The sequence below is a fragment of the Brachypodium distachyon genome, chromosome 4 (assembly GCF_000005505.3).
Source record: "Brachypodium distachyon strain Bd21 chromosome 4, Brachypodium_distachyon_v3.0, whole genome shotgun sequence".
Taxonomy (NCBI): Eukaryota; Viridiplantae; Streptophyta; class Magnoliopsida; order Poales; family Poaceae; genus Brachypodium; species Brachypodium distachyon.
The window spans coordinates 22,838,926-22,981,139 of NC_016134.3; the positions used below are offsets into that span (position 1 = coordinate 22,838,926).

At 46.7% G+C, this 142,214-nt stretch overlaps 8 protein-coding genes, 1 long non-coding RNA gene and 2 pseudogenes across 18 annotated transcripts; 5 read left to right on the forward strand and 6 right to left on the reverse strand.

The window, feature by feature from the left end:
- The first annotated feature begins 27,032 nt into the window (after positions 1-27,032).
- Positions 27,033-30,075, forward strand: LOC100831384 (4-coumarate--CoA ligase-like 7). Its single transcript, XM_003577554.4, has 6 exons — positions 27,033-28,090; positions 28,317-28,506; positions 29,181-29,326; positions 29,426-29,493; positions 29,589-29,691; positions 29,770-30,075. Exons 1-6 carry the CDS (start codon positions 27,089-27,091, stop codon positions 29,893-29,895), a joined length of 1,635 nt encoding a protein of 544 aa, XP_003577602.1. The 5' UTR covers positions 27,033-27,088; the 3' UTR covers positions 29,896-30,075.
- A 1,532-nt stretch (positions 30,076-31,607) lies between these two features.
- Positions 31,608-34,276, forward strand: LOC104584561. 4 transcript variants are annotated; one of them, XR_732321.3, is made up of 7 exons: positions 31,608-31,697; positions 31,848-31,952; positions 32,026-32,202; positions 32,300-32,421; positions 32,705-32,997; positions 33,086-33,382; positions 33,738-34,276. It is a non-coding gene; the product is annotated as an uncharacterized LOC104584561 (long non-coding RNA). The 4 variants fall into 4 exon arrangements; XR_732322.3 differs by having other exon boundaries at positions 32,064-32,202; positions 32,286-32,421; positions 33,738-34,275; XR_732320.3 differs by having other exon boundaries at positions 32,064-32,202; positions 33,738-34,274.
- Positions 34,277-42,185: 7,909 nt separating this feature from the next.
- Positions 42,186-44,554, forward strand: LOC100831684 (dolichol-phosphate mannose synthase subunit 2). 4 transcript variants are annotated; one of them, XM_014902090.2, is made up of 4 exons: positions 42,186-42,359; positions 42,899-43,163; positions 43,951-44,099; positions 44,193-44,554. In XM_014902090.2, exons 3-4 carry the CDS (start codon positions 44,010-44,012, stop codon positions 44,349-44,351), a joined length of 249 nt encoding a protein of 82 aa, XP_014757576.1. In that variant the 5' UTR covers positions 42,186-42,359; positions 42,899-43,163; positions 43,951-44,009; the 3' UTR covers positions 44,352-44,554. The 4 variants fall into 4 exon arrangements, with proteins under 4 accessions (XP_014757576.1, XP_014757577.1, XP_010237745.1 ...); XM_014902091.2 differs by having other exon boundaries at positions 42,902-43,163; XM_010239443.3 differs by lacking the exon at positions 42,899-43,163 and having other exon boundaries at positions 42,187-42,359.
- A 766-nt stretch (positions 44,555-45,320) lies between these two features.
- On the reverse strand, positions 45,321-50,360 carry LOC100834643 (exosome complex component RRP43). The gene is made up of 7 exons (XM_003576028.4): positions 50,027-50,360; positions 49,857-49,926; positions 49,655-49,760; positions 48,554-48,620; positions 47,948-48,023; positions 46,079-46,368; positions 45,321-45,636 (listed from the first exon to the last, which is right to left on the reverse strand). Exons 1-7 carry the CDS (start codon positions 50,246-50,248, stop codon positions 45,544-45,546), a joined length of 924 nt encoding a protein of 307 aa, XP_003576076.1. The 5' UTR covers positions 50,249-50,360; the 3' UTR covers positions 45,321-45,543.
- A 128-nt stretch (positions 50,361-50,488) lies between these two features.
- Positions 50,489-52,891, forward strand: LOC104584563. Its single transcript, XM_010239446.3, has 2 exons — positions 50,489-50,637; positions 50,986-52,891. The coding sequence occupies exon 2, from the start codon at positions 51,352-51,354 to the stop codon at positions 52,135-52,137; it is 786 nt and encodes a 261-aa protein (XP_010237748.1). The 5' UTR covers positions 50,489-50,637; positions 50,986-51,351; the 3' UTR covers positions 52,138-52,891.
- A 10,649-nt stretch (positions 52,892-63,540) lies between these two features.
- Positions 63,541-75,026, reverse strand: LOC100831991 (probable pre-mRNA-splicing factor ATP-dependent RNA helicase DEAH4). Its single transcript, XM_003577556.4, has 16 exons — positions 74,711-75,026; positions 74,088-74,180; positions 73,915-74,019; positions 72,948-73,165; positions 71,387-71,439; positions 70,724-70,840; positions 69,733-69,824; positions 68,960-69,046; positions 68,629-68,843; positions 68,021-68,113; positions 66,301-66,424; positions 66,071-66,212; positions 65,448-65,517; positions 64,859-65,016; positions 64,138-64,313; positions 63,541-64,051 (listed from the first exon to the last, which is right to left on the reverse strand). Exons 1-16 carry the CDS (start codon positions 74,935-74,937, stop codon positions 63,901-63,903), a joined length of 2,121 nt encoding a protein of 706 aa, XP_003577604.1. The 5' UTR covers positions 74,938-75,026; the 3' UTR covers positions 63,541-63,900.
- A 3,235-nt stretch (positions 75,027-78,261) lies between these two features.
- Positions 78,262-84,725, forward strand: LOC100832281 (probable inactive leucine-rich repeat receptor-like protein kinase At3g03770). 2 transcript variants are annotated; one of them, XM_003577557.4, is made up of 8 exons: positions 78,262-78,767; positions 79,538-81,071; positions 81,584-81,717; positions 81,930-82,170; positions 82,267-82,478; positions 82,600-82,646; positions 82,883-82,988; positions 84,162-84,725. In XM_003577557.4, the coding sequence occupies exons 2-8, from the start codon at positions 79,733-79,735 to the stop codon at positions 84,396-84,398; spliced, it is 2,316 nt and encodes a 771-aa protein (XP_003577605.1). In that variant the 5' UTR covers positions 78,262-78,767; positions 79,538-79,732; the 3' UTR covers positions 84,399-84,725. The 2 variants fall into 2 exon arrangements, with proteins under 2 accessions (XP_003577605.1, XP_010237750.1); XM_010239448.3 differs by having other exon boundaries at positions 78,265-78,767; positions 84,156-84,725.
- Positions 84,726-87,429: 2,704 nt separating this feature from the next.
- LOC100832591 (flavonoid O-methyltransferase-like protein Os11g0303600) lies at positions 87,430-89,509 on the reverse strand. The gene has a single exon (XM_003577558.4). The coding sequence runs from the start codon at positions 88,786-88,788 to the stop codon at positions 87,586-87,588; it is 1,203 nt and encodes a 400-aa protein (XP_003577606.2). The 5' UTR covers positions 88,789-89,509; the 3' UTR covers positions 87,430-87,585.
- A 628-nt stretch (positions 89,510-90,137) lies between these two features.
- Positions 90,138-92,007, reverse strand: LOC100834947. 3 transcript variants are annotated; one of them, XM_014902191.2, is made up of 2 exons: positions 91,880-92,007; positions 90,138-91,791 (listed from the first exon to the last, which is right to left on the reverse strand). In XM_014902191.2, exon 2 carries the CDS (start codon positions 91,736-91,738, stop codon positions 90,422-90,424), a length of 1,317 nt encoding a protein of 438 aa, XP_014757677.1. In that variant the 5' UTR covers positions 91,739-91,791; positions 91,880-92,007; the 3' UTR covers positions 90,138-90,421. The 3 variants fall into 3 exon arrangements, with proteins under 3 accessions (XP_014757677.1, XP_024318564.1, XP_003576077.2); XM_024462796.1 differs by having other exon boundaries at positions 91,884-91,974; XM_003576029.4 differs by having other exon boundaries at positions 90,138-91,743; positions 91,880-91,974.
- A 5,363-nt stretch (positions 92,008-97,370) lies between these two features.
- LOC100835256 lies at positions 97,371-98,621 on the reverse strand (annotated as a pseudogene).
- Positions 98,622-134,169: 35,548 nt separating this feature from the next.
- Positions 134,170-136,339, reverse strand: LOC106866700 (annotated as a pseudogene).
- Between the last annotated feature and the right edge of the window lie 5,875 nt (positions 136,340-142,214).

Below are 142,214 nucleotides of genomic sequence, written 5' to 3' on the forward strand. Positions count from 1 at the left end.
TACAGTACTACTTTTTTTTTGACAAATAATCATGATCACAGCACATGTATCATTGTTAAATATTAATTGGTGATGGCAGCAATTGTATCATGAAAGAGAGGTTACAGGCTCATTAGTATTTTAAACCCTAAACCCCAAGAAACATACCAATGAATGTGACATTGTTCGCCTTCACCACGCGTTCCACGAGAAGCAAGAACATACAAGTAACTATATATAGTTTTCTTTCTCCCAATCTCTAGAGGTGTATCTTTATTTGACAACGAATTTGCTAAGAAGGAACAACACGAGGACCATGCACGCCCACAATAACAATAGAATAATTTCTTTATTTTCTAGAATTTTGAAAACATTCCAATGCAATTCAAGGTTAAATTCGTGAAAGCACAAGGACCAATCATACTAGATTTTAACAATAATTTACTGTTGGAAGTACATTTGTAACCCGAATTCAGAATAATCTAAATGTGAAGGCCATTTTATTTAGGTATTTTTGTGGATTTTCGTGTTTTTACGAGGTTATGTTCATTTTAAAAGATCTTGAGAAAACAACATCTTTCTAGATATGCAATTAGTTAATGCTATCTTCGTCTTGAAAGCCAGCACATATGCAATTGTTTCCTAGGCTGAATCATTGGCTCGAACCTACATGTTTACCGACTCTTTTTCTAAAGTTTATTTAATCCTTGTGTTTGTATATTTGGCCTATTAAAATACCCAACTATTAATAATTAACCACCCAATTGATGTTGTGGTGTTTGAAGACACTGCAAATTAAATGGCGAGGAAGTATGTGAAAGTTGCGTTCGAGTATTATTCGAGAGAGCCCTCTGAGATGGCTCACACATTAAGGGACACTAAAATGGAGCTAGTTAAGCCTTCTGATGGCGTTTTAAGGTTGTCAGCCGTGCGATCCAGTTCATAGACATTTCAAATCCTCAAGACATCCTTCGATGCTACTTGTGCCTTCCTCTCAGCAGTTCCACACGAGCGGCGAGCGCCCGTCCAACTTAGGTTGCATTTGACATCACGGTGGACTCTCGTAATCCCGTTTTTTCTCACCGTTTTTCACTATTTTTGTGTTTGGGTAACCAACTTTTTCTTAATTTTGTGTGTATTTTTTCACAATAGATTATAAACAATTCAGTAATGCCAAACTGAGCCTTAATGGCTTCTGTGTTAGCACAAGAAACTTGCTTCATGAAATTCATCACCAAAAGCCCTAGCTACTCAAAGGATTTGACCAGAATATGGTTTAGGCCGCTCCGTCCAACCTCCCACGCAGCCACCATCAGCACTACTACAATTGGAAGACGAAAGTTAAAAGAACAACGTCAATAGATTCACTCTGGGCTTGGCAGATCCCTCGTGGGCCTGGTTGCTAGCCCAATAGCTGCTTCTTTGGGTCCACTTGTAACTTCGTGCTGTGGCTCATCTTCAGGCCCTGTTTGGTTAGATTTAAAACTATTTTTGACTTTTGACTTATAAGTCAAAAAACAACTAAATAGTTGCTTTTGATTTTGACTTTTTTTTTCTCCCCCACATGACACTCTTCTTGTTTCTCTCTCCCAAAAAAAACAAAATATGACACTCTTTTCTGCAAATCGATCTTGGTGACTTGGGAAAATACATCATGGCCGCCGCGAGATGATAGGCCTCAGCCTGGACGTGTAGTTTGTTCTACCCTGAAAGTGCTATTTTTATAGATAGACACATAAAAGGACCGAAGATGTGCAAAAGGAGGTTTAGGTAACTAACATGCAAGAGCACTCACAAGTCACAACCTTGAGGTGTCTTTTTGCTACACAGGTACCTGAGTAGTTATCTACATGTAAAATGAACAATTGTTTCCTACATGCTGAATTGTTTTCTGTTTTGATTTTTGTACAACGTCAATTTTACGTAGCACTAAAAGTCGAGAAAGGTGTGGCTACTTCTTTTTCCCTAATATTTTGTGTTCAGCTCTAATTGTAAATAAATGTTTATGAAGTAGTACTAGTAGAAGAAATGTATCTCATCGAACTGTGGCATGGTCCTGCACAAAGTACGGATGAGCCAATGGTGTTACGATGACAAACTTGTCCAAATGAGTAATTGTTCTGAATCATGGTCTCATGGGTCATTACACTAAAATATTGGTCCCATTGTCACACCAGTGGCCCCTGTGGTCGCTACTGATGCTGAACGTGTGGGTCGCTACGGTCGGTTCCCGTATGGACAGGGTCAAGGACGTCATGGGGGCAGCAGGAGACTCTTCCGGCTAGCTCCTCGGGTGCGCCGGCCCGGCAACTGCCTGCCCCGGCAACCCCTCCCCCGTGGCAACACCTTGCCCGCAGGGGCAAAGCAGCCGCGGGAGCATTCGCATCCGACAACTCCTCTCCGGAAGCAACGGAATGCCGCGTGAAGACTGGTCAAGGCAGTGGCATTAATTGCACATGCAGGGCTAGGGCAGCAAGGCTAGGCTCTTGTCCAGTCCCATCAAACAATACCAGAAGAGCTGCCTGAACTAAAGCGAGGTGGAACTGAGGCCACCTCATTTTTTTCAACTAGTTAAACTAGCCACTGTGGTATCCTATTCGACTGTAGAAGGAGGACCAAGGCTACCATTAGAAAGGGTTAGAAGCTTTAGCAATTAGCAAGCTCAGTAAGTGTACTAGCAAGCCCGGAAACACGAAGATAGCTCACAGCAACCTGTAAAACCACCCAAACACTCACAGCAATACACATAAGCAGGACGTAAGGATTACGCTTCTGAGCGGCCCGAACCTGGGTAAAACCATCGTCTCACGCTTCATGTTCATCGTCCACGCCCGCGAACGCCGGAGCGATTCCCTTTGCCCACCACCGAACGAAAAAGGGGGTGCCCGGCTTCTCCGGTGTCTGAGTTCCGGGCTCTGACACCCATTGTTGCAGTAATAATTTATTGTTAGTGGACCCAGGCAAATACTTTGTGGTCCACTATGAAAAAAGGGTAATGCATTCTCCTATCAGGGCATTGACTACACCATGTTCTTCGCTGTTAGAAATTGCTACTACACACTGTTAGTTTCATTTATATTTTGTATATTGTCCTATTTTTAAAACATGGAGTTCTTTTACATAGTCAAGTTAACGAAATGTATGATAATGAAGATGTAATGTTAATGTCACACTCTAGCATGGCCATGATCTGACCAGTTGGCAATAATGTGGTTCGAAAGGATATCGTAGATGCCACTAATAGGGAGAAATATGGGGTCAATGTAGACAAATGGTCTTGATTCTGACAGATAGATTTTTTTCAAATGGTTACCTAAGGATAGAGATAAACAATCAGGGTATTGTCAGATCCTCGAATTGGTCCTTTTAAATTCTTATAGGTAGATCGACAAAGTGATCCCGATTTAACTGAAACTGCATATAAGCTAAACCAGCCAAAACTTGACAATGCGAAACTTTGAGATGCTACACCTACCATAGGACATGCTGACCAAAACTTTAAAAATGACATAGCAGTGAGATATGAAAGCTATTATTTCATTTATCTTGAGTGCTGAATTTTAAAGGTCGTACTCCATTAATGCTCAGAAATACTAAAAAATAATAATTCGCCAACAAGCAGAGTTTGTACACTTCAATATTTCATGCCTGTGGTGCTAATTTGTTAATGCCAGCTATCCCTTCTCTGATGCTTCTGTTCCTGACTCTGAGTCAATACCTTTGAAAACTTGCCGGTTTGAATTATTTGAGCTGAGAATTGTACCTTACAATTTATTTTTCATTTAAGCATATGTACACTCATGTGCCCTATTTGTTGCAGTGATGTTGTCAGATCTTACAAGGGATTATTTCAATTCCTCCATGTACTTCCTATCCCACTAAATTCAAATGTGAAGATTGTATACATTTGTACTGAAGAGCCTTAATCGGTGTGTACGACTCCAGGGTAAACAAACATTTTGTAAGTTGCATAAATTCCCGCTCTAAATGATGGGTTCGTTGTATGGAAAACAAAAAAATTCCTACGAGAAATGCGGAAGAAACTCAAGATCATATCTACTAGATGTAAGTAACGAGAGGGATTATGAGCATTCTATCCTCATAGACCACAAAGCGTTACGATCACGCGATCGTTGTTGGCGTAGTGATACTTTCGATGAGATCGATCTCAATGCCGAATGTACGGCACCTCCTTAGTATCCACACGTACGGCTTGATGTTGTCTCCTCCTTCGTGATCCAGCAAGACGAGGGGGAGAGGTTGACGAGATCCCGGCAGCACGACGGCGTGGTGTAGAATATGGTGGAGAGCTCTGCGGGCAGGACTTCGCTGCGCACGGGAGAGAAGGAGATGGGCTCAAGGGAGAGAGATCCAGATGAGAACTTGGTGTGTTCTCTCCCCTTGCCCCTCCCCTCTATTTATATAGGGGTGGTGGTCAGGGTTTGCCCCTCCTCCAAGAAGAGGCTAGGGCCGGCTAGGGGAGTCCCGGAAGGATTCCTCCTTCTGCCCGGCCTCCCGACGCACGTGGTTCTCCACCATACGGTGGTTTCCACCACGTGGTGGAGTCCCCCACGTTTCCTCTCCCCTAATGGGCCTAGGCCAATTAGGGGATAATTAATTAGATTGCTCCAATTATTTTATATAGAGGCCCAATTAAATTCTCAGGAATATTCCGGAACATTTCAGAACCTTCTGAGAATTTCTGAAACCTTCTATAATATTCCCGGTCAATACCGAAAATACCCCGAACTTTTCCGGAACCCCGAACAGCTTTTCCATATATAAATCTTTATCTCCGGACCATTCCGAAGCTCCTCGTGATGTCCTGGATCCCATCCGAGACTCCAAATCAATATTCGATATCACCATCTATTATCTCATCAAACCCTAGAGACATTAAGCGTTTAGTGTGTGACCCTACGGGTTCGAGAACATGTGGACATGATCATATCAATAACCAACAAAGGACCTGGATGTCCATAATGATTTCCACATAATCCACGAAGATCTCATCGGTTGAACCATGATGTCAAGGATTCAATTAATCCGGTATCCAATTCCCTTTGTCTCACGATATATTACTTGCCCGAGATTTGATCGTCGGTATCACCATACCTAGTTCAATCTCGTTACCGGCAAGTTCTCTTTACTCGTGCCGCAATATAATATCCCCGTGACTAAACACATTAGTCACATGCTTGCAAGCTCATTAGGATGTTATATTACCGAGAGGACCCAGAGATATCTCTCCGTCACATGGAGTGACAAATCCAGTCTTGATCCATACAACCCAATAAGCACCTTCCGAGATACCTGAAGAACACCTTTATGATCACCCAGTTACGAGATGATGGTTGATGTCCACAAAATATTCTTCCAATACTAGGGAGTGGCATAATGATACTTGACATAATGAAAGCATTAGCAATTTAAACTTAAGTGACACGATCAAAAGTTATGCTTAGGTTGGGTCTATCCATCACATCATTCTCCTAATGATATGACCTCGTTAATAAATGACAACAGATGTCTATGTTTAGGCATCTTTTAATCAACGAGCTAATCTAGTAGAGGCGTATTAGGGACACGGTATTTGTTTATTTATCCACACATGTATTTAGTTTTCTGTCAATACAATTATAGCATGAATAATAAACATTTATCAAGAACAAGGAAATATGATAATAACAAATTTGTTATTGCCTCTAGGGCATATTTGCAACAATCTCCCGCTTGGACTGGAGTCAATAATCTAGTTTACATAGTAATATATCTAACACCCATGGAGTCTTGGTGCTGATCATGTTTTGCTCGTGGAAGAGGTTTAGTCAATGGGTCTGCGACATTCAGATCCGTATGTACTTTGCAAATCTTTATGTCACCATCCTTGACATATTCACGAATAGTGTGAAATCAGCGTTTAATATGCTTGGAATTCTTGTGAGACCTTGACTCCTTGGCGTTGGCTATGGCACCAGTGTTGTCACAGTAGATGTCCATAGGATCCAACACACTCGGAACCACACCAAGTTCAGATATGAACTCCTTCATCCAAACCCCTTCCTGCGCCGCTTCTGAAGCAGCCATATATTCCGCCTCAGTTGTTGATGCTGCCACAACGCTCTGCTTGGAACTCCTCAAGCTAACAGCACCACCATTCAAAATAAACACGTATCCGGATTGAGACTTAGAGTCATCCGGATCAGTGTCAAAACTAGCATCGACGTAACCCTTTACGACTAGGTACTTAAGGATATTCTTAACCGCTGTCCAGTGGTCCATTCCTGGATCACTTTGGTACCTGCTAGTCAAACTAACAGCATGAGACACGTCTGATCTAGTACACAGCATAACATACATAATAGAGCCTATGGCTGAAGCATAGAGGATACTATTCACCTTTTCTCTATCTTCTGCCGTAGCTGGACATTGAGTCTTACTCAATATCTTACCTTGCAACATGGGCAAGAACCCTTTCTTTGCTAGATCCATTCTGAACTTTTTCAGAACTTTGTCAAGGTATGTACTTTGTGTAAGCCCTATCAGGTGTCTTGATGTATCTCTATAAATGTTAATGCCTAATATATAAGCTGTCTCACCAAGGTCTTTCATTGAAAAACTTTTATTCAAATAGCCTTTAACACTTTTAAGAAGTTCTATATCATTTCCGATCAGCAATATGTCATCCACATACAGTATCAGAAATGCTACAGAGCTCCCACTCACTTTCTTGTAAACACAAGCTTCTCCATGAGTTTGGACAAATCCAAACCCTTTGATCACCTCATCAAAACGGAGATTCCAACTCCGAGATGCTTGCTTCAGCCCATAAATGGAATGCTGAAGTTTGCATACCTTATTAGCATCCTTAGGATCGACAAACCTTTGGGTTGCACCATGTACAACTCTTCCTCAATGTGACCATTAAGGAACACGGTCTTGACATCCATCTGCCAGATTTCGTAATCGAAAAATGCAGCAATTGCTAACATAATCCGAACAGACTTTAGCATCGCTACGGGTGAGAAAGTCTCAACTCCTTAAATTTGCCGAAAACCTTTTGCGACAAGTCGAGCTTTATAGACGGTAATATTACCATCAACGTCAGTTTTCTTCTTGAAAATCCATCTGTTCTCAACGGCCTTTCGGTCATTGGGTAAGTCTACCAAAGTCCATACTTGGTTTTAATACATGGATCCCATTTCGGATTTCATGGCGGCTAACCATTTTTCGGAGTCTGGGCTCATCATCGCTTCCTCATAATTCATAGGTTCATCGTTGTCTAACAACATGACATTCATGACATGATCATTGTGCCACTCAGGAGTGGTACGTGTTCTTGTCGACCTGCGAAGTTCTGTAGTTGTCTTTAGCTGGCGTAGACTGCACAGGAACAGTTTCTGGCACTGCGCTACTCTCAAATTCAAGAGAAGGTTCAAGAACCTCGTCGAGTTCTACTTTCCTCCCACTCACTTCTTTCGAGACAAACTCCTTCTCTAGAAATGACCCGTTCTTAGCGCAAACACTTTGCTTTCGGATCTGTGATAGAAAGTGTACCCAATTGTTTCTTTAGGGTATCCTATGAAGACGCATTTTTCCGACTTGGGTTCGAGCTTATCAGGTTGTAGCCTTTTGACATAAACATCGCATCCCAAAACTTTAAGAAATGACAGCTTAGGTTTCTTGCCAAACCATAATTCATACGGTGTCGTTTCAACGGATTTAGATGGTGCCCTATTTAAATTGAATGCGGCTGTCTCTAATGCATAACCCCAAAACGACAGTGGCAAATTAGTAAGAGACATCATAGACCGTGCCATATCTAATAAAGTACGATTACGACGTTCGGACACACCATTACGTTGTGGTGTTCCAGGCGGCGTAAGTTGTGAAACAATTCCACATTGTCTTAAATGCGTGCCAAACTCGTAACTCAAATATTTCACCTCCACGATCCGATCGTAGAAATTTAATTTTCTTGTTATGATGGTTCTCTACTTCATTCTGAAATTCCTTGAACTTTTCAAATGTTTCAGACTTGTGTTTCATTAAGTAAATATACCCAAATCTACTTAAGTCATCTGTGAAGGTTAGGAAATAATGATATCCACCGCGCGTTGTAACACTCATTGGTCCGCACACATCAGTATGTATGATTTTCAACAAGTCACTCGCCGTTCCATTATGCCTGAAAACGGGGTTCTAGTCATCTTACCCATGAGACATGGTTCACATGTATCAAATGATTCAAAATCAAGTGATTCAAGTAGTCCATCTGAATGGAGTTTTTTCATGCGTTTTATACCAATATGACCTAGACGGCAGTGCCACAAATATGTGGAACTATCATTATCCACTTTACACCTTTTGGCATTAACATTATGAATATGTGTATCACTACTATCGAGACTTAATAGAAATAAACCATTCACAACTGGTGTATGACCATAAAAGATATTACTCATATAAATCGAACAACCATTATTCTCTGACTTAAATGAATAACCGTCTCGCATTAAACAAGATCATGATATAATGTTCATGCTCAACGCAGGCACCAAATAACAATTATTAAGGTTTAAAACTAATCCCGAAGGTAAATGTAGAGGGAGCATGCCGACGGCGATCACATCAACTTTTGATCCATTCCCGATGCGCATGGTCACCTCATCTCTTGCTAGTCTTCGTTTATTCTGTAGCTCCTGTTTCGAGTTACAAATGTGAGCAACTGAACCAGTATCAAATACCCAGGTGCTACTACGAGTACTAGTAAGGTACACAAAAATGACATGTATATTAAATATACCTTTGACATTGCCAGCCTTCTTATCTGCCAAGTACTTGGGACAGTTACGCTTTCAGTGACCAGTCCCCTTGCAGTAGAAGCACTCAGTGTCCGGCTTAGGTCCTGCTTTGGGCTTCTTCGCGGGAGTGGCAACAGTTTTGCCACCCTTCTTGAAGTTTCCCTTCTTTCCCTTTGCCTTCTTGAAACTGGTGGTCTTATTGACCATCAACACTTGATGCTCCTTCTTGATTTCCACCTCCGCGGTTTTTAACATCGCGAGGAGCTCAGGAAGTGTCCTATCCATCCCTTGCATATTGTAGTTCACCACAAAGCTTTTATAGCTAGGTGGTAGTGACTGAAGAACCCGGTCAATGCCTAATTCATTAGGAATCACAATTCCCAGTTGTCTCAGGCAGTCGGCGTACCCAGACATTCTGAGCACGTGCTTGCTAACGGAGCTGTTCTCCTCCATCTTGCAGTTAAAGAACTTTTCGGAGGTTTCATACCTCTCCGCACGGGCTTGGGTCTAAAACAAAGTTTTCATTTCCCCAATCATAGCAAATGTCGTGTGGTGCTCAAAACGCTTTTGGAGCTCAGGTTCCATACCAAGCAAGAGTCCGCACCTAACTGCATTGTGGTCCTCAGATTCAGTCAGCCAGACGTTCCTAACGTCAGCAGACTCAGTTGCTACAGGTTCTGCACCCAGCGCTGCATCAAAAACATAGACCTTTTTGGCAGCTTCAAGGATAATCCTCACATTACGAAACCAGTCCATAAAGTTGCTTCCATTGGACTTTGGTTTATCTTTCTCTAGGAGAGTATTCATATTGAACGTAGCACGATCCATTGATCTACAGCATATTTGCAAAGACAATTAGACTATGTTCATGATAATTAGTTCAATCTAATCAAATTACTAATGAACTCCCACTAAAATCAACATCCCTCGGGTTGTTTAGTGACACATGATCCAAATCCACTACACCAAGTCTAATCAACACGTGAGATGGAGTAGCTTCAATGGTGAACATCAGCATGTTGATCATATCATTCATATGACTCATGTTTAACCTTTCGGTTCCTTGTGTTCCGAGGCCATGTCTATACATGCTAGGCTCGTCAAGTTAACCAAACTATTTCTGCATGTGTAAAACTGGCTTACACCCGTTGTATGCGAACGTAGAATTTATAACACCCAATCATCACGTGGTGCTTCAAAACGACGAAGTTTTTCAACGGTGCATACTAAGGGAGAACACATTATTATCTTGATATTAATAATGAGGGATCATCTTATAATGCTACCGTCGTCAACTAAGCAAATAAGATGCATAAAAGGGATAAACATCACATGCATAAATAATGTGACATGATATGGCCTTTTCTTCATGTGCCTTTGATCTCCATCTCCAAAGCACGGGCATGATCTCCATCAACACCAGCCTGTCGCCTAGGTCCGGCGTCAAGTATAGTTGCCTCCACCAACTATTGCTACTACTAGCGATAAAGTAAAGCAATTACATGGCGATTAAAACGTTGACACAAAGGTCATACAAAAATTAATGAGACAACCATACGGCTCCTGCCGGTTGCCAAATTCATCGACATGCAAGTCGTGAAATATTACAAAACATGATCATCTCATACATCAAATATATCATATCATATCTTGCCATACCACATCACATGCCCCTGCAAAAACAAGTTAGACGCTTCTACTTTGTTGTTGCATGTTTTACGTGGCTTTAGGGACTGCACTAAAAGAACCGTTCTTACTTACGCAAAAGCCACAACGGTGATATACAAATTGCTTATTAACCATATAGGCCTCCCATTGCAAATCAGATTTCAACTATAGTGGGAGAGACAGACACCCGCCAGCCGCATATGCAATACAAGTTGCATGTCAATTGCGGAACCGGTCTCTTGTGTGATGACAAGTAAGGTTGGTCCGAGCCGCTTCATCCCACTATTCCGCAAAATCCGAAGTGCACAAATAAGGTAGCAACATGAACATCAACGCCCACAACCAAGTTGTGTTCTACTTGTACAAAACATCTACGCATAAATCTAGCTGTGATACCACTGATGGGTTCGTTGCATGGAAAACAAAAAATTTCATACGAGAAGTGCGGAAGAAACCCAAGATCATATCTACTAGATATAAGTAACAAGACGGATTATGAGCATCATACCCTCATAGACCACAAAGCGTTACGATCACGGGATCGTTGTTGGCGTAGTGGTACTTTCGATGAGATCGATCTCAATGCCGAACGTACAGCACCTCCTTGGTATCCACACGTACGGCTTGATGTCGTCTCCTCCTTTTTGATCCAGCAAGACGAGGGGGAGAGGTTGATGAGATCCCGGCAGCACGACGGCGTGGTGTAGAATATGGTGGAGAGCCCCGCGAGCAGGACTTCGCTGCGCACGGGAGAGAAGGAGAGGGGCTCAGGGTGCAGAGATCCAGCTGAGTGCTTGGTGTGTTCTCTCCCCTTTCCCCTCCCCTCTATTTATATAGGGGTGGTGGTCAGGGTTTGCCCCTCCTCCAAGAAGAGGCTAGGGCCGGCTAGGGGAGTCTCGGAAGGATTCCTCCTTCTGTCCGGCCTCCCCACGCACGTGGTTCTCCACCATACGGTGGTTTCCACCACATGGTGGAGTCCCCCACGTTCCCTCCCCCTAGGCCCATTAGGGGATAATTAATTAGATTGCTCCAATTAATTCATATAGAGGCCCAATTAAATTCTCAGGAATATTTCAGAACATTTCAGAACCTTCTGAGCACTTCCGAAACGTTCTAGAATATTCCCGGTCAAGACCAAAAATACCCGAACAGCTTTTCCATATATAAATCTTTATCTGCGGACCATTCCGAAACTCCTCGTGTTGTCCTAGATCCCATCTGAGACTCCGAATCAATATTCGATATCACCATCTATTATCTCATCAAACCCTAGCGACATTAAGTGTTAAGTGTGTAACCCTACGGGTTCGAGAACATGTGGACATAATCATATCAATAACAAACAGCGGGACCTGGATGTCCATAATGGTTCCCACATAATTCACGAAGATCTCATCGGTTGAACCATGATGTCAAGGATTCAATTAATCCAGTATCCAATTCCCTTTGTCTCGCGATATATTACTTGCCCGAGATTTGATCATCGGTATCACCATACCTAGTTCAATCTCGTTACCGGCAAGTTCTCTTTACTCGTGCAGCAATATAATATCCCCGTGACTAAACACATTAGTCACATGCTTGCAAGCTCATTAGGATGTTATATTACCGGGAGGACCCAGAGGTATCTCTCCGTCACATGGAGTGACAAATCACAGTCTTAATCCATACAACCCAACAAGCACCTTCCGAGATACTTGAAAAACACCTTTTTGATCACCCAGTTATGAGATGACGGTTGATGTCCACAAAGTATTCTTCCAGTACTAGGGAGCGGCATGATCTCATGGTCTAAGGAAATAATACCTGACATAATGAAAGCATTAGCAATTTAAAGTTAAGTGACAAGATTAAAAGCTATGCTTAGGTTGCGTCTGTCCATCATATCATTCTCCTAATGATATGACCTCATTAATAAATAACAACACATGTCTATGGTTAGGAAATCTTAACCATCTTTTAATCAACGAGCTAATCTAGTAGAGGCGTATTAGGGACACGGTATTTGTTTATTTATCCACACATGTATTTAGTTTCCTGTCAATACAATTATAGCATGGATAATAAACATTTGTCAAGAACAAGAAAATATGATAATAACAAATTTATTATTGCCTCTGTGGCATATTTCCAACACTAAACTACCCTTCTGATGTTGCAGGCTTACAGGAGGATCGGAGCCCAACGTTTTTATATCTAGCTAAAGCCTCGAAGGCAGGTAAAGAATCAGCCAACAAGTTTTGCCATAACGTTTTTGAGTAGTTTGACAAACAAACACGACAATTAACATTCAAACTATAGCTGTGAAAAACTGGAAACTCCAAGTTTTCCTACATGTTATACAGTAATATAATGAATCGATTCAGAATTGTCAGTTAGGATGAACACTAAACTGTTGTATTTAGCGCATACCTCCTTGATTATTGCGCACCCATTTCTTTATTATTTTATTTGTACTTGAGTGAGGTTAGACAAGCAGATTTTGATGCTAGCACAAGTTGAAGTCTTTATTTTTATTTTGCGGGTAGTAGAAGTTAAATTCTGTGAAGTTGGAACAGGCAAAAGCATTAGGGTTTGTTGTGTTCATGTCTGCAAAAGGCATTACGGATTGTGCTGTGCATGTTTAAATATTACGACATGGGTAACTGACAGAAAACCCACTACTTTCATATTTGAGTGCCTCCTATGCTTTACGTGGTATTAACATTGACCCACTTCCCAAGGGGCTCGCATGTCCAAAGGTTTTCATTCAGCCAAGGCAATACCTTTGCATTGTAGGAGAGTTGTAGGAGTAGGTACCGCGTACACTCCATAACGCTGATGGACCGGCATGATGGGCTTTGTCAAAGCACGGATCTCCGGCACCGGGGATGTCGAGCACCTTGTTTTTGGTTCAGTGGAGGACGAGGCGATTGCTCCGGCGATCGGCGGCGTGACCAAAGACACGAAGTGTCGACGCGTGAATTTACCCAGGTTCAGGCAACCCGGAGGTGTAACATCCCACGTCCTGCTTGAAGTTGTATTCACGAATATATGTGCGTTTTACAAGGTGCCCTGGGGGGTTCCCGGGGAGCTACTTGCTCTCCTTAGAGAGTTTGCTGCCTAGCGGAGTGATACTCCTTGCTACTACTGGCTATGACTCTTACCAGGACTACTAAAAACGAACGGAACCCTTTGACCGGTGGCATTGGTCCTCCTTTTATAGACAAGGGGATACCACAGGTGTCGATGCATGCAACGCGACACGTCTCCTACACGCGTGTCATCGCCACGGAAATTACACTATTGTTGATCCACGATGCAGCGCCCAGGCCACTGTACACGGTCGAAAAAAAATGAATTGTAGAATAGTCGCCCTAGCTTTGCTGAGCAAGACTAGCCCTGCCGATGTGACTCCTGACGGTGCATTAAATGCACTGCGTCCACTGTCTCGTCCTGTCTTCACTGTTCTGCGGGCCTTGCCTGCATGCCCGAGCGCGGGTTGCTGGGGTGCCCCTTCCCGGCTAGCGCACACGATCAGTTGCCAGGAGGCGTTCCTTCCACTTCCCGGGACCAGAGTTCCTGGGCGGTTCTTCTGTTTCAGGCCTTGGCTCTGTCTTCACTAATGACCGTCTCCTTGGGGCAGGCTCCCGGGCTTATCGTTCCTGGGAGGCCAACCTAGCGGGGCTTTGTCACTGGCGACCCATGTGTCCCGTATCAATGGGACCTCGTGGGCCACTGGCGCGATAGTAGCTCCCGGGCATGGGCCGGCAGCCTTGAGGCCCCTGGTAAGTGCTATCCTTGGTCGGTTGCCGGGCTACGCCTTATCCGACAGGTGGGTCCCGAGGGGAGTCCCCTGGCACCCGGCCTTGTGGGCCGCATTTACAGTTCCACTCTTCCGAGCAAAACGGTCGGGCGCACGATTTCGTGCCTTATCCCCCATAATCACCAAAGAGTTAAGGCCACGTCGCGCACCCCCATCTTAATTTCCGATCCTGTAGGGCACTTTATTGCCGATCGTGGGGGTGTCCGTTGCAGCCCGCCAGCCCCGATAAATAGCCAAGGCTGGCAGCGGGCACTCCCCATTGCTTCCTACTTCCGCCATTGCCCCCCAAGCTCTCCTCGCCCCAACTCCAGTGAAATCACTCCCAACTCCCGCCGATGTCTTCCAAGGGCCAGAACAGACCAAGGGGAGCACCAGCAAAGGAGAGAAGCGCGAGAAGGCCAGCAAGAAGGAGCTGTCGGACCAAGCTCGGAAGGATGAAGAAATGCGGGCCAAGTTCGCCTTCTCCCCCCCCCCCCCCCCGGCGAGGGGGTGGACAAGCTGGTCTTGGCGCTCGCCACCAAGCATAACGAGTACAAGCCAACGTGGGTTCTCCCTGTCAGCGCGGAGCACGACCCGCAGTACTTTTGGATCTTTGGGAGATTCATCATAGCCGGGTTCGTGCCGCCACACTCTTTTTTCCTCTCTGCCATCATGGAGACCTACGGGCTCATCATGGAACAAATTCACCCACGTCGTTCTACACATTGGCTGTCTTCCAACACCTCTGTGAAGCATTCGTGGGGGTGATTCCGTCAGTGGCTCTGTTTCGCCACTACTACTACCCGAGGACGGAGGCGAAGGCTCCCCTGTCCTCGGGCGTGGTGTTCCGGTTCCGTGACGGGCTCAAGTTAGAGTTCATCCAGCTCGGGAAGAAGAAGATCGAGCACCAGTGGCGCCGCGAATGGTGCTGGGTGCGCACCGACGAGCTCCAGAAGTTCCACGACGAGCCCCTTGGGCCCCCAAAGGGTTCTGACGACTGGCCGCTCCGCGACCAGAAGGACGAGAAGCTGGCCCCGATCTGCGCCAAGATCAGCACGCTCTGCGAGGCTGGGCTCACGGACACGGATGTGGTGTGCCACTTCATCGGGAAGCGCGTGGCTCCCTTACAGCGGCGCTCACATCCGGCATGGATGTACACTGGGCCGGGCGACCGAACTCGGCTGCAGCGCACGGAACTCTTGTCGGAAGAGGTGCAGTTCTGGGAAAAGGGCATCACCGGCGAGGACGAAGCACACCCCCTCCACGCCGGGATCCCGAACCCGGGAGCCCGTGATCACCCACTCTGCGACGACTGGGGGATCATGGAGGACCCCTCGGCACAGCCCTCCCCCCTGCAGCCCCGGCCCCGCAAGGGCAAGGAGCCGGCTGCCGACTCGGGGAAGGGGGGCCAGGACCAAGGCTCCACCAGGCCGGAGGACTCGGACTCCGACGACTCCTCGCTGGGCGTCGGGGGAGACTCCGACGACGACAGCGCTCCCCCGACAGCCAGCGGGGTCGTCCCCCCGTAAGCCAGCGGGGTCACGCCGGAGGAGGACGACAAGGAAGATGACGTCCCCTGGGTGAGGCGGTCTGCGGCGGAGCGGGCGAGCAGGCAGGAGGCCAGCCCGCAGCCTCAGGAGCCTCACGCCGATGCGGGGACTGGGGCCTTTGGCGGCAGCGGTGCGGCTGCAGCAGCCGCTCCGGCTACCCAGGCAGCTCCGCCGTTCCCCCCGCATGAAGCGGCCCCCCTGCGAGGAGCATCCTGGCGGACAGGGTGCTCAAGCTCAAACCAGCGGGGTGACTTCGACATTGTTCTGAACACTCTGGATTTTACGAATTTTACATGACTGCTTAGCTTGCTTTTACACTTTCCAGGTCCTCGAGGAAGAGGAGGCAGGCCAGCACTTCATCGGCGGCCCCAACCAAGAAGCCCCGCCCGGCGTCGGGCGGCCGTGACTAGGACGCCGCTGACGCGGCTGTCACTACGGCGGCAGCTGCCGCTGGGGACACAAGGGTCCCCGATTCGAGCTCGCAGGGAGCCTGCCCGACGGCAGGTACGTGCAAGCTCCAAGATTCCTCTCACTTACCCGCGCCACCTCCTAGGCTGACGCAAGTGTTCTTCGTGCAGTTGCCGGGGATGCTACGGCTGCGCCCGCGCCCATCGAGGGCGGGTAATCGACCTCATCGGCGAGGTCGAGGACGATACTTCGGGGGAGGTTGCCTCCGCCGGAGCCTGCTGCAGGTGACGCCACGCAGACGGCGCCACCTGCGGCAAGTGACATGGGGCAGGCTCTGCCAACCGAAGCAAACAGCAGCGCCCTGGAGATGCCCCCGAGCCCCCAGCCCGCCCCTCTGGACGGGCAAGGAGCTGTGGGGCTCAGCCAAGCCGGAGGCGTGTCGCCGAATCCTGAGGCGCACTCGGGATGCGGCGGGGTCCTCGTCCTCCACCGGAGCCGCCTTCAACCTGGGAGCAGGGGAGCTCGTCGGGCGGTCATGGGGTCGGATTACTTTCGACCCCAGCGTGTTCCAGCAAGGCCACCAAGTGATCGGCAACATCAAGCAGCAGCAGCGGATGTTCGTCGATTTCTTCAACGACACGCAGCAGCACCACGCCCGCGTGGTGGCGGAACTGGGCGCAGCGCGACGGGAGGCGGAGGAGCATCGCACTGAGCTGCAACAGCTCCGTAGGGAGCTCCAGCAGGCGCAGCAAGCTAGGGCGGCGCCTGCCGTGCAAGGCGTGCCGTAGGCTGAAGTCCTCCGGCAGCTGTGGGACCTCCAGCAAGAGCACCAACGGGAGCTCGAACTGGTGAAGACCACGCATGCCAAGAGCGAGGAGGAGCACCAGGTGGCTCTAGACTTGTTCCAGGGGCGTCTCCGGGAGAAGACAGACTTACTGTCCAACTACTCCCTGGAGATCCAGCGCCTCCGCCGCAAGGTTGGAGAGCTGGAGACAGCGGCTGCAACAGCAACCGAAGCCTCGGTGCGCCGGGGGAAGGAGCTGCAGGACCAGGCTCGCTCCCGGGAGCGCGAGCTTGCGGGGCAGCTCAAGGCCGCCCAGGATGCAAGCTCGTCCCTTCAGGGGGAGCTTGACATGGCAAGGCAGCAACTCTGGCCCGTCGATGAGGACAACACAAAGAAGGCGTCCGAGATCGGCAGGCTGAAGTCCAAGTGCCGCGAGCATAAGTTGCAGGCCCAGGAGGCTCGCGGCGCGTACACCGAGCTGTGGGCCCGCAGGATGGCGGAGGTAGCCAGGCTGAAGAAGCTGGCGGACTCGGCGGTGGAGGCGATGCATGGGTTCGACATCCCGGTGACCTCCTTCAACAGGGCGAAAGCCTTCACCTCCTTCTTCGCAGACTTCGTTGGCCGGCTGAACGGCCTGCAGAACTGCGTCACGGCCTTCGGGGTCCGGCAGGTCGGCCTTGCAGCTGAGCAGGTAGCCGGGCAAATCCTTACCCGGGTCCACTCCGCCCACCCCAACTTCCCGTTCGAATCGGTCTTCGACGCCTGGTCAGACGAAGAAGAGGCCAAGACCCACCGGGAAGCGGTGCAGGGCGTGGTCGACGAGAGGGTGGCGCGGATGCTGGGCAAGGTCGATGAAGCTGAAGCCGCTGGTGAGGAGGCCGCCAGAGAAGCTGATATGGCTCGGGGTGGCCCGATCTTTCGATGAGATTGATAACTCTCAATTTTGGTAGGAGGTGACGTTGACGATCCGACTATGGTCTAGAAGGCAGCGTCTTAGCAATCGATACACCAACTTCAGAAGGTTATTGATCACGCGGGGGCACGATCAACATGACCACGAAGGTCTTTGTTCCTACAAGCAATCGAAGAACAAGGAAGAACAAGATAAATAGCGGATGCAATCTGAAATTGTGAGTATACTATATCAAACCAATGTCTCAACGAGACGGTAAGTTGGGGTTCCGAAAGCGGTAAAACAGGTGGTCTAACCGACACACGATTACACGAAGTAGTAGCGATGGCTAACTTTTAACTAAACAAAACCCAAGTCTCCATTGGGGGGCTAGTGGGGTATATAAAGGAGGAGGGAGAGAGATTTTCGTCCACCTTGAGTAAGGAGGCCGAAATCCAAGTCTATCTCTAACTTTCCTAACAAACTACAACTCATTTGGAAACTGAAAAACAGATCCGTCTGCTTGTTTTGTCCTCCACGATCAGCACGTGTCGAATCGCCTTGTGGGGCCAGATGCGTTGCAAAGGTCTTGTAATTACCTTTCCAACAAGTAGTTGTATGCTTGATTTGGACTCCGGATGCGGCCTGTGTGATTAAAACAAATTTGGGTTTTCTAACAGCTTGGACCCGAATCGGATTCAACTTTAATTCGTGATATCTTTCTCTAGCAAGCTCCGAATCATGTGTCGTTTGATTTGTTGGAAAGTAGAATTGATAGGCTTCACTTTGAATCTCCCTTTACAGGCTATCACACTTCATCTTTAATTTAGACTTGTAGAGTTCAATAAGATGCCTACATAATAAGATGACACAAGATAGTAGCTCCGCCTCTTCATACATATGACATTGAAAACAATTATTATTTGATTTCACCTGACTGTGTATGTTGTCGAATAATCTATAATTGAGGGGAGTCAAGGTTGTATCCATGGTCAGCATGTCCATATCATCCTCCTTTTCTTGAAAGAAAAGCTGTCCTCGGCATCGTTTATGCTGAAAAAAGACTGACAAAATAGACAAAGTGTGTGCATGGTATATGTATATCCATCTTAGAGCGTCTCCTTTCTTGCAAAAGTAATGTCTTATAACAAAATCTCGTGAGATGATTAGTCAAAGTATCATCATGAATAATATTTCAGCAAGAAGATTGACAATATTTTTTGCATATATATGGGAAACAATTTCATGTATTTTTTTTGCACGGCTCACCATTATACCATCCCGATACTGGAGAATAATAATTAATAATGCTCAAATTAGTTACTACAATATGCTGAAATTTAGAGCAAGTCAAAGCACCAATATTCAAACAATCATGTAAATAACTATTTGGCAAATAATCAACACCAATATGGGAGGTCATATCAAAATGATTAGGCATGTGCAAAAATTTATTTTCTCCTCATCTTCGACCGCCATCTTAATCTGATGGTAGCCGGAGAAGGCATTCAGAAAGCACAAAGACTCACAACCTGCTGTAAAATCTACTATTTGATCGATTCGAGGTACAGGGAAGGGGTCCTTAGGACATGCACGATTCATATCAGTAAATCTACACACATGCGCAATTTATTTCCAGCCTTAGGGACTACAACAGGATTTGCTAACGAAGTAGGGTGCAACACTTCCCTGATTGCCCCGACGTTCTTGAGCTTCTCCACTTCCTGCTAGATGAAGTCCTTGCGTTCATGCGCTTGCCGGCGAACTTTCTGCTTGACGGGCCGCGCGTCTGGCCGCAACGCCAGCCGATGCTTGATCACCTCCCTGGGAACTCCGGGAAGATCTGACGGCTCCCAAGCGAACACGTCAGAGTTCTCCCGGAAGAAGGCGACGAGGGCGATTTCCTATTTGTCACCGAGGCTCTCACCGATGGAGACGGTGCATGCCTCGTTGCGGGCATGCAGGGGCACCTTCTTGACCTTGGTGCCCTCCTCCTTCAGCTTCGCGCCCTTGCTAACACGCGGGCTGGAGCTGCAGCTGCCCCCGGTGTCCTGTCCGGGAGCGGCTCGTGCCTTCTTCTATGCGGGTTGTTCACCCGCAAGTGGATCCTCGTTCCCGGCAACGTCGTAGTCGTCGGGATCCGCCACTAAGGAGGCCTTCGCGACCGCGCCCACGCACCAAGCAGCGTCCTTCAGGTCGCACTTGATGGAGAGTACGCCGTATGTTGACGGCATCGTCATCACGCCGTAGGCGCAATGGGTTGACGCCATGAACTTGATCAGCGCTGGCCGACCAATAATCCCGTTGTACGGCAACGGGGTGTGAGCTACATCGAAAACGATGTGCTCAGTCCGAAATGCCTCTCGGGATCCGAAGGTCACCGAGATCGTAATTCGCCCCATGTGCTGCACCAGTCCGGGGTTGATTCCCCGGAACGGGTCGGTGGGCTTCATCTGCTCCAGGGGCTGCTGAAGCTTCTCCACCTGCTTGGCAAACAGGAGGTTGAGGCTCGCCCCGTTGTCCACCAGTACCTTGGTCACTGTCATGTTGTTTATGATTGGCGACACCACGAGGGGGAGTACCCCTGATCCCAAGGGACGAATCGGGTGATCGTCCGAGTTGAAGGTGATCGGCACATGCGACCACCTCAACGGCTGCTGCACCTCCACGCTAGGGAGGAGGGCGCAGACCTCACGCGTAAGCCGCTTCACGGCAGCGTGAGATGTGAGAGCATACGCTCCCCCGTGGATGCAGGTGACATCACGGGGCTCCTGGAAGCCGGGCTCGTCGGCATCGTCGCTGCAGTCATCCTCGCGCTGCTCAGTGCGAGGCTTGTCGCGTCCCCGGGGAGGCCGGTCCTTGCCACCACGGGCTTGACCGCGACTCCCCGCGGGTTCTCCCTTGTCGCCGCCGGCTGCGCCCCGGCCCGCTCCGTTGCGAGGGTTGTTCGGGCAGTCTCGGGAGAGGTGCCCGATGTCCCCTCAGTTGAAGCAAACCACGGCAGTGCGGCGCTACTCGTGGCGCTGCTCGCGCTTCTCCTTGATGGTCTGGAGAGTGCGGCAGTCCTGCGCGTCGTGGGTGGCGTTGGTGCGGATAGGGCAGCGTGCGACCACCGCCGGCTTGCTACCCGATGCTTCCGCCGACGTCGCCTTCTTGGTGGGCCTCTGGAGAGCCCCCGGTTCCGCGGCAAGCACTTGCTTCCCGCCGCGTTTCTGCGAGCTCTTCTTCCCGGAGCCCTCGGGTGGGTTTGCCACCGCCTTGGCGGCGAGCTCAGGCGCTAAGCGCCCTTCCTCGGCCATCGCACACTTGTGCGTGAGAGCGTAGAGATCCCTTGTGGTCCGGATCCGGTGAGTGTTCAGCTTGTCACACATCTTCGGGTCGCGGACGTTGATGGCATACGTGTTGATGATGGCGGCCGCTTCCGCCTCTGGGATGGAGTAGGAGAGGTTGGAGAACCTGTTGGGAAAGTTCCGCAACGTCTCTCCCGGCTTCTCCACTACCTTGTGCAGTTCCGCCATGGTTCCCGGGCGCTTGTAGCCGCCCTGCAACGCGTTCACAAACTGCTCGCGCAGGTCAGCCCAGAAGGCTATGGACCCAGCGGGCAGGTTGAGCAACCAAGTCCTCGCTGATCCTTTGAGGACCATCAGGAACCAATTGGCCCTGACCTTGTCGTCGGCACCGATAGCGTGCATGCCCAACGTGTAGGTCAGTAGGAAGTCCTTGGGATTCACGGTCCCGTCGTATGTTCCGAGTGTTGGCGCTCGGAACTTGCGGGGCCATGTCACCCGGCGCAGCTCGCGAGTGAACGCGGCGCAGCCGTCATCGGCGCCCATGGGAGCGTCTTCCTGCTCCTCTGGACGCTGGCGCTATGCCTCGCGCCGGCGCCGGCGCTGCAACCGCTGGCAGAGATCTTCCTGCTGGCGGGCGTTCAGGACCCTGCTGGCAACCGCCGACGTTCGGGCGTCACCTGGCGTGACGGTCGGTGATGAGTCCGAGTATCCCTCAGGATCCTCATCTCCTTGCTCTCCCGATGGGGGAGGGTGCTCTCCATGCCCCGAGACGCGGGGCGCGTTTCCGCGTCCCGAGTTCTGTCCCCGGCTCGAACCGGCCGGGCCACCCTCACCTTGCGCTGTTGGGCGGCGAGCGCGAGGAGCGCGTCCAGCTCCGCACTCCACAGGTCATGCGCTGGCGTGCCTTGCGGTGGCTCGTAGCGCACCATGACACGTGCCGCAATGATGGCTTCTGCCAGGGTTTGGGCGGGAGGCTGCCAGTTCTCTGACCGGCTGCCCTCCGCCCGGTCGCCTGGTGCCCTCGGATGTGAGGGCCGAGACTCCGTTGGCGCCGCACGCGACGCGCTGTGGTCGTGGCGCAGCCGTCACTGCGCGTCCTCAACCCGCGAGTGGGCTCGCTGGATGGCACGTGCGACGTTAAGGTCGCTCGTGCGGCTGGCTCCGGCGCTAGGCGCTGCAGGCCCCCTCGGTCGGTTGTCCGTCAACGGCCGAGGAGGTGGGGTTGGCAGCTGCGGTTGCTGCTGCGGCCGTGGAGGGGACCCTTGGTCCCCTTGAACTTGCGACGCACGTGCGGCGTCGTGGGATCGAGTGCGCATGGCAAGGGTGTTGTGCTAGTCGACCCGGGCTCATCTGCCTTCTTGCGCGGCATGGCGAGCTAGTCGTGGAGGATGTCGCTGATGATGAAGCCGGTGGTGAAGACGATGACGCCGGCGGTCACCCGAAGCTCTCTGCACGCCCCCTACCTGGCGCGCCAGATGTCGGAGCCCGGATCTCCGGCACCGGGGATGCCGAGCACCCCTTTTTTGGTTCGGTGGAGAGCGAGGCGATTACTCTGGCGATCGCCGGCGTGACCAAAGACACGAAGTGTCGACGCGTGAATTTACCCAGGTTCGACCACCCAGAGGTGTAACACCCTACGTCCTGCTTGAAGTTGTATTCACGAATATGTGTGCGTTTTACAGGGTGCCCCGGGGGGATCCCGTGGAGCTACTTGCTCTCCTTAGAGAGTTTGCTGCCTAGCGGAGTGATACTCCTTGCTACTACTGGCTATGACTCTTACTAGGACTAGAAAAACGAACGGAACCCTTTGACCGGTGGCATTGGTCCTCCTTTTATAGACAAGGGGATACCACAGGTGCCGATGCATGCAGCGCAACACATCTCCTATACGCGTGTCATCGCTACGGAAATTACACCATTGTTGATCCACGCTGGGCGCCATGCAGCGCCCAGACCAATGTACACGGTAGAAAAAAATGAATTGTAGAGTAGTCGCCCTAGTCTTGCTGAGCAAAACTAGCCCTGCTGATGTGACTCCTGTCGGTGCATTAAATGCACCGCATCCGCTGTCTCGTCCTGTCTTCACTGTTCTGCGGGCCCTGCCTGCATGCCCGAGCGCGGGTTGCTGGAGTGCCTCCTCCCGGCTAGCGCACACGGTCAGTTGCCGGGAAGGCGGTCCTTCCACTTCCCGGGACCAGAGTTTCCGGGCGGTTCTTCTGTTTCGGCCCTTGGTTTTGTTTCACCAAGGACTGTTTCCTTGGGCAGGCGTTCCGGGCTTATCGTTCCCGGGAGGCCAACCTGGCGGGGCTTTGTCACTGGCGACCCACGCGTCCCGTATCAATGGAACCCGTGGGCCATTGGTACGACGGGCTTGCATACCACGGAGTTTGCAGCCGCAGCTTGTGGAACTGGGACTGTTAGATGATAAGAGCCCCATAGTGAACATCCGCCGGCAGCTTCATAGTGGAAACGGTGCTCACGACGATGATGTTTAGCGAATAGCCTACGGCAGCCTTGTTAGCTTCGAGACGATCAGGAACTGGTGTAGCATCTGGTGCTGGTTTGTCATCGCTGTGGACGTGGAGTTTCATCGAACACTCGGCGTGCGTCACCATTACGAAGCTGGTGCCGTCGATGGTAACTATGCAAGATTTGATGTGCAGATCAGTTGGTGGTGGTGAGAGCCACACCCAGCACGACTGTGGAGGTCACCTTGTTGGCCTTGTCGCTGGAGCATTCCATCGAATACCTCGTGGGCGTCGCCATGACAAGATTGGGGATGATGGGCACCGTTGGGGCATGTGTCGGCGAGCTCTCGCGGGAGCTGGAGTTGGAAGGAGCGTGCCCTCTTGAAGCTGGAACACAGCCGGGGTGGGGATGCAGTCGGTGTGATTGTCAGGGCCTGGCGTCGAACGCATTGCGGGCGTCGGCGAGTCCAGCTCGGTAATAACGAACAGAGCCCGCGTAGAATTCCCTAGGCATAGGGCCTCTGTGGACACTGTAGAAGCCGGGAACACACTGCATTGAAGCAAGGAAGCACTGTCGACATGAAAGTGGTCGCCGTCGGGGTCAGGGCTAAACGTCGAACACCTTGCAGGCGACTCCTAGATCACCGAGGCGTGTTAAATTGGAGTGGCTGGCCAGTGGCCACCACAGCAGCGTGGTCGCTGGGGCTGCCACCTGTCGCAGAGGAGCTGCATCTGGCGTGTCTTCATCGACGTCGTGACGTTGTCGCCGCCGGTGTTGAGGCTGTCCGCCATGTTCTTCAATGGCGCAACAAGCATGGCAGTCTCCATCAACTAGGCGAGCACCTGGTCCCAGCCCACTGATGCAACTTCCCTCCTCAGTCCAATTCGCGCACAGGAGCAGGTTTGAGGGAAGCAATCAGAAAGCAACGGGGGCAGGACATGGAGCGCAAGCCTAGGAGGAAGAAGAGCCATCAGCGTGTTTCAGCGGAGATATTTTTCATGATTTGTTCGTCTTATAGAACTCGAAACATGTCTGAAATAGACCAAATTATTCAAACAGCATGTCTAGAATCGACCAAATTAACCAAGAGATCGACAAGCAGTGGCAGAAAAACATCTTCCAAATCCGCGACCCCCATTATTTTGAGGTTGGCTCAAAGAAAGATAAAGAATGCAGATTGTTCAAGTACATAGAAAAGAAAATTAGTGAATTACATCACTGGTCCATAAATTTGGAGACAAAGCACAATTTAAGTCCATCAATTTAGAAAACGCACACATAACGACCTAAACTAGTACTCCCTCCGTTCATAAATATTTATCGTGGTTTTAGTGCAAATTTGCTGTAACATCTAGGTCCAAAAACGATTCAATAAACGATTCAATGGGATTAATTCCGGTCACGTGACAGCCGGCTTAAACCAGTTCGAAAGAAACTATCTCAGCTTTCAAACCGGCTACGGAAGGGTGCTAACCAGGATGACCAATTTCCGTTCGCCCCTTCCTCTTGCGGTCTTGCCTGTAAACCGCTTCTCTTCTCTTCTTTTTCGTGCAAACCACTTTCTTAGGCGTACGGAGGTGTGTGTGTTCATTGGTCCATGATGGCCTATTACAATTTATTTTTTTAAGTAATGCTGCTTCCGTGCGGAAATAAATAACCTCGATTTGTATAAGAATCTATACAAATTCAAATTACTTATTTTAAAATGGAGAGAGTATATGAAAAAATTTGGATTGTACAAACAAGGCGTCGCTGTAGGATAAACCCTCCTCTTAGTGGCACGAGCTTGGCTAGTCCTTATCAACAAAAAAGATTGTGTGCGCTTTTTTAGAAAGATAGTACAAACACGTGCGTACACTCACCTTTATGAACGCACATACTACCCTTATGAGTATCTTCGAGAAACTGTGCTCACAGATGATGGGTACGTCACCTACCACCGAAAGAATAGCCTAATTTCATCAAAAGGGACCAGATCACCTGAGTTAGTCTCAATTCACGAATACATGTCAGTTTGGTTTGGTGGTAAAATGCACTGGGCCGATTTTTGGTCATTTACCAAAATAACATGGGGCCCAAATAACATTTGTTTGGATGGCTGCCAAGTACCAATTATTTTCTCCGATCCTAAATTCTTGTCGTGATTTTAGGTAGTATTTAGCACGACAACATCTCTAGCCAACTATACTTCAAACAATTTTTTGACAAAATTTGACCGAAGCCATATCCAATAATCTGGTTAGCGGGTGGATCAAAACAAACATATGCCTCGTTTTTTCGGCTTCTAGGAGCGGCTTCCGCTGAAAGTTGTCCTCCAGTTTGCAGGGATAGCTTCTCGAAAAAACGGATCTAGGAGCAACTGGGTGGTATGTGCGCTTGCTAAGCCTCAAGTCATATATCTTAATTCTTGATATGTTTGTTTGAAAGAGTAGCTAACCTCTCGTACTTTAGGGCCTAGTTTTGAAAACCGGACCGGACCACCGGAACCGGAGGCCTGGCAGGTCTGCTAAGCGCACTGGACCGGACAGGCAAGCGAACCGGATATTCTTCGGTCGAACCGGCGATTTTCGCGTGAACCGGTGACGGTCCGAGCGGTCTGACCGCCAAATGGGCCTTGTTTAGTGTTTTTTCATGGGCCGCGTCATTGTAGTCTAAAAATTGGTGTCGTCGGTGGGATTCGATCCCAGGACGTAGGCGAAAGGGTCGCGCGGACCAGCGGAGTAGCCAGAAGAGCCGTTATCACGTTGTGCTTAGGGACAGAAGTTATCTTTTTTATAAATTTGAACCACCGGTTGAACCGGTTCAACTAGCGAACCGCCAGTCAGACCGTGAACCAATGAACCGTATGCTCGAGCGGTTTGATCACCGGTCCGGTTTACAAAACTAGGCTTTAGGGGTTATCCCCTACGGTCTTTTCCTAAAAAAAACGGGTCTAGGAAACCAAAAGAACTGCCCAGATTGTGCGTGCAAGCCTATTCAAGGGTGGGAAGAATCAAACCCGAGACCTCCCAACCGATATGGCACATCCTGACCACCAAACCACGTTAGCTCTTGTGCTAGATTACACAGCAGTATACTTTTGACCCATTATCAGGCTGCTGGGACAAAAAATAAGCCCAATCATGCTGCTGGGCCGCGTGTGCCTTCGAGCTTTTTTAAAGCACGTCGGGCTTACCGGCCCGAGCTGTGCCTGGAGCCGCGCCTGGGCCTAGGAGATACATTAACGTGCCGGCCCGGCCCGGCTCCTTTATAGTCGGGCTTGGGGTGGCCGTGTCCGGGCTAGGCCGTTCAGTTGGTGCCGGGCTGGGCCGGCCGGATAGCCAGGTATACACCTGACGTCCTGGCCACCCCATCGCCACTCGCGGGTCGCGGCGGCTGCCTCTGGAATCTATTTTTGACTAAAAATCTAAATTGACCGTCGGCTCTACCTCTGCAGTCTACACTCTACAACGAGCCAGCCATGTCTACAGCGGCCGTCGATCCCCACGGCGGCTACTGCGCCGCCACGAGGACCTACCACAGCCTCCGCGCCCCCATCCCGCTGCCGCCGCCGTCCCAGCCGCTCTCCCTGCCGTCCTACGCCTTCTCCTTCCTCCCCTCCCCGCTCCCCTCCCACCCCGCCCTCCTCGACGCCGCCACCGGCGAGGCCGTCCCCTTCGCGGCCTTCCTCGCGCAGGTCCGCGCCCTCGCGGCCGCCCTCCGCGCCGACCTCCGCGTCTCCCGCGGCAACGTCGCCTTCGTCCTCGCGCCCCCCGGCCTCCACGTCCCCGTGCTCTACTACGCCCTCATGGCCGTCGGCGCCGTCGTCTCCCCCGCCAATCCGGCCCTAACCGCGCCGGAGATCGCCCGCCTCGCCGCGCTCTCGAAGCCCTCCGTCGCGTTCGCCGTCTCGGACACGGCCGCCAAGCTCCCGCCCGGGCTCAGCCTCAACGCCGTCCTCCTCGACTCCCCGAGATTCCGCTCCTTCTTGCAAGGACCAGGCGATGCCTCGGTCGCGGACGCGGATGTGATTTGCCAGACGGACCCAGCGGCGATACTCTACTCTTCCGGCACCACCGGCCGCGCCAAGGCCGTCGTGCTGACCCACCGCAACCTCATGACATCGCTTGTCGCGCCTGCGGCAGCGGCCACGGCCGATGTGCTCATGCTGACCGTGCCGATCTTCCACGTTTACGGGTTCGTGTTCTGCCTCAGGCCGGTAATGGCGGCGCATACGCTGGTGCTGCACACGGCGAGGAGGTTTGACGCCAGGGTGGTGCTGGGCGCGGTGGGGAAGTTTGGGGTAACGCGGCTAGCCGTGGCACCGCCGGCGCTGTTGGCCATCGTGCGGGCAGCCGAGAAGGACGAGAGCGTTGTTGCTGGCGCGGCAACGCTGCAGGCGGTGCTATGTGGCGGCGCATCACTCTCGACCGAGCTCTTACGCCGGTTCTCGCAAAAATTTCCCCACACCTGTGTTTCACAGGTTGGCGTTGTTGCTGCTGCTTTGCATTTTTTCACTCTTAAAGTAGGCAAATAAGAATTGAAGCCTGCATTATTACTGACTTGTGATCAATCAACTGTGCACCTTACCATGTTATTCTGATAAGAGGATTCCTAACTTGGGAAAAAAAACTGATGCTCCTGTTGTCCCTAGCAATCAAGGTGTTCTTCATTATGGCTACTAATGGGTTAACTTTAACTTCCAAAAGGGATATGGACTAACGGAGACTACAGCTGGTTTTTGCCGTGCCATTGGAGTTGAAGAAAGTCGGCGAATTGGATCTGTGGGGCGTCTTTCATGGGGCGCTGAAGCGAAGATTGTTGATCCTGGAACAGGGGTTGCTTTGTCTCCAGGTGTGCCAGGCGAGCTTTGGGTCCGAGGACCTTTTGTAATGAAAGGTACGGGCCGACAAAGTTATCTTGTCCGTGCAATAACGATTACAGTATTGGCCATCATCATGTTGAAAGCATTTGGGTAGTGATCCATCTTTTTCATATCAGCAGCCATGCTACTTTGCTGCAATATTTTTCAGATAGCTATTATTCAGGAAAGTCCATGGGATATGTGTTTGCATTTTGAATTGTTGATTAGAGTGAAAAATCAAGTACAACCCTCTTCATGGTGCATTTGTTGTCTTGGTGAAAGCATGATTTGTCAGGCACACAGAGAAGGCTAAATACTGAACTGGTGTAAAATGTCCATGACTGCCCTTTGAGCTAAAGAACGTCTTTGGTCAAGCCTTCTGTGTATTCTTTAAAAAAATACAAAGAACAGTAATATATGAAGACAATTTACCATTGTATACATGATAGAATTGGAAGTCAACATCAGAATCTGGTAGTCTAGATTTCTTTTTTCTTGAAAAGGGGGAATGCCCTGGCCTCTGCATCGGAATCTGGTAGTCTAGATGTTTGTTGCTTTCTGCCAATTCAGCATCTTATTTTGTCAATGCAGAGTATCACCCAATTCAGCAGATTTGTCACATGTTGGGTTTCTGCTGCTATTACCTAGTAGTGGATAACTGGATATAAAATGTACTAACACTCCCATCTCTTTTAAATCATTAGTACAGGTTACCTTGGTGACAAGGAATCTACCTCCGCGATTTTGGATTCTGAAGGGTGGTTGAGAACAGGGGATATTTGTAGTATTGACAAAGAAGGAGTCCTCTTTATGGTTGATCGGCTGAAAGAGTTAATTAAGTGCAACGGCTACCAGGTATCTACTATATTCAAATTTGCTGATTGCCATTTCAGCTGGAAGGCCATGTACTGCTAGTGTAAACTCATTTTCAATGACGGCATTTGATTAATGCAGGTTGCTCCTGCAGAACTGGAGGACCTGCTTCAGACACACTCAGGTATTGATGAAGCTGCAGTTGTTGGGTAAGTATACACCAGAATGTGTAATTATTCTGGTCCTCATCTTCCCTTTGGACCACACATCATGGAAACTCGCATTTTAACCATTTCTTGTACAGATACCCTGATGATCAAGCTGGTGAGTTGCCTCTAGCATTTGTCGTAGGACGCTCCGGTAGCAACTTGCATGAGGCGCAGATCAAAGACTTTGTGGCTAAGCAGGTATAAACTAGGCTTGACACAGCTATTTCATGGTCTATGGTGTGTAGAAACGGCCCTAATGGTTGTTGTGTATCGCAGGTTGTGCACTATAAGCGAATACACCGTGTTTTCCTTGTGGATTCCATACCAAAAAATGCTGCGGGCAAGATATTGCGGAAGGATTTAGCTAGGTTAGCATTGCATCAGATTAGTTCCAAGCTATGACATGTTTGTATATACGTGTTCAACATTAAGTTATTCCTGCTGGATAAGTAGTAGCTGTGATCTTTCCTTAATTGTATAGAAGGGGGTTAATGAATGATTGTACGGTGATGGTGCCAACAGATTGGAGCAAATGCAAATATGGAAAACTCTTTTGGAATTACGGCTCCAATTCAATTTCAAGTGGAAATCAAAATAAGCTAAAAATACATTTTGTTTGCTTGGTTGTCAATGGGATACCTGCAGGGAAATGAATCTATAACCCGATCCCAAATCACATTTTTATGCTGTCCACTCACATGCAACATTGAAATTAGCATGACTGCGTATTCAAATTGTACCATGCAAAAGTATGCAGACAAATTCTTAAGCAAAAGAAAATTAACCTACGAAGTATGCCACTAAAAGAGTGCCAATCAGGAGCTCGTCCTACATGGATTTCTTGACCTAGCGGAGCTTCGTTTTTATCATTGATGCTGAAGGACGTAGAGCTTGATCGGTGCACTTGAGATGACTTCTATTGTGAGAGTATTGTCGGTACATCTTGAGAAGATTCTCATATTCTTAACCAGAAACTTTAGTAAGGTACCGCATTAGTATAAACTATCAGTCTTTTTTGTTTTGAGCAAAATAAACTATTGGTCTTTTTTGTTTTGAGCAAAATAAACTAGTACTAAAGAAGTTGAGAGAAGAGCGGTAAAACACACCATTGAACAAGGTAAAGAAAAAGAAAAACGAAAAGAAAATAGCGACATTACGAGAATCTTTCCTTTGACAAATAATTTTGTTTTTAAAATAGTCCTTAGGGCTCGTCTATCTCTATCTCTATTTCTACTACTTATAAAGGCACCAACATGTTCATTCCAACGTCCACCAGACCAAACGCACGCAGAGTACTAATAACCCCACAATCAGACTCACTAAACACAGATTAGTAGCTAACCGTGTGCGTTTAGTGATTACATATTGGGACTGAAATTCCACCCGAAGGAGAATGTTTCAGCCCGCCGCTTGGTTCCCGAATTGTTTTTTTTTTCTATTTTTCTCCTCACCCCGTCAGCCCCGCGTCTCTCTAGCCGCAGACGCCGCCTCCTCCTCCTTCCCTTCCCCTGCGGGCACCGCCGCCTGCGCAGGCTCGTAGACCAGCCGCCTCCTCCCACCGCAGCCTAACTGCCCCGCCGCAGCAACCTTCTCCAGTCGGCCTCAGCCCGCCTCGCCCGCGCGCGCTCGCCGCAGCACCCACCCTGCCGTCTCAACTACCGCTGGCGCCGCCCCTGCCTCGCCTGCGCGCGCTCTGCCCTCAGCCCGCCTTGCCCCACGCGCGCTCTGCCCTCCCTCTCAACTCCCGCTGCCGTCGGCCCTGCCCCGGCCATCTCCGTCGCCACCCGCCGCCGCCGCACAGGCCCTCCAGCGCGACCCGCCGTCTCCGTCGGCAGTCGGCCCCTTCGCCTCTGACCCCCGCGGTCGCCGCCCTTCCCGCGCCGCTGCCCCTTGCCTCCATCACGCGCCCTGTCCTTCGCAGACCCGTCCTGCGCACCCCGCGATGGCCGCCCAGCCGCCATCCCGGCCCTGCATAGAGTCGCCGCCGTCACAGACCCGCCCCACTGCTGCCCTTCACGCAGCTGCCCGCCTTCAAGGTTAGCAGTTCCCCACTGCCGCCGCGATCTCCTGCGCGGCCGCCTCCCACCCCCGCGCCCCTCCTCTGCCCCGCCGCCTCCTCCCACCCCTCGCGCCCCTCCTCTGCCCACCACGCCCGCTCACCAGCCGTCGCTCAGAGTCTTCCGGATCCTCAATTCCGTGACACCGTGAGTTCCCATTACGTGTCAGTCTATAATTTCAACGAATTTTCATGCTCTTTTGATTGTGCATATGTGCTAGACTGTCGATTTAAAAACATTGTTACACTGCATCGACGAGGATCCCTTTTCATGATATAAGCAACACCAATGTCACAGGTAAAGATACTTTGAGTATGTCATCTCCCAAAAACAACGGAGCCACATGGAGACCATTCCATGATATAAGCAACACCAACCCCGAGGGTAGTACTCCATCCTTAGGTAACTACTATCAGCAGCCAGTTCGTAGTTTCAAAGTTTTTTGTTTTCGCTAGTGGATGCTAATGTTGTTCAGGTCTAAAATTGTGGCATTTATAAACATGTGCGAGCCAGAAGAACAAAGAATATTATGCCCAAAATAGAGATGCTATACTGAGGAGGCGGCGTGAAGCCCTTGAGAAGAAACAAGCTTCAGTTGCTATGCTCAAGGACACGGAAATGTCACCACATACACCCATGTCCAAGGCCGAAGGTAATTATTATGTCACCTGCATTCTTATTATTTGAATTATGTTTGCCCTTGTTTTTGTGCTCTGCTTGAGCATTACAGTGCAGACCTGTTCCTACAGGTGAGTCTCATGGAGAGCACACCCCAATTCAAGACATCGGCACCAACCACAACTCAGGTAGCCGTCAGCAATTCAGCTCAGTTGCTGCAGCAGTTGCTGCTCAAGGCGTTTAAGATTTACAGGTATGCCTTTTGTTTTAGATTGAAGACAGTTTGATGTCGACAGATCCAGAACTTGCTTCTTGCATCAGGATTTTAGGAATGCTTTGCTCTCTTGTAATAGCTTTAAGATTAGCTGGGTTTGCCGTTAGGGCAACTCTTGGGCAAATTGTCAAAAAACGGTTGATCTGCTACAGGGGTCTATCCCTGATTTGCGCTGTTTTCAGGCGAATAAATTTTTCAGGCGACTTTCATATGGAATGGGTCTGGTTGTTAATTATCTTACCTTATAGCTTCGTTTCTGCAGACAAGAAGCACCTGGATGTGATCACTTGTGAAGGTCCACCCTATTCAACAGTGGAAAGAGTAGTATTCAGTTTTACCTTGTTATGCTTTTTAGTATTTTTTTTCTTCCAACATACATTAGTGTTTGTTGCCTTCCTGAGATCTTGGTAGTTATGAAGAAGTAAAAGCAAAGGGGTTAGGAAATTTCAACAAAGAACTCAAGATATGATAGATAGGGTCATTGTATAGTGAAAGGAAAATTCAGAGGGCGCTCAACCAGAAATGGAACTATGAAGACGCAAAACTCTACACAGGGTACCTGCTGTGCTTCTTCATGTTTACTGTTTACAACTGTAGCTTAAAATGTTTGTTCATACAAGGTGATATAATCTGAAACCTGCAGGTTTACATAAGAGGAGGAGGAGAATGATTAGAAGCCGGAGCAATGGGAGATTTGGAGCTGCTGATCTGCTGCATGGGGCCCCGCCGTGGCCACCATGGATGATGAGGCTGAAATAGTAGCAATGGAGCCGTTCAAAACCAAGAGCTGCGTCTCAAGGAACATGGGCATGGCCATGTAGTCAACGTCCGCCGCCGTCGCATCCTCACGGTGAGGCATGCGACCAGGTCCTCCATTCTGTCTCATCCTCATGGTGGACGCTATTGTTGTTCAGAAATACTGCGTATTTGATTAAAGGAAGTATGCCTCAAACTCCTGTCTTGTTTTCTGGCTTGCTTGCAATGTACACAAATTTGCGCCAATTTTCTTTTTGGTGTGCATGAGTTTCTAAGACTTGAGCATGTGGAAGCAAATTTTCATCCGTTTGTTAATTGCTTGGTTTCAGAAGTCAAGTCACTTATTAATCTTTAGCACTTCGACTTCAGTGCCTGTTGCCTGTTGGAAAGAGTACTAGGCGCATTGTTGTCCATATCATATTATCAGATTCTGTTGCAAAGAGCATATTATGCTCCCTCAATCCATCCACTGTTACATTGGAACATGAGTTCATTCATGTAAGTTTCTTTTAGATCCTGACAGTTTTTTTTTCTCTCAGCTCACCTACTGAGGCATCAACATTGCTGATCTCCACGGAAGGAAGCACATGGCTTCGACAAGATCCAAAGAACACTGCTTATAACTGAACTTTCAACTTTTACAGCTAAAACAAGTCGAAAGGGCTGCAGAACTGAACTGGGTATCACTGCTGGGTGTGGAATTGATGGTGCTTAAACTCTCAGCCTTTTTTTCTAAATGTTATCCATATTCACCTGGCATGGCAGAGCATGAACTTATCCAATAATTCAGTGTCCAAATGAACCAGAATCTGTCACACATACCAATCCAACACAGGCTGCAATGCTTAAAGGTACTTCATCAGAGGTCAACATGAGAATTTCACTGGTAACACTACCAGCAGTTGCTGCTCAAGGCGTTTAGGATTTGGATGGTTGTGTCTTTTTTTAGATCACGCGTACGTATTAATGCTTCCTTCCATTCGGAAACATGGAGTTTCTATACTTGAAAATTTTGTTGGTCTTTCAACAAGATTTGTTCTATTTCTCTGTACAATAATAGTGGATAATATTGTGGAGTACTTGTATTTTAATTAATTATTGCTTCTAATTTCTGTCGAGTTGTAATATTTGGCTACCTAATTATAATATATTTATGTGCTCGTGGATTTTATACGTTGCATGTGCAAGTTTTGCATTGCTACCCAATGACAACTACTTAAATGATTCAACGATAAAAACAGTAATATAAATAACTTATAGAGAAATTAAATTCAAAAACCATGTATCGTGGAGATGTGCGTTGCACGTGCAAGCTCACTAGTTTCTAGTTAAGGTGATACCACTTTTGTGGGACCTCGGAATGTCGGAACTGTAAAACTTCTATACCCGTTGTGCTTAATTTCATCAGTCCAGATTCTTGCTAGTAAACATAGGAAAATGAATGTCATTGCAGAATATCTGGTGATGAATAAAGTTTCATGCACGGGACAATGTCTCATGACATTACTGCGGTTAGAAAGCAGTGGAAAATAAAAGCATGGTGACTCCATCTGAATCACATGCAGTCGATGTAGCACGTACTCAACAAACCCCTTCCGGGACATCTGAATAACCAGACGCTAATCCAGTGGAGGGCTATATGGTTTTTTCTGCATAATTATAGTTTTGCTTAAATGATTGAGTAAATTTCATAGAACCACACTTTTTGTGGCAGTTGTCTCAGAAAACCATAGTTGTTGCTAACAGTCTCACAAAACCACAACTCTTGGGGCAATGAGTCTAGAAAAACCATAATCTCGATGATTAGGCGGCTTGATGGTTTTTCTGACGACTCGGGCCCACAACTCAGTTGCCACGTCAGCCCCCCCCCCCCCCCCCGACCCGTCTCCGATGCCACGTCAGTTTCTGCCTGACCCGACCCGTTAATGGGTCTTTGAAAATCATAGTTGAAGAGTCGAGGAGGCTGACGTGGCAACTGACTTGTGGGCCCAGGTCATCAGAAACACCATCAAGTTGCCTAATCATCAAGATTAGGGTTTTTTTAGACTCTCTGGCCCAAGAGTTGTGGTTTTGTGAGACTATTAGCAACAACTGTGGTTTTCTGAGACAACTGACACAAAAAGTGTGGTTCTATGAAATTTACTCTAAATTATTACCACTAGTAACGTGCCCGTGCGATGCAATGGTATACACGCACAATGGGTAAGGAAAACAAAGAGAGGAAAACGAAATATTGAAGAACGACCGCGAACAAGACGAGAGCGCAAGAAGAGATACTCAGGTTCATACATAGGTAAGTTACATAAATAAAAATGAAAAAACAAAATTTGCATATAGCAATCCTTATCTAATATGAGCATAAATTACAAAAACAATATTGCTCCAACCTAGCAAAACACCCGGAAATAGGTTTTTTTTATTACATTACAAACTAGAACCTTTGCAGGTAAACTGGAGGAAGCACAATCCCCGAAACAAAATCACAGAGCAGGCAGAGAACTAATAGCTATAAGGAAAAAAAAAACTTCACCGGGAGACAGTAGTTCCAATTAGATTTAGATTAAGAAATCGGCCATCAGGTATATTGATTACCAATTTAGCCACGACAGTCAATATTATGGCATAAAACCCATAACATGACAGTCAATGTAAGAAAAAAGGGATGTGTTTTAGCAAACATGACTCCATGATATCATCAATGAATATCATCAATGAATATCAGTACAATGCATATGAGTAATCCTCAAGGAGAGACACAATTATGAAGCAACCCAAGTAAATGAAAGATGGTAATCTAACAACCATAGAATGATAATGAACCAATAAGCAAAGCAAGAACGAACCCAAATTAGCAACCAAAAAAAGCTATCCCAAAAATGCATCACCTGATGAAAATGAACACCAATATGAAAGTCGCCGAGATATACAAATAAAAGGATAAAGAAAATTGACAACCTCAATACTAGAATAGAGTCACGGATATATTATCACGGACAATCTCAATAAACGAATAGTCACGGGAAAGATGGTAATCTAAATTCGTTTGGGGGAAAGGCATGGCGGGGAGGGTGGTGGGGAACGGCGGGGGCCGCGGCGGCGGAGATGGGGCGTTCGTGCGGGGTTGGCCGTAGGGGTGGGAAACGTGGTAATTACGAACGGATATACTGTCAGCGAGCGCCCATCGGACGGGGTGGGTGACCGGTGCCGTTGATGATTTGTAATTTAACAGATGTGAAGATAAAGATATTTTTAATGAACATGATTTTAGATGAAAACTTGGTGTCCTTTATCTTAATTGTAGAATCCAACAAGACGAGTGTTCTCCAGCAACACAACTCTTGGGTTCCAACAACTAGACAAAGAGAGAAGCAGTAAAAGAAGACATGTCTCGCATGTCAACAAAAGTGCATGTGTCATCCATAAAACTATTTGAATAGTTTACACTGTAGAAATTGTATGATGTACCACGTGTCATATTTTTCTTTTGTTACCACAAACCATCAATACCATAGTGCACATCCATCGGTGTACTGGCAGGGACCGCAATGAGATATTCTAGCCAGATCTCTCAAGGATGTGACAATTCCACCGGGTCTGGCGTATGGAGTGAGAGTATGTTCTTAACTATGTATCTCTCATTTGCTCCATGGATTTTCCCGCATGCCTACACACCTGGGCGGACTCAGAAAAAAACTTGAACGGGGGCAAAGATCTATGGCCATGCAAGTATGTGACTATTCGGATGGACTAATGATCACTGATTAGGATAAATTATTGACAGAGTGGGGGCAAATTACTTAGCCGAGTGAGTGGGGGCGTACAGGATATAACCTGGACTAATATAGGGACATGAAAAAAATTGAGTGGGGGCAGCTGCCTCCAACGTGGGTCCACCCATGCCTACACCCCATCTGCGGTAAAATGTCATCAGCGGCACTGGTGGAGCTACGTTGGGGCTGAACTGGGCCATGGCCGTTTCAGAAAACAATTTTTACTAGTACTACTAATCAAGGCCCAGCCCCACTCCAAGCAGGGTCCTGCCTTGAGCACTGGTCTTGAGGATGACAGATGGAAGCCATGGCTGCCCCGCACGCCGCCGCTGCTCGCGCCGCAGGTTGTCCTGCTCAGCTGCGGGCACTCCTTGTGCCGCCTCGTCTCACCGCTCCCGCTGTCCTGGCCCGCCGCCGCTGATTGCCCCGCAGGCTGTCCTGCGCCTGTTGTCCCTCCTCTTCCCCAATTTCTCTATCGAGATATTTTTCTTTATTTCCCCAAATCGTTAGTTTGCAATTTGTCAATTTCATAGCATGGCACTGATTGAATTGTACCCTCAATATGTTTTCATTTTTAGTGAAATGGTGATTGCGAACAAAATTTGTGTTCTCTTTTAGCCTGGCCCGCCCATGAATTTTCTTCGTAGATCCGCCATTGCACCGAGACTGACTGACATACTTAACCAGGCGAGGGTCCACATAGCATGTAATTGTACAATCATCACAATGTCCAATCCAAAACTTATTAGGCCTCATTCGCTGCTACGCCTAAGGGTGGCTCTCTCATCTTTGAGCAATTGCTCTTTCAACCCATGACATAGCTAATATGTTGAAAATGTATCTATTAAAGTTCGATCTATGTTTTTATTTTTATCAACCTTATGTTATAATGACAAGATGGCACGGAATAACTAAATCTAAACTCTCGCACAGACCTAAACATGACATAGCTATACAACATGTTTGAGGCAGTATTTTTCGTGAATAATGGGCATGAAAAGATGCCACAAGCCAGAAGCTACCACACACTCACTCTTTATGTTGTCTTTGCTTAATGTATCGGATGATCCATGCACGTTTCGATCCAGGACAGGAGGCTATCCAAGCATTTGGTTGGGACTTGCGAGCTGGGACGGAGCATGGTACTATTTGGTTCAGGGTGAAGCCAGACCACAGGGTCAAGAAATTGGAACCAGGCGACTCCAATACTCCAATCTCTCTACTCTCTACGCCCTCCTCGCCCGCGCACCCTCCAAACCCGGACCAGAGCCCAGCGTCCGGCAACCCCCGTGCAGCCAACAAGACCTCGCAGGAGAGCGGCAAAAAACCTCGGTCCTCCCCGAAGGCGACCCGGCGAGGTGAGACAAGTGGTAAGCGTCGACGTTCCCGTCAGGATCCACTCCACCTCAGCACCCATCGCTCCAACCGAAGTTATCGATTCCAAATCCTTCGGTTGTACCCTCAGTTGAGATCTGTGAGGTGATCTGAATATTGATTTTTTTTTGGCAAGTTCTGGACCTTAGTATTTTTCACAACGTTGCTACACGGAATCATGCAGTGATATATACGGAATCATGCAGTGGTATTTACAATCTAACCGCAGCAAGTTTAGGTTTTGCAATAAACCGACCTCTCCCATATGGATTGCACATGCCAATTATCTATACCAATATATTAAATTGGAGTTGGTGATGATGGACCTAACCGTGGCCCGACTCTTCGCATGGGCGTGGGTGCCGTACGTCCCACACAGCGCCTCCTCCCCAGCTTCGTCGAAGCGTTCTTTTTCTATTTGGTCCTCGCATCTACCATCCCCTTGCCTGCTGCTGCAGGCCACGCACCCGCCGGCCAACCCCGATGCACCCGTACCTCCGCCGCTGCGTCTCCGCCGCCGCGTGCCACACGTCGGCCGATGGTTCGTGCTCCTAAACGGCGCCCACGTTTTGCAGCCGGGTGGTAGGATACGGGCGTCGCACAAACGCGAGCTCTGACGGATCCAAAGGTGGCGGCTAGAACCATAGAGGGCGGCGCTCCTTGGCGGCGTCGACGCCTCCCTCCCTCGCATGCCTGGACGTGATGACGTGATCCCTGACATCAGCCTGCCAGACAGCCGCGTCGCCCACGCCGGCGCTAAAGCCCCCCTCCCGCGCACGCCTAGACGTGACGGCGTGGTCGAGGATATTCTGGCATGCCATGTTGACCGTGCGCTCCATCACCGCCATGGTTAAGCTCCAAGTTGGTTAGTTCTGAGGTGCATCCGCGTCCCAGTTTGTAATCAACAGTGAGGTGCATGTGTAATTGATACAAGAAACTGCCTCAGCGCTGCAGGTTGCCAAGCTTGATGCTATCATGCCCATCAGGTGTTCGATGGTGTCCTCCAACCAAGACAACATTATCATGGCCAGCGCGGGTGAGGACGAAACCCTGCCTCAAGGAGGGAAGCCTGGATGGACAGCACTGCCAAACCCTCGAATTGGCCCATAGCTCCGGTTGATGCAACAGATTGCTGCAGACCAAGGTCTTGTTCCAGATTTTGAGATACTCTGTTCTCTTCATGTTTTTTTTTTCCTGAATCGATGGGTTTAATAGTGATTGCTTTTGAAGATTACACTTGAAGCTACTCTCCGTGGACCACTTACCATGATCGCAGCATCATCGCAGAGGATAATCTTGACCATCCGTGGCAGGAAGCCACCGGAGAGGCTGTTTCTGAGGTCATATTCCTGAGTAGACACACTGCAGTTTCCAACCATCCTGAGCTCACCGTCCATACAATTGGTTGGTGCTTCATTTCTTTCTTTCAGGTGTTTAGCAGAATGATGTAGTCAAATGTTCGATGCTATCTGTTAAAAATGCCATGGAATACCTAGATAAGACGCCACATACATGGTGTTCAATGTTTTTCACAGGTTGTGCTAATGTATGTTTACTTGTCTTTTGCATGCAAGTTCTCTAAATGTAAACCCTATGGACAGACATGCTACCCATTAGAACCACGATCCTCGCCGGCCGCCGCTATCCTATGCATACCCGATGTTCACCTAGCTCTATGCCTCGACCCCCAACTCTGCCATCCGAAGAATGGTAGAAGAAGAGAGGAGCATGGCCCCTAACTCTGCCATCTGAAGAAAGATAGAAGAAGTGAGGTTCAGGCATCCAACAGCGTGGCTAATGTGTTCCTAACGAGAAGGAAAAGAGAGGGTCAGAGGTAGAGGATAAAGGGATAGGCCCAGAAAGATGAAGTACAATTAAGTGCTGCTATGGTGAAACATGGTGATTTCTTTTCCATAGTTTTGTAACATGGGAAACAAAATTACAATAAGGTTGAATCTGGGATAATTGACACTTGAATTTGGATTCTGGGGAAAATGGAAAAAGAAATGCTCCAAGTAGCTTTTAAAATTGTTGAATTCGGGAACAATAGAAAAAGAAATGCTCCACGTAGCTTGTAAAATCGACAACATGCTCCCTAGGCAGATCTAATGGTGTTTATTCAATCTAATTGTTGTTTTAAATATTAGAATGCCTATTTTCTTTGAAAGCCGTATTTTATACTAATCTTTAGTTTGAATGAGTTAGTATCAATCCTTATTTGATGAAATTGGTTAAATTGAGTATGTGATAGATACAAAATCTTTTGAAGAAACTGTTCTTACTTCCTAGAGGGATGTTTGGTGGTCAGCAAAGAAGACCAAAGAGAAAGTTTGGATTCATGTCTTTGATCGAGTGTATCATTTTATTTTGTTGTTTCGTTACAACGCACGGAGCATTTTACTAGTTTTGATAAAATTTGACAAGCTTAATTTAGTGTTAGCCTTTACATTCACTTATGCATGGGCGAATGATAAAAATATGTTTAGGTACAACGATTCATATAACAGATATATAACATTTAACATTTATATTTTATGATTATAAAACTGTATTTTTATGTGTTTGTTTGTATTTTTAAATTCTTATAGCATTTTTTTAAATATTCAATATTTCAATAGATTTCATGTAAAAACAATGTCGCATCATATATAGGTATAAACTATGAAGTGTAATAATCTTAATGCTATGTATTTTTCTAATGATCCAATGTTTCAAGTAAGGATAAACACATGAAGGTGAATTATCAAGTTAGGTCTTTACAAGAGTAAATATATCGTTATATTTTTCTCCAGAAACATCTACATACTTACATATTTAACAAAATAGATATTCAAGTTTGTTATACCTAAGTCGCATAATTTTTAGTTAGAGATAAGTTGATTGTTTAGCGGTTGGATTTAGATTGTGCTTTAAAAATTCGCAACGAAAGGGAAGTGAGTGGCTTTGATACTATCGATCAAGAATTAAATCTTTTACTTAAAAATTTGAGCATATGAGATTTGGACACCCACATAGGTATTTGGCATAATAAACAGGGTAAATTTCAAGAAACAATAGTTTTTGGGGCCCGTCTCATTAGCTCACATTTTTTGCTAATTTGCCAACAAAGCCACATATTTTCGGTCAGACTATATCAGCTAGCCACAAATTCTTTACATCACATAAATTATTAAACTACTTTTTTTCGGTTAGGCCTAAGGTGAGACCTCTCAGCTCATTTATCTCTCACTTTTGATTTGCTTTGCCTTTTTTAGAACGACAATCTTACTTTATTTATTCGACGAACAAAATATAACTGATCAAAAAATTAAGACAACAACAAAGATTTCAGATAAACTGATAGTTACATAAAAAAAATCTTTGAGGCCAAGTTCTCTAGCCGCGCCGATCGTATTTGGATATTTCTCCAAATCTCTGGTGACGAAACAGTAGAAGACCAAATCTGTATAAGTTGGACTAACCTTGTAAGTTTTACTGAGCCGCATGAGCCGCCCACCGCAGCGGGTGAGAACTTAAGATCGTTGAACGTGCGGTGGCCGGGGACACATCCCGGTTGTCGAACCATTGAATCATAGCCGAACCGATGAGAAAAATTATCAAAATCACGAATTTACGAGCCGTGAGATCCACAAACTCCATGGAATAGACCATGATAGCCATACCAGAACGGGGATGGAGCCGAGAGACCATTGCGTCGCCGCATCCACCGTTAGGCTGCCATCGGTAAGAACACACAAAACCTTGCAAAGAAGGCAGTAAAACGATGTCTGACGTTGATGCATGGTTTCCTCGCATTAGGGTTTCACGCCGACGAAAACATGACAGCGTAATTTCTCCTTTTATTTGCTTTGCTTGGCAACCTTCCCTCCCCTGGCCCATCTCGCTGCCGAGCGCCCCGACGGCGCAACCCCGTCGCTCGTCTTCCTCCTCGAACGAGCGACCCGTGCCGCTGCTGAGCGCCCCAGCCCCCTCGCTCCGTCGCTCGTCTTCCTCCTCGTGCGAGTGCCTCCACCGCAGGTATCTATCTCCCCTTCAATTCTCTCGTTCCCGACCGTTTCTCCTCCCATCACCCCACGAACAGATCCCGCCCTTTAGCTTCCCGTTGCATCTCCTTAATCTTCCCCAATTCGTAACTGAGGCAAAAATCAAGGTAGGGCGGCCGCCCTACCTTGCCCTGACTTATGTTGGTACTATTCTTTACAATTCATAACATGTTTCCTGCATTTATGCATGAGAAGGATTATGAGGGTTACAACTACTGTGGACCTTGTAAATATGATGTGTGTCAATTGCGGGTATAATCCAGTGTGCGGTGCCAATTGAGGGTAAAATATATGGATTCAACTGAAACCGCATACCCAACGTTAGCCCCCTCTTTTTCTTTATCATTAGTGACTTATAGTTATGATGATGATGAATCCAGTGTGCGGTGCGCATCCATGGTAGAAGGATTCTCAGATCTAACTTCGCTACTTTAATATGCTCTAAAGTTATTTGCATCCCCTGTTTGACCCAATTCACTCAGTTGACGCTTGTTTCATTGTGTTGTTTTTTAGCAGGACCACTAGGTGTTGTTAGAACAAATCAGATAAACAGGGGGGCATTTGATCTTTAACCCTCTCTCTACTGATAGTTTGAGGATTTGCACGCCCCAACATTGCTTTGAAAATTGAGATTCGCCCTTTGTCAATCTAGACCGGCCAATTACCAAAATGCCCATTCTCCTACTCTTCTCTTCCCCTCCACCACCACCCCCGAGAAGATGCATCTACATCCTTTGGCAGCAACTACAGTGATTGGAAGTGTTAGCATCAGAGATCGGTAAGTTTTTAGCATTGGGACTCTGGCATCATTCTTCATTCATCCACAATAAACAGCAAAGGTCCAACGGACTTGAAACATGGGCTTCATCACCAAACAACACCGAGAAGAATTCCAGTTGGAGGCACGGACGCATCGGAGCTAGTGTCTGGCGACGGGGCGGCTAGCTACAGCGGGGACAGTGGCCTAGCAGGAGCTGGGGAATGGGGATATGAAGCTAGGTGTCCGTTTGAACCATGTGTGTGTGTTGCATGATGTGTAGGCGGAGGTGTTTTGGTCTTAAATTTGCCTCAAATATTCAGTTGGTGTAATGACAACAATTTAGGATCGGAGAGAGTAGTTCAAAGAGCAAGTGGGCAACAAAGGTGGGGCAAATAATCCATTACAAGGAAAGAAACGGCAAATCCTCAAAGTACTGGGAAACCAAGGATGAACAGTCAAATTCCCCATAAACAAATAAATAAATAATGAGAATGCCAGTTGCTGTGATGTTCGCTATTCCATGCTTATGCGCTTGGTCAGCTGTTATGCAAGCATCCAGAACAATGCTATTTATCCATCTATGATGTTGTTTCAATCATTTTTTGTCCCTTTGTTCTGTTGCATTTAGTGCCTTGGTATGGGCCTAGAAGTGGAGTGATTGCTCAGTTTTTTCAGGATGCCATGTGACACCTGGTTTTGGTAGCTATGTATGTAGTTTTTCTTTTTACACTCCAATTTCTGAAGTTACCAGTTACCATGTGAATTTAGTTGGATACTCATCAAGTTTGCATTTATGTGCATGCAGGGAGCTGATATTTGTACCTGCACAAAAATTAGGTTAAGTTACCATAAATTTCTGAAGAAATGGAATTGGGAGACAAGGCGATTGGCCTTGTGTTGACCATGACAAGTTTATCCATATTCACCTACTATACTTTCTGGGTCATAATCTTGGTTAGTAACTTTTGGTCTTTACCTGTTTGATTTCTTGTAAGTTTCACTGCAATTGTTTATTGATGATGATTTTACTTGTCTTTTTCCACGTAGCCATTTGTTGACGACGATCACTTTGTCCATGAGTACTTTCTGCCTCAAGAATATGCCATCTTCATCCCGGTGTTAGCCGGTGTAGTGCTCCTTTCATTCTTGAGTATATTTGTCGGTCTCGTGATGCTGAATTCAAAGAAAAAGAAGAAGGCCGCTTGACTGACTGGCATTTCTACTGCCGATCTGATCTGATGGAGTTTCTGGCTGTAGAAGTCTATATATAGAACTTGGTACAAGTTTGGCTTTTGTGGATGATTTCATTCTATCAAATTGCCTTCACTTGTAATTTAAGGTTTTCTCTTGGCACATCTGTCCTCACTTGAAACTTCTAACAGATATTTGCATGTTCTTGGCTAATTCTTGATCGCTGTGTCACTCCAATTCTAAACATCTTTTTTTTCCTAGAATACATCAAAAATGGTGTATCATCAATTAAGAAGAAGATGCTGCGGAGCAGCTACATGCCCATTACAGGCCGGGATTACTCAAATATCAGAAGAATGCCTTCTGGAGTCAGAAACCAACTTCTTAGCCTCGATATCCAGCACGGTATTCTGAGGAACCTCAAATATGTTATTGCTCCAGCCTCAAATGGCCTAATCAATTCGGACAAGAGGACAAGAATTGGCTGTTAAATCCATCTCTTACAGAGACGAAGGAGCAATACCAAATTAGTTGGAATACTTTCAATTTATCAAATTGAATACAAAGGCTTGGTCTTCTATTGACAAGCAAAAGGATACCAATAATTCACATAAATAAATGCGCAGATTGAAAACCTTTAAATGTGGATGAACACGGCAGAGGGGGCAAATGCAGAAAACATAAAAGTATAACCGGCAAAAGATTTAATGTCCCTAAATCATGAAACCATCAAGGGATAGAGTCCAGTCTCTCTCGACGTGGATCCGTGACATTCCCTAGAACTGTGCCAGAACGAGTCCCTCCCCGCTTCTGCACAGCAATGCCCCTTTGAGTCACGAATAACGAAGCCCCAACCTCCTGTGGTGCGATCGCCCAAAACACCCCAATCTGAGTTTAGTTTCAACGCCACCGACTCCGGTCTTTGCCCCCTTGTCTAGCCCATGTTTGAAGCCTATTGTCAAGGTCCGGACCCGATGGCAAACATGTTTCCCAACACAGGAACACCTCTTATTACCCCGGTGTTTATCTTGGTGCACAACATCTACTTCAGAGGGGACTCTTGGTCTAAGATAGTGGCAAAAGACAGATTGTTACATTTTTGTGTTCATATAACTAATAAACACATAATACCCAGAGTGAAAAACAACAAAATTCCAAGGTCCCTACTAGTGGCAGTACAACCACTGAATTAGAACTATTTGCAGATTTATCCTGTTTGGTCGACTTCCATTGCTTCAACAGAGTCCATAAGAATTTCTTGTAACTTGTGTCTCCTTTCTTTCGCCAAGGTAATGCACGTCTGCAAAGATTAAGATTATCAGTTCTTCTGGTACATCCTGTGCAAACCATCTCTCGTCCATGATCATGTTATATATATACTTCGTATATAGTAAGTTGAATTATCAAACAAATAGTAGCAATTAGCTAACATAGGTGTCATGTCTAGATGGGATACTAATGCATGTGATTTATAGTAGTGTCGGTAAAGAAGCAAAATGTTAGAAAGCTCAATCAAAGTCATCACATAAAAAACCCTTAAAATTCTAATTTGTAATATCTTGGTTGTCTTTTGACTTCAATCAAATATATAACAATATTTTTTTATCGAATATATGAAGTTTGTTCCCAGCTGACGAGACATTTTCTGCAGTAATTAAAAAGCGCCATGTTCACCAAAAGACAAATAGAATGACGGGAAATATTTCCCTTGTTATGCAATAGGAAAGAGATTAGCAACAGACCTTAATAGTTGCCATGGATGTCACTCCACCTCCAGGTTTTTGTATTGACACTAAACGGTCTGAAGAATCTAGAGCAACAGTCACAAAGGTCTCTATTATTGATTCTTCTTCAGCAGTTGGGTCCGCTAGAACATTATCCTTGTGAAGTGCACATGTAAGGGCAAATGGAATGTCCTTGAGAGTAAGTTTCCTCTTTTCTCTGTTTACCAATTCATATTTGGTTTTGCCTTCATTACCTCCAACAGTAAATACTCTGCCATCATCACCAACAGATACTAGAGGAATTTCCACTGTGAATGCAACATAGTATTAGTAGTGAAAACTAACTGCATCACCAACAGCTGTTACCAAGAGGGTCTGATAAATCATAAAGCAGAGATAGAAGCAAGCATATGTGATGAAGAATAAATGACAACAATAGCAGAGCCAATAAAGAGCAATTGCCTCTGTCAATGATTTACGTCAAACATAGCAAAACTAAACTTGCCTAGGTGCGAACTATTTCAAAATTTTCAAGCCCAGGAATTTCATGGAAACTGTTAAATGGCCAAAAGCATCTATAAAAACCCAACACTGCAGTGAGTGCATGTATGGACCAAATAGAATTTGATCCAATAACACCTTTGATAAACTGTGAGTTATGGACTTACCCACTCTCGGATACAGTACAAGAGCGGTGCACTGATGCACTTTAAATAGCTGGTAAAAATCAAATCTCATCAAGAAAAAGAAAAACAATAATTTACTTCGGTGTTTTCACACACTATGTGATTCAGGATCAAATATAGTATACCCCAAAACTCCACCCAGAAAAAATCTAGGATGCCAAGCAAATTCAAATTAGTGACCATTCTTTTTCCACGTCTTTAGTCATAGTAGGTAGGGCTGGACATTTAGCTTGAAATTCGCGAGTTAAACAAGTAGCTCGTTACTCGACTCGACCCGGGTCAAAATCGGAGCCTAACGAGCCGAGCCGAGTTTGGATTTGAACTTGTTAAATATTAGTAGCGGGTGTATTCACCCATGAACCTGTATTAGTAACGTACGCACAGTTCAGAGATCTATGAAAAGGAGAATTTGCCATTGTTATATTAGAAGATAACTAGCTAAGGCACTTAGATGTTGCATTTGACTCTGACAAACCTAACAAAAATCAAGCTAGATGTTCCTGTAGTTAAAAGTCAAATAGTGTCAGTTATTCAGTCAAACACTAAGTCCCCTGTAGGAAAAGGAAAGTCCCCAAGAACACAGTATTGTTCGCTACTATAGCTTCATTTATATATTAGAACAATTGCATGCACAACTTTAAGCCAGTTTTCTGAAAAAGAAATATATGCTCATTTCCAACAACCTGGCAGTAGGAAGCAATTATCATCCTATAACCAGATTCTCAACTCAAAACTGAACTACAGAAGTTTGAGAAAATCAACTTGAGAGATTAATCGGATTCATTTGAACATTCACGTAAAATTATACCGAACCAAGAACCAAAACAGTACTCGTTCCAAACATAAAGTAAAACCACCACAATATCCTGTATGAACAGAATAGTGCATTATGTATTTAATAAGGTTCTATAAACTTCATAACCCATAAAACTTATCTGTACAAAGTACAAACAATCAAAAATATCATGGTCGGATCAGATATCAACGCCAACATGTATCCACAGTCCACACATTTTCATTTAACTCCATGAGACAATTGCAATATAGAACTTATGGCGAAGGAAAAATTGAATCAGTAAGAATTCATGTTTCGTAGACAGTAACCGCTAGCAGAGTACAACTGCTAGTATTTCGAAAGGTAGGACAATAAAATAGTAGAAGGATATCAAACCAATTAAGGCAGTAAAATAAATAAACATACAGTGTGTAAATGCAGCCACCGCTGAAATCAATGCAGCATCGAATAGAGATCCATCAGCATTCAAACAATAGACATCCTGTAAAATTAATATGTCAAGAAAAGAACAAAACACATATCTTTCATATAAGCTTATTTAGGGAGTGATATGCCAAACTTATTGTGTCATGCCACACATGGTTCGAGTGCAGTAATCTAGAGAAACAACCTATGTGGTGCTATATATGAATCTATCAGAAATGAAACTGAAATTACGCTAGCAATTCTAGAAAGGTAGATGTAGGTGCTAAATTAACCACTATTGTTTGCAATATTATGTTCCAACTACATCAGCAAACTAACAAAGAAACAAGAGTATCATGCATAAGCTCTTGTTTTTCTTTACTTTTCTGGGTGTTCTGTTTATCTTATCAGTTGTAACGGAGAGGTGACTGTTGACCCTCAGACCCCCGGTGACATTTCGGGGTTTGGATAGGCATCAAGGGTGGAAGCCTTTCTCTTCCGATTTAACTTATCAGTACCATACGGATTTCTTCAACTTATGAAATAGTTGGCAAGGGACACATTTCGACACACGTAAGCTACAATAGAAAATATCAAGTATATTACCAGGTAAGCTAGCCACGAAGCCTTCCCACTGATCAAACAGAGCTCCTTCAAATTTATCATGCCAGAGCTACATAAGAGAACAAATTAAAGTCTTCAGTGCATGGCACATTAGAAGAAAAGAAAGAGATTCTACAGAAAAATAAGCAGTACTCCCTCCGATCCTAAATTGTTGTCATTGTTTTAGTGCAAATTTGAACTAGAACAACAACAAGAATTTAGGATCGGAGGGAGTAGCAAAGTATGTGATCGGTCATACTAAATAGACCAAACTGAAGCCTCCCATTCTGGGATAAAAAAACAAGATTCGCCTGCAGCCCTGGGTAGCAAGTATTAATCACTATCCTATAACTCACATACTCCCTCCGTCTCACATTAAGTGTCGCAACTTTGTCTAGATACGCATTACCTACACATTAAAACACGTCTAGATACACATGTGTATCTAAACAAAGTTGCGACGCCTAATATGAGACAGAGGGAATACAAAACAATCAAATAAGCGACAGTATTTTATGCAGCAAAAGAAATGTAGAATTACACCCCTGATCTTCCAATTCAAAGAACAATCCATGGTAAATCTATCTTCAACGAACTATCCACATAAAAAATAATATACCAAACTTCATGTGATTGGCGAGGAAAAAGAGAAACAAACATAATTCAAACTGTCTCATGCAGATATGACATGGCGCAACAAAAAGAATCCTATGCCACTACCTACAGCTACTCCAGTACAATTTGCTGGAATAAATATTACTCCCTCCGTCTCATATTAAGTGTCGAAATATTACATGTATCTAGACGCTTTTGAGGTATATATACATCCAAATTTGGGCAAATTTGAGACACTTAATATGGGACGGAGGGAGTACTCCCTCCGATCCGTAATACGTGTCTCAGATCTTCTTTTTTACCAGTAATAAGTGTCTCAGATCTAGTCCAATTTTGTACTAAGTTAGTACAAAAATCTGAGACACTTATTATGGATCGGAGGGAGTAATTAAATTAAACCCTGCAGAATACAGTTATTCATAAATCCATCAATTCTGTCAACAAGGTGTAGATGCGCAAGAAATGGATCAACAGAAACACAATAAGAACCTCATTAGAACGTCCTCCAGGGCCTTGGAGAGGACCGGCGCCATCTCCGCCGGTCTTCCTGGTCTTACAAGGGGGGAGCAGATAGGTGGCATATGAAACTCCACAGCTGTGGAAACACAGATAAGTTAGCCAAATTATGCAGAGCTGAAGGACCAACTGACCAAGCAACATCTACAGGGAGAGCAGCACACTGCACACGAACCGACGGATCCTTCATCTGGGGTTTCCGTGGGGGGCGACATCACCTCGAGCTTTATTGAGGCAAGCATGGCCTAGGGGCAAATAAAAGGCATTTCATCAAACAGCTAGCGGACAACGCAAATAAGGCAATGGGGACTGTAGAAGGCTGTGAGAGTGGAAGGGGGGGCGTACGGTGTCTCCGAGGCGGATGAGTGCAGAGCCATGAGCGGAGGAGACGGCGCCGAGGGCGACGGTAGTGGGGCGGGCCTCGGCGAGGCGGCGGGCGTCGGGGCGGACGGACTCGCGGAGGTGGCGCTCGAGGAACGCGAGGGGAAAGAGGCGGCGGTACGCCTCGACCTCCATCTCTCCCGCGAGCCCGCCGGAGGCGGTCGTGTCGGTCTCCGCGGCGGCCATTCTCACGGTCGGAAAGGGTCGCGGCGTACCGAAGCTCCGGGAGGTGGTGTCTGGGTTTTGTGTTGAAGAGCCACGGCTTCCTAGGGTTTTTGCCTCGTGGGCCAGAAAGATACGCTAGCATCTGGCGGAACCGGAGGGAATCGCAGAAAACACTCAACATTCATCCGGTCGTTGCCAGCGTGGATCGGGTCGGGTGTGAAGCGAGGCCTATCGGGTATGGTATGGTTCCGGTTGAATAAAAGAATAAAGAGCCCGATTCCCAGCCACACCAAGTACTTCTCTTCGTCTTCTCACCCCGAACGGAAGCAGGAGGCGGCGGCTGCAGGTGGAGCGGCGGCTGGGCGCTCGCCGACGATGTACCCGGGAGAGGGATCATCCGCCAGCGTCGGGTAAACCCTTTGCCCCCAGCTATTTCATTCTCCATTCGATTGAGCAGCTGCGCGTTTGGTTTACCCGCCTGGAACCTAGTTTGCGTGGTTTTTGTTTTTGCAATCGATCGACATATATTTGCTTTAGATTCTTGAAATTAGGTGTGTGCTTATGCTATTGATGCAATTATGTGCTCGATTAATCCCTTTGTTTAGAACCGGGTCCATTAGATTTGGGCGAAATTGAGGATTTAGGATCTGCGTGGCCAAGTTCTTATTTCTCTGTAGATACCGTGGGGTCAATTAGGTATTATTTTTGAAACATTTTTGGGCTAAAGAGCACTCAATTTGGTGTCTTTATGTTCGCAGGAAGGAGAGCAACACACAGTTCAACATGGAGTGGCCATTTGACTGTTTTCTAGATGAACCAGGGCCAGTTCATCAAGAATGGCCAATGAATAGTCAATTCGATCTGAACTTAGATTTGTGTTTTGACAGTCAGTTGATCCGAATCTGGACTGCAATTTCCAGGGGTCAGAGAAGGAACCTATTGATCTGAATCAGGAAGAACATGGAGAGGCCTCAGACAATGGATGTGACTTTTATAAAAGTGATGATTCTGGCTGTGGAAATGTGAATGTTGATGGCCACATTGAACTAGAACCAGACTTGTTTCCTGTTAGTGATGCGGATGTAGATGAAGTGGAAGATGTGGAGGAATTAAACAAGGCAGAGATGGCCAGTGCAGCAAGAAGGGCAGAATCCAAGGCCAAAGCAACTAAGGCAAGAATGTTGAAGCAAAGGATTGCTGGAACAAAGGAAGATGCTTTTGTGATTAGTGATAGCTGCAGTTCAGATATGAAGGACATCAATGATTCAAGTGATGACGATGGAGTTCAGTTCATTTCCCAAAGATGTGTGTTGAAGAACAAGAGCAAAGCAAAGGCACTAAAGGACAGGGTGTATTATGATGAGAAGGAAAAAGATGCACATGAGCAGTTAGAGGTGGATATGTGCTTTCTTAATGTGAGAGAAGTCAGGAAGGCCATTGAAGATTATCACATTGCATACACAAGGAACTTCACTTATCTGAAAAATAATCAAGAGAGGGTGGTTGCTTGTTGCAGCTCAAGTGGGACATGTTCTTTCATGTTTGTCTCATCTATAATAAAAGGAGAAAGCACACACTGTATTAGGCAGCTCAATCTGCCTCACACTTGTGGCACTAATACTGACACCTCAAGGATCAATAGCGCATGGATTGCCAAGAGGTATGAAGATCTGATTAGGAGTGATCCATTGATAGAAATCAGTGTCATTCAAGATACCATCATGAGAGAGCATGGAGTGGAAATATCTAAGCATATGGCATATAGGGGCAAGAATAAAGCTCTTGAAGCTGTCCAAGGAGATGCAGATTTGCAATATGCTCGTTTGAAAGATTATATGCTGACTGTAATGGAGAATGTAGGATCTAGATGCAGTGTAGCAACAATAAGACCTACTGGTGATCCCCAATAGAATCCAAGGTCTCATGGGCTCTTTTTTGGTTTACATGCCCAACTGGAAGGGTTCAAGAAAGGATGCAGGCCTTTTATTGGTAAGCACATCAATTCTCATTCAAATACAAAGAACAATACAATCTCCGATTAATGGCAAACAAAGTGAAGAACAGAACATGCGGTCACCTCATGTGGCCACATATATGCAGACCGACAGCTCACAGTAGCACTGCTTCTGCAGCTCAGTCTCCTCCCGATTGTAATCCAGATCCCTAATGCAATTTGGCCATCCATCCTATCCCTCGAAAGATTGAACACCAAATCTCAGAGGCCAGGCCTTCGAAATTTCACGACTGAACAAAAATCCCCAAATCCGATGGATTCCGCAAACCCTAGCGTACCTCAACTGACCGTCCGCCTCCTTCGGAGTCGCTCGATTCTTACCGGCAGTGGTTGAGGAAGTTGTATCCTCCAGCCTCGACGGCATCCTCCGCCTCGCCTTCGTCTGAATCGTCGGAGGTTGCAGGGTGCTCGGGAGAATAGAGACAGGCGAGGAGAAATAAGCCGATCCAAACTTTTAAAAAAAAATAAGCCGATCCACGCTGGCAACGACGTGGCGCCACGTTCGCACTGATGAGTGGGCCCCACCGGTCAGAATGGTCATTAGCGCTCTGAAATTTGGGTTAGGACTTATTTTCAACGGATTAACCCAATAGTAGGTGTTTTGCGCAAAAAAGCTGAATAGTGGGTGTTCTTCGCAACAACTGGATGAATGTTGAGTGTTTTGTGCAATTACCTCGGCGGAACTGCGGAAGCTAATCAGAGGAAAGAAATTTACAAAAAACACCGCAACTGAGCCACTTGTGGCTTGTGTAACATGAGCAGCAAAATTTATTTTTCTTCTTCCAAAAACCAGTGATTTGGGGGCTAGGTGTTACTCAAAGCATTGATTTCTTGGTTGGGAGCAAAATGAGACCAAAACTGACGAGGGAACCACCGGTCAGCACCAACTTGGCAATGTGGGCATCAACAGGGTCAACGACACTGAGCCCAATTACCTCTCTCTAGGCGTGTTGTAGAAAGGTCCGTCTTCCCCAGCTACTCTCTTCTTCTTCTCAGGTGTGTTTGAACTAGAAAAGTTACCTACCTCCTTCGTCAGAGTCGCCAAACTGCTCTATCGAGGTGGGCAGCACATGATGGCTGGTTGAAATCATGGTCATCATCGACGGCGATGGAGAGGAGGCCGAGGGGGTGGCCTTGTCAAGGATGGCGGCGAGGCTAAGCTCGAGGTAACACTGGGTAGTGGAGGCCTCTGCATGGTAGGGAGCGGCATGTCGTCACGAGGAGGGAGCATGGCGAGACGGACTTGAGCAACGCGCGGTAGTCCTCCTCGACAATCGGGTCGGTGAGACGAAGCTCGGCAAATGCGGTGGATGTGTCCATGAGGATCTTTGGCCTGGCCCGAAAGGACCTCGGCGTGGCCCGACGATGTCGAACGACGCCGGCAACAACACCGAACCCACCATTCCATCAGCAAACAGGTGACGAACAAAGCCTTGTTGCAGATCCTCATGCCGACGGAGTCGACACCAAGGACCAGGCGAAGCCTCCCACCCTTGCAAGACTAGATCACAACGACGATGCCGAGCATCGTTCGGAGCCCCGCCTGGGCCACAAACTCATCCACCCGGCATGAGCCTGCCATAGGCCGACATATCAAGGAAGAGAAAATTACAAGAACCACCACATTTGAGGCACATATATCTAGGAAAGCTAGCTTTAAAAAAAATCAAATTACCACCGGTTTTGTGGTCCATTGTACTCCCGCGCACTGATTTCGCAGTTTATCTCGTTTTGACGAAAAACCTGACATGGGGGCCCACCTGTCAGGTGCCACCTTGGCTCCACGCTGCACTAGCCGTCCACCGTGTCTGAACCCGACCCCGAGCTAGTTGGACCAGACCGTCCTCGAGCCGAAGCCAGACCCGACTAGGGAGAGGCATGGCCGTCCTCGAGCCGGAGCTCATGAGGGAGAGGCGCGACCGCTGACGCCCCACCGTCGCCGAAGCAGCCGCGCACGAATAAGATGGCTCAAGGCGAGCGGCTACTAGCGGGTGAAAGGGAAACCTTGCCCCTGTATGGGTTTTGATGAATGATGACAACATGGTTGAGGAAATAATGAGTTACACTGAGTGTTTCAGGTTTTAGTTCCTTAGAAGAGTTGGTTTAACCAGCATCGATGACCCCTAAAAATTGAAGTACAGGTACTGGCGTGAAGTATGAAGAACTCAGTGAAGAACGATGAAGAACGTGAAGCATAGCATTCTTCATAGGTCTTTCCGTAGCTGTTTCTTTCACTTGAGTATAGGAACACCATACTATTAAGGGGGGTTTGAAGTGTGGAGCTGGTTAAGTGAAACCTTATTCTTCATGTTCAGCTTAGGCGAAAACATTTTCTGTGTGAGTGTTTTTCGTCGGAGTGAAGAATGAAGCATTTTAGGCTTCACAGAAACTTCCGCGTGAAGTCTTCACTCTGAGTTCAAATGTGTTTGAAAATCTGTCGCTTTCGTGCTTGACCACCTAAGCTAACCGTTGTGAGACAAAGTGATAAAGTGTGAGCTGGAGGCTCAAAGTTCACTTTATCCAACGGGTCACAACGGCTAGATCAGCCGTGGCCAAGGCTACATAAGACGACCCACCCCGAAGGAATTCGGTGGTGATCCCGAGTGAGTTGTTTTGAAGAACACCTGATAAAACCCTCAGAGCTAAACTGAGCGTGAAGAATGGGATCCCCTCTCTAGCCGAGCACTTGAAGCTTGTTACTCTTGGTGATTGGCATCACCTAGACGGCTAGAAGTCAGTGTTGAAGAGCAATCGAAGATTGTGATTTGCCATCAACCAGTCTGTGAAGGTCCGGAGATCACCTCAAGATCTACCACGAGTAACGGGGCGAGACTTCGGTCTTAACTCAGGAGGATTGGGTGTACTTGTGTGTCCGCGAGTCTTGTGTGACTCAGCCCCCTCAACGGAGACGTAGGATTGTGCCAACAATCTGAACTTCGGAAACAAATCCCTGTGTCTTCAGTCTTGGTGATTTCGTTCCTCAACCTTTACTCTCTGTGAAGTATAACTGTTTCATTGTGTTCTGTCTTCATTGCTGCTGCTAAACCTGTTCATCTTTTTTCTTTCCGCTGCAACTCTAAAATTGATAAGTGTAATCTAAATTGTTTAAGTACTGTGACTGTCTTCAGTTTTCAGTCTTCAGTCTTCATTTTGAAGAAAGAATTAAAACTGGTCACATTCAGCCCCCCTCTGTGACATACTCGATCTTTCAACGAGGAACAGACAGGGAGACGCTACATTGGGTGCTCCAACAATGTGAGCCTGTGCTACGTACATAATCTCTTTGATTTCAGTTTAAATTTTGTATACTTAGCGATTGATTGTTCGTCTGTAGATTCAAGACTGTCGGTTTGTGCACTGGGTTGATCCGGAGTGGCCAAACCCAATGAAGAAGAGGTTGCTTCACCTGAGGAGCAATTATGAACTGGGGCAGAATCGCCAGAGAGAGATGGAAAAAGCTGGGATCTTGGATGCTGAAAGGAGGAAGGCTATGGAAGAGAAGATGAAGGCAGAACAAATGTTTTTCAAAGCTACTGAAGAGAAGAACAAAGATGAATTTGCATTGATGAAAGCAGAGGAAGAAAAAAGAAGGCAGAGGAGATCAAGATGAACCTAGAGCTTCAACTGGCTGACATTGAAACTGAAGCAAAACCGAAGGTTAGGTGGCTGAGAATGCTGGTAGTAGAGAAGGAGAGAAATGGCTCATGTATGTTGGTAGTTTAGTTTTGCTTTTAGTGGGGTTTGTGGTGGCTGGCTGTTGTAGGTGCCAGATTTGGAACCAATGGTCTATGTACTATCTATTTAAATCAGTTTGAAACCGTGACTTTGAAACCATGACTTTGTATGAACAAAATTATAGGAACCAATGGTCTATGTGCTATCTATTTAAATCTGTTGTAGTAAAATAAAACCCTTATATGAGCCGGGCCGTAAATCTTACGTAGCGACGACCAGGTCAACATTTCCCAACGCGAGTCAAGGCACCAACGTGGCGTGGTCAATTCTACATGGCAAAGAAAAACAAATCAACAAGTCAATCCTCTCATGCCATGATCAAAGGGAGAAATGAGTCTGAGTAGGGGGCAAGAAAGGTGTGGGGAGGGGACCCTTGGTCCATGGTGGACTATGAACCAACCCCTACTTCCCCACTTGGTGCACACAAAAGCTATGGACAAGAACCTACTTTTACCATTTTGTCCCCACTTTTCTCTCTCACTCAAGGGTAGCCATGGTCTTTTGTCATGGACCCCTAGTCTTCACTCTCAACGTGAATAAACTCAAGGGGAGAGGGCTAGAGAGCCTCTTTGAGAGGATCTCTAGTTTCGGGATCTCGGGAAGCCTCGTCCGGCCCGAGCCTGAAGGAGAGGGAATCGGGTTAGAGTTCTAAGGGTATCTCGACCTCGCTACTTGGGAAGCCTCGCTCGGTCCAAGTGCGAGGCGGCCCCTTTCGACCTCTCGCTAAGTGATTCGGAGAGCCTCGATCGACCCGAAACACTTTGGCTAACGATTTCCTCGAAGCCTCTCCTAACATAGGACTAGGTCACACCCGCAGGGTCGACCGAACCTATTCAAAAATATCGATGTGTCAACTTGTCCAAGTGTACGGCGACCTTCGCTATAAAGCCGGTGTACACGCCCTATCTTTATACTCGCACTCGTGCCATTGTGCATTGGCACTCCTTACTCTAATTGTTGTCGAGAACAACAACAAAATCAGTTTGAAACTGTGACTTTGAAACTCTCTAAATTTTGAGCAGCAATGTACATCACATATATCTTAGTTCAACAATTTCACATTCAGCTGAGACATTGCATATAGTTCAACAACTTCACATTGCATGCAGGCCATGTCTTAATAATTTAGCTTACAGACCATAAAGTTCAACAAAAGAGAAGTTCATATCTGCCATTTCACATCAGGCAGAGCACTGACTAGTTCTTAAGCACCTGCTAACACATCATTCAATACAGCACAAGGGCTTCACAAAATAATTGTTTTAAAGCTTACATCACATCAACACACTTCACTCCCACCTGCCATTACCAGCACTGAAGTATTCCCTAATTCGGTTTCTTTTCTTCCTGGGCTGACTTGGACCAGCTTGCTCTTCATGTCCTGCACCAGAAGACCTTGGAGCTGAGAAAGCAGCCCTTGCAACTTGTCTTGGAGATCTTCTTGGGGCAGGAGCTAGAGCAGCAGTGGCAGCCTTGGAGATCTCCTTAGGGCAGGAGCTGCAGCAGTTGAAGCTTCAATAGTAGTCCTTGAAGCAGCAGTAGACCTAGCTTGGGCTTGCATTGTAGATGTTCTTGGTGGTGGAGCAGCACCAACTTGAGATTGCTGAGGTGGTGTTGGAGCAGCAGCAGGTTGGCCTTGTCTTAGAGATGGTGGGTCATGAACATAATCAGGTACAGTCCTGTTTGCCTGCAGAACAATGAAATTAATAAAGAATTTCATACACAAAGGTAATCAATTGACTTAACTGTTAAATAGCTTGTGATTATTCTTCCTACCTTGTGATTATTCTTCCTAATTTGAAGTTCAGGCCTCGGTGCCTTCTTGCAACTTAAGTAGTTATGGACTTGTAGGAGACAATTGTTTCATGTAATAACTGTCGTTCTAGAGGTGTCCCTTGCAGCTAGAGGCTCAAACTGTCTCTTTCTTCTTTTATGCTTTGGTCTGCCAGGATGCTTCAAGAAGATAGGAGGATCAATGTCCTCAGTGTTGGTCTTGTTCCAATCATGCTGACCAGGTACAGGATATATGACAGGGTTGTAGGTTTGGAGATATAACTCTTTTTTTGAAAAATGGGTGCGCATAATCCTTAGGATGTTGCTTAGCCTTGTAGATTGCTAAAATGGCATGATTGCAGGGCATGCCAGTTAAATCTCAGTTCCTGCAACCACATGTTCTAGCTTCAAGGTTCATAGCATGGATATTCTCACCACTTGTCACTTGCCATAAACTAGGTCCAACACAAATTGGCCTGCAGAACCTAGCATACTTCTTCTCATTTTCGAGCTTCTGACTATATGATGGTGTAATATCCCATCTGCCACCACCTGCTACTCCCTCTCTTTTGTTAACAAATCTGGCCATAAGTTTTTTCCTGATACCATCTATCATGGTTACATGGGTTTGGACCTGACATCTAAAATGAACCTATTGAAAACCTCACTTAGGTTATTGCCAGCAAAGTCTATCATGCATTTGGTGTCCATTGCATGTCTAGCCCATGTCTCCATTGGAATTTTACATAACCAGGTCCAAGCAGCTTCTGATGTCTTTTTCAGCCGAGCCATTGCAAGGTCATGCATATGCTTTGTGTAAGCATAACTAGCAGCATCCACTAGCATTTTTATATCACCCCCTAGAAACCCAGCCTTTTGGAAATTGGCATATATGTGCCTAAGGCAAAACCTTTGTGGACTGTTTGGAAACGCTACATTTATTACATTAAGAAGGCCCTGTGTGTAGAACAAACTAAGTTTAACACTAAACCAAACTAGGTTTAAGACTAAAACAACCAATAACAACTACGACATGGTTTACTAGTACTGATGACATGAAGATTAGTGCATACCTTTTGCCTATCAGACATGATAGTCCAGGTTCCAAATTGACCACCTTCTCCTCCTAGTGCATCCTTCAACTGCTCAAGAAACCATGTCCAGCTAACTGTTTGCCCCTTGCCTACTACCCCAAAGGCTATGGGTATATGTTAGGCGCTGTTTGGAACGCAGGATAGGAAAAGCAGAGAAATTGACATGACATGCATCTGAATTCCTATGGAGATTGAAAACATAGGATTGTGATAGAAAAACCATTTGGAACACAGGAACATGATAATAGGAATCAGCAACATCCTATGGAATAAAAATGACTAATACACAAATATAATCAGTTATATGGATATGGTCCCATTAATTAGTTTACTAACAACGAGCAAAATCATCCATACCATCTATCGGCTGGCCACATACCCCAAACCAAATCCATGAATTTCATCGGGAGGTAGCTCAGGTGCTAGACTTAGGTGAGCTGGTGTTACAGAGCATCAGAAAGTTGCTTCGTGAGACTGAGCCTCATGCGAGCAAAAAAATGAGATCTCAGTGGAGTTTTCCTTTCCTTTTAAATCATAGCACAGCTACAGTGTTCCATAGGATTGGTAACTTTCCTTTCCTTTGTCCCAAACGGTCCACATGTTTTTTCCCCTGTGAAATCCCTTTCCTGTAGAAATCCTGTAGGATTCCTTTGTTCCAAACGGCCCCTTATTGTTTCCATCTCTACCGGTAGCTGCTAGGACGTGTGCACCAGTGGTCAATTTGACAAAACACCCATCCAAACCTGCATGAACACCGCACCTAAGGTTAAGCACAACTTAACAAGTGTTATAACTCTCTATAACAATAAACAAGCTATGGAGAAAACTCACCAATGAATGGTCTGCATCCATTCAAAAAACCTTCTTTGGGGCCATTGACACTGAAGAACAAGCGATGGAACCTTGGATTCTTTTCAGGTTTTGGCCGCAGAGTATGGACTATATGCATCTACTACCAGGATTGGTATCTATGTTTGTCTTCAAGTAGTCCCTAATCCTTGGATATTGCTTGATATGATCACCAAGAACAACTTCTATTGCTTTATTCTTAGCCATGTAAGCCATCATTTTGGGGACTTCAACTCCAAAATCTTCCATTGCTTTATCCATGATTGATTTGATATTTGTTGTGGGGTCAGATCTGATGGTGCTTTCATAGGCCTTGCTCAACCACTTTGCATTGATCCGTGTGCTCTCTTTTGTGATTTCACACTTGTGATCCAAATAAATCTTTTTAATGCGGAAGGTCTTCTCATTCTTTATTTGAGATGCAACCATGTAGAATGAACAGTTCTTTTGCATGCAATTAACAATAAACTTGTCTTTGCAGTTCATATGATATCTGAAGTCCCTGCTATGGACAATGTGCAGGTTAACTAAAGCTCTTCTAAACTAAAAAGACATCATCAAATCACAACTTCAGACAGAACTGCTCATGTGCTACCTGCCTTGATTCATCATAATATATCCTCTTTTGCTTGCTTTTTGGCTCTGCTTTTCCTCCTTAGAGGAGCCACAAATGACAGTACCTCTGCCCTATCATGTTCTCTGTCAAATAGAGGACCAGGGTCACTATCTTCAAAGGAAGAAATGATGCAGTCTGGAGTGAAACTGGGACCTGCACTTGCATGTGATCTGGTTGTGGGGCCTTTCCTTTCTGGTTTCTTCTTCTCTGGATTAAGCATTGCAGGCCCTTTCTCAACCTCTCAATATCTGAAACAAGTTCAGGCTCTGGGTCATAAAGGTCTTCAACATCTGTGTCCCCTTCCAAGTGTTGCTGCGGATCATTCCTCTGAACTCTCATATTGGCTAATATCTGGGCAAGCTCAACTTCTTCCTGCATTCTCATCTCTTGAGTACTGTATTGCTATCGATTGCACTCACCACAATCAATGTCTGCATCTGCACTGTTGTCACTCTCCAAATTGTCAGAGTTGTTGGGTTTGCCCAAAGATCAATCACATGAAGACGCACAAGATCGAGATCACCGGATTATGGCCAAAGGCACCTGTCGTGCCTTGTCACTTTTATTTCTTCTCAAAACTCCTACCCGATCTTGATTACAAGATAGAGGGTTGCATGCGTATATATACACTCACAAGCCCAACACCATACGGACTACTAGTCCAACTCGAACACAGCTCACGCTGAATCACACATGCACATGAACACTACTAACTCACGCACGCGGACACACTCCTAATCTGATTAGGACACAAACACATGCACCTAGCTAGACTCAAACTCAAGGTTATCCTAACAATCTCCCCCCTAATCTTGAAGTTCCCGTCTTCAGCGCTCCCCTGATCTTGGCTCTCTCTTCAGCTTCACGACTCGTCGGCTCACTTCAACGCATGATCCAGACTACCAACCCCGCGGACACATCTCGCGTGCTACGTGCAGATTAGACGCACCATTAATCTCACATAGGAACTCAACTAAACTGGTCATGGTCCCACTACACGCCAAGTTTGATCTTCTAGACGAGACACGCGGATGACCACATGCCACCTTGTCTGCACGCACGTCGATCTCTTGCTCCGATGACACACCTTACCGGGCAACCTTCGACCGTGACATGCTTCAACTGCAACAGAGCCTCACACCGACGAGCACTTGGACACAACCACGACTCACAGACTCCGATCTGGACACACATAACTCCTCAACGAGCTTGCCAACGACAGTATGCCCTGATGCCGAGTACTTTTCGACGATCAGTATTATGATCTCCCGTTACTAAGAGATCGGCCGCACCACGATGACTCGATCCAATCCGCTGAATGCTCCTCCACGCACAGACACCGATTACCCGATCTGATCCGCGAACACCGTTCCACCGCTGATTGCCCGCTCTTATCCGTGGACGTCGCTCCGCCGCCGTTGCCCGCCCCGAGGTTCTAGCACATCTCCTCCCCGGGGCAAGCGCGTCTTCAAATCTTTGACCTCGCTCTGATACCAAATGTTAGGTTTGCCCAAAGATCAATCACATGAAGACGCACACGATCGAGATCACCGGATTATGGCCAAAAGCACCTGTCGTGCCTTATCACTTTTATTTCTTCTCAAAACTCCTACACGATCTTGATTACAAGATAGAGGGTTGCATGCGTATATATACACGCACAAGCCCAACATCATACGGACTACTGGTCCTACTCGAACACAACTCACGTTGAATCACACATGAACATGAACACTACTAACTCACGCACGCGGACACACTCCTAATCTGATTAGGACACAAAGACATGCACCTAGCTAGACTCAAACTCAAGATTATCCTAACAAGAGTCATATTTTGTATTTGTATCATCTAATATAGGCGCTTTTCTCTTATCTTCTTCACCTCCAACTTGAGCTTCACCCATCATGTTTACACTTGCTTGAGTCTGAAAGTGCTGCTCAGCTTCTGCTGCCTCTTCATCTTCAATTGTAATCACATCTGGCCTCTTCCTCTTGTGCCCACCGTTGGTATATCTCTGTAAAATTCAGCAACTTTCTTCAAAGGAGAAAAACCATTATCTCTGTCCTTCATCACTGTTATATTCAACAGGTTAGATGACTCAGAGAGCTTCATCATCTCATTAACTTTGTCATTTCCATCAATCAGCGCCAGGCCACGCAAACCAACCCCTTCCTCCTTAATCCTTTCCAAACCCGCCACTCTCCATCAAACCAACAAGATTGAGATATGTCACATCTGACCTACCCAAGTACCTCTCCACCATACTATGGCACTCAAATTTCATTCTAATGCCCCATAACTCGTCATCCAACCTGAACAGAATTGAAAAATCGAGAAAACTCAGAATACTTCCTACATGGACCGAATCGAACAACCCTATCCCCCAAATCAACAAGATTGAGATGAACCCTAGCACTACATCGACTTACGAAGAGGAAAGAGATATAACGAGCTTACTGTGTAAAGTCGATTGAGTCGGTCCAGTGCGGGTTGTGGCTCCTAGGCAGAACTGACGGCTCCGACCCACCTCCGCCGCTTGCCCCCGCCACGCTTGCCTGGGTCAGCAGCGCCACGAACTCATTGCCTCCTTCACCGCTGCCACCGCCATCATCGACAACCTTCGAGGTCACCGTAGCTAACCAGAGAGGGACGGGGACGAGATCTAGGGTTCCAAGGTTAAGGCAGGGTCGGGGTCGGGTTGTTCAAATGGGCTAGCGTTAGGTCGGGTTTGGACACAATGGACGGCTAGGCCAGCGTGGATCCAAGGTGGCACCTGACAGGTGGGCCCCCGTGTCAAGTTTTCCGTCAAAACACAATAAACTGCGAAAAATCAGTGCGAGGGAGTACAACGGACCACAAAAGCAGTGGTACGTTTTTTTTAAAGGTGGCTTTCCTAGATATGTGCCTCAAATGTGGTGGTTCTGTGTAATTTTCTCTATCAAAGAATGCAACAACATACACGAGCGACACCTATACCTGGGCACCGGATAGAAAGGGCTTGATGACAGGTCGCTCCAAACCTCACTTCCCAGTTCACCCCAAACTAGAAGAGAGGGGAGAGAGGAAAGCGAAAATCGGATAGGAAGGGCTTGATGACAGGTCGCTCCAAACCCCACTTCCCACTTCCCAGTTCACCCCAAACCCACTTCCCAGTTCTTTGGCCCTATCAGTCTGTATGACGCTTCAACTATTATGATTACACATGAACCCAGAAATAATAATACAGAACAATGTTAATGTTTGCTGGGTATATGATATTTATCTTCGACCTTGTATTCCAGTAACAGCATGCATATCAAAATATTTTTTTCAATTTCGACTACTATCACCCATCACATTCTGTAAGTTCTTGTACAGAGGAAATTATCCGCTAGATGAGGATAAGAGATACATGACCACGTCGTCAGCCACATGCGAAAAGTTTCTGATGCAGCAAGTATGTATCTGCTATGTGGTCGACACTGGGTGCCCATAATACAAGGACATTCCTCATGTGCTTGCTCTTTTTCATGTTGATGGTGCTCAGCGGCCAGCGGGCATGCAATTTTCAGAAAAGCCTACAACTACCCCATAAGGAAGCTCTGTTGTGTCACTTCTTGCCTTTTCGTGCGAGGTAGCGCTCTCGAGCAGCCTGAATCTTACTATCCACATCAGATTGCTTAATTTCCGTAGCTTTTGTTGGAGAGCTTACTTGCTTGTTACCCAGAGGTTCAGAATCTGTTGGTGCAGTTGAACCACCGCTGTGATAAAATACTCGAGGTTATTTGTGTAGCTAGTACATCTTGCTACCTGAACAATCATCGGTTTGAATACATGACCTCCATACCTTAATTTCTTTATGTTCAGTTTTTCAAGCTTCTTTAAGATTGGTTTAACCCAAGCCTGCTCAACTGCACAAACATTTCTCATGAAAGGGCGAGTAGTATTTATCAGCTCATGGTAGACAACATACACTGGTAATTTCCCATATTCATCACCTTCCAGCACAGAAGACGGATGCACCTGCAAAAAGTGTATTTAGCAAGCTGTGTAGATAGAGTTGAAGCATTAGATTAGCAGACACAAAATGTGGTCAAACCCACATCAATAGAAGGAAGTGAACTTAAAATCTTATTGCATGAAACAACTATTCTTCAAAAATATTTTTTGGTATGTTTACTGTTTCCAAATGGCATGTCCCCAGACCAAACATATCAAGTATCTCCAAGAAACAGTTCAAAACTTCATATGCAACTGGCAGTTTCACTGTTTCTGAATAAAAACAAGATAGGCACAAAAGGGACAGACTAATTCTTAGCTTTGATTCCATAAGTCTGATTCTAAAATTTTATTGACCAAGACAATTTCACTACTCGTGGATTTAAATGGCAGAACACAGCTTTTTGATGACTAACTTTGGGTTTGTGGACTTTACATATTAATATCTGCAAGTACGAAGGATTTTAACTCACGGGCATTAGTTCTTTTGGCTGCCACTTATCACACTCTTCCTTACTTTTAGAGAGCTCTAGCATCGCAACTAACTAACTCTGACAGATAGATGATACCTGCACAAGTTGTGTCCTGTATCCAACCGTATGGTAACCGTTGTGATGCAGCATTCTCTCCGCTAGCTGGTTACCATATCCTACACAAAGAGCTTTCCTCAATTTTCTGTAGTCAGGGTCACTCTTACGTCCTCTCCTTGCTTGCAGATCTGTTGGACCTGAATTTTACAATGCAAGTTCACTTTGAAAATTCAGTCAAATGCACCGATTTCCAGAAATTCATGCGATAATACCTGATTTTCCAATTTACAAAGTGCAAACAACAAGAAAGAATTGAAGAAAAATATTCCATTTAGCTTTAGTATTCTCTGCAGAGCAAGATGTCCATACGAATTGACACAGACAACATAGTGTATCTGCCATAATCTCTCATTTTTTGTGTATTCTATAATTTGCTTTTCGTGCTGAAATTTCAACGATAGGCAACATATACGATGTAAGTTCTAACTATTTCACAATAGGCAGTGTGGTAATTCTTAGAAATTAAAACTGGGCAAAAGAAAAAGCAGCTCTACAAGCAAGCAAGGGAAAAGGGGAATCCTTCCTCACAAATTTTGACAACCAATATAATGATAAGTAGAAAACTGACCTTTGGCGATTTTTTGAATAATCTGACTTAATTGATTCCTTACATCTTTGCTGAATTTCATGCCTCGCGCCTGCAAAAATATTCTGGTGGTCAACATAGACATACAGTCTAATGATTTAACAACACAAAGTGGCACTGCAGAAGTGCAAAGTCTTTCAAAGATATTGATTTGATACGCACATTGACTTAATCATACTCTTAGCCAATCTGTATTATGTAAATGCAAGCATAATCATATGATGGTGACATGACTTTTAGTTTGAGTAAGCTTCTAAGTTGCAGTATTGGCAATAGAAAATCAAGATTTAAGGTAAAACAAACAACAAATGAAGGACAATGAACAATTGACAAAAATGTCAAACAGTAAATCACAGGTTTTGGTACTGTCAAACATCAGAAAAGGGTATTATTTATTTCTTATTTATAAAGAGATAACTTACAAGCAATTTGCCCAATTTAAACAACTACATAGATACATGATCGTTACATTCAAACAAAGCATCCGCATCAAATCATATTAAATCAGCTTCATATAACCTATGCTGAGAAGGCCCAATGTGACTGCACTCACTCATCTAAATTTCTTCTGAGCATAATAGATTAACAATTTTATCTTCAGTCACCTGCAAATCATGATCTGAGCACCACTTTGGGTCATAGTCTGCTTGATCCCAGCTTTCAAATATTTGAAGCAACTGTATATGGTCACCCCAGCCAGAACCATCAGGAAGCTCTCGCCTTTTTCTCTTTCTCTCAATTTCCTTGCTGTATATACGAATCAACAAATTCATCACATGATTGGTGGTGAATGAGTCAGTCATAGTAGACTTCTAAAAAAGAAACAAATGGCCACCTTCTAGTTTGCCGCAGTGTGATTTCAGCTGACAAAACTGCAGCAACAGTTAATGCCTGCGATAGGCATCCTAATTCGTTCGCTTCAATCAAAGTCCTTGAAAGCGAAGGATCAAGAGGGAGCTCTGTGCAATATTTTAACAACATATAACTTAAAATCAAATAAGGCGACTTAAAATTTACCAGAACAAATAAACTTATCCAACACAAACCAGTCTATAAATTTCATAAGTTGAACAGGTTCAATCAGAAATGCTATGATAGAAAAAATTCGAGCTTATGTGTCAGCAGATGTGGCAAGTAATAAAATTGCAAATTGGATAAAATTCGACCATTATGTAACTACACAGAAATGCCCTTGCTGATCAGTCATCACTGAAACCAGATCTACTAGCTGAAAAATGATCCATCCTATCAAAATGCACCATTGCACATCTAACTCTCTGAGCTCTGATGAACTTCATATTCCAAGCATTTGTGTAGTTATCATGATAACCTCCTTGCAAGATGAGGTTACATTATGAGATAATAAGATGCAGCATACAAGTGCAGAGAAACAAAATACTGTATCACATTAGTTCGATAATCATTTGATGCTAACACATAAACATAGTGAAAGGATATCCTAGCTGCAGCATATACAAAAACGACTACATAAGATGAATTCCTGAGTCCAACAGGTCATGTTTTGTTTCTAAAGAACATGGAGGATACTCATTTATTTAATGGACTCCCTATAACTCCGATGAATTTCTTTTCCTAAATTGCAGTCGATTTTTAAAAAAACTATATTCAGACATCCGTTCTCTTTCTTTTTCCTCGGTCATCTTCTTCCTCTAGCCAACCTCGCTTCCATCAGCGCCGCCACTTCCAGGTCGTCATGTCCAGCAGCGGCGGCCCCTACCCCAGCCCCGGTGAACATCCCATCCCCAACCCCCAACTCTAGCGAGGTATCCTCCGTTGGCTCCACTGGCGTCGCTGCTCCCGAGTCGCTGGCAGATCCGCGTGGCCACCCTAACCTATCAGGTGAGGTCTCCTCCCTCAGCCTCACCTCCTTCACCGGCACTCCAGCCTCACAGTTCACTGGTCGCTGAGTTTGTGGATAGACCACGCACCCACACCAACCCCTACTATGCACGCTTCATGTAAGATAGTTAACTTGGAGGTTGGGGTGCATTTTGCACTAGTGTAAATGTTGGTTGTTTACCCTCTCAACAAGCTACGTGGGGCTAAACCCAAATGCGCTCTTGCCTTACAGGGGCTTCAATTGGGCCTTCCTCTTCCTAAAGGCTGGTTCTTACATTTTCAATTTCAAACAAGGCCTGTTGGATGTGATGCCTGGGATTTTAACTGTTTAAAACCTCAGGTACTAGTGCCAATGCACTGCATTTGGTGGCTAGAATCCAAGCTGTTTCTATATTCAATTAAAATTATAACTATCTACAGTAGTATCTACTAGTGCCTACTCACATCACATGTGCCAAGTGTGAACAGTACCATCATGCATTTCGAATTAAAGATAAAGCACTATATTATATTGGTCGTGTATAATTTATCCAGTTAAAAAAAGCTGGAATTTATTCAGAAAAGGGACAAGACATCAGATCGGCTATGGATTGGTTGTACAATAGCAATTTTCTGACGTCTGAAAAAAATCCAATTTTCCGACACATCATTCAACAGATTTGAATAACCATTTGATTTCATGCTCAAAATAATACCTGCCATTAGGCGCCCAACATCTGTTATTTGCCCATTTTCATCAATTGCATCAATGAGGTATAACTGCCTTAAAGCGTCTTCTAACGATTCACCTGCAGGTCATAGGCATTAGTCCAGTAAGGAAGACAGAAACCAAAGATAATTTTAAATTTTATGCATTGCATCACAACAGACAAAACTAATTGGAGTTTCCATGATGATCCTTGGAGCCACAAACTCCTGATACCAAGCAGCAGCTGATGGAGAATTTTGGGTAATTCAAATTACACAACTCATAATGGAAAATGTTGCAGTTAAAACAGCAGTTAATTGAACTTGGCAGTTGGCACATTCGCATTTTTTGAGAACTAATATATAGGACGCAGTCATGCACAACAAAACAGTGCCACTGGACTTGGTCAACATGCTGCAGAAGGCTAAATTTTCTAGTCAAAGATGGGCTCAGCACAGGAAAGGTGACTTTTGAGTTATGACATGCCTGAACCAAGACTAGCCCCACAGAGCTGCTTAGGTTACCACGCATAGTACTTAATTAGACAAAAGGAAGTCTTAAAAAGTGAGTGCGGAAGGATTATTATGAATAGAAGATTCTGACTCTTTATCTTACGTGATGGTGGGTCAAGGAAATCAAACATCAAAATGTCGATATCAGGAAGATTTAATGATTTCAGATACAGAACACTTCCAGCAAGGGAAGTCCGTTGAATTTCTGGAATTGTGGCCTCAAGAAACTCCTTTTGGTAGATGGAACTTGGGTATAACCTATAACACTTGCCAGGCCTAGTTCTTCCAGCTCGTCCAGCTCGCTGGTCAGCCTGCACTCTAATTATTCATGAAGATCCACAGTAAATATTGTGCACTATAGCTAGAAATCTGTGAATGGAAGTAATCTTATGACAAATCAGATGCACAGACAGACAAGCAGCCAAATTATTTACCTGCTAATCTGAACTACATCAAGGGAATACATTCCAGTTGACGGATTATACTGGCGTTGCTTTACATAACCACAATCGATCACGAACCTAGTGAAATAATACAGTATTATTATCAATAAAATTCATTCTACTGATAGAAATCTACCAGGACATAAAATTGCGGGCATTTTGAGTTCTCAGATAGGTATATAAAAGATCACAAATTTTATAGTTCAGTATCAGTTGGGCAGGTTCCTTCCCTATTAGCGGTTTAGCATGGAAGCAAAACAAAATCTTATGATCTCCTTCATAAGTAACTTCATGATTGTAACAGCAATTCATTATCAATAATAATCAATAAATGTACTGAAGTTAACAATTGATACTGAACTATTTGTGGACAAGTGGACCTGATCAATCATTAACAATTCCTCCATGCATTCGCAAATCACAAGTTATTTTTTGGGTTTGTTAGGCACTGTACATATTTTATAAAAGGTAACACTAATTTCTCAGGATGCAATTGTATGAGTGGCTGTCATCAAGACATCATCACGCCTCTTGCGGTCTAGACTACTACCCTACCATACGCGGTAAACCGGTAACACAAGTAAATACAATGAGGATACTTTGTTGCCTGTATATATTTTCTACAAAACCACGAAGTTGCATATAGATTCACTACTTTAGAAACCCAACATTTTATTAACCAAAATTAAATATAAGAGGAATTTGGAGATGGAAATTTAACTACGAAAGTATGTGCACTTTAACTGATTATGTTTGCTGCTTACACAACACCATCCACTGTCAATGAAGTTTCAGCCACATTTGTTGCAACAATGAACCGTCGACACTCTGGAGGTGCTGGAGCAAATACCCGAACCTATTATCAGAAGTGAACAGATCAGCAATAATTCTATTGTGTATCAAATGCTTAGCAGCAAAATGATAAATACAGAAAACAAATGAAGGCTGACGGAATGACAGAGAGCAAGATCATGCCAAGAGTTAACACAAAATCTTGAATACACAGTATTGTAACAACAAAAAGCTTGAAGAAAACAACAAAACGTTCACTTTTTTTTCTAAGTAGAAATGGTTTATCTCAATAAAATAACAAATACGGTACAAGTCAATGCGACACTCATAAAAAATCTTATTAGTCAATGATCACGGGTTAAAGATGAGGCAGCTTCTTATAGTCAAATAAAAGAGTACATATAACTTAAAAACTAGGAGAACAATTGCAAGAAATCTTTCACCATTTTCAGGTGACTTGTATGTTGTACCAAATTATCAACTTGAAAGTACTTTGCATAGACCCTCAAAGAAATTCAAAGATAGTTCAAGGAACTATTTCTAAATCCAAGAAAAAAAACATATTCTGTCATTCTTTGTAATTGAAGATTTGTAGGTGATTTAGATCTATAGATGTGCTGAAAAATAACTCCAGAAAGCCTTACAGAACCTTTTCAGGTTACTTTGTAAGTCTGTATGCTGTGTAAATTTGAAAGTACTTCGCATAGACCCTCAAACAAAGTCAAACTTTAAGTTCGAGGAACTTATTTGCTAGATTTCAGAGAAAGAAAATATGTCAAGGCATTTTTGGTAATTCAAAGGATGCCACAAATGTGGTGCAAAAGAAAAAAAAACTACCAAAACCTTTACTTGCAGAACCCTATGATTTCGAAATGAAAAATGAGAGGAAGGTAACATTCATATTAGATAGACAGATGGAAAAAAGTTTGGGGAAAACAATGCAATGGAAGATTAACTGATTGCCTGTTGTTCAGGAGGCAAAGAACCATGAAGTGGAAGGACAAGAGCATCCATACAAGAACCTTCCTCAAGATTTTGAATTCTTTCCTCCAATTTTGACACCATCTTATCAATGTCATCCTGGAAACAATACCAAGACATTTATATAAGTAAGACAGACAAATAGAAAAGGCTTGGCATCTCATGCAAAGCCCCTTGATGAGCAAAGTTATTTGGCATACTTCCAGATATTTTAAATACCTACCTATGACAACATTTGAAAGTTCTACAGCTAGGCCAAAGCTCAGGTTTTTAATCATCCTAGACAAGAAAAATAATATTTTCAAACGGAATTAGGTAATGATCAAAAGCAATAAACCTGTGAATATTTTATGTTCTTCTAAGAATAATTTGGTCACGGATTATGGCCAAATGGTTGCAGGTATTTAAATCTTTATCGAGTACATTTTCTCTGTTAATGATTTTTTATGGAACCTTTGCAGAAGGACTTTCTGCATTATATTCCAACCATTCAGAAATGAAAGAAAGGAGTAAAATCTAAAATAAATTATGCTATTAAATTTATTAAGAAGCAGGTAGAGGTCTATCCTGAGTATCAAAGACCACATAATGTCCTTCGACTTTCCAGATAAGAGCATAAACAATGGTAAACTTTTAGGGACTGACCTTTCCTGTCATAAATATTAATACATCCCCAGGAACTTCCTTAACATGGATATCTGTTGAAGAAAATGTTATTGGTATTGATAAGGAGATTTCAAAAAGCGTAAGCGGATATAAATCATTAGGAGCCAAAATTTAACGAAACCTGCAAACGTGGTTATATGATTTCCGTATAATTTATATGTTACTTTCAGACATAAAATCAGAGCCAAGGGTACAGAAATTACACTCTGACCATAATTATTTGTGGTATCAGACAATCACGGCCCCATGACTGTAGTAAAAAACAACGAGCCAGGTTAGTGGCAACCAAACCGGTAGTCTGGATACATCTATCTGTGAACGTGTCGCCCATCACAGTTTCAACCATGTCAAATGAATCAGAGCACAAGAGTGCATGAGCCAACGCCAATCTCCTGTTTGCCATAGCAGCTCACACCACCATGCCACCACACTTCCACCATCTCCCTACTGACAGGGGATAACAACACAATGACAACAAGATAACAGGAAAGGCAAGTTGCCGGTATTAAGGTGGTGGATTCAATGGCAGGGAGTGGGATTTAACCAGTGGTGTCCTAAGGTAGTGTTTGTGAAGGAATCAAGTCGGATTGGAACAAAATTGGTCAGTCAACTCATCAGGGATGGAATGTTACTGCTCAAGGGAATATTTTCATCACATGCTGGACCGATAGATTTGTCAAAATTGTAAATGGTTAAGTCTGGGATGGATCAGACACACATCCCCCTTAGTACCCTTATTTCTTTAGTTCTGACCTCCTCTGCCCTAGCAGCACATCTCATCTTTTAAGAAGAAAAGCAACCAGTCCATACAAGAGATAGATCCTGATGGGATCGACAAGGAAGACAACACAAGAAAAATTGGGGCGCCTACCACGGAGCTTCGTGTATTGTATAATAGTGTAATGTTTTAGCAATAGCAAATAGATCTATGCTTACAACTCATGCAACGCATGGTTTATAAGGACAGCTATGCTGCTGGCCATAACTCACACAGTTGGCAGTAAAGAAGGAACAGGTAAAACTACAAAAGTAAATGGTGAATAGTTAAAACAGTAAAAGCTGGAAGCAATTGTGGCCTTTGGAGTAAGTGGTGAAGGCATGGACAATAGGAGCCGTAGGATAACTGAAGAACATCAACTGTCTTGCACTTCTTGTCCAGAAAGTAACTTGAGGCGAACTTGAGGTGAACTGTCTTGTAGGATAAGTGAACTGCTATCTTAGGAACTTCTTTTTTAGTGTCCAGACAGTAACAGGTAAAACTCCTGGAGAAGTTCCTTGTCCTCAATGAACCTGATTTGAGGCGAACTTGAGGTGAACTGACCTGTTACTCTCTTACCACTATAATGCCCACTCATTGGCACATATAAAAAACCATCCATCATATTTGTTACAAATCTTATCTCTGTTCTCAGTTTCTGGCTGATGTAATGGGCAAGTGGAGAAACATACAGCTATCTTAGGGATGCAGCCGAAATATTGGCATGTCATCGTCAAAGTTTTAAAACAACAATAGTTGCACAAACAAAAAAAATTATCGTACCTATAGCTGTCCTGAGAGAAGATTCAATATAATTGGTTGGGCGATCTGTGCTGTAGAACTTCTCCACAGGGAATATGGTTCCAGGGATGTTCAACACAGGACATCCTGAGAAGAACTTGGACACTTTCAAACCATCAAGAGTCGCAGAAGTGATGAGAACTTTCAAATCTGATGCTCGATCCTTTATCAATCTTTTCATTAAACCTAAAAGGATATCACTGTAACAAAAACCATCAAATGAGCCACTACAGCTTAATCAATAGCAAACCAAAAAAGGAAGAAATTACTATTGTTGTTTCAAAACTACAGTAGCCACATTACATTCGCAGGTACGCAAAACCAGCTGAGTGGTTCAGATGAACTTCTCTACATAATATCTACACCAGTATAAAAAGCATGAGTAGCTTGGGATACTTTAGAAGCTCAAATCTGTTAATTCAGTCTCATAAATATCCATCAAATGGTTTAGGGCAAATGTTATACCTCCCTTAATTACTCCTTTAATTTTAGGCTCTTAATTGTACTCGTCTCCCAATTACTTGCTCTCTAATTTCATTATGTATACATGAGAATTGTTGTTTACCGCAATGCATTTTGACGTGGTATTTTTCTAATAAAAAACTTTGTCTTTCCTCTAAAGATGTGCATGTTAATTAAAATATCTTGACCAAAGTTTTTTAACTTGACATGATTTAATGTATGCGGTCTTGAGTGCATCACAGCCCCGACAACTATGCTGTCAACAAATATTATCTACACTGAACAGTTCGTGGCCCATTTACAGCAATTAGCTTAAACTTTTTTAGTTGAGAGATTATATTGAATAATTTGTAAACATATACAATGTTATGGTTATAAATGATTAAGAATTAGGGGACATGCTGCAGAACTATATGTCAAAAGTTGATAAAAAGGCTATTTTTATATTCATATTTCGTAGATATGGTTAACATAAAGATCGACATACGTGTTTAAACTACGTTCATGAGCTTCATCCAAGATAATCACTGAGTATTGCTTCAACTCAGGATTTGAAAGGCTTTCACGCAGAAGAACACCATCTGTCAGATACCTACGAATTGAGACAAAAATTATCCAAGAATCCAGGAGATAATTAAGCTAAAAGAAATTTAAGCTTACTTTATCAAAGTTTTTTCTGAAGTTCGGTCTTCAAATCGAATAGCATAACCAACTTCTTCCCCAATTGAGACACCGAGCTCTTGTGCCACCCTCCTATAGATAATTAAAGTTGCTCTCAGTACCATTGCAGCTGAAATCATTCTCAACTGGTCAAAGGCATATTAGATAGCATTTGTGTGCTGTAAATCTGGAGCAGCTAATCAACCAGGAAGCTACTAAAGAAATTTCTTACCAGACAGTTACTTATATGTGTTTATTTTCTTATTAAAGCAAACTTGAACAACTGAATGACCCAACATTATGATCCTATAATTGTAACATATGACACTGGTATGTCCACGGCCGTATAGCCCCTTAAATAGTTCTCAACACATGATCAATCCCAATTGCATGCTCCTTCTCAGTCCACCAAATTGCTCTAAATGCGCCCTTACAACTCACAAGTAAGATAAATATGATAGCAGGATACATCAGAAAGTAGAAACATATGGCCACAAAAAATGGTAGAACCATAGTGTCCTTAAACGCAAATCTGTAGTGAACTCCATGGCGCCACTTCCCACGCAACTAGCCTACACTCTAGCAAATAACCATGCGCGCGCGATTGAGAGAGGGGTGCGGACCTGGAGACGGATACGGCCGCGACGCGGCGGGGCTGGGTGATAGCAATTGTGCCGCGGCGGGTGTAGCCTCGACGGTGGAGGATCTGGGAGAGCTGGGTACTCTTTCCGGAACCGGTCTCGCCAATTACCACCACCACAGGGTTTGCCTCCACGGCCGCCACGATCTCGTCCTCGTGCTCTGAGATTGGCAGCACCGGCGGCGTCGCCGGCAGGGACGTCGACGGCATGGCCGGAGGAAACGGCTGCTAGGGTTTAGTTTTCTTTTCTCTTTCTATTTTTTTTCAAGGGCCGTGCGTGCAAAACCGAACTAAACCGAAAACCAAGGTCTTTCATTCGCAAGATTTTTTAAACGTGAAATAGGAAGCACTGTACTAGAACTTCGTGTAAATGAATCTATTACAATATATTAAATATTAAATTGAAATCGGTGATGGTGGGCGTCGTTGGTCGGTGTTGGTCGGTCAACTTCGATAAAATTACAATCAATATGTCACTGTCCCTTATTTTCTTTTCCTCCCGCCTTATTCACGATTTCAGTAGCAGAAATTCTACGGTTTAGATTTACCGAATGTTATCGTACGGTCCAAATTTGTCACAACATAATACGAACAGTCCTAAAATAAATCAATCTCTTTAGCATGAAATTCAAAATTCTTCGTATCCATCTCAGTATGGAAATCAATCCGAACCCAAACAAAAAATCTCGGTATCAATCTCAGTATGGAAATTAATCCAATCGAAAAATCAATGTCCAGACTTTGCCTCCACCGGCTCGTGCTTGATACACTTTCCGTTGTTCCGTAGCATCGCACGGGTTCTTTTGCTAGTACTAGATCAAATAGCGTTAAGTGTGTTTCACAATGGATCTAATGATCTGATTTGAAACTTTATATGTTGATGATGGTTGGTTAAACTTTAGAAAATTTGAGCATCAACAAAAGTTATACGTCTTACAATTTGTAATAGAGAAAGTACCATAAACCCTTCGATTTCGGGGCTAAACCAAAATATTGGTCAAATCAAACCAAACAAAACAAAACACGGGCCTCTCAGTCCCACCTCCCACATGTAGCCTGCAGTCCGAGTGCAACCTACGGATCCAACTCAACTCAACATTTTGGCTAGCTAATTTTTATAAGGTAAAGATGAGCTAAAACTCGAATATATGTGACGTCGGATGGCTGCAACAAGAAAAAAAAGCGTCAAATAAACCCCCACCCGTGTGTGCCTCATCGATGTCTTCTCATCTCCACTGTATATCCCTCGACTCATCTCAGTTCTCTTCCTTCTCTCGTCTACTGCTCTTGCAAGAACCCAAAAGCCAGCTGACATGACTACCGCTTTGTTTCGTTAGGCTTAAATGTGATTTTTGACTTTTAGCTTATAAGTCACAAAAGAACATAGGTTTTGCTTCTGACTTGATATTGTTAGATGATGGTGTAAGCAAAAAATCAAAATCAAGTGCTCTTTTGGCTTATAAGCAAAAGTCAGCCATATTTAAGTTTAACCAAACATGTCCTAAATTGTAAATACGCTGGTTGTTTATCAGTTTTGCTGATACGGGAAGATGGATGTGAAGCTAGCTAGTATAAGCAGATTATCGTGCATGGCTGGGCTATAAGTAGTTGTGACATGTTTGCTAATTTATGTTCTTGTTGATGCTCTTATCACATGTAACATTGTTAAATTATTTTCTTACTTATTTGTTGCACAAGAACATAAAGCACGATTAGAATACTAAACCTTTTTTGCACATAAGTGAGAGCTAACTCACCACCTTATGCCGAAAGATAACCACATCCACTTATCCACGCTGGCAAAATCGCAAAATGGGATATCATGGTTTTTCTTCCGAGTGGTTTCTACTTTCCTCTTCACCTCTCTCGCTATCATCTCCCTTTGCCTTATGGTTGAGTTGCATCCCAGCCGCATCCTTTGTCGTTGGCCTGGAGCCACCGATGACTCTCTCTTCGATCTACTCCAAGTGGCCTCACCATCGTTTTCCTGGCAACAAAGCTCTTGACTTCGAGATTCAAGATGTGAGCATCCCAAAGAAGCACCCCACATATGTAAACTCCAGCCCCACCCCCACCCCTTCACCTTATTTTCTCTAGATATGGTCGGAGTTACCGCATCGGGGTTGCTTGGAATTCTTAGATCCTTTGTCCCTCGGTTTCCCATCTTCCTTTTCTTGAGCAGTTCCCCTATTATTACTTTGGTGTTCTACTGGATTCCCAGATTTGGGAGCAAGATGGTTCAAGGAAAGAGCAGATTCCACATCAAATCTTGTGGCTTCTTTTCTCTCTTGTTTGTTCTTGAAGAAATCTCCCCAAGTCTCATTCAACGGCGAAGAGCTAGTTTTGTTGGACTTGTTCGGCTATCAAATCGATGTGATCCTCTTCAACCTCCTCTGACCTAGAGGACATGTTTTGCATAACTGGAGTAGGGGGAGGGCAACAATCACCCTAGCAGCGTTCCCCGTCCTTCGGCATCACCTGCTTGGCTGCCCATCGAAGGGGCTTTTGTTTGGCTCCTAGAGAATGGTGGCCACCTCATCCTTTGGCTCCAATGGCATTTCCATACTTGACAACATTTCCTCGTCGGTGGTGAGCCTCGAAAGTACTTCTGCTGTGGTCGACAAGGTGGATTACAGGCGGACCGTGGACGTCATTTCTTTTTGTCTTACAATTCGAGAGAGTGGCGCATGCACGTGGTGCACTTCTTTTTTTACATTCTGTCCGTGTTACTTCAATGATTTTGATGTAATTTTACCTTTTTTTATTCCATAATTTAACTCATTCTCCGTGGGATTTTTCCGCATAGTTTTAATATAACAAATCTAAAAAATACGGAGCCCCGTTACCGTTGCCTGTCAAACTTTCCATAACGATGTGGCTATATATAAGTTGCCCGACTTTTAAGTAAAAAAAATTTTACCGACTCTAAAAGTAAAACACTAGGCTCCCATCCCATCCCTCTCTATCTTTGAAAGCCAATGCACATGCATGTATTTTGATTTGACACTTGCTTCACATCTTCCAAAAGAGGCAACTTGGACATGGAGAGACATATACTTCTTTCGTTTCGTTTTTAGGGCGAAGTAAAACTTATTATCCTTAGGTCGCCCCCGACATGGACAAACTTCCTTTACAACGTCCATCCAAGCAAGGTGTGGACCATGGACAAGGCGCCCAGATCAACCCCATCTAGAACTTACAACAAATTCCACTCCACTCCAGAAGTCCAGAATCACATTCTTACCGATCACCAGTTCACCACGAACACGAACGATCGGCGCAGCAAATCCCAGACTTGCCTTGTTTACTTACGCTCGCGGGATCGGGAGATCCAGCCCCACTCCCCAGACCAGGGATTTACCCTTCCTCTACAGCTTCGCATTCTCGGGACCCCAAAGACCCGGTCAAAAGCATATACAGTATTAAAGCGGTTACTTCTGCTAAGCTAATTCTTTTTTACCACTGCCCACTGTGCCGACTACCTTGCCTCCTCTCTCTCTCCCCTCCGCTTTGGCTTCCCTTCTTCCTGCCATCCCAATTAACTCACTCGCTGCAGGCTCGTGCTTTTACTCCCTCCTGCTGCTGCCGGCTGATGCTAATCACTGCGAGGGAGGTCCCGTCCCGACTCCCGAGTAACAACGGTTCCGGAGTAACAATGGCATGGAGGATGGATCGATGCCGGTAGCGTTGGCTGCGCGGCATGGTATCATACGCCCACCGGTCACCGACTCACCGTCCACGGGCCATTAATCGCGCCGTTGGTAAGTCCTTGGATGAGCGTGAGCAGGGTTAGAGATACCATGTGCATTGGGGACGCGCGCTGCTGGTCCTGAATTAGCAGCGTCCATCCACCGTCTCGCGCGCGCGGTCTCACTGCTCCTCACCTGCTCCGCCTCTCCCTCCCTAAAAATTCTTTCCTGCTGCTTGCTGCTGCCCGCCTGCTCCTGACCTTGGTGGTGAGGAAGAACCGAAGAAGGGAGCTCCTGCGCTGCGCCGGTACTTCTTGGGGAAGACTATCCGTGGCCGCCCCCCGCATTCAGGTCAGAGATTTCTCGTTTCTCTGCAATGTAATCTCAAAATGTTGTTGGTACTACTGCCTTCCCCTGTCTCTCTGCTATTTTCTCGCCCTGTTTTCTGTGTGTGATTTGGACTGGAATTTGCGTCAGGGTATAATAAAATTCTTGCCTTACTGGGAGTCTGTGGCCTTTGCTTCCATTTTGAGTTTACCGCATTTCTTCCCCGCTACAGCAATTTTGTTTTCCCTTCAAGTTTACTGCGTTTCTCGGTAGGTTTTTTCAACCTTTTTCATTTCGAGCTCAGATTTGTACTCCGTATGTAATTACTACCTACCTGTTCGGCTGTTCGTCGGTCATTCCCCCCTTCAGGTTTCTTGCTGCAAGAAGAGTTCTGTACAAACAAATACTAGGGTTTTAATCCTTCAAATGTTAACCGACAAGCTTCAGATATTTCCATTTGGAGTACTGTAGGTCTAGTTGTGCTCTTATTGCAAATTAAAGCTTCGGTCTGAAGATGCTTCAGTGTGTCATTTTCTTGGTCGGGTCCCAACAGATTTATAGGACTGCACCTTCAAATATATATATTTTTGTTCCAAATGGAAACTATTCCCTCTGTTCTTCTGTTTCAAATTTCGTGCGACCCGTCCCCAAAATAGAATAATTTATAGTAAGACCGGTAATATGAATGTGGTTTTTGGCAAAGATTTTCTCTCTTTTTATGAAGGCAAAATTGTTTCTGGCCTTCATTATTAGTCTTCCTCACTGTTTGGCTGAAAATTAATCAATTTTTGTAGGAAACTGGGCCGTGAGAGAAAGAAAGCCATGAGTTTGTTCTCTGAATAAATTTGCTACTATGTTGCTCCATCCCGCCTCATCTTCATCTGTTATCCGAATGCTAGCAGAAAATTTGAAACTTTAGGTTGGGAAATTGGAAAGTGATACAACTTGCCGAGAGCCCGAGATTCACAGGCTGTGTGAGCTTGGTTCCAATGGCTTGGCAGTTAAGTGTCCTTGTGATGGCCATAACTTGTTTGATGTTATTCCGAACAAGCGAGCAGTCTTCTCAGAGTGAGCTTCTGCAGCAGATCAGGAAGCAGTTGGAATACCCTAGGCAGCTGGATGTCTGGAATAACTCAAACGGTGACCCATGCTACACTCAGCCCACTTCCATGGTTACCGTGGTGTGCGAGGGGAATGCCATTACAGAGCTTAAGATAGTCGGTGATAGGATCACCAAGCCACCAAAGTTCAGTGGCTATCCTCTTCCCAATGTTACCCTGTCTGAAGCCTTTGTTATTGATTCATTTGTTACTACGCTGGCAAGGTTGACGACCTTGCGAGTTGTTATCCTGGTCTCGTTGGGCCTATGGGGACCTCTCCCTGACAAGATTCACCGTCTGTCTTCGCTTCAAGTGCTTGATTTGAGCTCCAATTTTTTGTATGGATCTATACCTCCGAAGCTTTCAGTCATGTCAAAGCTCCAAACGCTGACACTGGATGGTAACTACTTAAATGGAACTGTGCCAGACTGGCTTGACTCGCTCTCGAACCTCGCCATTCTGCGCTTGCAGGGTAACCGATTAAAGGGGTCCATACCAGCATCAGTTGGTAAAGCTACCATGCTTACAGAGCTAGCTATTGCCGGCAATAACATCTCGGGTGAGGTTCCACATTTGGGCAATTTAAATAAACTTGAGATGTTGGATTTGAGGGACAACGAGTTAGATGGAGATCTTCCAGAGATGCCTACAATATTGGTCACAATCTTGCTTAGCAAGAACTCTTTCAAGGGTGAAATTCCTGAGAAGTTTGGCCAACTGAACAGGCTTCAACACCTCGATCTCTCGTTCAACTTTCTTGAGGGGAGTCCCCCTGAAAAACTCTTTGATCTCCCAAACATCAGTTATTTGAATCTGGCGGCAAACATGCTCAGTGGATCACTTCCAAGTAGTTTAATGTGCAGTGGCAGCCTTGGCTTTGTCGATTTATCTACTAACCGCCTCACTGGGGACCTGCCTGCTTGTCTAAATGGTAATTTTAATAACAGGGTTGTTAAGTTTGATGGGAATTGCTTTAGTGCTGACCCTGAACACCAGCATGAAGCTAAATATTGTCAACAATCTCATAAGGGGAAAAGATCAAACACGGATGTTGGACTTGTTGTCACCGTTGTCGGGATAGTGCTGATTGTGCTTGTTCTTTCTCTTCTATTAGTGGCTTCAAACAAAAGAAGCTGTCAAAGAGTTACAGCAGAACAACAGTTACTGCAAAAGCAAATGCAAGACAACTCGACTCCAGGAATGTCCTCTGAACTGCTAGTAAATGCAAGTAAGACTTGTTCTCAAGCAATGTTGCATTATTTATGTGACAACCTCCTTGCGGTGCATCATCCGTATAACACTTGTCGTCCTAGAATTTGATCATGTGTGCATCCCATGTGTTGCACTTTGGTCAAGTTGCTTATTTGTCATTGTTTGTTATACTATATGTTAAGAAATTATTTTCTTTTTAGACAAGATCGTGGGGTTAGGCACACCATTTCTTATTTAGGATAAACAAATGAGGTTCTGTTAGAATTCACATACCTTTTTTAGTGAACGTGAATCCCACTTTTACATGTCAACTATCCCACCTTTGTTTCTATTTTGTACCTATTCTGCATTATCCTGTACCTTGTAACTTCCTGTAAATGTTGTTCAACTGAATGACATAATGATGTTACTCTCATGTTCTGAAGAAATTCTGACATCCTATTTACAGATACCTCCTTAACAAACAAGAGATATTTTTTCATCCTTATTTGGTGTCAATTTAAATCTTCTTCTTCCTGTTCATTGCAGGGTACATATCTCAAGCTGTGAAATTTGGAACGCAAATAATGCCCACACATCGTGTATTTTCTTTAGAAGAGCTCAAAGAAGCAACAAAATGCTTTGAACGGTCAGCATTTTTAGGGGAGGGATCCATCGGAAAGGTTTGCCGATATGCTCATATATTTATCAATTTAGGGACGAAAAATATTAGATTGATGATGAATATACTTTTTCAATGTTAGCAACATAATTATTCAACTTTCTTAGCGATGCAAACTAGACAACTTCATAGCATTCAAGCTCTTCATATTTCTATGTTTCATTTCAAAACAGCTTAGTTGGTATACTCTTTTCTTTTGTTCATGATCTTCAGCTATACAAGGGAAAACTCGAGAGTGGAACTGTGATTGCAATAAGATGCTTGGCATTGCACCAGCGATATTCAATAAGGAACCTAAAGCTTCGCCTAGATCTCCTTGCGAAGCTTCGCCATCCAAATTTAGTTTGCCTCTTGGGACACTGCATTGACAGTGCAGTTGATGAGTCAAGTGTAAAAAGGGTTTTTCTTGTTTATGAATATGTACCTAGTGGAACTCTGTCCTCATATCTTTCTGGTAAGGAACTGCGTCTAAATATGGAGAATTATGGTTATATGAACTGATAACAACTCAGTTACCTAATTTGTTATTTGTGCATACCTTTCTGGGCAGGCTCTAGTCCTGAGAAAACACTGGAGTGGTGCGATAGACTGCAAGTGCTGATTGGTATTGCTAAGGCTGTTCATTTCTTACATACAGGAATCATTCCTGGTTCCTTGTATAATCGGTTAAAACCTTCTAGTGTTTTGCTTGATGAACACCATATGGCAAAACTGGGTGACTACGGTTTGTCCATAATCACAGAGGAAATATACAAACATGAGGTTGGCTTGCTATTTAAACGAAATTATGCTATCATCTTTCCCTGTTTGTTAATATAGGAGCTTTGAGGGTAGACCGCTTATTATTCATTTTTTTAATACCAATATTTCTCTTGGTTTATAGGCGATAGGAGAAGGGCAGAGATACATACAAAATAATGCTGAAGAACTGTAAGTCTCTGAAGAACAGCATGTTGCCGAATATGGTTTTTAATACATACATCTATTTAGGAACTAAATGAGTGGTTCAGTACTTACAGATGTAATTCCATGTAACCACATCTAGTAATCTACCATTTCACCAATTCATTAAAACAGATAAGGAAATCTGGTTATAGAGTTGAAGCATCTTATAAACTGATGATCAGCGATGTCGAAATTGGTGATGTTTATCTATGTTTTTGTAGGGAAAGTTTACAGGATGATGTATGTTCTTTTGGTTGTATTGTGCTTGAAGTACTTATGGGCTCAAAACTACATAGAAAAGGAGACCCTTTCATTTTAAGTGAACTGGTATGCCTCCCTCTCTTGCTCTGTAGTAGTGAAGACTTACATGATGCTTAGATGGATCCCCCCCTAAAGTTCATGATTTATTTGGCTTTGCAACACTTCATGTTAATATGCCTATTTTATTGGATATGACTTTATTATAATATTTCCATCTTTAATAATTTTCCCTTGTTTATCATATCTTGCTGGTATCATATATACGAAATACCTCTAATGCTTAGTGCAGCTTGATTTCAGCATTTTCTTCTAGAATCTGGAGTCTGATCTAATGGTCTTCTGGACATCTGTAAAAAATATAATTAAAGGCAATTTCAGTGCATTTGGGATAATCGATAATTTGAAATGGAAAATTAATGCCAATCCTGTTGGCTGTTGCCATATGCCTGGACCTGTTCATGGGTGGTCCGCTGCCAGGCTGGAGACTGGCCCAAATGTTTTGGTCTTTGGCTTGAATTTTTTGTCGTAAGTCCTGACCCATAGCCTGAAATAGGCCTGAAACATAATTGTATGATGTATATAAATCATGGAGTCCTTTTATCTTTGACAACCAAATTACTAAAAAACTATTTAGATTGGAAAGTTGGAAATGGTTCCATTAGATTTTTCATGAAAAATAGTTTCGCAATATTAATATATTGTAAATCTTGTACCTACATGTTCATAAGAGAAGGAATGGTCAAAGTGGGACTCTGGAGATTGTGCAAACTCAGATGCATTATTTATCTTGAACAGGCGGGGTACTAATAACTTTATTAGGAAAAGAATTATTTTTCAAAATGAGAAATTCCAGGCTTTTGACCAGGTTTTGCTCGGCTATTGCCAGAATGACCACACCTTTTCAGTTCGGACAAACTTACCAATGGACCTCCCTCCACTTCTCGAGGCTCCGGTGCATAAGAACATGTCATTTTAGGATATGTGCAGTCAAACTTTAGAGAAACTATTGATGCATCTTAAATATGTGGATTGTGGATATATGAACATCTGAGTGATTCTGCTTACAGAGCGACTAATGCCGGATGCCATTTCTAGACTAATAATTCGTTCTGACCAATATTTCAGCTAATAGGCCCTACATCTGTCTGAAGCCAGCATAAATACATTTCGATGTCCTAACACTTATTGCCAGGAAAAAAAAAGAATCAACTATCTGAGAAACCTTTGTTGCAGCTGCAGGTTCTGTCGATACCATGCCAAGAAGAGCGCAACCAAGTTCTGGATCCAGTTGTGGTTGGCACTTCTTCACAGGATTCGTTATCGATGGTGGTCTCCATCACGATCAAATGCTTGACTGTTGATTCTTCGACACGACCTTCCATCGAAGAGGTTCTCTGGAATCTGCAGTACGCTGCGCAAGTCCAGGCAACGGCTGACGGTGATCAGAGATCGGAAGTTTCGTTGCAAGCTTGTTAGCATAACTGAGCATAGCCAGCATGTAAATCATGACCCAAAGAATAGAGCAAAGATGGCAACGGGTAAGGACCATATGCTCAAGTTCAGAAGGCCTCCACGTGCAGACCAGGGAAATGACTAAGCTAACTGTTCGCCTTGGGAGTGAACCTGCATATTTGCTCAGCTGCATTTGTATATGAATACATCCTAATTAGCATGTCAAAATTCAAATGCTGTAAGTTTGAGAGTCCCAGACAGGAGGGATCACTTGGTTTTCGTCCTGTAATTGTTTTTATTGCATTCTATGTTACTCTCCGTTTCATAATTCTTGTCTCAAATTTGTCCAAATATGGATGTATCTATTTTTAAAAAAGAATCTCCGGTACCTATTACTCCAGGAAGAATCAACGGAGTATTAGAAAAGGGCATTACCGACTTTTTACATTTTCGCATGGATAAAAAAATTAATAAATAGTTCCATCGTCTCTCCCCTGTAATCCCGTTTTCCCGATTCAGCCCGCAGCCGTCCTAGCCGCGCGCGCCGCCGCCGCAGCCTTCACAGCCCTCTGCCCGCTCCCATCCTCGCTGCATGCACCGCTGCTGCTCTTCCAGTGCGCCGACGTCCTCGCTGCGGCTGCCCCAGCACCTTGCGCCCGCAGCGCGAGCTGCCGTGCCTCCTTCCCAGCCTGCGGCCGCCGCTGCCCTCCCATCACGCGCCTCCGTGTTGTCCCTTGCGCACGCAGCGGGCGCCGCCGCCGCCTCCTTCCCAGCCCGAGGCCGCCGCTGCCCTCCCATCGCGCGCCTCCGCGTTGTCCCTTGCGCACGCAGCGGGCGCCGCCGCCGCCTCCTTCCCAGCCCGAGGCCGCCGCTGCCCTCCCATCGCGCGCCTCCGCGTTGTCCCTTGCGCACGCAGCGGGCGCCGCTGCCGCCTCCTTCCCAGCCCGAGGCCGCCGCTGCCCTCCCATCGCGCGCCTCCGCGTTGTCCCTTGCGCACGCAGCGGGCGCCGTCACTGCCCTCACAACGCGCACCGCCGCCGTTGTACCTTGCGCCCGCAGCAGGTGACGCCGCCTCCTCCTTTCCAGCCGCGGCCGCCGCCCTCTAAGCGCGCACCGCCGCCATCTTCACAGCCTTTGACTCTGAGTACTCCAGCGAAGGAGCGAGGGAAAGGAAATACGATTTTACCCTTGTCTTCTCCATACTCCATCTTACTACTCCACTTATCTGCCGTTAGATCAAGTAAAATAAACGGACCAAACTAATTTCAGGACACTGTAGAGGAGCTTTTTTAAAAAGCGTCTAGATACATGTAATATTTTGACGAGAATTACGAAACGGAGAAAGTATTGTTTACTACGACGGAAATTAGAAATGGCTCCAAGCTTGTTTTCTCCTATCTCGACCGTTGTGTCTCTGAAAGATGCCCACCACTCGAGACTTTATGGCCTGCTCATGTGCAGTACCTATCTAATGATCGTGACCATGACACCATTTCAGATGTACCTGGGCACATGGGTCATACTGTTCACATCGCGGTGCTTGCGAAAGAAAAATTGAGACTTGCTTGGGATATCCTAAAACCGAAGTGGTTACAACATATACAAGCTTATTATTTACATGGCCATTTAAAATGTACCCTTACGTCTATTTGGCCAACAAGAGCACCAGTTACATTGAAATCTAAACTTTCAAATTTTTTTTGGTTTTAAACTTGGTGTCACCGACCTTGTTTTGTTTCTTATGATTCTTCCATCCTCATCTTACTTGTTTTAGAAGAACATTTTGTCCAAATGATATTCTGGTTTTTTGTGTCACATATTAAACTCCATTGCAGGTGAAGTTGTTTAGTTATTCGTGCATTTTAATCACCCAATCCAGGCCATCCAATGCTCATATCTTAACTAAGAGGTTCCCAACTAGACACAAAAGAGCGATGATCCAAGAGCGAGTATGCTGTACACGAGGATGTGGTGGAGCTTGACTCTTTAGTTGGTCTTAATTACTTGCTTGATCTTGAACTTGACTAGGACCTAAACTTGATTTGAACCTTGTTAAGAGGTGGATGGCTCAGCTTAAGTTGACTTCATTTCTCTTGAGCTTCCACTTCTCTTAGTGTGAAGTCTCCAAACTCCACTGATCATGTTCCTTCTAGTTTGAACGGGAGATTAATTTATCACCTGCATCATCTAAATTAACTTGCTCCGCTTGTGAGGCATTAGATTCATCAAAAGTCATGGGTCAACAACTTTGGAAGAATTGTTGAACACTCACTATGTGTGAGAGTTAGATCCACATTTGCACAAAATCCTTCATCAATTTTAGAAGGAAATTTAGAAAACTTTTGCTTACCCGGAAGTAAGAGATCGCTGTTAAGACTCACCTTCGTTAATACTGTAGCTCATTTGGAGTTTTCTTCAATAACCAGTGGAGATACAATCTATTAGCGGGATGACAAGCGATGCTGAAAAATGAGCGAAGTTCTTGTAATCATCTTACATTGTCATTGCCGTTTCAATGAGTGTACGATTCTTCCATTAGGCCACATCATTTTGTTGAGGAGTGTAAGGTGTGGAAAATTCATGCTAAATTGCTCACTATCTAAGAATTCTTCAACTTGGATGTTCTTAAATTCCATAACATCGCCGGGTCTGTACGTTCAAGACGGTGAGTTTGAATTTGCAATGAGCTCTCTTGGCAAAACCACATAAACTGGAACCAGAGGGAAGAACAGAATTTCTACGGTAGTTTCTTTGTATCCATTAGGCTCTAAGAATCGCATACATACAGAAGACACTGGATCCGGCAATCCATGACAAATAATGCACTAAACCTGAGGAAATAATCCTAAAACCTGGTCTAGGTCTCTTCTAGCCCGAAAAACCACGTCCATCTTACGACACTTGGCTAACCCACTATCCGTGAATGCTATTTTTCTTTTCCCTTTATGATTAGCACGTACTGCTTTGAGATTAGCATTCGGACTAATCTAACCAAGTGTCATATATGATGCACATGGTCTTTTGGGCCGGAGCCAGAGACCCTCGATAGAAGAGCATGCAGATCCCACCATGTTATATACTCATGTAGTACATGTTATTCAACGATACATAATAAATGTCGTTGATTTAGTGCAAGTTGTCGCTGATCTTGTTGTGGATGTAACTTATTATGGATCGGAAAGAGTACATGTTACATATTTCCTAATCTTAATCAAGGATAGACCTCAATGACGCATTGGACTCCGAGAGCCTTGTTGATCTTGTAGTCGCTGAAGCCTGCGGCGACGAAGATGCTGCGCCACTCGTGCTCCTCCCTCTCGTGGCCCGTGGTCATGCACATCATGGCCATGTCCATGAGGAGCTCCGCTTCGTGCATGGGCCCGGCACAACAAGGAGAAGAAGCCCCCAGAACCACCTCGACGACGATCACCTTCCCACCGGCTTCGCGGCATGGGATGGCCTCCCTGCATCTCGCCAGCACCTTCACGCATTGCTCGTCGCTCCAGTCATGCAGCACGTACTTGACGAGGATGGCTTGGGAAGGCGGGATGGACTCGAACATGTCGCCGGCGACGTACTGGATGCCGTCGTCGGAAGGGACGGTGGCGGCGGCGATCACATGGGGGAGGTCCAGCACGGTGCACTTGACGTGCGGGAAGGTCCTAGTGATGGCCCTGGCCGTGGCGCCATCACCGCCGCCGCAGTCGGTGAGGGACTGAAGATTCTCGAACAGCGGCCGGCACTCTCGCAGCACCGTGAGAATCCCGAGCCGGCTGTTGGCCGCCATCCCTTCGTTGAGCACCCCGTTGAACTCAGGGTCCACGCGGCCACGCTCGAACAGCGATGCGCCGTCGTGCGCCCACGCGAACGGGGAGAACAGCGGCTTTGTTTCTTCTTCTTCCGGCTTCTGCTGCAGCCAGCCGACGAGGCCCTGCGCCGCGTCGATGTTGAGGCGGGCGGTGCACGCGAGCACGAAGGAGGCCTGACTGGTGCGCCCGCCGACAGCCTCGCTGCCGGGGACGGTACCGTCGACCAGGAGCCTGGACACCGGGGTGAGGCCGTAGTACACGACGGAGGGGTCTGTCTCGTCGGCATGGGACGTGAACACGCCGGAGGTGACCAGGAGGCGCATGACGCGGCGGAGGAAGGGGAGCTTGGATGGAGGGACGGAGAGATCGTCGAGGATGTCTGGCAGCGAGGCGGTGGCGCCATGGCTGCGTCGGATGGCCGAGGGGACGCCGAGCTTGACGGCGCACTGGAGCGCCATGGACGTGTAGAAGCCGAGGCTGTGGCGCCACAGGTCGGCCTGCGCTTGCAGCAGCTCCGCTCCGGACTCTAGCTCTTTTGTGGTCTGGGTCGTCTGAGCCATTGCACCCTGGGCTGTCTTCCTCTCTGTACTGTCTCGGTGGTACATCTGATCAGTCGTTTCTTAAGTAGCAATAGGTGATATCAGGAGATCTAAGCAACAGTTCATTAAAAAAAAGGAGATTTAAGCAACATGTGGGAAACGAGGAGGTGCCGCGCGATTTGGACGAACGAGCGAAAGGGAAGTCATCATGAGTAAGTTTGGGAACAAGTATGGTTACGTGTTGATCAAACTTTAGAAAGGTATCGAGTTAATTTTGACAGTTAAACAACTTGTAATAGACGATCACTCCTATTTGTACGCTGACACCATGCACAAATTTAGTACTCCTTTGGCTCTCAGGAATCCTCTGCGATTAGGAATGCAAACAGGATTCCACAAATATCTTGCTTCTAGGCCAATTTTCAATCTTCCAAATCAAAATTTAAGCAAAAAAAAAAGTTAAACTAGGAAGTCAATTAAGCATGAAAAACCGAATCCTGCTTGCTTCCATAGCTGTGATCCGACTAAACTTGTCCTAAGTTATACACAGCTTTTAGTGAAAAAATGAAACAGCTTTGGGAGTATCAAAACAAACAAGTTGAGAAAGACCAGTGCATTGGATTTTACATTACGCGTTATAAAAACAAGTTTAGAAGCAGTGTTCGTTCTTCAGCCCAGTAGGGCAGTAGGCCAGTAGGTAGGGTGAGTTCAGCAGATACCTTACTTGACAAACCGAACAAGAAGCAGCCACGTCCATCTGCATATGCTAACTTTCAACCCCAATAGAACTGAAACATGATCACACGCGGCAACAATGATTGCACAAACCATTATACATCAGATGTGCACAAAATTTTGCTAGGAGGACATCACTAAGAATTTACCGAAATCCACTTCCATTGAATCAACGAGGGAAAAAGAAAAAGACAAACCAGAGCATCGATTTCTGACCAATAAGCCATGAGCATTGTCATGATCTCACCTACAATCAAAATCCCTTTCAACCATCTGAACCACACGAAGCTTTAAATGGCAATTTTCAGTTAATCAGTTATGCGGTCTGTGTTTCCTTACTCCTGAATACTGATACAGCAACTTTAATCTCGTACTAAACCACTAGAATTCAAGCTAATATTTCATGGCATGTGTTGCCATGCATGACTGATCATGGGACTTGTACAATACGCAAGCTGAAAACATGAAAGTTTGAGCAGAAGGAACGCACTTAGGGAACATCTTTAACACTACTCTGCTAGTCTTCAGAGATTCAACAAGTTACTGGTTTGGGTCATGCATTGATTGATGACCAAACCTGACAGATCTGATGTTCTACTAAACCAGTACTAGCTAGCATGCTAATTCATGCTTGTGCCAGTTGCCCATTGAACCGAGCTAGATTCTGACCTTAAACAATAAACAAACTGAAACCACAGCTTAATTTCTCAAGCGCATATCTCCATGTACCTAAAACATCACAGCAGAGAAGATTACCATTGAAGGAACAGCAGTGCATTAATCCTCTGAATTCATCAGACAGCAACCACAACAAGACCGAAACACTGGAGGTAAACACATCGATATATATAGACTGAATTAGTGAACTTCTGCCCCTAAGAACGCTTAATGCAGATTAAGCTATTTTATAACCTGTAAAGTAAAGACTTGGCCATTAGAGAAGTGAAGAACCATCTCCAGCAAATCAGAGCAGATACTGTTTAATGTATGCACCCGCAGTCATTCGCCTCCATGGCTCAGTCGACTTAACGTACCAGATGTGCCCACTGCTCCAGAACGCATGATGGCAGCAGGTGACAATGTGGTGGACAAGGCTGTGTGGCCTAGGTGCAGGGCCGTTGATCAAGTCTCCGTCACACAACTGCGACCAGGCACCTCTGCCCAGATTATACTGCAGCAGTCGGTCAGCAGCAGATGCCGTGATTATGGCGACGGAGTTCCCGCGGAGGACCGGTATGTTCTTGGATTTGACTGTCATGTTCCGCTTGCCGATGAACAGGACGTGGTCGCCAATGCTTGCCAGTGGCGCCGCGGGCGTGGGGGCTCCCAGAAGGAGGTCGGCAAGCCGGAAAACCACAAGTGAGTGCCGGTCGGCCTTGGCATAGCCGACCACAAGAAGCTCAGAATTGCACTCAACCAGGTAAGGCTTAGTCATCTTCTCAGCTGGACATGTCGCCACTGTCTGCGCTGGTGCTGATGACCACAGGACGGAGCTGGAGCATTCCGGTGGATCGACGCGCATGATGAGCGAGGGCTTGCGTTTGTTCCACCCCTTGACCAGGTAGAGGCTGCCACGGAACGGCACCGCTGTCCACATTCCAGGTATCATCCAGCTCGTCGCGGTCCACTGCAGGTCACCTGTGGAGACGTACGCCATGCGCTGGAGGCGAATGAACGCGAGCATGATGGTGACAGTGCCACCCGCACGGACGGAGACGGCTGCTGAGACATCCATGAAGCGGTCGAACCTCAGTAGCAACCTCGCATCGACACCGGCAACGCCAACGGCACCGTCCAGTTGTGTGATGAGGGAGGCTAGCGGTGGGAACTGGGCGATGTCGCCGGTGAAAGGGTGATGTAGGCAGATGGCTCCGTCCCCTTTGCGTTGCAGGAGAAGGAGGCCGTCGGGACAGTCGAGCACGATGTGGTCCTGGTCCTGGAAGCACGGCAGGCGGACGCGGACGAAGGCGGCCGTGTCAAGGTTGAAGAAGCGGCCGTAGCCGCCCAGCGCAGGGTGTCCAGGGTGCATCCCATCGCCCTCTGGTAGCATCATCCATCGGCGAGGGTGGAAGAGCGGGTTGACCAAGCCTTGGCCGCGCGGGCAGGCGGTGGCGGCGCGCCACGGCAAGCACACGGCGCGGAACCGGACATAGTCGAGCAGGTCGCCAGCGAGCACCCGGCTGGCGATCAGCTGAAGCATATCCTCCTGCATCAACACCCAGGACGGCGCGGGGCCTCGGCCACGGTGGCCGGTGGCTGCTCTTGCTTCCGCCATCGCCATTCCCCCTGCCGAAACCGAAGCGAAAGGCTAAAAATCCAAATCGGTGTAAATTCCTGCAGCGCCGAAACCGAAGCGAAAGACTAAAATCCATCAACAAGTGCGAACAAATCGGTGTTAATTTTGTAGATCGAAGCAACTTACTCGCCTGGGTCGCGGTTGCGCCGCTCGCCGCCGCTGGTGGCCTCCGCCGCACCCGTGCCCGTGATGGGAGACGACAGGTTCAGTTGAGATTTGGGCTGTTTTGACTTCTGGGCTCGGATGAGACGTGCATAGAATGGAGTGGAGTGGGCTGGCCCGGTCAGCAACCCTAAAAAAATAAATGAGAGAGCACTTTATTTGCCGGAGAAAAAAAAAATCCCGTGATCAACATCTGACATCGTTTTAGTACTTTTTTTTGTAAGGTTTTAGGTGTCTTTGGCGGCAGCGGCGGCAGCCTGACGGGGGAGACGACGACGTGCAGAATAATGATCTCCCATCCGTTCTGGCATGGCTATCATGGTCTACTTCATGAAGTTTGTGGATCTCACGGTTCGTAATTTCGTGATTTTGGTCATCTTTCTCATCGGTTTGGCAATGATTCAATGATTCGACAACCTGTCTTGCAAGAGGTGTGTCCCGGCCACCACACGTTCAACGATCTTAAGTTCTCATCCGCTAAGGTGGGCGGCTCATGCGGCTCAGTAAAACCTAAAAGATTAGTCCAGCTTATGCAAGTTTGGTCTTTTATTGTTTTGTCACAAGAGATTTGGAGAAAAATCAATATGCGATTGGTGCAGCTAGAGAAGTTGGCTTCAAAGAATGTTGATGTAATTTTCTGTTTATTTGAAATCTTTGTTGTTGGTTGTTTTTTTTCTCGATCAGTTGTACTACGTTCGTTGAATAAATAAAGCCAGATCGTTGTTCTAAAAAAGCACTTTATTTATTTATTTCGATAAAGATGAGAGAGCACTTTATACTTGTCAAGAGATTTTTCTTTTGGAACTCTCTTGATTTTACCTTTATTGTCGATTAATCAGCAAGCATGTAACATGCTATCTTTGATCGTTCAATAAATGGACTAAGTCCCTTGTTTAAAGAGTGTTTTAAATTGACAAAATCATAGATGCAAAGTATCAGAAGTTGATTATACCTAAGACTAAAATATACCACAAGTTCATAGACTTGAATGAAATGAATATTGTAGTCCATGGACTCAAAAAATACACACATAATACCCTAAGCTCGTATTAGTGATACAATTTAGTCAAAAAAAGGTTCGGCGGGGTTAAAATAGGGCCGTCATGTCAGGCTTGACCGCGGCTTGCCACTCTTGTTTCTCGCGGGTCTTTTTGAAAAATCACCCAAGGGAGCATAGGAGGCGAACGGTTCAGCATCCGCGTTTGTTGTTTTGCCTCTCTACTCTGCCTCTCACCGTCGACGTGGTGGAAGAGATCAAGACTCCGACAACCTTTATCGTCAGCTGACGAGTTGACTGCGGGCGAAGGCGCCAATGGCACGGCGGAGGCTGCAACCTGGCGACATGCCTCCTACGTACGGTTAGTGTCGAGGCCCTCTTCTCTAGCAGTGGGATTTTATAGTGTTTTGGTTGCAATAATCTTGGCGCCATAATACGAGGTGATGCAGGTTCAAATATGTGGGATATTAGATGCGATGTGTTGTGTGATTTATTCTTTGACAGATGGTGCTTTGATTTTTCGATATACTTTGTACAATTTGTGCACATATGATGAGAGAGAGGATAGATGTGTTGCAAGAACTGAATTTTGTTTGTTCAAATTACAATGAAGATAAAGTTGATGCCAATTGAGGGCAGAACATCGGCGAGAGGTAGACCAGCGTTAGGGATTGATTGTTGGGACTGGGGATTTTGCCACCGATTTGGAGAATTCGGGAGTTTGCAAAAAAGACCCCCGAGAAACCAGAGTAGCAACCTGCGGTCCGAACTAATGCCGACGTGGTCTTTTTAACCCGGTCAAACGGTTTTTGGACCAAAGTGCATCACTAATATGGCGTTATGTATGCGTTTTTTGAGTTTGTGGTCTACAATGTTCAATTTGTCTGAGTTTATGGACTTGTGGTGTATTTTACTCTATATCTAACCTAATTCGGAAGATTGAAAAATTTAAAGCACACATGCAAGAAAGAAATGCTTGCAAATGTGGCCACAGCAGGACAACCTGCTCAGAAAATGCAAAGAATAAGAGTTTTGGTGCCCCATCGGTTGATGGTGGTAATGATTACCAAACACACTCAAGCGCTCATCCAGTGCAAGAAAATGTCGTTTTAAGTACGCGTGCAACCTTATATTTCCTACATAAAACGATGATTTTTAAGTTACAAGATCATTTTTTCTCTCTTTTTCCCCATACTACACAGGCAATTGCTCAAGGTTCACAACAGAGTTCTGGTAGCATCACAAAGAGGAAGGCTTCCACCGAGCACAACCAGCCATCATCAAGATCAACAACTGTAAGTTTCATCTCTCTTAACTACGACATGACTATGCCAAATAATACTCATCTAGTGAATTTTATTATTTGTATCTTGCAGACATGCACTAGATCGAACAAGATGCTAAAATCTACTGCTAAGGGAAGAGCAATTGGTGGATCAGCTAGCATGAAGGTGAATGCAAAAGGGCAACTTTCACAAGCAAGTTCTAGTGTGACTGAGTGTGACGTCTGGCAACTGTGCCTGGAGGACTAAGCATCATATTATTGATCAGTTCGCCTGGAAATTATGTTCATTATTGCTGTTGAACTGCGATGCTTTTGTGAGAATTCTGTACGGTTGAACTATGTTGCTTTAATCTGTACCTTTGAACCATGTTCCTTTTGTGAGAATTTTGTGCTGTGAAATGGCAGACTAGTTTGCTGCTATTGTTGAACTATGTTAGCTAGCTGTTACAATATGCTGCGCTCTCAAATATTACATCAGTGGAACCAAAAAGAAATAGGAATGGGACATACACAAATGACATGCGCATGTCAGAAATAGATAATTCTCTACTCCCTCCGTTCCCAATTAATTGGCGCCGGCCATTTTGCAAAAAAAAAAAACCTATATTAATTTACGAAATCAACGTACAATACACATTTTCAAATGAATATTGACTGCGCGTTGATTTCGAAGAACTACATGTTTTTTTGCAAAAGTTCTAGACTGCAGGTCGATTTCGAAAAACTGCAAGGTTTTTTTTGCAAAATTTCCAGCACAAAAGTTCTGGAATACAGAACTGGGAATACACCTAACAACAAACATACAAGCTGCAGCGAATGAAGACGCATGCTGACAAGGGTTGTCTGGAGCGTGAATTTGCTGGGGTATATCAAGTCTATCTGAAACTTCAGCCATATCGTTCAGATTTTTTGGGCCTTTCCACATCCTCCAGAGTATTGGCAAGATGGCTTATAAACTCCGATTTCCGGAACACAGTAAAATACACCATGTGGTTCACGTTTCTGTTCTCAAGAAGGCAATTCCCCCTGCTTCCTGACATTTGTTCAGATACTGACCATGTGGCCCTTCCTGAAGCTGTGTTAGCTCGCCGCCTCATCAAACATGTCACGGGCAGGCAGTCGGCCACAACTCCTCAAGTCCTGGTGAAATGGCATGGACTGCCGGAGCAGCTAGCAACATGGGAAGCCCTTGCTGACATGAAGAGTCAGTTCCCTACTTCGTGGGCTTGGGCAACTACGATGGGAGCTGAAGCCCAGCCCAGACACAGCACAAGGGAGAGATGGGCCGTGATCTGCGACTAAACAAGCCCAGCACGCCAAGAGGGAATCTATTTAGTAAGCTGGTGTTGAGCTGGTGGTGTTGAGCTGGTCGATGAACTGAATTCTGAAACACTCAAGTGTTTTCCCCTCTTGTCTCCCAAATCTCTCGAGTTCGCCCCTCTTCTTATCGAATTCGTGCATCGGATCTGAATACTGTCTAGTGTGAAGCTCGAGAATGTCAGTGGCGCCACAAAGCGGTACATGGCAATTTCCAGTTCTGCAATCTGTGTTTCCTTACTCCTGAATACTGATACAGAAACTTTAATCTTGTACTAAACCACTAGATATCAAGCTAATATTTCATGGCATGTGTTGCCCAAGCATGACTGATCATGGAAATTGTACAATAAGCAAGCTGAAAATATGAAAATTTGAGCAGAAGGAACGTACTTGGGGAACATCTTTAATAAACTATAAGATTCAACAAGTTACTAGTTTGGATCATGCATTGATTAATGATCAAACCTGATACATCTGATGTTCTACTAAACCAGTAGCCAGCATGCTAATTCATGCTTGTGCCGGTTGCCCATTGAACCGAGCCAGATTCTGATCTAAGCATGAACAAACTGAAAAGCATGTCTTAATTTCTCAAAGTGCATATCTCCACGTACCTGAACATTACAGCTAGAGAGAAGATTACCGTTGAAGGGACAGAAGTGCATTAATCCTCTGAAATCATCAGACAGCATCCGGCCAACCGTAACAAGACCGAAACACTGGAGAGGTGAACACATCGATAGATATAGACTGAAGTAGTGAACCTTCTGCCTCTGAGCACGCTTAATGCAGATAAAGCTATGGAATGACCTGTAAAGCAAAGACTTGGCCATTAGAGAAGTGAAGAACCATCTCCAGTTAATCGGTGCAGATTGTGTTTAGTCTTAGGGACTGACTGCCTCTCAGTCGACTGAGAAACATTGTGATTAAGCTCCCCCTCCGCTTTGCAGCCAGCCATGCATGTGTGATGAAGCTCCCCTCCGCTTTGCAGCCAGCCATGCATGTGTGATTAAACTCCTTCTCTGCTTTTTAGCCAGCCATGCATGCATGTGTGTTTGTATTTTTCGGAGTCTGAGATCACAACAAAAATCATTCTCCATAAAGCAAGACCCCATTTATATGCTTCTCATGTGTATTGCTATAAATTTTAAAACGGTGCTATTAACTTGAAATTTAAAAAATGACCGATCCCGACAAATCACACTTGTACAACACAACCAACGCCACGGATAAAGGAAAAGGGCAACAAAAATAATAACAATTAAATTTTAAAAATTGCAGGTAAAACTTTATGTGTGATTCTAAAATTGCAGGTGAAACTTTATGTGCGATTCTAAAAATTGCAGGTAAAAGTTATGCATGATTCTAAAAATTGCAGGTTAAGGTTATGTGCGATTCGAAAAATCGCAGATGAACCTTCATGGGCGATTCTAAAAATTGCAGGTGAAATTTTATTCGTGATTCTACAAAATTGCACGTGAAAATGTAGAGCGATTCGAAATAATTGCAGGTGAAAATATATACATGATTCTAAAAATTGAAGGTGAAATGGGAATGATATTTTAAGAAAAAAGAAAATTTTTAAATGAAAAAGATTTTACATTGTTGACATGCGAATTACCCGTGGACGCTCAATTGTACTACTAAAAAGAAATCTGTCAGAACACAGGAAACAAAAAAAGAAACAAGAAAGGACAGAAAATGGCGGTCCAAACACTCAAACTTGTGACCTAGAGACCATTCTAGACACAAACCACCAAACCAACCAGGTGACATTGCATAAATGCAGTTGTCGCGTTATTTAAAATTGTCAGCCTCCTCATTAACTACAGTACGAATCATGATCCAACGGCCTAGACCATCGACCGAGAAATACCATTTCTCAGGCTGAGTAGTAGCAAATCCGTTAATCTTACGTATGTTGCAGCAGCCATTCGCCTCCGTGACTCAGTTGACTCGGAGCACGTGATGTGCCCAGTGCTCCAGATGGCACGATGGCAGCACGTGACAATGTGGTGGACAAGGCAGAGTGTGGCCTCGGTACAGGGCCATTGATCAAGTCCCCATCACACAACCGCGACCAGGTACCTCTGCCCAGATTATACTGCAGCTGTCGCTCACGAGCAGATATCCCGATTATGGCGATGGAGTTTCCGTGGAGGACCGGTATGTTCTTGGATTTAACTGTCATGTTCCGCCTGCCGATGAACAGGATATGGTAGCCGATGCTTGACAGTGGCGCCGCGGGCCTGAGGACTCCTGGGTGCAATCATTCTTGGCATAGCCGACCACAAGAAACTCAGAATTGCACTCCACCAGGTAAGGCTTAGTCATCTGCTCAGCTGGACATGTAGCCAGTAGCCACTGCGTGCGCCAGTGCTGATGACCATAGGACGGAGCTGGAGCCTTCCGGTGGATCGACGCGCATGATGCGCGACGGCTTGCATTTGTTCCACCCCTTGACCAGGTATAGAGGCTGCCAAGGAACGGCACCGCTGTCCACATTCCAGGTATCGTCCAGCTCGTCGCAGTCCACTGCAGGTCACCTGTGGAGAGTGGAGACGTACGCCATGCGCTGGAGGCGAATGAACGCGAGCATGATGGTGACAGTGGCACCCGCACGGACGGAGACGGCTGCCGAGACATCCTTGAAGCGGTCGAACATCAGTAGCAACCTCGCATCGAGACCGGCAACGCCAACGGCACCGTCTAGCTGTGTGATGAGGGAGGCCGTCGGGGCAGTCGAGCACGTCGTGCTCCTGGTCCTGGAAGCACGGGAGGCGGACGCGGACGAAGGCGGCGGTGTCGAGGTTGAAGAAGCGGACGTAGCCTCCCAGCGCAGGGTGTCCAGGGTGCAGCCCGCCGCCCTCCGGGAGTATCATCCATCGGCGAGGGTGGAAGAGCGGGTTGACCAAGCCTTGGCCGCGCGGGCAGGCGGTGGCGGCGCGCCACGGCAAGCACACGGCGCGGAACCGGACATAGTCCAGCAGGTCGCCAGCGAGCACCCGCCTCGCGATCAGCTGAATCATATCCTCCTGCATCAACGCCCAGGACGGCGCGGGGCCTCGGCCACGGTGGCCGGTGGCTGCTCTTGATTCCGCCATCGCCATTTCCCCTTCCCAAACCGAAGCGAAAGGCTAACATCCATCAATAAGGGCTAACAAATCGGTGTTTAATTCCTAGATCGAAGCAATTTACTCACCTGGCTCGTGGTTGTGCCGCTCGCCGCCGTTGGTGGCCTCCGGCGCGCCAGTGCTCGTGAGGATTACGCTGTTTTGGACTTCTGGGCTCGGGTGAGACGTGGATGAAATGGAGTAGGGTGGGCTTGGGCCGCTTGGCCCGGCCGGCAACCATGTAGTGGAACCGTGGAAGTGGAACCCAGAGCCTACGTGGAATGAGATCCTAACGCGCTGGCTGTGCTGAATTTCGACAAAATTGACCCAAAATCCAAAGAAATTTGAAATATGAACTCCTGGCGAAACTATTTCACATGTCTGACCCTTCCGTGTAGCGTTCGCATAATGGGCGTTAGCCTTACACTACAACGCCTTGTGACCGGGCGTTGAACCGGTGCCAACGTGGCGTGCCTGTCCAGCGTGGCGATGCCGGGGACCCACGGCAAGCCACTATAGCGCCTCGTTCACGGGCACTATACAAGTGCTTTAGCGCCTTGTCATCGGGCGCTATACCCCCTACCCTAAAGCGGCCAAACCGCTCGGGCCAGAGGCTTAGCACGCACAGAAGGGTTCGGCCCTTTTCCTCTCCCGTAAGAACACAGGGGCGGCGGCGGTTGCTCCCCTGCAAATCTCTCCCCCGATTTGTCGATTTCTCCGTGGATTCCGTTCGCATTTGCTCCCCCGCAGGTATTCTCCTCCGATCCCCTCAATTTGGTCCGCATTTTTCCGCTGATTTGCTGTACATCTGGGATATCTTATGGGATTTGTGACAAACCCTAGTTTATGTACTTGGCCCAAGAATGTTTGGTCCGAATTATGTGATGGTATTTAGGGTGTCTAGTATTTGGATATGTAGCACTTTCTTGTTGGATATTAGTTAATCTCAGGGACGTTGATGGATGTTTTCCATTCTAATTATATTCTAGATGGCAAGAATTGTTCATGTTCATCACGTGGACAAAGGGGCATTTTTGGGAGGTAATGTAAAGGCGGACACGGAGGAGCGAGACTTGGTGTTCGATTTTAGTCCAACCTATGCCGAGCTATTGGAGGAAGTGAGGCCTGAGTTGAAATAGATGGACACAAGCGACGTGGTAGAGTTGGAGGGAAGACACAATGTTGGGTATGGAGTGCACCTCCGTTGGAAGACAATGCGCATATCTTCCGAGGCTACGTTGGGAGGCATACAAAGAGACGGTGGGCCAATCACAAGACAAAGCTCTAGAGATATTTTCTACAAGAAAGGCTGTTCCAGATTTTCACATTGACTTGAACCGTCGTGCGGCTTCCCCTTCTTGCGCAAGAAGTCCTGTCCGAACTGAGCCAAATGTTGAGGCCGATGTTGGCAAGACTACAATGAGCCGGCCTGAACCTGAAGAGACCCAACATGAAGAGGCGCAACCATCGAGCTTGATGACAGACGAACAACCTGAACCGTGGCTAGAGGAGGATGATGATTTGTATCGGATTCGGATGAAGATGGTCCGGAGGAAGAAGTTGATGAGGATGGGTTGACAGCAAAAGAAGCTAATGCTTTCAAGGTTGTAACTGGCCAGGATCTAAGTATACCATTGTTCCGTGATGTTAGCCTGGCGAATCAGGCCATGGTTGACGGTGGCGAAGGGTTCGTGCTTGGACCTAGGCCAAGTTTCCATTGGGATGTGACACAAAGACGGTATGGCATTAATGCTGGATTGAGGTTCCGAACATTGCTGAAATTTAAGATGTGGATAAAGGAGTTCTCAGTCAAGCACCATCGACCGTACAAGGTTGTCCACTCTAACAACAAGATTCGATACACGGTTAAGTGTACCGAAGATCGTTGTCCATGGATTGTCCGTGCAAGTCCACGTAAACTAGGGTCCGTGGTACATCGTGAGTTGTTGTGCAACTCACTTGTGCCATGGCAAGAACATAGATGACCCTGCGGTCAAGAACAATCATAGACAGCTGACCTCGGAATTCATCGCTTATAGGCTTTCTAATTCCATCAAGTCACTTCCAATAATGCCCATTAAGTCGGTCATGGAGCTTCCAATAATGCCCATTACCGGGTGACGTATGGGAAGGCATGGAAGGTGAAGCAAGCCGCATTCAAGATGTTGTATGGTGACCGGGAGAAAGCCTACAACCGTCTCCCAAGGTTGTTGGGTGCTATGGCGCATACATACCTGGGCATGGTTCATGTGGTCGAGCCTTTTGGCCAACGAACAAGGACTTACAAAGGTGCAACCGTGCGGATTTTTGAAGTGATCCCCCTTCACCAAGGGTTCGATCTCTGTGCTTACTGTGCTAGTCCCTGGATCGACTCACTAGCACACACAGTTTCATGATGAAGTATACAGAAACAAAGGTCAAAAGTACTTTATTACAACGCATCATCCAGAATTTAAATAGTACTTACAACCTCGCATGACCTCTGGGGCCAGCATAAAAACAATACTGTTTTAACATCATAAAACAATGTTTGAAAATACTGCAGTGGAAAAGGGTAGAACATAAGGGCCATACTACTCCAAGGTGAGAGCATGCTGGAATGTAAGCACATGACCCATGACAAAACGACGAACCTCACTCATCGTCGGATCCACCTGCATTGTTAATTGCAGCCACTACGTGGTCAATACATTTGAATGTATTGGCAAGCTCACTAGAGTTATAAAGGACCTACCAAGTACATGCATAGTTTGGCTAAGTGGGTTTTGGCTATTTTGCATAAAAGCATCATTATTCAAATCCTATCATTTTTAGACAAATAGTTTTGAATTCTATTGGACACGGGGTAGAAACACTCATGCTCCTATTAACCTAGGCACATTGAGTAGAAACATCAATGCTCCTACCCAGTTCAATCCATTCGTTTTATTAGGAAATTGGAATTAGTGAGACCTTCCTTACAGCTCCAATATCTAGTTGCTCATAATTGTCCGTAACCGGAGACACGGCTAAGTACTTAGTTTGACACTCTCGAGAGGTGGTACACTTTACCCACAAGAAATCGACGTGTTAATCCCTTGCTGTCCTCCAGATGGAGTAGCAACGGCATCGATTACAGGAATTCTCAGAACATATTCCCCCAAACCACCTGAGGGACGCGTTCCAACCTACACTGCTACATACCGATGTCACCTCGGATCGAGGTTCATATTTCTTACATCCATCCTGGCAGAGCCCATAATACCATGTGGTTGTACTGAAAGCTACTAAACATGAAACTAGTCCAGTCTCTGGTTATTCCGGGTGGCATCCCACATTGTGACGCAGGCGCTCCCCGAATCGCACGGGGAGACGACCATGGACGCTCCCGAATCGCACGGAGAGACGACTCAGTGGGCCCCATAGAAATGGACCTAACGTCACGACATCCGAAAACTCAAAGCAGCCCACCCAGGACGATTCATTGAATTACTTGTTTTGCCATAAACTAGGAAAATCATATTGTAATTCAATAGTATCACATTGTAATAATACCACCCTCGTATATTATCATAGCATAGCATTTTACTACTACGATGGCAATTGGTGGTAAGGTCATGACAAAGGGTATCCTATACTACTAGGACAGATCATAGCTAGCATAAATACAGTAATAATCCTGACAATGCAACTAATAAAATCTATTGCATAATAAAATAATGGGTGAATGATCAAAGTGAACTTGCCTTGATAATAGTTGGAGTTCAAACACTCGTCACAATCGCAAGGTTCGCTCTCCGAGAAAACTATACAATCAACAAACATACACATACATAAACACACCATACAAGCAAAAGAATATGTATGTCATGATGCAATGCAAAACATGTGACATGAGTTTGATTTATTTTATTTGGGTGATCTACTGATCCAAGGCATTGATAATTAAGCACATGCAATTAGGGTTTTTAAATAAATTGCAATGACTAGGGTTTAAACCCTAAAATGAGGTTTTATTGGCATCAGCCAAATATATTAATTCAAAATATTTATTTCTCTATCCCATTGGACAGAGGACAATAAAACAAAATTTTGGGCACTGGTTTCATTCAAAAAGGATTTCTAGATAATTAGTTATGATTTAAATGGCATAAAACTCTAATCTGGAATTTGAATGTGATTCAAATATTCAAATTTGAATTTGGAAAGTGCCAAAATATTCTACACTTCCTAAGGTTTCCAAAAAGGTGTGGATCACTAAATTTGGCCAAACAGATTTAAAGTTGTGATCATTTGAAATAACAGGGGCCTATCTGCAAAAAGACCATTTAATTATTTCGGGGAATTAAAAATTAGATTTTCATTTTATAAAATAGGTGCCACGCGGCGGCTCCTGATTGGTGCGTACCGGTTCGTTTAAGTGAAATAAAAGGGATCTAATCTACACCGTTGGAGATGGATGGACGGACGAGATCGATCGGGGGAAGCTCACCGGCGAGGTTAGGGTTCCGGCGACGGAATCCGGCGGCGGCGCGGCTCGGGCGTGGAGGCGGGCGGCGTTCGGGTGGACCTCGGGCATCGGGGAGGACACGGGGAGGCGCGGCGCGGCACGACGGAGACGGGGGGGTGGTCAGCGGCGCTTGGGGACGGCGCGGTCGGTGCCTAGGACGAAGACGGGCGGGCGGCGGACTCCGGCGGCGGTTGGCGGGGTGCTGCAGCGCGCAAAACGAAGGGGGAAGCACGTCAAAATATGCGCGCGGTCCCGGGCAACCCGAAAATTAAACCATGGCCGAGGTTGCCTCACCTGGTTGCCGGCGACGAGCGAAGACGCGGCGGCGGCAGTGGAGTGCGGCGGCGTGGTCGCGCGATTAGTTGGGGAAGTAAGGGGGAAAGAGAGAGGCGGTCTCGGGGATTATAAAGACGTGCTCGGGGCTGCAAAAGGAAGGACGGGCGAGGAGATTGCGGCGGCGAGCGCGCGGGGACAGCGGCCAAAAATCGCGGCGGCGGCGCGAGGCTTTCCTTCCGGGGAAGAAGCCCCTGACAGGTGGGCCCCACCTGTCAGCGGGTGCGGGCGCGCGCACGGGGCGGCCGGGCTGGCTGGGCCGGCTCGCGTGCGGTCGGACTGGGCCGGTTCGGCCCAAAGTGGCCGGGCCGGTCCGGTTTACCCCTTTTTTTTCTTTTAGGCCTTTCTTTTTCTGTTTTTCTCATTTTTTTGATATCTTTTGAGTTTGAACTCCAAATTGGTCCAAATAAATTCCAGAAAATTTGTAAAATCATGTTCTACCAAGATACAACTTTTGGGGGTAGTTTCCCCATAGAATAAATTATATAAAAATACATTTGCTCTAGAAATGCCTCTAGGGCTATATATCTATTTAAATAAAATACTTTTCCAACTCCAAATAATTATCCAAAAATTCTGGGATAGCTTCTATATGCAGTAAACCCCTTTTATAGATAAAACCTATTGGTTTGAAAATTCCAAAGCTCAAATGGGTGTAAACCAAATCTTTTAAAGACTTTTGAGATTCAAATTTGAATTCAAACATGCAATTGTGGCATGATGCTTATGGATGCAATGCTCATGTTAAAGTTTGAAATTTTGGGATGTTACAATTTTTGGCCGTGCTTTCTGGGCTTTTGAACAATGCATATAGGCTTTCCAGCACTGCAGGCCGGTGATATCCGTCGATGGCACCTTATTGACCGGCCAATTCAAGGGCACAATGTTGGTTGCAATAAGTTGTGATGCGAACCGCCGGTTGTTGCCTTTGGCTTTTGCATTGGTTTCAGCAGAGAACAACGATAATTGGGCATGGTTCATGGGTCTGCTTAGATTGAAAGTTATACCGCTGCAAAGGGAAGTATGTGTCATATCAGATCGCCATCAAGGAATTTTGAACGCGGTAGAGGTTGACATTCCTAGCAATGCTTGATTGCACCATCGATGGTGGATGCGGCATTTTTGTTCGAACTTCTTTAGAGCACGTAGGAACAAGGAACTGACAGACCTTCTTCAAGAATCTTGCAAGGCTTACTCCGATCGGCGTTTCACAAACTTGATAAACACATTGCTCGCTTCACGGGACCTCAGCGCAGGGGGGCATGAATTCTTGATTAGGCACCTCGGTGATAGGTCGAAGTGGGCACGCGCTTTTGATGAAGAGGGACGCAGGTACGGTCAAATGACAAGTAACATGGCGGAATGCTTCAATAATGTGCTGAAGGGGGTCCGTGCATTGCCTGTTACGGCAATTGCTCAATACACTTTCGATAAGCTGAATGAGTACTTTCTGAAATATTCAGACGAAACCGCCAAGCAGATTCTAGGTACGTGGAAGAAGCGTAATAGGCCTTACGAATACACACCTAAGGTTGATCATTGGTTGTCATATCAGTCACGGAAGACGCACACTTTAAAGCTTGTATGCTTTGACAACGATCAAATGATTTACCAAGTAAACGAGCCTGGAGGCAGCACAAGCGATGGTGTGCAACATGGAGGCAGGTGTTTCGAGGTCTCGTTAACGAAATCTGAGTGCTCGTGCATGAGACCATCGTTGCTGCATCTCGTGTGCTCACATTTGCGGGCGGCGGCACGACTTAGAAATGTGAATGTTAACAATCCGCTGACCGTGAGGGAGTCCGAGTACTCTATCGAGACAATGAAGAAGACATGGGATCCTAGATTTCACCCGTACTTTGACCAATCGCGGTGGCCTGAGTATCACGGAATTCAGATGTGGCCCTGATGAGGGCATCCCTAGTCCTTTCTCATCTTTGCCTAATGATGATCTTGCTGTTCAAGATAAACCCAATGATCTACGCTTTGGACCAATTACACGAGCACGTGCCAAGTTATTAGAACAACAGGTGAACTCACTCCTAGCTGCACCTAATGTTTATATTGATGAGAATTTTATACTGCCTAAGTCTTTATATCTTTGTGTAATCAGGTTTGAGGCTGAGGCAACCATGGAGCGTGGAGGAGAGGAGACCGCGTGCGAGGATCATCAAGTGCTGTTATCCAACAGCAAGATATGCGCGAGGGAGGAAAGGGAGGCAGGCGCACCACAAATGAAGATGGAGGATACAAAATGCTAGAAGAGCAACTTGCGTGCAAGGGGCAGCCAACGACAAGAATGGTCTGTCCGCCACAAGTTGAGTACGAGTATGAGGCGCACCAGGACAGCCTACGACGAGCCCGACATGTCTAAGGGGCGCCCAGACTTGCGAGTCCTTGTTTATGCCAAGTCCTATTCGGATTGGTTGTATGAGTTTGAGTCGAACCTAGTTTGAGTCTGAGTCTGAGTCCGTTTGTGTGTTTGGGCTGCCCCTCGCATATATATACAAGGGGTACGCCTAGTGTTTGGTTAGACCACGTTTTAGCTTTTTCAGAACCTTTTGTTGAATTGCTCCAAGCATTCATCTGAAAGTATATAATTCCTCTTTGTTTCGATCAGGAATTTTACCTACACCATATTTGTTTCGATAGGGTGTTTTATCTACTGAAAGTTCGAGCGTAATCTGTCGTTCCGCTGGGAATTGGAAGATTGCGAAACCGCTTGTGGTCGGCGGACTACTGCGCAAGTGTGTGGTGTTGCGAATTTCCATTGGGTTGCAAGTTCGTCATGCGGCGACGGGTGAACAGCCGGAAGATTTGTAGAATCATACAAGTTATCCACGTTGCTCTCTGAGAAGATCGGGCCACCCCTTATCAGCTTGGTATTAGATTTCCAGTGTTTCCTCGATGAGCATAATTTTACCCGTAGTTAGCTTTGTTTTTCGTCCTATCCAGAAAAAACCATACAAAAAAAATTTAGGTTAGATTTTGCCATAGCCTTAGTTGCACCGTTTTTACTTGTGTTTAGTTGCTGGTCGTCTTCCTTCACGTAACTTTTTCTTCCGTTTAGTAGATCGTCTAGGTCCTTGTTTCCGAGTCCTTTAGCAATCGACGAGATTAGTTTTTCTCCTTGTTCTAGTCGGAGTCGCCGAGATTAGTTTTGGTTCGAGTCCTACTCCAAGTCAGGTTTGTTGTCTCCGTATACAAGCCGATATCGGTTTTTCTTTGTCCAACCGAGTTCTATCCGAGTTCAGCTTGGGGTCGGTTTTCCTTTGCCGATCTGAGTTGCTGGTAGATTTTGGTTTCCGAGTGATAGCCTTTTTCCTTCTTTGCGTAAGCCTACCTATTTGAGTCCTAGTATATTTTTTTGCTCACGGGCTGCTCTTGCAGAGTTGTTTTCCATACGAATAGATCCAATTGATCTGTAAGTAATTTGAGTTCCCGGAAAGCTTCGGCCGCAAGGAAAGAGTAGGGGAGAGCAAAAAAAAAGAGTCTGGAACTCTCTCCGAAATTTTTTTGAGCCTATACTGTTTTTACACTTTCGGGATCATTTTTAGCTATCCGCCGTTGTAGCGGAAAATTTGTGATCCAAAATTCGCTATTTCCAATTGTCGTTTGAGCAATCTTGTGCCCGTTTCCTTTTTTGAGCTTTTGCTAGTGTCTCTCCTTGTGCATTGCAACACGAGCTTACCTCCGACGTATCTCATAGTTTCAGCTCTTCCATATAGTTGCATTTGCCCCAATTATCTCCACCGTGTGTGTTTCCCGTGTGAGTCGAGTCATACGATTAGCACTAGGCCTTGTAAATTTGGTGTTGTTAGGTATCCCAACCAAGCTCCACCTTATACACCTAGTTGTCATGTGATAGTTTTGACCCATAAAATTCGCTTGATCACACACACGTGCGTGTCAGCCACCGCAGCGGTAAGTAGCTTTTTCAATTCACTTCGGAATGGTAAGATACCTTGTTATTTTCAGTTTTGAGTGAGTTGAGAGTTTCCACCTATATATATATACACTTGATTGTTGTTGTTTTTGTTTCTACCATGTCTACAGACGCTGATTAGTACGATGTGGAGAAGAAGCACGATCCTACAACCCCGGTGCAGTTGTATCAATATGAGGCGCTTCGCAGGCACTTTGAGCGTCAACTCGGCCTCCAAATTGATCCCCTCACAGAGCAAGTGCAGAACATGGAGCTGAAAGTGGACAATACCGAGAAGACCGTGAATGACACACATCAATCTATCACCGCGTTGCAGCAGTCGGTTGACGCGCTACAGCAGTCCATTGGTGCTATTCAAACCACTTTTGAAGGGTTGCAAGGTGATGGCGCAAGTGTCCATGGTCGTGAGGAGGTAGATCGTGAGGATGATGGCGCTCGACATGAACGGTTTCAGCAAGACAATCGTGATCGTCGAGTACACCATGACATTTCCAATGGTCGCGGGATGGGTGGTCGTGGTCCGCATGGTCGTGGATTTGCTCATCGTGCTGGTGACGGTGATTTCAAGCAGCCACACCATCGTGATGATGATGGCTTGGGCAGGCCCAAGTTTACAATTCCAAAGTTTGAAGGCTCCACTGATGTTGAAGAGTATCTCAATTGGGAGTTGAAGGTTGAGAAATTATGGCGCATGCATGAGTACACCGAAGATAGAAAGATCAAGTTGGCGTCCTCTGAATTTGATGGTTATGCTTTGCTATGGTGGGAGAACGTTGTGCAAACACGAGAAGAGGAAGGATTGCCCACTATTGTTAGTTGGTTGTCCATGAAGCGCGAGATGCGTGAGCGTTTTATTCCACGCAACTACATCCGTTCTGTTTATGATAAGTTGCAGAATTTGAAGCAAGGTACCAAGTCCGTGGATGACTATCATCAGGAGATGGAGCTTATTATGCAACGTGCCGTTGTGCGTGAAGATGATGAACAAACCATGTAGCGTTTCCTTTCTGGTCTGAACTTCAATGCCAAGCGCATTGTCCGGCATTACCAATACCATGATATCACGGAGTTGCTACATCAAGCACGTGAAGCGGAGGCTCAGTTGATGGAGGATGCGAAGTTTGCTGCACGTACTACCGCTGCCAAGGGTCGTTTTACACCACGGACAGCGAGCAGCGCGTCTACTCCTAGTACGGCATCCGGGTCACGTGGCACTTTCAATACCAAGCCCGAGGCTGCTGTTTCTAATGCCAAGAAGCCGGTGCAGCCTGCTGCTAGTTCTGCATCGTCCTCTAATTCTACCGCTCGTAACAGGGATATCATTTGCCACACCTGCGGCGGACGAGGCCATATCCAGCGAGATTGCCCCAATAAGAGGATTATGCTTGTGAATGAAGAAACCGGTGAATATGAGTCCGGGTCATGAGGTTGATCCCGAATCTGTTCTTGAGGAAGATGAGGAGGACCCCTATGGTACTGTTTATGCTGATGCTACACATCTTCCAACCATAGTTTGTACGCCGAAAGTTTTGAGTGTGGTACCTAGCTCGGCCGAGGAGCAGCGCTGCAATTTGTTTCAAACTAAGGCCGTTGTGGGACACGACAAGGCGTGCAAGGTGATTATCGATGGAGGAAGTTGTCACAATCTAGATAGTAAAGAACTTTGCACGAACTGAAGTTGAAGTATTTACCGCACCCCAATCCATACTATATTCAGTGGCTTAGTGATCACGGCGAGATGAAGATTAGCCACATGGTGCGTGTTGAGTTTCAGATTGGACCATATAAGGACACCGTCGAGTGCGATGTGGTTCCAATGACCGTGTGTCATTTGCTGTTGGGACGCCCGTGGCAATCCGATAGAGATGTTCGTCACAATGGGAGAGCTAACACTTATAGTCTCCATTAGTATGGCAAGGAGATGATATTGCGTCCGATGACACCACAACAGATTGTTAATGAATCACGGCAGAAAGTTGAAGTAAATCGTGAGAATGAGCGTGAGAGATTAGATAGGCGAGCGACTCCACTTTCGGTGAGTGAGTGCCACAAGCCAAATTTGAGTGGTAAATAGAACGGTGAGGGAGAGAATTCCTTAGTAATGCTAGCCACCAAATCAGATTTGAGAGAGTTTAGTGAGGATCCTAATTTGGAGCCTTTTGTGCTTATGTGCAAAGGTGTCCTTCTTTCTACTAACGAGATAACCCCGCTGCCTATTAGTGTTTCTCATGTTTTGCAGGAATTTGGCGATGTGTTTCCGGATGAACTCCCCGCTGGTTTGCCACGATTGAGAGGGATTGAGCATCAAATTGACTTGATTCCAGGAGCGTCGCTGCCCAATCGTCCACCATACCGTACGAACCCCGACGAGACGAAGGAAATTAAAAAACAAGTACAAGCGCTTCTTGACAAAGGTTATATTCGTGTAAGCTTAAGTCCTTGTGCTGTTCTTGTTATTTTAGTGCCTAAGAAAGATGGTACTTGGCACATGTGTGTAGATTGTAGAGCGATTAATAACATCACTATTCGATATCGTCATCCTATTCCGCGTTTAGAAGATATGTTAGACGAGTTGAGTGGTGCTGCTACATTCTCTAAAACTGATTTGCGTAGTGGATACCATCAAATTAAGATGAAAGAAGGGGATGAGTGAAAGACAACCTTTAAAACTAAATTCGGTTTATATGAGTGGTTAGTCATGCCTTTTGGGTTAACTAATGCACCCAGTACTTTCATGCGTTTGATGAATCATGTTTTAAGGCATTTCATAGGCAAATTTGTGGTTGTGTATTTTGATGATATACTTATTTACAGCTGCACCGAATCTGAACATGTTGATCATATTAGACAAGTCTTGCAAGTATTGCGTGATGCTAAATTATTTGTAACATGGAAAAGTGCACATTTTGCAAAGATAGAGTCATTTTCTTGGGGTATGTTGTTTGTGCCCATGGGGTTGAGGTTGATGAATCTAAAATTGAAGCAATTATAAATTGGCCTACTCTTGTCAATGTTAGTCAAGTTAGAAGTTTTCATGGTCTTGCTGGTTTTTATAGACATTTTGTGAAAGATTTCAGCATCATTGCTGCTCCATTGAATGAACTAACTAAAAAGAGTGTTGATTTTGTTTGGGGACCATCCCAAGATAATGCTTTTGATGAATTAAAGAATCATTTAACTGTTGCACCTTTGCTTGTTTTACCTAATTTCGCTAAACAATTTGAGATTGAGTGTGATGCTAGTGGAATAGGTATTGGTGGTGTTTTGATGCAAGAGGGTCGTCCGATTGCATATTTTAGTGAGAAATTGAATGGTGCACAATTGAACTATCCTGTTTATGACAAAGAATTATATGCTCTTGTTCGTGTTCTTGAGGTTTGGCAACATTATTTATGGCCTAAAGAGTTCATTATACATTCTGATCATGAGGCTTTAAATTATTTGAAAGGCCAAGCTAAATTGATCCGACGACATGTTAAGTGGGTGGAATTTATTGAATCTTTTCCTTACATTATTAAGCATAAAAAGGGTAAAGAAAACGTGGTTACTGATGCTCTTTCTAGGAAAGTTGTGCTTTTAAATCAATTGGATTTTAAAGTTCCTGGATTAGAGAGTTTACGTGATTTATATACTTCTGATCGTGACTTTGCTGCACCTTATAATCTTTGTAAGGATGGGAAAGGATGGAATAAGTTTCACATACATGATGGGTTTTTGTTCCGAGCTAACAAACTTTGTATACCCGAGTCGTCCATGCGTTTGTTATTGCTGCAGGAATCACATGCCGGCGGCTTGATGGGTCAATTTGGACGTGAAAAGACTTTGCTTATGCTTAATGAGAATTTTTATTGGCCAAAGATGAGGCGTGATGTGGACAGGTTTGTCAAAAGGTGTATTTCTTGTCATAAGGCCAAGTCCAAGATGAAGCCTCACGGTTTGTATACCCCTCTTCCTGCCCCTAGTGTTCCATGGGAAGATATTGGCATGGATTTTGTGTTGCGATTGCCTAGGACTAGGAGAGGACATGATTCTATATTTGTGGTAGTGGATCGTTTTTCTAAGATGACGCATTTTATTTCCTGCCACAAGAGCGACGATGCGTCGCATATTGCTAATCTGTTTTTCAGGGACATCGTGAGATTGCATGGAGTACCAAGGACGATTGTTTCTGATTGTGACGTGAACTTCATGAGCTACTTTTGGAAGACGCTTTGGGGGAAGCTAGGAACGAAGTTGCTATTCAGCACTATTTGTCATCCCCAAACCGATGGCCAAACGGAGGTGGTTAATCGCACAGTTTCAACGTTGCTGCGATCAATGATCAAGAACCTGCGTGCTTGGGAGGAGTGTTTGCCACATGTAGAATTTGCATATAACAGGGCGGTACATTCAACAATGCAGCTTTGTCCGTTTGAGGTGGTATATGGTTTCAAACCTATTACGCCACTTGATTTGCTGCCATTTCCAAGTCAAGAGCGTGTGAATATGGAGGCGTCCAAGCGTGTTGATTTTGTTCGGAAGATACATGAGAAGACTAAAGAAGCAATAGAGAAGAAGGGCAAGTACAATGCTGCACGTGTCAATACAAAGCGAAAAGAAGTGCTCTTTCAGCCCGGCGATCTGGTATTTGTTCATTTTCGCAAGGATAGATTTCCTGAACAACGTATGTCGAAGTTGCTACCACGAGGAGATGGACCATACAAGGTGCTTGCACAGATCAATGATAGTGCTCACAAGATAGATCTTCCAACCGATAAGTTTGGCGTGAGTAATTCGTTCAACGTTGCTGATTTGACGCCATATGATGGAGAAGACCTTGGAGCGTCGAGGTCGACGCCTTTTGAAGAATGGGAGGATGATGAGGGCATCCCTAGTCCTTTGTCATCTTTGCCTAATGATTATCTTGCTTTTCAAGATAAACCCAATGATCTACGCATTGGACCAATTACACGAGCACGTGCCAAGTTATTAGAACAACAGGTGAACTCACTCCTAGCTACACCTAATGTTTATATTGATGAGAATTTTATATTGCCTAAATCTTTGTATCTTTGTGTAATCAGGTTTGAGAGTGAGGCAACCATGAAGCGTGGAGGAGAGGAGGCCACGTGCGAGGGTCATCAAGTGTTGTTATCCAACATCAAGATATGCGCGAGGGAGGAGAGGGAGGCAGGCGCACCACAAATGAAGATGGAGGATACAAAACGCTAGAAGAGCAACTTGGGTGCAAGGGGCAACCAACGACGAGAATGATCTGTCCGCCACAAGTTGAGCACGAGTATGAGGCGCACCAGGACAGCCTACGACGAGCCCGACACGTCTAAGGGGCGCCCGGACCTGCGAGTCCTTGTTTATACCAAGTCCTATTCGGATTGGTTGTATGAGTTTGAGTTGAACCTAGTTTGAGTCTGAGTCTGAGTCCGTTTGTGTGTTTGGGCTGCCCCTCGCATATATATACAAGGGGTACGCCTAGTGTTAGGTTAGACCCCGTTTTAGCTTATTCAGAACCTTTTGTTGAATTGCTCCAAGCATTCATCTGAAAGTATATAATTCCTCTTTGTTTCGATCAGGAATTTTACCTACACCATATTCGTTTCGATAGGGTGTTTTATCTACTGAAAGTTCGAGCGTAATCTGTCATTCCGTTGGGAATTGGAAGATTGTGAAACCGCTTGTGGTCGGCAGACTACTGCGCAAGTGTATGGTGTTGCGAATTTCCATTGGGTTGCAAGTTCGTCGTGCGGCGACGGGTGAACAGCCGGAAGATTTGTAGAATCATACAAGTTATCCACATTGCTCTCTGAGAAGATCAGGCCACCCCTTATCAGGCCCGATCTAGAGTTGAAGGTGGTTTCACGAGGTAGACGGAAAACCAAGCGTCTTAGGGGTGACATGGACGGATGGGGTGGTGGCGGCCGCCGAGAAATGGTGATAGCCTCGAGGGTGTCCCGATCTTTCGATGAGATACATAATTATCGATTTGGTAGGAGGTGACGTTGACGATCCGACTACAACCTAGGAGGCAATGCCTTAGCGATCGATACACCGACTCCAGAAGGTTATTGATCACGCGGGGGCACGATCAACCTGACCACGAAGGTCTTTGTTCCTGCAAGCAATCGAAGAACAAGCAAGAACAAGATAAATAGCGGATGCAATCTAAAATTGCGAATATAATAATATCAAACCAATGTCTCAACGAGACGATAAGTTGGAGTCTTGACGACGGTAAAACAAGTGGTCTAACCGACACACGCGATTACACGAAATTAGCAAATATGGCTAAACTTTATCTAATCAAAACCCAAAGCTCCTTAGGGGGGCTCATGGGGTATATAAAGGAGGAGGGAGAAATATTTTCGTCCACCTTGAGTAAGGAGGCCGAAATCCAACTCTATCTCTAACTTTCCTAACAAACTACAACTCTTTAGGAAACAGAAAAACAGATCCGTCAGCTTATTTTGTCCGTCACGGTCAGGACGAGTCGAATCTCTTGATGGAGCCAGATCCGTTGGAAAGGTCTTGTAATTACCTTTCCAACAAGTACTTGTTTGCTTGATTTGGACTTCGGATGCGGCCTGGGTGATTAAAACAAATACGGGTCTCCTGGCAGCTCGGACCCGAATCGGATTCAACTTTAATTCGTGACATCTTTCTCTAGCAAGCTCTGAATCATGTGTCGTTTGATTTATTGGAAAGTACACTTGAAATCCTTCCCTCTCAGCTGTATGAATGCTTGATTCTTGTTGGCCCTCCCATTCGCCTCCATCATATCTCGTCTTGACCTTGGACTTGAAAAGCTCGACAAGATGTCTACGTAATAAAACGAGACAAGATAATAGTAACTCCGCCTCTTCATAAATATGACAATGAAAACAATTACTACTTGAATTCACATGATTATAAATCTTGTCAAATATTATAGAATTGAGGGTACCAAAGGTCATATCCATGGTTAGCATGTCCATATCATCCTCCCTTTCTTGAAAAGAAAGCCGCCCTCGGCGTCGTTTGTGCTGTAAAGAGACTGACAAAATAGACAAAGTGTGTGCATGGTATATGTATATGTCATCCATCTTTATACATGTCCTTTCTTGCACAATTAATCTTTTATAACAAAGTCTCAGGAGATAATTAGTAAAACAATTATGATGAATAACATTCCAGCAAGAAGATTGACAATATTGTTTGCATTTATAAGCGAAATGATTTCTTGTATTTGGTTTGCACCGCTCACCATTACACCATCCCAACATTGGAGAATAATAATGAATAGTATCCAAATTAGTTACTACAATATGCTGAAATTTAGAGCAAGTCAAAGCACTAATATTCAAACAAGCATGTAAATAACTATTTGGCAAACAATAAACACCTATATTGAAGGTCCTATCAAAATGATTAAGCATGTGCAAAAATTTCTTTTCTCCCAAGAGAGGAAAATTATCACAAGTAATGCAAATCTCATGCACCAAAATGTTATTGTTCACATCATGTTGTCCAATTAAATGAATTGTGTATCCATGAACAGCAAAAGATTTCGAAATTGTTAACTCACACAGTTTATCCATTGCATGCGACAAATACATGGGACTATCAAGTGCAATATAACACAAAGAATTAATAGGTGGATCGTTCTCGATCACTCCATGTGTAATTAACTCGACACAACCTAAACCAAATTTATCTACATCACATGTTTCTCCCAAAACATTAGTTATTTTCTCACATGATTCATTCTCATCAATATCAAAATTAATATGTGCACTCAAATCATTAGAAGAATTAATTTCAGCAGTAGGTGCACTCAAATTAGCATGTAAATCAACAATTTCACATGGTGCAGAAAATTCAACGGGTATCTCATTTATTTCATCACATGCCCTTTTTAGTTCAGCAACACAATCCTCTGTATCATTACCTTGTGGGCTCGACTCATTTGTAGTAGACCCTCGGTGTAATTTCCTCTCAACTTTACGAGCAAGATTAATCAAACACAAAAGAGAGTCGTATTTTTCATATTCAATCATGTAAGAAATATCAAAGTTAAAGCCCACAATAAAATCTATCCATTTTTCTTTGTTCGGTTTCATCTAAACCAGATCGCAAGGTTATAATTTGGAACTCATTGTAGTAATCATCAACAGTTTTATCATCTTGTGCCAAACGTCGTAATTTTGAACGCAAGTTAAAAGCATAACTAAAAGGGACATATTTATCTCTCATGATTTTCTTCATATCAACCCAAGTGTGGGGAATTTTCTTTTCTCTAACTATCTCATTCCACCAAGATAAAGCAGCAAAAGTATATTTACTACTACCAATTTTGAACCTTGCGATGATCAAGTACATGGAACCATGTGAATTGTTCAGGTAAAGCTAGCTCCCAATCTATATACGTTTCAGCATCATTTTCCCTCAAATAAAGGTACACACAATTTTATTGTATTAGAAGGATTGTTTTGTACCGTTGCCGTGGCATTATCAACAAGAGACATGGAGCATGGCCGTGGTGAAAAGCACTCATCGCGGTCACGGGATAGCATCGGTCTAGTTGCCATGCTTCATGTAAGTCCTGTCATGGTTAGTAGAAAACAAGAAACAAATCACAGTAATATGTTCCTATCAACTACTAGGATATGGCTACAAGTCGCTCAACTCTCAAGCTAAAAATCAAGTTCTTACGAGTTCTTACCATGCAAAACAGGAAGGTGATGGCCAGTGGCGTAACCAAGCCCTTCGGAGATTAAATGTATCGATGCCTCGGTAACAAACCAACCTAGGAGGTGATACCACGTGATAGCCTCGAGGGTGTCCCGATCTTTCGATGAGATACATAATTATCAATTTGGTAGGAGGTGACGTTGACGATCCGACTACAACCTAGGAGGCAATGCCTTAGCGATCGATACACCGACTCCAGAAGGTTATTGATCACGCGGGGGCACGATCAACCTGACCACGAAGGTCTTTGTTCCTGCAAACAATCGAAGAACAAGCAAAAACAAGATAAATAGCGGATGCAATCTAAAATTACGAATATACTATATCAAACCAATGTCTCAACGAGACGATAAGTTGGAGTCTTGACGACAATAAAACAGGTGGTCTAACCGACACACGCGATTACACGAAAGTAGCAAAGATGGCTAAACTTTATCTAATCAAAACCCAAAACTCCTTAGGGAGGCTCATGGGGTATATAAAGGAGGAGGGAGAGATATTTTTGTCCACCTTGAGTAAGGAGGCCGAAATCCAACTCTATCTCTAACTTTCCTAACAAACTACAACTCTTTAGGAAACAGAAAAACAGATCCGTCTGCTTGTTTTGTCCGTCACGGTCAGTACGAGTCGAATCTCTTGATGGAGCCAGATCCGTTGGAAAGGTCTTGTAATTACCTTTCCAACAAGTACTTGTTTGCTTGATTTGGACTTCGGATGCGGCCTGGGTGATTAAAACAAATTCGGGTCTCCTGGCAGCTCGGACCCGAATCGGATTCAACTTTAATTCGTGATATCTTTCTCTAGCAAGCTCCGAATCATGTGCCGTTTGATTTGTTGGAAAGTACACTTGAAATCCTTCCCTCTCAGCTGTATGAATGCTTGATTCTTGTTGGCCCTCCCGTTCGCCTCCATCATATCTCATCTTGACCTTGGACTTGAAAATCTCGATAAGATGTCTACGTAATAAAACGAGACAAGATAGTAGTAGCTCCGCCTCTACATAAATATGACAATGAAAACAATTACTACTTGAATTCACCTGATTATAAATCTTGTCAAATATTATAGAATTGAGGGTACCAAAGGTCATATCCATGGTTAGCATGTCCATATCATCAAATGGGCAACAATATATTCGAGGAGTTTTCTGAAAGATCGAGGGTGGAGATTGCAACGTGGAGGGACACAACACTAGAGGTTGCAGCAGCTTGGAATCTAGGAAAAGATAAAAGGGGAATGCGGCAAGCACAAGCCAACATGGTGGCAGCCAACAAGGTATTGCCCAGCAAGCTCCAAGCCGACAAGGGGTTAGCCAACAAGGAAGTACACGAGATGGTTCTAGCCAACAAGGTCCTAGCCAAGAAGTAGTTAGCCAACAAGGAAGTACGCGAGATGGTTCTAGCCAACAAGGAAGTACCCGAGGGAGAGGTCGCCAACGAGGTACTCGTAGCCAACAAAGAGGGACACGAGGGAGACGTACATTTCAAGCTCCTAGGCAACAAGCAGTCAACCGGGGTGGTGGTATGATTGGATACCTGTCAGGACCATTTCCGTAAGAATTTCTTTATTCCACTACATATTTGTTTCCGTAAGAATTTATTTATTCTCGGTCAAAAAAAAATCGGGTCAAAAAAGAATTTCTTTATTCCACTACATATTTGTTTCCGACACCGGGGGCGTGCAGCCATGTCCCCCTTTTAGGTTCGGTAGGGGCGTCTGGGGCGGAGACCTGGTTATCGCCGGCACGGCCGATGAGGCCCTACGGGGCCGGTGAGACCAAGTGCCAAGAGGGCGCGCTAGTACCAGAACAAATGCACACCCGTTTTTTACCCATGTTCGGGCCACCCGGAGGTGTAAAACCCTACGTCCTGCCTGTCTGAACTGATATTGATTGCGGATCAAGCGCTTACAAGTTTTTTGCCGGGCCAGTTCCCGGGATCCCTCCTTACTATTCTCTGCTTGCTGTCCACTGGAACCAACTGACCAACTCACTATCCTACCAACTGTCTGACCCGCCAACCGTCTAACTCCCTTGACCGTTCGCATGGGTCCTCCTCTTATACACAAGGGTATGCCACATGTGCCACGGTGCATGGGCTACAAGTGTCCAACGGGGGGGGGGGGGGGGCACGCAACTCTCTCCGGTGAGCTGGTGGCATGCATGGGTGCCACCTCCGCCGCTAGGGGTCTAAGACCCTACGGTAGGATTGGACAACCACTGTTCCTTGGATCGGACGGGTAACTGCCCGTCGGTCGGCTCGTTTACTGGGCCATGCGCCTTACTCCTTGCCTTGGTGGGACCGCGCGTTCTGCGCCTGCCACGCGCCCACGCGACGCTGTCCACTGGGCCCCACGACCCAAGGCGGGGGCACGCGTCTGGAAGCCCCCAGTCCCCGCAAGTCAACCCGGGAAGAACCCGGGCACAGCGCACCCGGGAACCTCCTGCCGGGAAGCAGCTTCCCGGGAGGCGCCCAAGCAGGAATATTCCCCGAAGCCCCGCTAGCCCCTTTCGGGCTAGTAGCTTGCCGGGAAGCACGTCATCGCTCCCCGGGATGAGACCTCCCCGGGGGCCCACGCGTCGCGCAGCGGTGGTACCCCGGGTGCCACTGGTGCGACAGTAGCCCCCGGGCGTGGGCTGGCATCACCTGTTCTCGGAAGGGTCTCCCTCTAGTCGGTTGCCGAGTTACGCCCTTAACCGACGCGTGGGTCCCCGATTAGTTGCGGGCCCTTAACCGACGCGTCCCTTCGCTGCCCCGTGTACGGCGCCGCTAAAAGCGGAGCAGCGGGCGTGAGATTTCTGCCCTAACTCCCCCCCCCCCCCCAAATAGGGTACTTAAGGCCACTCCGCGCATTACTCCCAGTGATTAGGAGTTATCCCCGCGCACCCGTAGGGTACGGAACCGGCCGTACCAAACGACCGGGCGTCATAAAGCCTCCACTGTTGCCAACAGGGGAACAACACTTTGCCCTTTCGCCTCCATCCTCTTCCGCATCTCGCATCCCTGCGCTCCTGCCAGCTTCCGCCCTCGCTCCCCATGGCGCCCCCCACCACCAGGAAGGGGAAGGAGGTCCAGTCTTAGAAGAAGCCCGCGACCAGCAAGACTGAGGCGGCACTCAAAGCGGCCGCCGCCAAGGACTAGAAGAGGCGGGAGATGCGTGCCACAGTCGCCTTCTTCCGCCCCGGCTATAACGGCGAGGCGCTGGGGAAGCTCCGGCACGCCGTCGCCTGCAATTTCAACGAGCACGGGGAAACGCGGATCTTCCCGGCGGGCGTCGAACACCAGGACAACGACTTTCGGGTGTTCGCGCGCTTCCTCCTCTGCGGCATGGTGCCGCCCTTCTCTCTATTCCTCCACGTGCTGATGGAGTCCTATCAGTTGCGGGTGGCGCAGCTCCACCCCACCTCGCTCTTCCTCCTCGCCACCTTCCAGTTCCTCTCCGAGGTGCTCGTGGGGGTGATGCCGTCGGTGGGGCTCTTCCGCCATTACTTCTACCCGCGCATCGACAACGCGAAGGCGATGTCGTCGGGGGTGGTCTTCCGCGCCCGCGACCAGATGAAGTCGGAGTTCATCGTCCGGTCGGGGAAGAAGATCGAAAAAGAGTGGCGGGGCGACTGGTGCTGGGTCCGAGTGGAGCACCCCCAGGAGTTCATCCAGCCGCCGGCGGAGTTGCCGGTGCCCCAGATCGGCTGGCAGGATAGGTACCACCGCGACGCCGACCTCCTCCCCATCGTGGAGAAGATCAAGGTGTTGCGGCTAGCGGGGCGCACAGATGTCGACGTGGCGCGCACCTTCGTCCATCGACGCATAGCCCCGTTGTAGCTGCGTTCCCGGCCCGCGTGGATGTACACGGGCTCCGGGGACAGGACACGCCTCCAGGCGGACGGCATGGACTTGGAGTCCCTCAGGACGTGGGTGAGGGGGATCTCCGGCGAGGTCTTCCAGTCGACGGAGTTCCCGCCAAGGGTCTCCGCTCTCCATGCCGGTATCAGGGCGCTCAGCGACATCATCGGCGCCTTCCCGCCCTGCAACGAGTGGGGGTGATGGACGACACCCCCACCCGTGTCCCGCACGCTCTCCCGCAAACACCCCGCGGGAAGCAAGTGCTCGAGGAGAGCGAGGGCGGGTCCGAGCCCAGCTGGCCCTCCCTCCGGTCGCTGGACGACGAGGCGAGCCAGGTGGCTGCGTCCCCGGAAGCGTCACCGTGGAGGACGACGACGAGGAAAGCAGTGACAGCGCGCCCCTGATCGTGAGAAGGTCGAGGGCGTTCGCGGCGGCCGCAGCCACCTCCTCAACAGCGACGTCCGCCCCAGCAGCGGCCCCCAACCTGGCGGCGGCCGCCGCTCCTGGGGCGCCCGTTGGTACCCCGACGGCATCTGCGGTAACAGGGGCCGCGAGTGCCTCGGCGGCGGCCCCTGTCTGAAGTGACCGCCCCCGTATACGGGTTCGATCTCTGTGCTTTAGTGCTAGTCCCTGGATCGACTCACTAGCACACACAGTTTCAAGATGTAATATCATAGAACAAAGGTCTCAATATTACAACGAATCATCCAGAATTTAAAAGTACTTACAACTCGCATAACCTCACGGGTTAGCTGGAAATAAAACAACTGTTTAGCAGCGGAAAACGAAAGATACAAGGGCACATCAACACCACGGTGAGAGCGTGTTGGAATGTAGGCCCGTAACCCAAACAAGCAGAACGTACATCTTACTCGTCGTCGGAGCTTCCTGCATCATTAAACGATGCAACCACTAGGGTTAATACATTGAATGTATTGGCAAGATTCACCAGGAGTTATAACAGAACCTACCAAGTATATGCAGTATTTGGCAAGGTGGAGTTCAGGCTGTTTGCGTGGAAGCAGAACATAAATTACCCTACTACAAAGGAATGTTATAGTAATGTTAACTATTGGACACGGGGTAGACACACCCATGCTCCTATTAACTTAGAGCACATTGAAGTGGATTTATCAAGTGCCCCTACCCTGTTCAAACCATTCATTTTATTTAAGAAATTGGAATGAGTGAGACTTTCCTTACAGCTCCACATCTAGTTGCTCAAATTGTCCATTGCCGGGGACACGGCTAAGTACTTAGTTTTGACGCTCTCAAGAGTTTGTACACATTCCCCACAAGAAACCGACGTGTTAATCCCTTGCTGTCCTCAGGGTAGAGTAGCAACGACATCGATTACGAGATTTTCAGAGGTAATTCCCTAAACCACGAGAGAATCGCGCTCCCCCTACACGGCTACCTCAGTATAATTCCTCGGGTCTAGGTTCATACAACTTACTCTTCTCTCGCCAGAGCCCATATAGCATTGTGGTTGTACTAGAAGCTTCTAAATAGGAAACTAGTCCAGTCTCGGTTACCCCAGGTGGCATTCCACATTTGCAACGTATGCGCTCCCCGAATCCACGGGAGAGACGTCCATGGACGATCCATTCCTAAATCCACAGGAACTCGACTCAAAGGGACCCATAGAAATGGACCTGACGCCGCTAATCCTCAAAATCTTCAAAGCAGCCCACCCAGGATGATTCATTGAATTAGTTGTTTTGTCTTACATCTAACAAAAACATTTCATATAACCAATGGCATAACAATATCATAATGTAGTTATTTCCCCCACGATACTACCATAGCTTAACATTCAACTGCAATCGATGGCAATTTGGTGGCAAGGTAATGGCGAGGGTAAACTATACTACCTGAGATTTATAGCTAGCATAGAGATACGAGTAATAGTCTTATCAATGCATCTGTACCAACAACACTAATGCATAAGTATTTTAAAACAACAATAATAATGAGATATGATCAAAGTGAACTTGCCTTGTCCAAGGTTGTGGTAGTTCTCGCACTCTTCGCAACAACAAGGATTAGACTCCACACAATCTAAAATAAAAGAAACATGCACACAATAAACACAACATCCAATACAAAAGCCATGCCATGATGCATATGCTATGATGATGCACAACAAAGGTTACTTCTAAAGTACAAAGTTCCGTTTCTGTTTTGAATTTTTTTTTTCAAATGATTTGGACAGATTATACAATATCCAAGTGGTAATTAATATGCATGACACATGGATAGGGTTTAAAACAAAAAATTGTGCGGCTTTTGCAACATAGAGCAATATTTAAACTTGTATGCCATGAATATACACAAAATAATTTCTTTTCTGGTCCTAATGGACAGAGAACAAGTTTAAATAATTTTACAGCAAGATAACATGCTCAAAACTATTTTGAAACAATTCATTTGAAATTTAAACCATATTCAATCATTCTGTAAATAGCTTCGGTCTAAGTTGTTCAAAACTGAAATTAAACCGTGCCAAAATATTCTACACGTTGAGAAGATTCCAGAAAGGTGAGGATCGCAATTTTTGGACAAGACTGATTGGGTGCTAAGATCCAAAGTCGAAACGGTTTGAAAGATACGAGGCTTTGAAGTTACAGGGGCCTTTCTGCAAAATTGCATTCTCTAATTCGGCCGAAATAAAAAAAAATCTCGCCACGTGGCGGAATTTGATTGGCCCGGGGCTAGGGTTCTGGCCGGCGACGGGCGGGGCGGAGCGCGGGGCAGCGCGGGCGGCCGGAGGCGCGGGCGCGGCGAGCGGCAGGCAGCGCGCATGGGGCGGCGCGGGCGCGGACGCGGAGCGCCCGGGCGGCGGGCGGCGCCGGCGCTGGGGAAGAAGGCGGACGGCGGCGGCCAAACTCCAAAGCGAGCGTGTCGCGGCGTTTGGAACGAAGAGAGGGCAAAGGCTAAGGGGTTGGCGCGGGGAGAACCACACCGGAACGGCGGAGAAACGCGAAGAACGGCGGTGGCAGCAACGGACTCCGGCGAGCAATTACTTTCTAACCGGTGCGAAATCGAGCGAGAGGTTTGGGGGAAGTGGAGGAGAAAAGCGAGGGCTTCGGGGTGACGCGCAGGGATTTGGAGGAAACGGCCTGTGCGCGGAGAAATCGGAGGTGGAGTCGTGGGCGACGCGGACTCGTGCGTGGCCGGGAAAAACGGACGCAGGTTGAAGAAGACGGCGGGGTCCACCGGTCAGTGGGAGCGGGCGGCTCGGGCTGCGCGGAGCCAGTCGGTCCGGTCCGGTTCGGTCCGGTTTTCTTCGGTTTTTCCTTTTCTTTCATCTAATTTCTGTTTTTAAACCTCAAAATTGATTCGGAGCTCCAAATCACTCCAAATCACTCCAAATAAAATGCAACAAAATTTGTAAAATCATATTTTCATATGATTTAACTTTTGGAACAAGAATTTCCTCAAAATAAAATACTTAAAAATATATTTGCCTATAAAATGGCTTTTGGGCCCCTTAGGCTATCGAAACAAATTATCTTTCAAAATACTTTCAAAAGCCAATCTATGGGATAGCTTTATATATGCATTAAATCTCTTTTTACCGCAATACCCTCATGGGTTAAAATGCAAATACTCAAAAGCAAGATCAAAGCCCAAAATCAAATAAAAGCATTTTTGCACGAGAGTTTTCTGGGCAAATTTATGGGTTTTTCAAATGTGGTTAAATGCAGAGTGACATGATGCTTATGATATGCAATGCATATGAAGAGTTTTGAAAAATTGGGATGTTACACTGTCTTGGCGGGGGCCGCCAGCTCCGCGGCGGGAACCGGTCCCGGGGTGCCCGCCGGTACCCCAGCAACGCCAGCACCTGCGGGGGTCATCGGCGCCCCGGCGACAGCCTTCCCTCCGGTAGCAGGGGCCTCCGAGAGCTTGGCGCCCGGCGTCGCGGCGGCATCGCCATCAACACCCGGAGCTCTTTGGGTCACGACGACACCGCGGGCGCCCACGGCGCCGCCCGCTCGGGGAGTCTTCCGGGGTTTCGCGCTCCGGCGCAACCCTCCGAAGTCCTCCTCGCCGGCGGGCGCCAGCAAGAGGGCGAGGAGCGATTCCCGGCCCGGCACGCCAAGCAAGAGGACGCGCGCTGACGCTGGCGGCGCCACCGTCCTCGCTGCCTCCGGGGCCAGCGTCGGCGCGGGCGCGTCCCTTGGCGACCCAGCCCCAGCGGAGACAGGGCCGGCACCGGGTATGTCTTTGTTGATTCTCTGCAACTGCAATTCCTGTTAGCCAAATTCATGAACATACCTTCTCTCTCTGCAGCGAGCGGCAGCTCGCCCGCGGCAAGACCCTTGGACGCTCCTGCTGGCGCAGGCGAGGTAGGGGAGGCTACACCGGCAAGCCTGACGGCCGCACAAGGTAACCGCCCCGGTCGCCCTTTTTCGCCTTCGATAGCACCAACCATCGCCGACCCTCATGCTTTTTCACGATTGCAAGCACAAGTGCGCCCGCGCCCGGAACAGGCGCGTCCGTGGTCGACCCCGACTCGGTCATCGGGACCGCGGGGGCAGAGGTGGAGTCGGAAACGGCTCCCACGTCCGGCCTTGCTGCGACGGACACAGCGGCAGTAGTGGAGACCGCCGCTGCCGCGGCGGCACCCGGCGACGCGCCCGAAGCCGCGGACGTGGCCGGCTCGGGCTCACCCGTCGTCCAACAGAGGGCGACCCCCGCCGGAAGCAGGGAGCCCACTCCAACCCCGGAGCCTAGGCGTGGGGGAAGTTGTCGGGGAAGGACGGCAAGACCCCCGGGAGCAAGTTGGCGACCCCGCGCCTGGATCCACTTCGGCGGCTGGGGCTTCATCATCCTCAGGGGCTCTCCCCGGCACCGACCTCGGCACCCTCGCCGGGGTCGCTTGGAATCCTCTTACCTGGGATCCGGGCGTCTTCGAGCGGGGGCAGCGGTTCCTGGACGCCGTCCGGGACCAGCAGTTTGCCTTCGTCACCTCCTACAACGAGGTGAGGGAGCGCCACACCGCCGCCAAGAATCAACTCGGCGAGGTGCGGGAGGCTGTGGAGAGAGAGCGGCGCGAACTCTCCTGGCTGCGCGAGGAGGCGCGTCTCGCCGAAGACGAGGCGCGGCTAGCCCGGCAAGCCCTGGAGGCTGCCCGGGAGCCGGTAGTCCCGGAGACTGAGCTCCGTCGGCAACTGGAGGTCCAGCGCACGGAGCTCCAAGGAAGGCTCGACGCGATGGCGGCAACTCTAGAAGCATCCCGGAAGGAGCATGCCGAGGTGCTCGCTACGGCCCAAGCACGGCTGGACGAGAAGAGCGGGCTGATCGCCAACTACCGCGGGAAAATCCAAGACCTCCGCGTCCTGCTGGAGGTGCAGGTCAAGGCTGCCGAGGACGCGGCGAGAGCGGCGGCTCATCACGAGGCCGAGCTCAACTCCGTCAAAGGCAAAGCGGACGGGCTTGAGGACGAGTTGGCCGCCGTCTGGGAAGAGCTCGCCAAGGCCGGCGAGGCCAACGCGACTCCATCACGGCACGCTGATCGAGCAGCGGCAGCTCGAGACTGAGAAGCTGGCCGGACGGCGGTGGTGCCGGCGGGGTTGAACCCCAAGGGGGGCGCAGCCAGCCCCTCGCTGTGCGGGAACGCCCTCCTCGAGGGCGTGACAGGGCGCGCACCGAGGAGCAGCGCGAGTCCGACTATTTCGGCGGCGACGAGCCGGGCTTCCAGGAGCCTCGTGGCGTCGCCTGCATCCATGGGGGAGCTTACGCTCTCCCATCCCACGTCGCGGTGAAGCGCCAAACCCGCGACGTGTGTGCGCTGTTGCCGGATGCGGAGCCGCAACAGCCGTTGAGGTGGTCGCACGTGCCGATCACCTTCAGCGCCGACGATCACCCGGTGCGACAGTTGGGTTCCGGGGTAATACCCTTCGTCGTCTCGCCGATCATTACCAACATGACGGTGACCAAGGTGCTGGTGGACAACGGAGCGGGGCTTAACCTCCTGTCTGCCAGGCTGGTGGAAAAGCTCCAGCTGCCGATGGAGCAGCTGAAGCCCACCGAACCGTTCCGGGGGGTGAACCCCGGGATCGTGCGCTCGCAGGGACGCATCACGCTGCCGGGCACCTTCGGGTCCCGGGAAGCGCTCAGGACCGAGCACATAATGTTCGACGTGGCGCATACCCTGTTGCCCTACAACGGGATCCTTGGTCGGCCGGCGCTGATCAAGTTTATGGCGGCTACGCATTGCGCCTACGTCGTGATGAAGATGCCGTCCGTCTACGGAGTCCTCTCCATCGGGTGCGATCTCAAAGACGCAGCTTGGTGCGTTGGCGAGGTCGTCCGGGCCGCTGCTGCAGCTGATGCCGGCGACGAAGGTGTTGTCGAGGATGACGCCTTGCCGGGTGGCCTTGACTTGCACCTCCAGCAGGACGCGGAGGCCTTGGATTTCGCCACGGTAGTTGGCGATCAGCTCGCTCTTCTCGTCCAGCCGCGCCTGGGCCGTCGCGAGGACCTCGGCATGCTCCTTCCGGGATGCTTCTAGAGTTGCCGCCATGGCGTCGAGCCTTCCTTGGAGCTCCGTGCGCTGGACCTCCAGTTGCCAACGGAGCTCGGTCTCCGGGACTACCGGCTCCCGAGCACCCTCCAGGGCTTGCCGGGCCAGCCGCGTCTCCTCTTCGGCGAGGCGCGCCTCCTCGCGCAGCTGGGAGAGTTCGCGCCGCTCTCTCTCGACAGCCTCCCGCCCCTCGCCGAGTTGCTTCTTGGCGGCGGTGTGGCGCTCCCTCACCTCGTTATAGGAGGTGACGAAGGCGAGCTGCTGGTCCCGGACGGCGTCCAGGAACCGGTGCCCCCGCTCGAAGACGCCCGGATCCCAGGTAAGAGGATTCCAAGCGACCCTGGCGAGGGTGCCGAGGTCTGTGCCGGGGAGAGCCCCCGAGGATGATGAAGCCCCAGCTGCCGAAGTGGAGCTGGACGCGGGGTCGCCAACTTGCTCCCGGGGGTCTTGCCGTCCTTCCCCGACAACTTCCCCCGCGCCTAGGCTCCGGGACACCGGGGTTGAAGAGGGCTCCCTGCTTCCGGCGGGGGTCGTCCCCTTTTGGACGACGGGTGAGCCCGAGCCGGCCACGTCCGCGGCTTCGGGCGCGTCGCCGGGTGCCGCCGCGGTGGCGGCGGTCTCCACTGCTGCCGTTGTGTCCGTCGCAGCGGGGCCGGACATGGGAGCCGTTTCCGACTCCACCTCCGCCCCCGCGGTCCCGACGACCGAGTCGGGGTCGACCATGGCGGCGCTTGTTCCGGGCGCGGGCGCACTTATGCCTGCAACCGTGTAAAAGCATGAGGGTCGGCGATGGTTGGTGCTATCGAAGGCAAACAAGGGCGACCGGGGCGGTTACCTTGTGCGGCCGTCGGGCTTGCCGGTGCAGCCTCCCCTACCTTGCCTGCGCCAGCGGGAGCGTCCAAGGGTCTTGCCGCGGGCGAGCTGCCGCTCGCTGCAGAAAGAGAAGGTATGTTCGTGAATTTAGCTAATAGGAATTGCAGTTGCAGAGAATCAACGAAGACATACCCGGTGCCGGCTCTGTCTCCGCTGGGCTGGGTCGCCAAGGGACGCGCCCGCGCCGACGCTGGCCTCCGAGGCAACGGGATCGGTGGCGCCGCCAGCGTCACCGCGCGTCCTCTTGCTTGGCGAGCCGGGCGGGGAATCGCTCCTCGCCCTCTTGCTGGCGCCCACCGGCGAGGAGGACTTTGGAGGGTTGCGCCGGAGCGCGAAGCCCCGGAAGACCCCCCGAGCGGGCGGCGCCGTGGGCGCCCGCGGTGTCGTCGTGACCCGGAGAGATCCGGGTGTCGATGGCGATGCCGCCGCGACGCCGGGCGCCAAGCTCGCGGAGGCCCCCGCTACCGGAGTGAAGGCCGTCGCCCTTGGGGTGATAAACGCTGTCTTTTCCTCATCCTCGACCGCCATCTTGATTTGATGGTAGCCGGAGAAAGCATCCAGAAAACTCAACAGGTCACAACCAGCGGTAGAATCAACTATCTGGTCGATACGGGGTACAGGGAAGGGATCCTTGGAGCATGCACGCTTAAGATCGGTAAAATCTACGCACATGCGAAGCTTATTACCTGCTTTGGGCCACTACTAAAGGGTTAGCCAGCCAAGTGGGGTACAAAACTTCCCTGATCGCTCCGCCAGCCCTGAGCTTGCCCACCTCTTGCTTGATGAAATCTTTCCGCTCCTGTGCTTGCCGCCGGATCTTCTTCTTGATGGGGTGCGCGTCCAGGCGCACCGTGAGGCGATGCTCAATCACCTCCCTGAGGACTCTGGGAGGGTTCCCAGGCAAACACGTCGGCGTTTTCCCGGAGGAAGGTGACGAAGGCGCTTTCCTATTCGGCGGTCAGGTTCGCACCGACGGTAACGGTGCGCTCCTTGTCGCCGGGTTGGAGGGGCAGCTTCTTCACTTTGGCGGCCTCCTCCCGGAGCCCCTACCCCTTGCCGGGGCGCGATCTCGAGCCTGCGCCTCCCCCGGCTAGCCCTTACGGGGTGGCGCGGGCCTTCTTCGTTGCCGGGGCGTCACCTGGCAAGGCGACATCCTCGACAACACCTTCGTCGCCGGCGTCAGCTGCAGCAACGGCCCAGACGACCTCGCCAACGCACCAAGCTGCGTCTTTGAGATCGCACCCGATGGAGAGGACTCCGTAGACGGACGGCATCTTCATCACGACGCCCCTCCTCGGCCATGGCGCACTTGTGTGCCAAGGCGTACAAGTTCTGCGTCGTCCGGATCCGATGCGTGCTCAGCTTCTCACGCATCTTGGGATCGCGGATGTTGATGGCGAAGGTATTGATGATGGCGGCCGCCTCCGCCTCCGGGATGGAATAGGACAGATTGGAGAAGCGGTTGACGAAGGCCCGCAACGTCTCCCCCGGTTTTTGCACGATAGTGTGCAGCTCAGCCATGGTTCCCGGGCGCTTATAGCCGCCCTGGAACGCGCTCACAAACTGCTCGCGCACGTCTGCCCAGTTGGCAACGGACCCGGCGGGCAGGTTGAGCAACAAGGTTTGCGCTGATCCCTTTAGGACCATCGGGAAGCAGTTCGCCCTGACCTTGTCGTCGGCGCCGATGGCATGCATGCCCAGCGTATAGGTCAGGAGAAAATCTTGGGGTTAGCGGTCGCGTCGTACGTACCGAGCGCAGGCACTCGGAACTTACGGGGCCACACCACCCGCCGCAGCTCGCGCGTGAACGCGGTGCAGCCGTCTTCTGGGCCCATGGGAGCGTCTTCTTGCTCCAGTGGGCGCTGGCGCTCCACCTCGCGCCTGCGCCGGCGCTCCAAGCACGGGCGCAGATCCTCCTGCTGGCGGGCATTCAAGATGCCACGCGCACCGCCCCCCGGGACGGTGGGCGATGAATTCGAGGACCCCTCCGGGCCCCCGTCTACCTGGCCCTGCTGAGGAGGGGGAGGGTTCTCCCCCTGTCGCGAGGCGGGCGGTGCGCCTTCGCGCTCTGAGTTCTGCCCGTGGCCGGAGCCTACCGGGGCACCCGCGCCTTGCGGCTGCTGGGCGGCCAGGGCGAGAAGCGCTTCCAACTCCTCGCCCCACGTCTCGTGCGCCGGCGGGCCTTGCTGCGGCTCGTACCGCACCATGACGCGCGCGGCGACGATGGCTTCAGCCGGGGTTCGCACGGGAGGCAACCGGTTTCCTGAACGGCTGCTTCCCGCCCTGGCCCGGGACGTCTCCGGGTGCGCAGGGTGCGAACCTCTAGGGGTCGCCGTGACGTGGCGTGCTCCGGGTGCCGCTGCCGCGGGGCATCCTCGGGTCGCGACTCAACCCGTTGGCTGGCCCGGGCGACGCCATGCGTGCTCGCCTGACTGCCCCCGGCACTGGGGGCAGCCGGTCCCCTCGACCGATTGTCGGTCGTCGGCCGAGGAGGCGGGGGAGGTAGCTGCGTTTGCTGCACCCTCGAGGGCTCGGGATTCTCTTGAGCTCCCGATTCGGGTCGCACGTCGTGCGACCGCGTGTGCGCCGCTGGGGCCTCACGCGGGTCTATGCGGGAATCACCAGCCCGCTTGGGGGGCATGGTGACAAGGCTCGTCGACGAAGAAGAGTGAAGCCGATGCCGATGGGAACTTCTGCTGCCGGCGATCTCCGGCGTTGTCCACTCCCGCACCCCCTACCTGGCGCGCCAGATGTCGTCGCTCAGTGCTCCGACACCGGGGGCGTGCAGCCACGTCCCCCTTTTAGGTTTGGTAGGGACGTCTAGGACGGAGACCTGGTTATCACCGGCACAGCAGATGAGGCCCTACGGGGCCGGTGAGACCAAGTGCCAAGAGGGTGCGCTAGTACCAGAACAAATGCACACCCGTTTTTTACCCAGGTTCGGGCCACCCAGAGGTGTAAAACCCTATGTCCTGCCTGTCTGAACTGATATTGATTGCGGATCAAGCGCTTACAAGTTTTTTGCCGGGCCAGTTCCCGGGATCCCTCTCAATGTCTAAGTACTCCTTACTATTCTCCGCTTGCTGTCCACTGGAACCAACTGACAACTCACTATCCTACCAACTGTCTGACCCACCAACCGTCTAACCCCCTTGACCGTTGGCATGGGTCCTCCTCTTATACACAAGGGGATGCCACATGTGCCACAGTGCATGGGCTACAAGTGTCCAACGGGGTGGGGGGGGCACACAACTCTCCCCGGTGAGCTGGTGGCATGCATGGGTGCCACCTCCGCTGCTAGTGTTGGTGGGAATATGCCCTAGAGGCAATCATGTATGATGTAATTCCCTATGTATTCTAAAGATTATTAAGTTGTCTTTGTTTGAACATCTGATATGTATCATTGAATATGTGATTTGATTGTGGAACTATGTATTCATATTGTTTATACTAAATTGTCCTTAGTCATTGAGGTTGTGCTGGACACATAACCTAGACTAATGTGAAAGTTGGCTGGTGACTCGGTTCCACTTGTCATGGGCATGGTGATGTCATTCCAGCTTACACGGACTCGGCTAAAGAGTTTTGCGAGTTGGGCTGACCCATATTGAGATGCAACGAGTAGGTCGTCATTTGCATGTCTCAATCAATGTAATCCTTAGACCTGAGGTTATCGCACAATCCGAGTTGTGGATCACCAACTTATGTTCTGTCAAACGCTGTTCCGTAACACGGCAGTTATAAAGGCAGAGTTCGGGTTGACTGAGAATCAAGCTGTGTGATGTGGATAACCAAGATGGGATTTTGCCCCTCCGACTGGAGAGATATTCTCTGGGCCCTCTCGAGTGATATGATTCGGGAAGCATGGCCATGCGCGACTCGGTTAACTGTTAACCGGGTCGATCGACTAAGAGTTAGTCGGATGAATCGTATATCACAGATCGAGAAGAGAGTTGAACTATTAAAGGGATGACGATTAATCGCCTATAGTTCGACAAGGTATATCATGAGGCAAAAGGGACTAAGACGTATGTCACATTGCAAGGTACGTCATCATGACTCGATGGTACTTGGGAGTCGGCACGTTCTGCTAGGAGCCGCTACCGATTGATCAATTGAGAGTCGGACTCCAATCGTGTCCAAGTCGCCATGAGCCTGCGGGGTCACACACTTAAGAGCGGGAGCAAGTATTTGGTCGGGTTGGACCCGAACCGGAAATGGGCTGACAATGCGAGTTGGACTCGTAGAGTGGATGGGCCACAAGTGCTGGAGCCCACTTCCACTCGGTATATAAGCAGGGGCGTGGGATGCCTAAGGGGCACGGTTCGCCACTCTCATGCGTTGAGAACCCTAGCCCTATTCAGTCCAACCGTCGTACCGGACCTAGCAGTCTGCCGCCGGAGCTCCTCCTCGCACGTGTGGATACCGGCAGAGGTGCTATACGTTCAGCACTTCGACGATCGCGGGATTGGATCGGGTGGATCAGATCGAGGGACTGCACTGCATCAAGGCGCTGCATCAATAATCCACAACTGCACGTCTAGTGGTAATCCTCGTGGCTTTCTACCTCGGCTAGATCTTGGGAGTTCGCGTAGGAAAAGTTTTGTTTATCTCTACGCGCCCCTTCAGCTAGGGGCCTAAGACCTTAGGGTAGGATTGGACAACCACTGTTCCTTGGATCGGACGGGTAACTACACATCGGTTGGCTCGTTTACTGGGTTGCGCGCCTTACTCCTTGCCTTGGTGGGACCGCGCGTTCCGCGCCCGCGCGGCGCTGTCCACTGGGCCCCACGACCCGAGGCGGGGGCACGCGTCTGGGAGCCCCCAGTCCCCGCAAGTCGACCCGGGAAGCACCCGGGCCCAGCGCACCCGGGAACCTCCTCCCGGGAAGCAGCTTCCCGGGAGGCGCCCAAGCGGGAATATTCCCCGAAGCCCCGCTAGCCCCTTTCGGGCTAGTAGCTTGCCAGGAAGCACGTCGTCGCTCCCCGGGATGAGACCTCCCTGGGAACCCGGGGGAGGGGCCCACGCGTCGCGCAGCGGTGGTACCCCGGGTGCCACTGGTGCGATAGTAATATATACATTATGATGCTACATTACCAAAACTAACATATACGTTGCACATTTTGTAGGTATGGCCGGTACTCAACCTCCGAAGGCGCCACCTAAGTGGGACGATGAAGAGGAGGGGGACTAGGATGAGAGGCCAGGGTGGTCGAAGGCAGCTGAGATGAAGGTGAAAGAGCAGGAAGCAAGGGAGAGGGAGATGGAAAGAATTAGGAAGCACAATCAGGAAGTTCAAGAGAATTCTCGAATGAGATTTGAGGCGCACATGTACAGTTGGAACCGGGAAATTTGGTTGAAGAAACAAACTGAGCTTAGGAAGAAAGAACAAGTAAGGAAATTAACTGAGTCATGGAAAAGGTCAGAGAAAGATGCCGCCAAGAAGAGGGAGAGGGAGGAGAAGGAATGGAAAGAGAAGCTGGTTCGTGAGGCTAGTCGCGCAACGGCACTCGAGGAGGAAGCTGAGCTGAAGGAGAGGAAGAGGAAGGGAAAGGGTCCTTGTTCGACCCAATAGACTCTTGTTTAGCAGTTTAGTCCTTTGTCCTCAATCTACATTTCGTTCAGCAATGCCGTATGATGACCTTCATGTGAACATTACTTTAATGTCGAGAACTATGTATTAGAATTTGTAATCTGTATTGAACTATGAGTTGTGATGCCCCATTTGATTCAAGACATTTTAGATTTTTAGATTCCAAGTGTGAACATTTTAATTGTGGTCCATGCTATTTATGTCATGGTGTTGCACTCAAACAACAGCACATTGTTGGAATTTTTTCGCATAACACCTAATGGTAGGGCCCTATACATATTAATTCCAGATACCAGAAGGTTCCAGTAGCATTTCGGTGGCCGAATTTTCTCTAAGTCATCACATAACGCCTGAGGGCGCTAGACATACCCTATTAACGCCTGGAGTTGAGGCGCTATACATATTAATTCCAGATACTAGAAGGTTCCAGTAGCGTTTCGGTGGCCGAATTTTCTCTAAGTCATCGCATAACACCGAGTATGAGGGCACTAGACTTACCTTGTTTGCGCCTGGTGTTGACGCGCTATACACATTAATTCCAGATACCAGAAGGTTCCAGTAGCGTTTCGGTGGCCGAATTTTCTCTAAGTCATCGCATAACACCGAGTATGAGGGCACTAGACTTACCTTGTTTGCGCCTGGTGTTGACGCGCTATACACATTAATTCCAGATACCAGAAGGTTCCAGTAGCGTTTCGGTGGCCGAATTTTCTCTAAGTCATCGAATAATGCCGAGGGCGCTAGACTTACCTTGTTAACGCCTGGTGTTGAGGCGTTATACATATTAATTCTAGATACCAAAAGGTTCCAGTAGCGTTTCGGTGGCCGAATTTTCTCTAAGTCATCGCATAACGCCGAGTATGAGGGCGCTAGACTTACCTTGTTAACGCCTGGTGTTGAGGCACTATACATATTAATTCCATATACCAGAAGGTTCCAGTAGCGTTTCGGTGGCCGAATTTTCTCTAAGTCATCACATAACGCCTAGTCTGAGGGCGCTAGACGTACCCTGTTAGCGCCTGGTATTGAGACGCTATACATATTAATTCCAGATATCAGAAGGTTCCAGTAGCGTTTCGGTGGCCGAATTTTCTCTAAGTCATCGCATAACGCCTAGTCTGAGGGCGCTAGACGTACCCTGTTAGCGCCTGGTGTTGAGGCGCTATACATATTAATTCCAGATACCAGAAGGTTCCAGTAGCATTCAAACCTCATTGGACAAGTCATCTTGAAGATCTTCATCAACATCGGTGGGTGAAGACGAACTAGATAGTGCTGACGATGACATCTCGGGGTCACGACAACCTCCTATTAGGTTGGCTAACCGCCGTAGCCACTGTATTGTCAGAAATGAAAAATTGATTTGTCGGTTCACATAAGCACGCACCTTCATAAACTTCCTTAGGGTACTCTCCCCCTTTTTCCCGTGAGGAGTTTCATCGAGAACTATCTCGGTTCTGTCGGCGTCCTTCTTGATCTCATCTCGCTGAAATGAGAAAAATAATGTGTAACAACAGAATATTCAGGATGCACAAAAGACTAGAGAAGCATAACACCGTTACCACAAAGTGCAAGACATTAGCATATGATGTTTGCCTCCCATCCTTTACAAGCATGTTGTACTCCGTGTTTGAAGCCTCGTCGAATAGGTTGTCATCTTCCAAAATTTTATGGTTGTATGCGGGCCGGCAAATCTCCGCTCTGGTGTTCTCAAGATACCAACGCAGGTAGTTGTTAAATGCCTCAGGATTTGCCACCCGTTGGGGGGTTCCTTCACCATTCTCCATCTTGGCCAAGCACCTTTTGAACTTGTCCACATGCACCCTATGTTCCTTAGGCCAATTTTGTTCGCTCTTCTGTTTTTTCCTATCAAGCCTACAAATATTTGGAAGACACAATATTATTGCGGAAAAAAGGTAACACCGCAAAGCTTAATGGGAACAACAAAAACTTACTCGTGAAGCTGTATGTTCGTGTCCTTCCACTTTGGCGGATTGGTCTGCAACAACCCAAACTGTTGCATCACACGATGTGGTTGATGAAGTTCAACCGCCCACATGCATATCATTGGACATCGCATCAACCACAAATGTCTTTCTTCCAAGCACTTCAGGTTTAGCTCATAATCGAATGGGACACCGAAATGGTCCCCACTACCATATGGCTGCCATTCCACCTTAAACATATCACAAGCATCGCAATGTTCAGTTACCATAGAGCACTGAAATCATAATAATTTTCTGCAATGACAATATTTACCTGCTCAGGGGTTAAAGTGTCGAACTCGTTCGTGTACTGCTTGTACAGAAGTCTAGTGTCGTTCCAGTTATCTCTCGTGCGGTCCCACTTGTAAGCCCAAGCAGGTCTCCGCAGCGGGTCTTCGTGATCGTCCCAATCGTTCAATGCCAACGTTTCCGGTCGTCCAATGGGCAAGCGTTCCCAGCTCCATACAGATAGTAGAAGCAATGGACCACCTATGCCGCTGTCTGGTTTGCTCCTACGACAAGAATCGTCTAACTAAAACAAAAGGCAATCAGGAAATAAATGAAGACATGTCATCACAGGTCATTGCACATAGTAACAACAATGAAATATTAATTACCTGCCGGTAAAGGTAGGCAAGTGCAGCTGTGCCCCAGCTCCAATTTGAGTCCCATACGGTCAAGGCCTTCAGCCAATGTCATTGAGCTGTCCTGCCACCCCCGTCAGGAAACAGAGTGCGTGTGATGACATACCACACGTATACTCGTGCGTACTGCTCAACCACCTCGATGGCAGCATCCTCGGGGCACTCAAAGAAGTTCTCAACGATCCAAGTGTACGTTGCGCCCGTTGGCACTCTGTCGTTAGCGGGGTCCTCAGGAGCCTCCGGTGCCCTACCAATAAGATACGCCATCTGCTGGCGCCATCCCGAAGAGGCCGTATTGATACATACTGGTTCCCCACCAATGGGGAGTGCCAGGATCATGGACACGTCCTGAACAGTCACAGTCATCTCACCGGTCCGGAGGTGAAAAGTGTGGGTCTCAGGCCTTCACCAGTCGACAAGCGCGGTGATTGCACAAGCGTTCATCCAAGGTGTCGACCGGGTCACCATATGGATGAACGGAAAGAGCCCTGTCCTCAAGATGAACGGTGTGTACCGCTCATCATAAGACATGGCGCCTGAGGAGGCACCGTGAGACCTAAGTTTGAGGGATCCAAGATCCTACAAAACAAGTACAAAAGCAATTAAAGTTACGATCGTCTCACTTACACATTTGGAACAAAACAATGAAAAAAAGAAGCAACATGTAAATGCTCATTACCATTTGTTCATCCGGTATCAAACGCCCAGGGTGAGCCATGTCGTAGTGATCCATTAGGAGCGCCATTCTACATGTTCCAATTAAGACATATTAACAAACCAAATGACACCCGTACTCCGAACTATAGCAACAAAGCAAGCCTTTCCTACAAATCTATCTTATGAATTGAAGACAACCATCGAATGAACAAACCAAACCAGCCATGCCTAAGAAATAGTTATAACAATTAACACAAAATAATTGATTATAATAGCCATCCCACATGCATGGAAAAGAGCATACTTTCTGAGGTCTTGTTATCCCCAACAATACAACTTCGTATAACATATCGAGGTATTTGAGCAATAAGGTTTTTCTTCATACAAAACTAGCAACTACCGGCCGGCCACATTCCAAAAAAACCTAGCTTTTTTCCTCTAAGTAAACTAGCAACAACCGGCCACCCAGAATCCTACAAGATTGTGATTCAACCACTAAATGTACTAAGGTTTGAGAAGTATAGCGAATCAGCGAATCCTGCTACAAGATTGTGATTCTAGCCGGATAGAACCTCGAACCCTAAATGTACAGCGAATCAGCGGAAAAATGCAAACCAAACTGAGGGGATCGGAGGAGAATACCTGGGGGGAGCAAATGCGAACGGAATCCACGGAGAAATCAACGAATCGGGGGAGAGATTTGCAGGGGAGCAACCGCCGCCGCCCCTGTGTTCTTACGAGAGAGGAAAAGGGCCGAACCCTTCTGTGCGTGCTGAGCCTCTGGCCCGAGCGGTTCGGCCGCTTCAGGGTACGGGGGTATAGCGCCCGGTGACAAGGCGCTAAAGAACTTGTATAGCGCCTGTGGACGAGGCGCTATAGTGGCTTCCCGTGGGTCCCCAGCTTCGCCATGCTGGACAGGCACGCCACACTGGCACCGGTTCAACGCCCAGTATGCGGGCGCTACCCGAAAGGGTCAGGCTTGTGAAATAGTTTCGTCAGGAGTCCATATTTCAAATTTCTTTGGATTTTGGGTCAATTTTGTCGAAATTCAGTTGGCTGTGCCACCCCAAGTACATGCCCCCCTTCTTAGCCACTTGTTTTGCTTTCTCCTCTTTCTCTCTCTTAGTTAATTTCTGACACTTTAAACTGAGTAGAGGATTAACACTATTACCACTTGACAACTTTTTCTTTTCTATTTCTTTCTCTTTCTTTCTTTCTCTCTCCCCTACATTACGGTACATGACATGTTTTGAAGTACATGTTTAGTACATTATGGTATATGAACTGTACTGTATCAGTTTTTAAATATCTCGTGTACATGAACTTATGATACAAGAACATCGTATGGTACATCACATGTATCTAAACAGTTTTTAAGTACCTCATGCACATGACAGATAAATGAAGTTATATGACAAGTACATGAAGGTATATCACAGATACATCAAGGTACATGATAGTTCCTCAACTCATACAATTAATAAGTACCTCATCAACGATAAATTACATCACAGTACATGATAAGTACCTCCTCAATTCTCAATGGAGATAGAAAAAAGAAGAAGAAATAATCAAAGTACCTCGTCATATGAAGACTTTGTACATCAATTCATAACAATATATCGTGTACTAGAACAAAATCGCAGTACAAACAATCATCGAAACACGGTACCAATCATCTAACATGGAAAAAAAGAATCGAAGCGGAGTACATCATGTACCAAGACAAAATCACGGTACGAACAATCATCAAAACACAGTACCTCATGGATCTAACATAAAAAAAAAATTGAAGCTGGATACATCATGTACCAGGACAAAATCACAGTACGAACAATCACAAAAAATCAGTACCTCTTCCTGTACCCATGTTACATCCGTACATGGCGGTACTAAAAAGTCACAGCACAAAACTTCAAAGAAAGCAGAAGATCCGAAAGCAAAATAACAAGATGGCGGCGCGCATCTGCTGCTTGCTCATCTTTGCTTCTTGCCCGCACTCTCAATTCAAAGAAGAAAACAGAAATCCAAATACACGCACACGTACACACATCACGCACACATACACACATCTGAATCTCAAGGGAATCTTTGGCCGAGCAAGAAACGCTGGTGGTGCAAGCCTGCAACTGGCCGGCCGGTCAGCTCCTCTCGAATTAATTAGCCACCGCTGCATCTTGGACGGGCTCAGCTGCGGCGGTGCGGCGGCAGTAGTAGGGCTGCTGCGGCACATAGAGCAGCAGCTCGGCGGGAGCCCGTCCCGTGCCGGACGGGGAGGAGATGGAGGAGGAGGAGGGGCCGTGAGCGCCGCAGCAACAAAGTCAGTTTCCCATGCCATGGCACTTGGCTCTTGCTGGAGAAAGAAAGAAGAAGGGGAGGAAAGAGAACAGAGAGAGACGAGAGAGAAACAGGAGAGGAGGAACGTGGGTGTCAAGGATTAACCAAAAGTGGAAAGAGATTAAGAAATGGAAGTGGACACGTGTGTGGACAACACGGTGAGTGCAGATAGGTGGGGTGGTACCGGGAGGTTTGGCAACGAGATCCAGTGCCCTGCTGTGGTGAAGGCACCGCGTGCCCTGCCCGGATGAGCTCGGACAAATTGCAAAACTCGGATGACTATAACATTGGATCGACTTGCAAGAAATTATGAAATCACTGATGTTGTGTTAGACCACAATCACTATCTTCAATTACCACAAACATGTCACTTAATGGCATCACAAAGGAAGATTTCTGAAATGCAAGCTTTTGAAATAGAAACCGTCGAGGATTCTAGAATTACGCCAAAAGCTGCACACAAGTTTGCTTGTCGTCAAGTTGCTGGACCACTTAACCTCGGCTACACTTGTCGTGACCAAAAGAACCATTTGCGAAGCAAGCGGCAGAGGGAGTTGGCTTTTTGACAAGCCGGTAGTATGTTGAAGTATTTCCATGACAAAATCATTGAGAACCCATCTTTCCAATATGCTTTGAAGTTGGATTATGAGGAACATATAACCAACATATTCTGGACTGATGCTAAAATGGTTCTTGACTATGCACACTTTGGTGATGTCGTCACATTTGATACTACTTTTGGCACAAACAAAGAATATAGGCCATTTGGTGTTTTTCTTAGGCTCAATCAATTCAGAGATACCACCATTTTCGGTGTGCACTGCTATTTGATGAAACATGAGACTCATTTACATGGCTTTTCGAGACCTTTCTAGCTGCACATAATGGAAGGCAACCTAGAACTATTTACACAGATCAAGATGCAGTGATGGGGAAAGCTATTGGGAAAGTCTTCACGGAATCAAATCATGGATTGTGCACCTTTCATATAATGCAGAATGCTGTCAAACATTTAACTCAAGTGAAGGGTCAAGAAAATGATGAAGGTAAAGAGAAAGATGAGGGGAAAGATGAATATGAGGAGTCTCATATTCTCACTGATTTTAGTGATTGTATGTATGGTTATGAGAACAAAGAAGATTTTGAAGAAGCATTTGACAATATGAGACAAAAGGTGTATAAGAAAACTTGGTTAGATAGTATCTACAAGTTGAAAGAAAAATGGGATGAATGTTATATGAGAGATGTTTTCAGTTTGGGAGTGAGAAGTACACAACTCAGTGAGAGCTTCAATAATTCATTGAAAAAACATTTGAAATCAGATTTTCATATTGTTCGGTTCTTGATGCATTTTGAGAGGACAATAGAAGTAAAAAGAACAACGGAATTGCAATCTGAATTTGAGGTAAGAAAGAAGTTACCAAGAATCAAGATGCACACACCTATGTTGGTGCTAGCAAGCAAAGAGTACACTCCGGTTATTTTTTAAGCTTTTCAAAGTGAATATGAAAGATCCATGGCTGCATGCACTAGAATATTGGATGGAAATAACAAGTTTGCTATTGTTGTTGGGAGTTTGCATGGTGATCTGAAATTTGAGGAGGAGCGCATAGTGGCAGGTGATTCTTTGACCCAAACAGTTTCATGTACTTGTGCAATGTTCAATAGGACGGGAATATTATGTGGACATGGTCTCAAAGTTCTCATTTGATGAATACAAAGACATTGCCAACACACTACTACTTAAAGAGATGGACTAGAGAAGCCCGTAACGGAAGCATACTTGATAGACAAGGAAGAAACGTGGTAGAAAATCCAAAATTAGAATTTGTCTCACAAATTTCACACAATGGCATATAAAGTAGTCAACTCTCTAGAATGTTGTCTCATGTTAGAAAATGCACTTGACAACATTGGTCCTCAACTTGAGGAAAAACTCAATGCAACTACCAATACTATGAATAAGCAAGGTAGTGGCCAAGAAAATGTTGACCCAAATCTTTAGCAAACAAATGAGTTTCTTACCGCTGCAAAGCTCAAGAAAAAGAAGGTTCCATAAAAAAAATTAAGGAGAAAGAAAACTTGGCTTGATAAGTTACTCAAGGGGAGGCGGCCAATTCAAGTTGCTGCATCCAAAAATAGAGAAGCTAAGATATGTTGCAATATTTACATTATATGTTGTTACCATTCATTCCTAAACTACTTGCAATTTTTTTTATCGCAGCAACAAAAGAAACATGATGATGTAGAGCCTCACGTAGGAGTGGAGAAGGATGACAAGCATAAAGGAGCACATTTGGATCTTCAAGGGTGCGACAACATCATCAGTTACACGCAGCTTTTGATGGATGACATTTATGATGAAAATATGTTCTAGCGTGTACAATTTAGGGCAAATAGTATTTTGGACAATATTGACTAGTATTTTGGACTGGGTTGACTATAGTATTTTGAATTTTGTGGCCTAATTGTACAAGTAAATGGCCAAACTTATGTACTTAAAGATCATGTTAGAACAGATACCAGTGCTAAGTGCTTATAAATTTCAATTGCTCAGGCCGTCAAATGCTATCTTTTGTCTCATATTGTCAATGATGTGTTGTGCAATTGACATGATTTCAATCTGTCCTTCCTGAAAGAAGTCGTATAATCTGCTGTATGCCTGAAATCGTATAATCTGTACTTCTGGAGCTCTATGCCTGAAATCTTATAATCTGATGTATGCCTGTGTATAATCTGTTGTATGCCTCAAGTTGGACTGCAGAATGCTTGTGTATAATCTATTGTATGCCTCGAGTGTTGCTGTTGTCTTATAATCGTATAACATGTCCTTATAAATCTGCACTTCTGTTCTTGTGCGTGTTGGGCTGACGCGAAACTGCTGCTGCATGTGCTTGTTCTGATTAGACTTGTTTCGGGCCATCCGATTTCCAGTGGATGGTGGATGGGAGGTCGCAGGGCACGCCGTAAAGAAAAGAGTAAGCGATTCTCGAAAGATTTAAAAAAACCCAATCGCTACAACGTGCAGCTGCACTATTTCGGTTGAGCGAGCGCACGCAGCTCTTCGTCGTGCGATATAGCTGGACGCATCAAACCGTTCATGCGCGCCCCGACCAGGTGGCTTGCCAACTCGTTTTTCTCTTTTCTCATCTCCTCTCCCGTCCGCCTCCCCGTCGCACCTGCTCCTCGCTGCCTCCTCCCGTCCTCGCCGCGGCCCCCTTCCCCTTCTTCCCGCCTGCTCCCGCTCCTCCTATTCCCTCCCAGCCTCCTCTCGCGCCGTTCCCCTTGGGTAATCTCCGGCGAAATCGAGGTAGCTGCTGGCGATTTTCGATTCAACCAAGCGGGACTACGAGATCTCTATCGCTGCCCTCCTCCTCCTCGCTGCCATCACAGCTCCTGCCTCCTTCTCCCTGCCGTCGTGGCCTCCATCGTCCTCCTCGAAGCCTTTGGTCACCCCGACCTCCCTCCTCCTCGAAGCATTTGGTTACAAATTGGGGAAGATTCAGGAGATGAAATGCAGAGTTAAAGGGCAGAATCAGCTTGTGGGGTAAAGGGGAAGAATTCCCACCCTTTAATTTGAGGGGAAACACATGGGACCGAGAGAATTGAAGAAGTGGCAAGCACTG

Bases quoted from the DNA above. Each gene is read 5' to 3' on its own strand.
- LOC100831384 (XM_003577554.4), top strand. From the start codon at position 27,089: ATGTCTACAGCGGCCGTCGATCCCCACGGCGGCTACTGCGCCGCCACG. The intron at 29,327-29,425 runs GTATCTACTATA...TGATTAATGCAG, and splicing joins TTAAGTGCAACGGCTACCAG to GTTGCTCCTGCAGAACTGGA. The intron at 29,494-29,588 runs GTAAGTATACAC...TTTCTTGTACAG, and splicing joins GATGAAGCTGCAGTTGTTGG to ATACCCTGATGATCAAGCTG.
- LOC100831684 (XM_014902090.2), top strand. From the start codon at position 44,010: ATGGAATTGGGAGACAAGGCGATTGGCCTTGTGTTGACCATGACAAGT. The intron at 44,100-44,192 runs GTTAGTAACTTT...TTTTCCACGTAG, and splicing joins CTTTCTGGGTCATAATCTTG to CCATTTGTTGACGACGATCA.
- LOC100834643 (XM_003576028.4), bottom strand. From the start codon at position 50,248: ATGGCCGCCGCGGAGACCGACACGACCGCCTCCGGCGGGCTCGCGGGA. The intron at 48,621-49,654 runs GTTCTTATTGTG...TCTCTTATGTAG, and splicing joins CTGGAGGACGTTCTAATGAG to CTCTGGCATGATAAATTTGA. The intron at 48,024-48,553 runs GTAATATACTTG...TTAATTTTACAG, and splicing joins CTTCGTGGCTAGCTTACCTG to GATGTCTATTGTTTGAATGC.
- LOC104584563 (XM_010239446.3), top strand. From the start codon at position 51,352: ATGGCCAGTGCAGCAAGAAGGGCAGAATCCAAGGCCAAAGCAACTAAG.
- LOC100831991 (XM_003577556.4), bottom strand. From the start codon at position 74,937: ATGCCGTCGACGTCCCTGCCGGCGACGCCGCCGGTGCTGCCAATCTCA. The intron at 69,047-69,732 runs GTAAGCAGCAAA...TTATTTCACTAG, and splicing joins TTGACAGTGGATGGTGTTGT to GTTCGTGATCGATTGTGGTT. The intron at 68,114-68,628 runs GTAAGATAAAGA...TATGACCTGCAG, and splicing joins TTTCCTTGACCCACCATCAC to GTGAATCGTTAGAAGACGCT.
- LOC100832281 (XM_010239448.3), top strand. From the start codon at position 79,733: ATGGCTTGGCAGTTAAGTGTCCTTGTGATGGCCATAACTTGTTTGATG. The intron at 81,718-81,929 runs GTTTGCCGATAT...CATGATCTTCAG, and splicing joins GGGAGGGATCCATCGGAAAG to CTATACAAGGGAAAACTCGA. The intron at 82,171-82,266 runs GTAAGGAACTGC...CTTTCTGGGCAG, and splicing joins TCTGTCCTCATATCTTTCTG to GCTCTAGTCCTGAGAAAACA.
- LOC100832591 (XM_003577558.4), bottom strand. From the start codon at position 88,788: ATGTACCACCGAGACAGTACAGAGAGGAAGACAGCCCAGGGTGCAATG.
- LOC100834947 (XM_014902191.2), bottom strand. From the start codon at position 91,738: ATGGCGATGGCGGAAGCAAGAGCAGCCACCGGCCACCGTGGCCGAGGC.